The 144,179-nt window shown below is 41.2% G+C and overlaps 1 protein-coding gene across 3 annotated transcripts; it reads left to right on the forward strand.

The window, feature by feature from the left end:
- The first annotated feature begins 5,370 nt into the window (after nt 1-5,370).
- Nucleotides 5,371-90,408, forward strand: SLC39A8 (solute carrier family 39 member 8). 3 transcript variants are annotated; one of them, XM_062199818.1, is made up of 9 exons: nt 5,371-5,572; nt 6,361-6,841; nt 36,766-36,928; nt 52,523-52,692; nt 56,168-56,290; nt 56,731-56,895; nt 85,740-85,947; nt 86,077-86,261; nt 88,911-90,408. In XM_062199818.1, exons 2-9 carry the CDS (start codon nt 6,623-6,625, stop codon nt 89,058-89,060), a joined length of 1,383 nt encoding a protein of 460 aa, XP_062055802.1. In that variant the 5' UTR covers nt 5,371-5,572; nt 6,361-6,622; the 3' UTR covers nt 89,061-90,408. The 3 variants fall into 3 exon arrangements, with proteins under 3 accessions (XP_062055802.1, XP_062055801.1, XP_062055803.1); XM_062199817.1 differs by lacking the exon at nt 5,371-5,572 and adding an exon at nt 5,744-5,915; XM_062199819.1 differs by lacking the exon at nt 5,371-5,572 and adding an exon at nt 6,183-6,201.
- The last annotated feature ends 53,771 nt before the right edge of the window (nt 90,409-144,179 follow it).

Consider the following 144,179-nt stretch of genomic DNA (forward strand, 5'->3'; position numbering starts at 1 on the left):
GGCAACTCATGACTAGAGCCTAGGGAGATTACTGACGCCATGAACAGGAGTGTCAAATTGTTAAATCAGCAACAGGAGTCACTGTGTACTTACACCCCATGCGGGATCTGTCCCTAATGTGTCGTCTAAAGCCAAGTGATGCTATGACTGGTACTGAAACAGTATTTTTATACTTTGCGTTTCTGTGTGGGCGCAGACTGATGAGGTCTTTGCTAATTATATACTGAAGTGATCTTCTGTATATAAAGAGAATTGGAAATGAAAAAAAAAAAAAACAACCTGGTGTTAAAATGGAAATGGCACAGAAAATTAATTATTTTGAAAAAAAAAATTATGTTGGATCTCTGTCTTTAATGTGCTGTAAATTGCTATTTTATGCTATAATTAGTAATCCAATGGTAGTTTTTTCACTTGATGTTGCTATATGGGCAAAATGTTGAAATCTTTACCTAATATATACTAAATTGATCTTCTGTATACAAAGAGAATTGAAAATGAATCTTTACATGAATGGAAGGGGAAAGGGAGCGGGAGGGGGGAGGGTTGCGGGCGGGAGGGAAGTTATGGGAGGGGGGAAGCCATTGTAACCCACAAGCTATACTTTGGAAATTTATATTCATTAAATAAAAGTTAAAAAAAAAAAAAGATACTCCAAACCTTTGTTACAGTAAGTGTACACATGCACACACACACACACACACTTTGGCTTACATTTTTTATAACATATCCTGCTTCTTATTTTTTCCATTAATTTATTCATTATATTTCCATGCAACACCTATAAGGTTTCCAAGTACTTCTAGGAATATCATAAAATATTTAACGATTTATAAAGCATAAATACCATGGTAGGTAATGCATGTGAGCAGAGCTGAATGAAAGCAGGAGTATTGGTTCATTAGGAAAGGGTGGAAGAGAAGGGATGAAGACAAGGAGCTAGAACAGAGGTCAGTGTAATTTCCAGTTTTTATTTCCCCCTCAATTAAATAATTGATTCATAATTGCATCATAATTGTACAGGATAAGAATCTCTAATCTCACAACCTGAAATTCAAAATGCTCCAAAACCCAAGTTTTTTAAGAGACATAGATACAATTACACAGCAGAAAATTCCATACCATGAAACTTTGTTTCATGCAAAAATTATTAAAAATATTGTATGAAATGGTCTTAGACTATGTGAATAGGTGAATATGAAACACACATGTGAATAAGGTGAATACAAAACATGCATTTTGTGTTTAGACTTAGCTCCTATCATCAAGATATCTTACAATACATTTGCAAATATGCCAAAATCCTCTCCCCCCAAAAAAATCCCAAATCAGAAACACTTCTGATCTCACATATTTCAGATGAGATATACTCAATCTGCACTATCCTTAAGAAATTGATTAATGTTGGGGCTGGCACTGTGGCTTACTGGGTAAAGCTGCTGCCTGTAGTGGTGGCATCCCATATGGGAGCTGGTTCGAGTCCTGGCTGCTCCACTTTTGATCCAGCTCTCTGCCATGACCTGGGAAAGCAGTAGAAAATGGCCCAAGTCCTTGGGTCCCTGCACCCATGTGGGAAACCTAGAAAAACTCCTGGCTCCTGGCTTCTGATCAGCTCAGCTCTGGCCATTTCAGCCACCTCCAGAGTGAACCAGTGGATGAAAGACTCCCTTTTCTCTCTCTCTCTCTCTCTCTTTGCTTCTCTTTAACTCTGCCTTTCACATAAATAAGTAAATCTTAAAAACAAAAAGGAGTTGATTAGTGCTTCTTTTGTGGGGATAAAATGGAAAGAGACAGGTTTGGGCTTAAATGTGTTACTTTACTATGTCACTTAATTTCGCTGAGTGTTCTTCTCCAAAATAAGACTGCATTAAACTTTTTGATGTTATCTATAGTTCTTTCTAGTTTTGATTAGTGCTTTAATATCCTGGGAAAAAAAAAACCTTAAGAATTTTGTTGGGTATAAAGCAGTCTTTGCTCTACAATATTTTTAGTGGATCTTGTCCCTTTCCCATTGGCAGTTTGGTAGGCCAGTTACCAGAACCCATTAACCTCCCATCTTAGCTGATGATAGTATCTATATTCTGTTTTATAGTTGATAAAGTATTTCATGAATCTTTTCTTACCTGATTTTCGGGTATCAATGATGTAAACTGAGCAGATATTATTATTATTATTATTATTTTTTTGACAGGCAGAGTGGACAGTGAGAGAGAGAGACAGAGAGAAAGGTCTTCCTTTTGCCATTGGTTCACCCTCCAATGGCCACTGCGGCCGGCACACCGCACTGATCTGAAGGCAGGAGCCAGGTGCTTATCCTGGTCTCCCATGGGGTGCAGGGCCCAAGCACTTGGGCCATCCTCCACTGCACTCCCTGGCCACAGCACAGAGTTGGCCTGGAAGAGGGGCAACCGGGACAGAATCTGGCGTCCTGACAGGGACTAGAACCCAGTGTGCCAGCGCCGCAAGGCGGAAGATTAGCCTATTGAGCTGTGGTGCCGGCCCAGATATTATTTTAATACCTATTTTATACATTAAGGATGAACTTCAGAAAAGCCTTGCAGAAATCTGATCCTACTTATATATTATTATCCCTAGCACTGATGGCTGAACAGACCTACATGATCCAGATAGAGTCATTATCTTGTTCTTGTTTGAAAGATTTAAGCATGACATATTAGCAACAATAAAGATTGAATGTTATTTGATACTAGTAATATAGGAGAAGAGGGGTATAAATTCACTGAGATACTTAGTGCAGTAGATCATAAATAATCTTTTGGAGCATCAGTGGATGAAGACTTTTGTTTTTTAAAGAACTTTTCTTTCTTTGAGAGGCAGAGGGAGAGAGGGAGAGAGAGACAGAAACAGCACTCACTTGCTGTTTCACTCCCTAAATGGCCATAATAGCCAAGGTTGGACCAGGCTGAAGCCAGGAGTCAGTGACTCTCCATCTAGGTTCTTAGATAGCAAGGAACCATTTGAACCATCATTGTTGCTTCCCAGGGTTTGCATTAGAAAGGAGGTGGGGTCAAGAGTTGGAACTGGGTATGGAACTTAGGTATTCTCTATTGGATGCTGGTGTCTTAACCGGCATGTGAACCACCAGGCTGGACAGCTGCTCCCATGAAAGCGTTTTTGACCCAGTGGGAATTTGGGACTTCCCTCCACTTGTGCCAGACCCTGCTTTTCTGCCCTTCGGTCTCCAGTTCCAAGAAGTCTCTTGCAGCTCTCTCAGGACTTCTTACTTTGCATTTCCCTTCCTGAATGTGTCCCCACATCTAGTCTTTCTCTCATTGTTCTGCTTTCCTTCAAGCTCAAGGGTTACCTGCTCTGAATTATTTGCTCACTGTCATCTAAAGACTTAGGTGCTCCCCTCTCTCTCCACTGCAACCTCTAAAACTGCCACAACAGTGCTCTCACTTCTCTCTAACCTTAGAGAGGTTAGAGAGGCTTCTTGGAGATAAAATAAGGTGTAGTTTTCCATTCTTGTATTTCCAGGCAGCATAACTAATGTAAATGCTGAAAATGAGTAATGATTAAAATTAACAAGATTGCATTTTAGCAAAATGCTAGTTTTCAATACATTTGCTTGTATGAACTTTTCTTCTTCCTTCTTAATATTCTGTTTAATTTTTATTGTTGCTATTTTGAAAAGATTTACTTACATATTAAAAGCCAGAGCAACAGAGAGAGTGAGGAAGAGAGAGAGAGAGAGAGAGAGAGAGAGAGAGAGAGAGATCTTCCATTCTCTGGTTCACTCTGCAAATACCCATAACAGCCATGGCTGTGCCAGGCCAAAACCAAGAACCAGAAACTCTAGTTGGGTTTCCTATGTGTGTGGCAGGGGTCCAAGTTTTGGACTAACCTCTGCTGCCTTCCCAGGCACATTAGCCTGAAGCAGAGCAGCCAGCACCAGAACCCATGCTCTGACATGGGATGCCGGCATCCTAGACAAAAACTGCAAGTACAGTAACACAATCTTTTCCTCCCGAGCCATCTGAGAGACACAGTTTGCTGATGTGAAGCAAGCTTTATTATCCCAGAATAATTTTTTTTTTTGACAGGCAGAGTGGACAGTGAGAGAGAGAGACAGAGAGAAAGGTCTTCCTTTGCCATTGGTTCACCCTCCAATGGCCGCCGCGGCTAGCGCGCTGCGGCTGGCGCACCGCGCTGATACGAAGGCAGGAGCCAGGTGCTTATCCTGGTCTCCCATGGGGTGCAGGGCCCAAGGACTTGGGCCATCCTCCACTGCACTCCCTGGCCACAGCAGAGAGCTGGCCTGGAAAGGGGCAACCGGGACAGAATCCGGCGTCCTGACCGGGACTAGATCCCAGTGTGCTGGCGCCGCAAGGCGGAGGATTAGCCCAGTGATCCCAGAATAATTTAATATGTACTTCCTACATTCTTTGATCATTTCCTGGCTTTATTTCAGATTTATCCTGATCTTTGCCTTCCCAGCGCTGGAATCAGCCTCTTTTCAGGGAGTCCTGGCCCAGTTCAGTAGAGAATAGTATGTATAGGCCAAATTCTGTGCCCTGGCCATGCTCAGTGCTGTTATGCCCGTGTTGTTCTCAGCCTTCTCTGCAGACGGAGCCAAGCATTATTTATGATCCTGTTCCCATCCTGGAAATCACTCATACATACTGATGTCTCCAATTCCAACCCAACAGCACGAAGCTCACTCTACCTTTCTCCCTCTCCATATTTGCACTCCCTTTCCTGACAATGAGAAAACTGGTGCCTACAATCATTAATATATTTGCTTACCTAATGATTTTCCTTATATGAAATCTCTATCTGCTGCCAACTCCTCCCCACTAATTCCACACTTCCCCCCTTGGACTCTTACCTGGCTGGCTGCCCTCCTCCCTGTATACTGAGGATATTTTAGCTACTGCTCTACAGGTCGCCCTCCTTCCCCCGGGTCTAACTTCTCCGTTGTGCCAACCAGATCCCATCCTTCTGGAATCTTCCCTCCTCATCTCTGTGGCGTTTACATTCCTCCCGGGAGAAGGAGAGCACTTCCTCTTTCCCATCTCCGTGTCTGGACTGAGTGTCTCTTCAATGTGCTGCTGTAGGAAGGCTGAGCACTGACCCCACAGAAGTCAAGAGCAGCACTTTGCATTCCAGTTGTCCTTAGCCATGGAAAGCAGAGCACCGTTCCAATTTTTTTTTTTTTTATTTTTCTGGACAATTTATCTACCAGACACAACCTTTGTTCCCAAACACTGCATTCGCATTACACAAACCTGTTGACCTCACACCTAAGCCAGCTTGTCTTGAACCCTCCTCGGAACAAATAAACATTGCTTCTGATCAGCGGATATCCTGAGCGGGGTCAGGAAAAGCCTTCCCCGGGCAGTGCTGGGTCAGCTTAGCTGGCCCCCACGCCACAGATTTGGTTTCCTCTTTCTCCTCTGATTTTTAAGAAGCGAGACTAAAAGGCAGTTCCTGTTAATCTCTTAGATAATGGGACCAGCACCAGACTCTATACAGGAAGCTCGACTCAGCAAGGTAACAAAGAGGCGGATCTTCACCTAGACCCACAAAGAGGGCTCTGGACCCCGACATGAAGGTAACCCTTGTGTGAAGGTGGGGAGTGAGCGGCTGAGGCTGGGAGGGACCGGCACAGGCAAAGGGGGTAGGCTTGGTGCGCCCCGGGGACTGTGTCTCCACAGGCTGCGGAGGCGGGGACCCGCCCTCCTCCCCTTATCTGCAAAGGGCGCAAGGGCCGGGCGCAGGAGTTGCACAGCGGACTTGCCTGAGATAAAGGAGCAGAGCGAGAGAGTCGGAGGGTGAGGGGAGAAAGCAGAGAGAGCAAGAGCAAGAGCAAGAGCAAGCAAGTTGTGGAGGGCGCTGTTGACCCCAGTTAGACCCACAGAGAAAGCCGCACGAGAGGAGCGTCAGAAACAGAAAAGGTGAGAGGCTAGGGAGTCCCTGCCAGTCACTTGCCAAGCCCAAAGAGATCCGGGGACAATGGGGTGAGTCTCATCCAGACGCCCAAACCCCCGGCCTCCCGAGGGGCCGCTAGCTGCAGCTGCTAGGAGTCCACGCGTCTCCCTGCTCCTAAGTGTGCTGCGGAAGGAACGCAGTGTGGAGACAGGAAGGGGCGGCGGGGAGCTGCAGCTAGTGTGCTTTTAGCTCTTCCTAAGCAGTGGCGTGGCTTGCCGCTTCACATCCGGGAGGAGCACGTGTCATCACACAGTAAGCAAATCCTGGGGCTTTTGCAAACCCGGCTCCGGGGCAGCTGGCCCCATGCCCGGTCCGCCGTCCGAAGGCTCCGGCCACGCAGTGCTCCTGGGACTGGCCAGCTGGTGGCCCAGTGGCCTTTATCTCTGTCCCCCTTTGTCCCCTTTATCTCAGGTTCTCCAGGAGGCCCCCAGGGTGGGGGTGGGCCCACTCTGCCTATCACTCCCCTGCTGCGCTGTCACTTCAATGCCCCGAAGGTCGCGAGCTGCTGCTGTGTGGAAGGCGGTGGAGGACCAGGGGTGCCCCGCGCCACGGCTGACTCCAACAAGCACCGCCGCCTGATCCGTGCGCCCTAGGGCTCGGCCCCCGCTGTGCCCGCGAACGACCCAGTGCGCGTCAGCCCGAAGCGGGAACTCAGGGGGCAGCCCCGGCCAGGATGGCTCCCGGCGAGGCGGTGGCCAGGCTCCTGCTGCTGGCGGCCACAGGCATTGGAGGGGCGGCCGAAGGGCCCCGGCTGGACTTCAGTGAGGATGTGCTGAGCCTGTTCGGTGCAAATGGGAGCCTGTCGCCGGAGCAGCTTGGGCGCCTGCTGGAGGAGCTGGGAGCCGCCCCTGGTGAGGGCGCCCCGGAGCCTGGCCCGCTGCACTTCAACCAGGTAAGGTCGGCGGCCTTGCTGCGCTGTGGGTGTCCCTCTTGTTTGTGAACCGCTGTTATTTGGGACAAGTGCAGGAGAAAGACTTGAATCAGGTGCTTCCTGTCGCTCAGTTGCTTGGTTTTCACCAGACTGGACTGGTGTTCATGGAATCTCACAAAATTTGCGTTTTATGTTTAGTGAGTGGAGAGGCCAGGCGCTTGTGGTGTTGATTGTTAGAGGAAAGTTTATGAAGTTGTTGAGGGCGGGAAGCCACTGAAACAGCTTTTTAGCTAGGAGCCATGTACTCAAATCTTCCCTGAATGATTGTGGCTTCCAGGCTTCCTACAAAATCAGCAAGAAGGAAGAAATCGCATGCTATTCTGGTTAACAGCTAACCCTGGTGGGTAACAACCGCTATTTAAAACAAGACATAATGTCCTGCTGGCTCCTGTATACGTTACCTGACGCGTGTAGGACAGAAGGGCCTCTTGTCTGGATGGGGAATCCGAGGCAGCGTTGAGCCCAAGTCCGTGGCAGACTGGGTTTAGAGGGTGAGTTTTTGATCATCAGTCAGGTCACGTGTTTGATTTTAGTAATTATTCAAAGAAAAAAAAATACATTCTCTTCCATATACCCAGGGTTATCTAGGCATTTGGCTATACCTTGGACTCAAGGGCAATCAGACTGTCTAGGAGCAATTATAGATCCTATCTGTGGGTAAACATAAAAGTCAAATTTCAAAACAGGAAGATAGGGATTTCTTAGTATTTCCATAATGTTCTATGATTGGACATTTCTTGAAATTGCAAAGAAGACAACTGTGGTTTCTTCAATCTACCCAAACCACCCTTTTGAAAACTCACCTAACTCAGTGCTCTGATTTCCCCCCTTCTGCTCCTTAGCCATTGATAACTGGTGTTGAATAGCAGAATGCAGTATGTTCCATATTGTCTGTCACTTTGGGCAATGTTAATTTGTTACACAAAAGTTTTGTCATTCCAGATGTTTGTGAAGTACTCCGAACTGTACTCCACTCTTGGAAACTGGGCATTTCCCAATGGATCTGACTTTGGAATACAGTTCAGGAAAATTTAATTAGATAATTCTTTTGGCTAACGTTATAGGTAGATATAATGATATCTTATGTCAATTAAAATATACAGTAGTCCATGGGGTATCAGAGGCTATCTCTCTTTGAGCTGGAAGGGTCTTGCAGTCCTCTTATGTATGTTCTATAGTAAACTGTTTGGAGTTCTGGTTCTGATCACGGTATTATATTTCATTTAATGTCTGAGAAAGGATACATTGAAAAATTTACAGTGTCCATGTATTATATTGATGTTTTAGAAAAAATTCAAGTAACTTCCCAAGTTTTTTCTGGCTAGTTCCATTCCCTTCTTTTTCAAGTAAGGGGAACAGCTGAGCTGACTCCAGTACATCTGGGTAAGGTGTAGTCATGTGCTTGCTAAGATGCAGAGGGACTTGAAGCTGCGTATCTGTAGCCCACACGCTGGCTGTTTTGACGTAAATGATCACCTTATCTTGCAGACTGGAAGTGTTGTAGAATTTTAAAAGGGCAGAAGACCCTCAAGCCACTCTTGCAAAGACAATGAAAAATATGCCTAAATTATTTAAACAAATTGGTACGTGTACTAGCAGTATGATTCTCAGTTTATTAGCAGATAGGATGCTGCAATAGGAAATTATATGTATGTTATACCTGTTTCTCATTCTCAGGTTTACATATTTAACCACCCTCATAATGGCCTTTGTGGGCATCAAAAAGAGACAGGAAGAAGCCTATAATTGTCTCGGAACAAAAGAGCAGTCAAGGAAAACTTACCACGTAATCAGGCTTTAATAAACATCTATTTGATGTTCTAAAATATCCTAATGAAAACAACAATCATGGGTTAAATGATGACAAATGAAAAGCCAACCTAGAAGAATCCATTAATTTGCTGGTAATTGGTGGACTTGAGCCAAAGCATTCATGTATGGTCCAGTATGTCATCAAACAATGTGGAGTAAAATTTAAGGCTGTTAGTGTCTCCATACCTTAAAGAATGCACCTTCCGTTTCCTCACTTGGAACACAGTAGAATAAACAATGTTCTGTTTGATTGTTCTGACATTAAAAAAGGTTAAGAAAATAAGATTTGTTTCTATGGGCCAGAAATTTCAAGGACATTCCAGAAGATGTACCTACAAATGACAGTGTTCTTTTGCTTCTCTCAGGTGATAGACTACTGAACTCTGGAGGTTAGGCAATTTTATAAGATTTTTCTAATATATTTTTAAGCAATCCTAGGTACTATTTATTAACTTGTTGCTTTGGGAAACCAAAATGGTCTAAGTTCAAACTTGAGACAATAGAACAATTCAGTTTTCCTTTTTCTTATAGCTGCTGAGGGTACAAAGAGTTAGTATAACAGGCAACCCAAACAACAGAGAAGAGGGAGCCCTTTTAGCCAAGTGGATCTCTGGGGCTCCACGGGTGTGTAGAGGTCTGATCTATTCAGTGGGGATCCTAGAATACACAGGGCCCCCATGTCTGACTACCTCTGGGTTAGCGATCTAGGGAATTTAAGAATGGCCCCATGGCTGCCTTTGGCTTGTTCAGATGGTCCTTTCTCATTCTCCAAATGTTCCCCTTCCTTCACATTGTCTTCTCAAAAGCTTCCTTCCAGGTTCTTATGATAAGACACTGGGTAAAAATTCTTGTAAAGGCAAAGAACATCATTCTCCAGATTTTCCCAGTAAGCTGTTGGGAATGCCTCCATTCAGATAATCAGGCTTGAAGGAATGTTTGTGGGGTGCCGGATGTGTGGGAGTGAGTAGTAGGTTGAAGTGAGAAGTGACCTTTGTGTCACGCTGACACTCACTCAACCTTCAACTTTTGTTTGTCTTTCCTCCTAACTCTTTTGAAAAATGATCTTGCAGCTCATCTCCTGCATTATGTTTTTTTTTTTCTTTCACATGCCTACTATTATTTGGTTGCCAGAGTCTTGTTTTAAACCTTTCGCAATTTATTTTAAGTATTCCTAAAGCAATACAGTTCTCTCTCTCTCTCTCTCTCTCTCAATGATTTTAATCATTTGAACATCAGAGAGAAGGAAAGAAAGGGAGGGAGAGAGAGAGAGAGAGGAAGGGAAGGGGGAGAGAGAGAATCTTTCATCTTTTGGTTCACGTCCCAGATGGCTTCAATGGCTAGGGCTGAACCAGACTGAAGCCAGGAACCAGGTTCTCTCCCATGGGTGGCAGGGGCCCAAACACTTGGGCCATCTTCTGCTGCCTTTCTAAGGCCATTAGCAGGGAGCTGAATTGGAAGTGAAGGAGCCGGGACTCAAACCAATGCCCATATGGGATGCTGGTGTTGCAGGTGGTAGCTTTACCCGCTGCGCCACAGCGCCTGCTCCCAAGTATTCTCTTCTTTGAAAAATTGTATAAACTATCTTTTCACTGGTGAAGTCTAAATCCTGAGCCTGGCATTCAAGGTTCTGTTGCCCCTGTGCCATCCTGCCTTTCCAGACCTGGTACCCACCAATGAAGCTATTTGTTCTTCCATTAATTCATTTTCTGCACACTTTTGCTTACCCAGTTTTAGGTCATTATTGTTCTTGAACCCTTCATGCCTCTGACTGGAGTGGTTTTTTTTTTTTTTTTTTTTTTTTTTAAGATTTTTAAAATTTATTTGAAAGAGTTACAGAGAGAGGTAGAGACTCCCCAGAACTCCCCAGATGGCTGCAACGGCTGTAGCTTCACCAATCCAAAGCAAGGAGCCAGGAGCCTTTTCCAGGTCTCCCACGTGGGTGCAGGGGCCCAAGGAATTGGGCCATCGTCTACTGCTATCCCAGGCCATAGCAGAGAGCTGGATCGGAAGAGGAGCAGCCGGCGCCCATATAGGATGCCAGTGCTTCAGGCTGGGATGTTAACCTGCGGCACCACAGCGCCGGCCCCTGGAGTGTTGTTCTTTTCGCTATCAAACTCTATATTTTAATAAAACCCAATTAAAACTTGCCATAAAACACTTGTGGGACATCACAGCCAGTCCTGATTTATTTATCTCTCTATTTTCTGAATTACTGAAATATTTTTTATTATACTCATGTCACTTTATTCATGTGTCCAGAAGATATTTTGAATTACTGCCATACTCTGTTTAAGATGGTCTAAGTACAGCTGTGATCATTATCACTCATCTCATTAGAACAATCCAATCCCTTGAAGATAAACGTCAAACACTCATGTGGCTTACTAGCCCATTTATGATCTAGTTCCTGTATTGTTCTCAAACCTCACCTTGTACCACTGATGCAGTCTTCCTGGACTGCTTATGGTGTCTGCTTCTCCATATGTACCTGCTATGCTCAGGCAACAGTGCAGGCATGATTTCTTTGCAGAAGAATTGACCCTCTCAGAAGTTTAGCAGGAGTCCCTTTTAGTGATCCTGTATTAATTGGTGCCTATGTAATCATAATATAACATAATTTAATATATACTGTAATCACATTATAACATGCAAATGATTTTATATGTATTAAATTTTTCTTTTTTTTTTTAAAGATTTTATTTATTTAAGAGGTAGAATTATAGATAGAGAGGAGGAGAGACAGAAAGGTCTTCTGCCTCTGATTCACTCCCCAAGTGATTGCAATGGCTGGGGTTGGGGCCAGTCTGAGGGTAGGAGCCAGGAGCTTCTTCTGGGTCTCCCACACAGGTGCATCCTGCACTGTTTTCCCAGGCCATAAGCAGAGAGCTGGGTCAGAAGAGTAGCAGCTGGGATACGAAGTGGTGCCTATATGGGATGCGGGCACTACTGGCAGAGGCTTAGCCTACTACGCTATAGCGCTGGCCTCTGTATTGCAATTTTTTATTTACATGGCTATACCCCTGGCTGCCTCCCTCTCCATCCCCAAAATATTTTAAACAAGTTGAAGACAATGGCCTAACTCATCTATCTTGGGAGTAGTGTGGTGCCTGGGTCATACCATGTATTCATGAAATAAATCTTTGAATAAATGAATGAAGATTGTTTAAAATGAGTGAGATCTTTTGGGGCTCATATGACTTGATGGTTTATTAGAGAAAGTATGACATATACATACATACCCATAATGCACAATAGAATGATTTAGGGCTAATTTAAGAATCACAAATGTAGGATGCTATCAGACTTGTGTTTTCATAAAATTAATCTGACATAGGAGTGTGGAACGTGGTAGAGTGGGTCACCAATGAAGCTAGGGAGGCAGCTGCAGTAGACTGCATGGGTTGTGATGACCACTTAAACCGGGAGAAAATCAGAAGATAAAATAAAACTGCCTCCAGAACCTTCTGAAAGAGCAGGCATGGACCAAGGGTATGCAGAAGACCCCCAGAACAGATGTTATATCCTTCAGCCTTTTTTTTTTTTTTTTAAGATTTATTTATTTATTTGAAAGAGCGACAGAGAGGCAGAGGCAGAGAAAGAGAGGGAGGTCTTCCATCTGCTGGTTCACTCCCCAAATGGCCACAGTGGCCAGACCTGGGCCAATCCAAAGCCAGGAGCCAGAAGCTTCTTCCAGGTCTCCCACATGGGTACGGGGGCCCAAGAACTTGAGCCATCTTTTACTGCCTTCCCAGGCCATAGCAAGAGCTGGATTGGAAGTGGAGCAGCCAGGTCCACTATGGGATGCCGGCACTCAGGCAGCGGTTTCACCTGCTAGGCCAGGAGCGCAGGCCCTTCCTTCAACCTTTTACCTCTGGCAGTCATTTAGGTATTATTTGATCTTCTACTTCTTTGTCTTCTGGCCTTGTTATGCCAGAGGGAGAGGCAGTGAGGGAACTTTTGGCTCCTATTCATGGGTCGCCAGGCTGGTGGTGTATAGCAAACAGATGACGTGTGTGTGCGTGTGTGTGTGTGTGGTGTGTGTGTATTGTTTGTTGTCAGCTATTAAATCTTTTTTATGAGATGGGGCTATAACAGAGTAGACAAGGGAGGTTCTTGGAAGCACTGACTGTGGACAGAGGAGATAAAGAGAATCTGCTTTTTTTTTTGCTTTTATGTGCTGAGAAACGCTAAGGGTTAACTAGTAGGAATGTGTTCCAGCCTGATGGTTCAGGTGAGTACCTGGAAGGCTGAGTCAGCAGGGTGAGGTTGTGCTTGGGTTTCTACTCAAGTAACTTCTAAGACAATAGCCTTGTTCCAGTTGATCTATTACTCTCATGCAGGCTGTGTGCAGTGTGTTGATTGTGTTTCAGGGTTTGGGGTTAATAAGGACACTCATGCTTGACTTGACTGTAATGTCAAGCGATTAATTTGCTTTGATGTCAGGTGTGATTGGAATCCATATAGGAAAACACTTTAAATTGTTTTCAATTTAACCCCTAAATTTGCATACTTAACTACTATTCTGAGTCACATGGACCTTTTTGTAGATAATGCAAATAATTAGAGCTAAGATTTATGAATCAATTATTATATGACATACCTTTTTTATCCAGTTGTACTGTGGTATTTAATAAATCAATCTATAGAGAAAAAAGTCCCATTATTACCTACATTTTATGCACAAGAAAAATGTAGCACAGAGAAGTTTAGCAGCTGGACCAATGTCATGAAGTAAGGGCAGTCTTAAACACTGTACTGTCATTATAGTCTAGGAAACAGTATTTCTCTACCCACAGAGACCATTATCTCAGATGTTGTAAACCAGACAGAGGTTACTAATGGTTGAATACTCGTCTGGCACGTTGCGCGGCTGCAGTGGCCAGTGATGATGACTGGTCCTTGTTCTCAGAGACCTTTTGATAGCGTTAGGACATAAGATGGAAACCTGTGCGAAGCAAGCATGCAAGGCAACACTATAGTAATCCCTGAAGCATCCACTGGAAGGCATCACAAGTTCATGTATGATTGCCAAGTGAATATAGGCTGAGAGTCATTTTGGCTTGGAAATGCCTCCTGAAAGAGATAAAAATCAGTCAATTTTGCCTACCTGGTTGGTTTTTTTAAACTACAAGTTGATTGAATATATTTTTCTACCAAATGTCTTTGTACTGTTAATTACAAGATGGTTTTCCTGGGAGTTGTCAACATTCTCTTTAATAGGATGAGTTTTTTTTTATTTCTTTTTTTAAGAGACTTATTTATTTGAGAGGCAGAGTTACAGAGAAGCAGAGGGAGAGAGACAGAGACACAGAGGTCTTCCATCTGCTGGTTCACTCTCCAAATGGCTGCATTGGCTGGAGTGGGGCCAATCTGAAGCCAGGAGCCTGGAGTTTCTTCCAGGTCTCCCACTTGGATGCAGGGGCCCAAGTACTGGGGCCATCTTCCTCTGCTTTCTCAGGTGCATTAACAGGGAGCTGCATTGGAAGTGAAGTGATCCTGGCACTGCAGGCAGCAGCTTTACCCACTACTCCACAGGCCCCTATTTTTTATTTCTTATATGATGCTTTTTGCCCACCAGAGATTATATATTAAACAACAGTAGTTCTCTCGTCTATAGAAAGAGTTTGTATGCGAGGAAGACAACTACACAGGTATCTTGAAAAATTAATGCAAAATGGAATTAAAAGATGTATTTATTTTGGTGCAAAAATTCGAAATTAGTACATAGGAAGGGTCTTCAAAAAGTTCGTAGAAAGCGCATATTATGTAAAAAATCATGCGTGGGTTTTGAAGTTTTCTGCATGAAAAATAACACGTTTTATTTCCATTTTCCATGAACTCTTTGAAGTGCCTTCCTATGTATAGTGGGAAAACTTTCAGTCTAATTATCACTCTGGAAGTTTCTGCTAATGAGTTCTTTCTCTCTTCTGGCGGTTTAGCATGGAAATCATACTTTAACATTCCTGTGAAATAACCAAATTCCTGACTGCTCTACACTGGAGAAAGAGGTTGGTGTGCAGGTGCTGGGGAATGACTTGATGCAAGGATGGGGGAGTAGGGGAGCTGAATACTTTAACAAAGTCCCTAACTCTGACCATAGGCATACAGGCAAGACATTGGGCCCAGGAGGGAGTTCTAACTTTCTCCTGCACTCACCAGGAGACGGGGAGGTAAATTTCTTTCCTCAATTGGTCTAAATGCAGAAAGTAGGGTCCCTGGGTGGGATTTTGCCTGTGTCATGGTTTCCATGGTTCAGGCTGTATTTCTGTTTCCTGATTATAGCCATCTTGGGAGTTATTGAGGAGCAGGGATTTAGTTTCAACATCATAAATTCCCATTGCTTTTCTACTGAGGCTATAGTTTCAAGGGGTTGCTTTTAAATTTAACATACTATTGAATTCTTTGCATTATCAGTTTCTTTTTGTGACAGTAGGAGTTAGGGTAGGAAAAGGGGAATACAAAGAGAAATGGAAAGTAAAGCCTGAGGTTGACAATTGTGGACTTTCCACAGGGAAAATAAAAGCAACCCCTAGTGCCTGGCAATAAGACTTTGCAAGTTATTTGTATTCAGGGTGATGTTTCCTCAAGGGGTATGCACCTTTGAGTAACAACAGCCAGAGTTAGGGTCATTTACAATACAACTTAGTAAAGGGAAGAGAGAGAATGTTACCAGATTTTAGGCAATCTTAGTAACTATGTTGTTTTCAGAGTTTTCCCATTTCTTTCTCCAAATAACAGTAGATTCCTGCTGGTAATTGAAGCTAATTAATTTATTCTCACACTATTCCCAGTTGTCTGTTTCAGTTGCCAAATGGGTTTTCTGAGACTTGAGATTTGCTTTATAAGGAAGTGAAACTATCATTGAATTACCTGTGTGATGATGGGATTTGGGAACCTTGAAAACCTTCAGAATGGAGCCTTGTTTAATTTGGTTTCTGTCTGTTTCCAAAGATCCTCTGTTGTTTTTCTTGGCCTGAAGTTTAAGAACAAAAACAAAAATCTGTGAATTGAGATCAAAGGTGTTAACCTGAAAAGTATAATGATGCCTTCAAAGTCCAAATATTTAACACCTCGACTTTTTCATTTAATACCTAACTGAGTAATTGGAGAAAAAAAAAATCAAGTGAGCATTGATAAGGCCTCTAAGGATTTAGTTCTGTGAACTGAGTTAAAAAATAACCCAGAATTGTCATCAGTTTACTTAGTGAGTTTTTTAGATCTTTAACCACAAAGTAGAGAGTACAGCATAATGGTGAATAATTTTGCCTCTGCAGTCAGACCCACTTGGGCTGAAATTTTAATTCTGTCACTTGTTAGTTGGGGAGTCATGGACAAGTAACATGACTGCTTTCATTCTTAGTTTACACATCTGTGGGTGAAGAAATGGGCCTTACACATAGGATGGTTGTTTGAACTAAAATATAAACAGAGGCCGGCGCTGCAGCTCACTAGGCTAATCTTCCACCTGCGGCACTGGCACCCCGGGTTCTAGTCCTGGTTGGGGTGCCAGATTGTGTCCCGGTTGCTCCTCTTCCAGTCCAGCTCTCTTCTGTGGCCCGGGAAGGCAGTGGAGGATGGCCCAAGTGCTTGGGCCCTGCACCCTCATGGGAGACCAGGAGGAAGCACCTGGCTCCTGGCTTCGGATCGATGCAGCGCACTGGCTGTAGGGGCCATTTGGGGGGTGAACCAATGGAAGGAAGACCTTTCTCTCTGTCTCTCTCTCTCACTGTCTAACTCTGCCTGTCCAAAATATATATATATATATATATATATATATATAAGCTGAATGATTACACTGATGGAGCATTGACTGTATTCCGTGCACTTATAAATTTAGTTTACATGTACTAACTCAACAAAATGTAATATTTTTCATTACCTGTATTACTTTGATTAACAAATAATTAAAAAGACAGTGTATGTAAACCACTTACCCTGGCTCAAATTACGTGCTCAGTACCCAGTTATTATCACAAAACTTATGTACTTTTTGTAGCTATATTATCCCTAGCAAAATTGACCTGAACACCTTAGGGTCAATCAACTTACCCAAGAAAGCAAAGCTATAAAAAGATAGAAAGAATGAATTAAATAAAAAGTTCATTGAGAAATAAGTCAGTTTAGTGATGCTGGTTTAAGTCCTAGTTTCCATGGTGATTCTCACCTCAGTGAAAGCTTTTAACATATGTTTCTGTTTCCCTTTCGTCAAGCACTGGTAATAAATTCCAGACAACATAACCCTTAGGTATAGAGACTGATACAATAATTGGAGTATTTCAGTGCACATAGAAATTATTCTCTTCTCTGTAGAGAACTTCTAAGCTGTATTTAATAGTTGGCTCTGTTTTGTTATTTTGGTCCAAAATTTATATCATTACTGAAATGTGAATGGTGGGGAGTCTATGTTATACTTCTTGAAATTGACAGCATTATGATTTTAAATTTAGGTTTATTTCTGAATATAGGTAAACCTCCATGTGTTTTGAAAGCCAAATAGCCAGGACCCTCGTTGTTGGTGAGCCCTGTTAGCTGGAAAGAGAACAGGGGCCATTTTGGTGTAACTGGGAGGAGAGTTGTGTTTCTACAGGGTCATGAAAAGAGAAGGTTAGTTCAAACTTTGTGTGAAAATAACATTGGTAGGTTTATTCTGACTGGGTAACACATCATGCTTTATAGACATAACTGATCACATGTGCTACTCAACAGACTCCTTTGTGAAGAGATGTGTGATATCCAGAGACTTCGGAATTGAGTTTGACTATGAAATCATGGTGCTCTACAGTTTGTTTAGGAACAGAGTCCTCACAATTTAGGTGCATCCTTTGGTCACCACATTTCCACATATTAATGTGAAGAGTTAGACACTGGCTGTGTCGCTAGTCCTGGGCTCAAGGCCGTTGAAGTAAATTTACTGTTGAAGTAAATGGGCAGGGCATTCACAGTAGCAGAGGAAGCAGGTCCTGTCTTAATAAGAACAATAGCTAACTTTTATGGAGTGTTTCTTGTGTGCCAGGCATTGTGCTCAGTGCTTCCTCATACGAAATTCTCTTTGTCATCCTAATCCCAGAGTAACTGCTCTTGCTATTCCCATGAGAAGTCCCAGGGGTAGATGGGTTAAATAACTCACAGTGAGTCAGATACCTCACAAGTGGTAGAGGGAGGGTTCCGCTCCGGGTGCCAGGAATTACCTGTGCTCATGCACTGTTGCTTTGCAAGATGAAGAATGTCATTCCACAGAGGGCTGCCTTATGTTTTCCAAAAAGCTGTGGGCTTGGATGTCAAGGTAGAATGGATGCCAGTTTTGTGAAGCCAGTGGAAACTGGACAGTCATTTGAAGGAGGAAGGAAATTTTTCTTCTCCTTCTGAAGGTCTTCCTGCAATAATTAGGTTAAGTTTGAAGTCTGATATTAATTCCTCTTACAAACTGTTTTCCAACCTTACAAAGTTATTTCCTGATTAGGGATACTTGATACTCAGGACAAAACGCTGTAAGAGAAATTAGGACATATCAGGTTCCCTAGAAACTGAGGCACAAATCAGTCATTTGGAAAAATTCAGACCAAGTGCTCACATTTGTATGAGAGATGAGACATTTCAATTTGGAGTGCTTGGTTCTTTCCTCTGTGCTGATTTAAAGCAGATGTATTTTAATGAGTCTAGTGCACTGTGAATCCCCTGAGAGTCCCATGGACTTGGTGCCTCCCGTTCTGTGTGTAATTGGACTGTGGAAGTATAGGAATGCTTGTTCTATTTTCTCACTTCCCAGTCACCTCTCATCTTGTGATCCAGCTGCTCCCACCACTTCCTTGAAATTATTCTACTCAAGGTCACTGAGTACCTTTTAAACAATGGTTAAATACAATGGGAGCGTTTGCAGCCTTACCTCTTGGTTAACTTTGAAGGTGTTGATTACACCCTAATTTCCTTGCACAGCTTGCAGCTGTATCTGCTGTTTCTCCCATCTTCCTGGCTGCTCTGTTTCAAATTCCTTTGCTCATTCTTTAAATATTACTGTCTTTCTAGGTTCTGTCTCAAGCCTGCTTTCTTTTAATTTTCTACACTCCGTGCAAATTCAACCTGCTCTCTGATCGTGACTACCTATTTGAAGATGTTTTCTCTGTGAGTTGGCTTGGTTCAGATTTCTTTCTTGAAATTCAGCCTTGCACACCCAGCTGCTTGTCTATTGTTACCTCCTCCCCAGCTCAACAGATCTAAGCCTGTTCCAGATAGAACTCAATTCCATCTCTTTCGCCATCAGCACTTAGGCTAATCCAGTTTTGCCTATATCATTGATAAGGATCGCCATTTGCTGGCTGACTTAAGCTGAGAAACTGGATAGTATTCCTGACTTCTGTGTCTCTCCTTACTCCTCTCCCACCTTCTAGCCTACTCCCCATGATATCTACTGCACTAGAGTCCTGCTATAGTAACTTCCATTTAATCTTTCTAAATCCCAGGATCCTCTTCGAGTAATGAGGAAAATGTGTACCTACTTCATGGGATTGTAGGGGAGGTGAAGTCAGATCGCATGTCTAGCCCTTCTGCCTTGTGTCTGGTGTGCAGTTACTGCTCAATAAATGTTCATGATGTTGCTGCTATCGCCTTCTGCATCCAGTCTTGCCTGGTGTTTCTCCCCATCCTTCACATTTCTACCGGACTTCTATTTCTCATGTGCAAAACTGACCCAGTCGCCGTCCTCGATAGCTTCCCATTGCTGTCAGAATGAAGTCTCAATTTCTTGCCCAGGTGTTTGTGACCCTGCAGCCTCTGCTCCCGCTCCTCTATTTCCCCACCCTTATTTCTCTTGTTCCTTTACATCTGATTTTTAGATGTTGTTTTCCCCAGGAAGCCTTTGACTGTAAGCTGGGTTAATTACACTGGCTTCCCATTCAAGGCTCTCACCCTAGCGCTTACCAGGGTATGCTGCAGTTGTTTATGCTTTTATCTAAACCCTGTCTGGAGAAATATGGAAAATTTGTAAGGTGGAGGCCTGGCAGAATCTAGCATAGAGATGGTATTCAGGAAATATTTGTTGAATGAATAAGTGCTTGATAAATAACTCTAGCCTGTTGAATGGGCATTTGGCCTAGTGGTTAAGATATGGGTTAACACATCCATGTCCCATATCAGTGTCCTGGGTTCTGTTTCTGGCTTTAGCTTCTGACTCTAGTTTACTGCTAGTGCAGACCCTAGGAGGCAGCTGTGATTGGATTCTTATCACTCATGTGGGAGACCTGGATTGCATTCCTGACTTCAGCTTTGGGCTAGGCACTGGGGAGTGAAGCAGCATATGGGAGCAACCTCCCCCGAACTCCTTCTTCCACACATTCTTTCTATCATGCAAATAAATATTGAAAGAAAGGGCCAATGTTGTGTAGCAGGTAAAGCTGCTCTCTGCAATGCTGCATCCCATGTGGACGCTGGTTCACATTCTGAGCGCTCCACTTCAGATCTAGATAGGGAAAGCAGGGGAAGATGGCCCAAGTACTTGGGCCCCTGCCACTCTTGTGGGAAACCTGAAAGAAGCTCCTGGCTCCTGGCTTAGGCCTGGCTCAGCCCTGGCCATTGCAGCCATCTAGATGGTGGACCAGCAGATAGAAGATCTCTCTTTCTCTCTCTCACTCTCTCTGTGTGTGTGCGTGTGTGTCTGTCCCTCTCTGTCGGTAACCAAGACTTTCAAATAAATAAATAAATATTTTTTTTAAAGAAAATCTTAAAAAAAATCATTGTAAAAAAAAAAAGAAAATCTTATGTTCAATAAATTTTATAACAACACAACGAGGTTAGTTAGGTCAACCTAGTGGCTCATATAAATTAACCAATGATTCTTTTCTTTGATGCAGACACATGAATTTTGAAAATAGCATTAAAGAAGTGATGTGTTAAAGTTTAACCTATATGTTGTCTGAATAGAAGGATATAGTGAATTTTTTGTTACTTGATTTTCTCAATTTTACAGGATTTCCCACTCACTTATTTCCTTCATAGCATATAGCTGTACTTTTCAGGGCAACTTGGAAAACCTGGTGCCAGTATTAGCTTACTAGTAGTGGAAGCACCATACCACAATGATTCTGGGAAAGTTCATAGGATGAGCAGAAGAACTTGTGATTGTGAAACTTGATTCCTCCGAGATCCTGATACACGACTCTCAGGTTGTTGATTCATAGTTCTCAAAAGTATATTCATACTGTTGATAGTGTCTCATTTAGTTTTATCCACCCCCTTTCCTTAATCTATCAAAGTAGTGAATGTTTATACACTGAATAAAACCTGTCTAAAGCCTTGAGGGAAGTTGAAGAAGGTATAGAAAGGAAGAAGTCCATTCTTTGTAGAAGTTATGACCTTATTAAAGAGTCGTCTATTTCATGAGCAAATAGTCACACCAGGAAGCACTCCCTAAGTGTTAAACAAGTACCATGGGTCCAGGAGGCTGGAGAGGAAGGGGTAAGTGAAACAATATGAGGGAATTTCTGAAAGTCCACAGGAAATATGTATTATGAAAAAACTACGCATGGGTTTCACAATTCTTTTTGCACCCAAATAAACCTATCTTTTTTTTTTTCACGATTTATTTATTTATTTGAAAGGCAGAGTTAAAGGCAGAAGCAGAGAGAGAGAGAGGTCTTCCATCTGCTGGTTTACTCCCTAGATGGCCACAAAGGTTGTAGCTAAGCCGATCCAAAGCCAAGAGCCAGAGTTCCTCCAGGTCTCTCATGTGGGTACAGGGGCCCAAGGACTTGTGCTATCTTCTACAGCTATCCCAGGCCATAGCGGAGAGCTGGATTGGAAGTGGAACAGCTGGGTCTCATACCGGCACCCATATGTGATGCCAGCGCTACAGGCCAGGCGTTAACCCACTGCACCACAGCACTGGTTCCAGTTCAGAAGCTCTTTGGTTAAGTGGCGTATGGGGGCTTGTCTGTGTGTCATTGTTGTGTGCTAGATTCTCAAACTTTTTGTTCTCAAGACTCATTAGTACTTGCAAAAATTATTGTGGGCCCCAAAGAGCCTTAGTATATGTGATTTGTACCTATAATATTTATCAATGTCAGAAACTATAAATTAATATTTAATAAAATAAAATTAGAAATTAATGTTGATAAAATTTAAAATGTTTATTTAATTTATTAAGTGTAATAATACTAATACACCCACCCCTGGTTAACATTTAAAATGAAAAAAACTGAATTTTACATAACCAAAAAATAGTGAGAATAACATTGTTTTCCATTTTTTGCAAATCTCTTTAATATCTAACTTATTAGAAGATGCTGAGATTCTCATGTATGCTTCTGCGTTCAATCTTTGGCAACCTCTGGAGACCCCACAGAAGACTGAGAGTAAAAAAGAAACATGGAGTGTCCGTACTACTCTGAATATAATTTTGATCTTTAAGATTCTCTGCTAGGGTCTTGGCAACCCCCATGAGTTCCTGGAGCATGCTGTGAAACCCACCGTGCATGGTCTTGTGGTTGCGTCTGAGATAGACAAGGCCAGTCTCTCTCACCTCTATGCAGAGGTGAGGTGGCTTTGAAGGATGAGCTCATTCCTTGTGGGATCTCTGTGGAGGAAGGGAGGCTTGACCTTGACACTTAGTCCCTGGAGGCACTGAGCGGGAAGTCCTCGGTGAGCAGCAAAGCAAAAAGGCATCTTGTTCTTGGCAGCAGTTGGGAGAAAGCCTTTGGGATGAGCTCACAGGTAATGGAAAGTAGGGCGGCCCCTGCCACCTGGAGGCAGGGCAGGGTAGGGAGAGCAAGAATTCACCGAGTGTGCTCTGATACCGCTGCAGGCCTTTGGGGCAGAAAAGGCCTTGGGAAACTGTGGAAAAGGACTGGGCTTTGGAAGCTGCCAGCCTGTATGATCAAGTCAGAAAACATCGTCAGCATCTTTTAAAAAGCATGTTGTAGTTCTTAACATATCTTGATTTTAGTAAAATAAAAAAAAAACTCCCGCTTATCTTGCATTTAACGGAAGCTAGAAAAGTGATAAAAATCAGAATTTAATTTTTTATTTTTCTAAATGAAATAGGAAGTCAAGTACATTGTTTAAAACTTTGGCCTATTTAGAGAGATATAAGGAAACAAAAATAAAAATCACCTGTAATTCACCACCTAGCAACAAACACTATTAACTCCTTACTATATTTAACCTTAGTTACCGAAGTGCTGCATTCCATGCAAATTGTTTCAAAATAGTCTTTTTCTCCCTTACCAATGTTTGATGAAGCAAGACATTTTCCTCTTTTAACAATGTATCTAGGAAAGACTCTTTTCATCTCTTTTTCAGGAAGAGTTTGAGTGATTATGAGTGTGTATGTGTGTGTTTGTGTGTATGTGTGAGAATTCATTAGTGAATGTGAATGTGAGTGTGCATGAGAGTCTGAGTGTGTGATAGTATGAGTGTGCATGAGTGTATGTGAATGTTAATGTGTATGTTATGTGAGTGTGTGAGTATATGTGTGGGTATGTGATATTTGTGTGTTTAAGTGCTGTGCACACGTGTGTGTGTGTATGTGTGTGTGGGGTGTCTATGTGGCTGGTGGGAATACATTAGCACCTGGGAGGCTTCTGTAACAAAACCTGAGGGAGATTTAATCTGGTGCAAACAGAGTTGGGATCCCTTGATGAGCCACCTCTTTACCCTAGAGATAATCCAGAGTCGTCTTTGTTGTTGAAACCTTAAAAGAATTCAGCCTTCTACTTTGATAAGATAATAATGAGTAAGCTTTGAAAACATGGCTGGCGCCATGGCTCACTAGGCTAGTCATCCGCCTTGCGGCGCTGGCACACCGGGTTCTAGTCCCGGTCGGGGCACCGATCCTGTCCCGGTTGCCCCTTTTCCAGGCCAGCTCTCTGCTGTGGCCCGGGAGTGCAGTGGAGGATGGCCCAAGTGCTTGGGCCCTGCACTTCATGGGAGACCAGGATAAGCACCTGGCTCCTGCCATCGGATCAGCGTGGTGCGCCGGCCACAGCGGCCATTGGAGGGTGAACCAATGGCAAAGGAAGACCTTTCTCTCTGTCTCTCTCTCTCACTGTCCCCTCTGCCTGTAAAAAAAAAAAAAAAAAAAAAAAAAAAAAAGAAAACAAATTTAAGAGGGAAAAGCTTCAAGAGAAGCTTCAAGAGAAGGTTGGTAGAGGGCGATTTGGCTCATATACAAAATGAATACAAAATGAACAGCCACCGGGGAGGGTAGGACATGACACTGGAGTTGCCTGTAACAGAGCTTAGGTAGTCACAGCAGTAACCAGTCTGGAAGTGACTTCCTCAGACACTCTCGCTTTCCTCACTCCTGTTGTGAGAGTGGAGCATTTAAATCACCAATCTCACAACGTTGCTCAGTGACCCCCCGAGAGGATAAATAACTGGCACTGTTCAGTTTCAGGGGTCAGAATTGGCCTCCCTATTGTTAAGCCCAAATCACCATTTTAAATTTATATATTTAAATTGTTCTCTTGGGATCTTGGCCTGTTGCCTTAATTGAAACACTCTTAGGTGTACTTTACTTTCTGCATTTGTTTTCTTTTACTTTTTCATAGTTTTTTTCGGTTATTACTATGAACTTAAACCAATTTTACAATTAGTTAAGCAATTCTGGGAAGACAGAGTGGGAGGTTCATTCATTCATTTACCCATTCATTCATTCAACATGTATTTATTTACCACTGCTGTGTACCAGGTATATAATATTAGTGGTATTACAGTCAGTGAATACCAAGTAGATATGAGCCCAAGGATTCCAAAGTTTCTTTTCCAGTAGGGAATCATTTTGGATCTTCACCTTTTCTTTCTCTGAGTACATTCCTAACAATCTGTGGCCAGTTGGATTGGTCTCATCGTTGTGAAGTTATGTGATGTAGCACAGGTAGATGAATTAGCAAGGTGTAATCTGAAGACAGAGCATTCAAGATGTTGTAGGTTTGATGATCTTGTGATGCAAATACTTTACAGCAGGGTTGTCAGCCAGGGGCCTACGGCACAAGGGGCTGTGCTGATTCTGGGCTGTCAGTATCTGTTGCCTTAGCAAGGCTGAGGCACCTGCTCTGTTTTCCTGTAATGGGCAGGAAGTTTATTGGGAGGCAAAGACTCATGATCATATTTCATTTCCTTCTTAGGTCTCCGCTTGGTGAGAAAACTTGGTTGATGTTTGAGTTATAGGATTGTTTGTAAGGTCCCTTTCTGGGCAGGATCTTAAATATGATCTAAGAGTCATTTAAGTTTATGACTCAAGTCTCTAACAGGGTTGACAAAATACGCTCCCTGCCAGGGTCTGAAGGATTTCCTCTTTCACTGTTTGAGTTTTCAGTGTTCACTAAAGACATGGCAGCCAGGGTACTGGCTTAGAAATCAAAGACCCAAGATGATACAGTTTTGCATTCTGGCTTTAACATTTCTGACTTGTTTAGTCTTAGACAGTTTACCTGCCTAAGAGAAATCTTCATCCAGATTTCTTCTAAAATCCACTTTATTTGATGAATGGATTAAAAAAAGATGATAAACATTAAGCATGTATCATAGCTCTGTCACTGTGGCTCTGCTTCTTAAAACTCCTGTGGTAACTATTGCTTCTAAAATTCACTTATCAACTGATCACACACTTGTTTTCTCCCTTAATTTTTGTGAATCATCTCTCCTTTCCCCAACTTTCAAAAGCACCAAAGTAGCTTTCCAGACACTGCAAGTATCTGTTTCTCTAGGACAGCTCTCCTTTTTTTTTTATCTGACAATACCTTGCACTTATCTTTACTGTACTTCCCCATCTTGTTTCTAGCTGTTTTCTCGGCTGAATGGTGAACTTGTTAAAGATGGAGCCCACGTCTTAGTCTTATCACCTACGAGAACACCTGGCGCAGAGAAAGTGTAATTCACCTAGTTGGTGAATGAATAAGGATGAGGGAGAAATGGAATGGGCTTCTATGACAGCAGAAGTCACAAATGGTCTTGCGTATTCTTATTAAGCCTTTTACTTGTTGCATCTCTTCAAAGCATAGGAGGCTGCTTTCACCTGGGGTATGGGCAGGGTGGGTTGCAGCCTGTTTGCACAGCTGCATGCAGGGCAAGCATGAGAAGGGGCTGTAGTTATTGCTGAGAAACAACAGCTGCAACCGTGCAGAGCAAGGCAGGGCAGAGAAGTCACCAAAGGAAAAGGAGGCAGACAGAGCCCACGCCCTTAGGGGCTCTGTAATGGAATTTGAAGTGTGTGGCTTGGTTGTATCACAGCCGAGCAAAATGGGCTGATCTAGATGTTTCATTCTAATTTTGATGGTCACTGTGTCTAAATGTATTACACACTGTTCTCTCTGCCTCCCCTCACCTCCACAGAGATATCATAGCCATGCCCAGCAGTGTTCTCATTGGGAATATGAACTGCTTAGCTTCCCACAGAACCCAGTCCATGGCAACATAAAATCTGAAACCATCTCTGGGGTGACTTTTGAATGGGATATTTCTTTTCTGGTGTGGTGTGAATGCCTTGGCATAATGGGCATCGAATCATGTGGTCCTGTTGTATTTACTGTTTGCCAGTTGACAAGACAGCCAAGTAGAGAAAAAGAACCCATGTGTTAAGAAAAGGAAGATGAAATGGAGAAGCTTTAAAGAGTGGAAAAGTTTATCATTTTGTTTGCCCATAGGTTATGGATGTAGAATTAATTCATCAACTTTGTTTTTTTGTTATTATTTTAAAGACAGGATTTGATTCATTTTTTAAAGATGTATTTTATTTATTTGAAAGGCAGTGTTAGAGAAAGAGCTGGAGAGAGTGGTCTTCTATCCCTGGTTCACTCCCCCAGATGGTGGCAACAGCTGGGGCTGGGTCAGACCGAAGCCAGGAGCTTCCTCTGGGTCTCCCACATGGGTACAGGGGCCCAAGCAGTTGGGCAATCCTCTGCTGCTTTCCTATGTGCATTAGCAGGGAGCTGGATCAGAAGTGGAGAAGCCAGGACTTGAACCAGCACCCATATGGGATGCTGACATTGCAACCAGTGACTCTACCTGCTGGGCCACATCACCAGCCCCCATTCACTAGCTTTAAAAAACTGATGTTTAAATAATACCTTCGCGAATTCATCAAGACTCTTTCATTTGGAGAAGTGAAAGAGGAAACAAAAGAGAATTCAGTGACTCAGGGAACTGAAAAATCAAGGAGTGAAACCGCTTCAGGCACAGGTGCATGCAAGCGATCAGCGGTGGTATTGGAAAGCTGTGGGTCTATTTTTTCAGTCAGCTTTCTTTCCCATGGTGGCAAAGATAGCTTAAGGATTCCTCAGCATCATAGCAGTCCTAGTGGAAAAACACATCTTCGGGAGCTTAGTCGAAGAGTAAACATGTCTGGGTCCTATGTACGCTGGTCAGCCCCACCCACATGACGCAGATGGGGACTTCTGGCCAGGCTGGCAGTCAGTTACACCATGGTGGAGAGGGAATCCCAGGCAGGCATTCACTACATTTGATCAATTTAGATTATTATCTTAAACGCGTTTCTGTCTTTGAGAGGCAGAGAGAGAGAAACAGATACACAGAATTTAATTTGAAGAATTGGCTCATGTGCTTTTGGAAGCTGAGCAGTCACACCATCTCCCGCGAACTGGGGACCAAGCAAGGCTGGTGGTGAGGTTGAGTCCGAAGGCCTGAGAGTCAGGAGAGAGGATGGTGCACATTCTAGACTGAGAGCTGGGGAAAAGGGGAGAGAATGTCCCAGCTCAGGCAGTGGTGCAGGAAAACAGGCGCAGTCTCCCTCCCTCCACCTTGTGTTCTACTCAAGTATTCAGGGCATTGGATGATGCCCACTCACAGTGGGGAGGGCCATGTACCACGTTCACCGCCTCAGATGCTCATTCTATCTGGAAACACGCTCAGAAACCATGTTTAATCTGGTCAAGCTCACACAAAGTTTTCCATCACAAGGGTCTGTGCAGAACTGGGCTCATCTGGATACCGTGTGACAGTGAGGACTGAGAGCCAAAGAGCTTGGTGGGTTCAGTGGAGGGAGATTTTGGTTAAGTGGACCTAACAGGCTTGTTACAGAAGACAGGCCAGGATGGGAAGAAATCCAGGGTAGGGAATGAGGAATTTGACTACTTACTGTGTGACCAGATAGGGTAAAGGATTCTCTAGAAAATATGCTTAGCAGGTGTCTTACTGCAATAGGAGGATGCAGGCCCCACAAGGATAGATGCTGTGGTCAAGACTTGCGCTTAGAGACACCTGCCTGAAGTTTAATCAAGGAGGGAGTCTTCGTCAGCATCCATGCTGTGTAACCCAGATCTTGCCAGACTCCTAGGCATTTATTATAAGCAGATGTCGAGTGTATAAACTACTGAGGGAGGAACTTGCCCTCATCACTCAACCTTCCTCCTGCCCAGTCCTTGCACCAACCCCGACCATTCTCCCAAAAGCCTGTTTGGGAAAGAAGCAGAGAAACATCCGTGTAGCCAGAACTGGTGAGGAAGGAGTTAGGAAGGCAGATGTGCATGGAACTATTCTCTCAAATGATTTTCAGTATCATTTGGGGTTCTTATTTAGAATATGTGTCTAATCCCTTTTACCTCCATCTCCATCTTATTGTGGTATTTCATGAATCTAAGGCTCCATTTGAGATCACTTTACTGTAACAGAGACTATCAAATATGAATTTAAGTCAAAAGTTATTAAAAGTCCTTAGGAAGGCATCTGCTGATTAGAGTTTTTCCTCATCCCCCCCTCCCCACCAAAAAAAAAAAAAAAAAAAAAAAACCCCAGCAAGTGTCAGGGTGGCATTCTTGAGAACTGCTAGATACAACTAAAGCAATAAGAAGGAAAATTGTCAGGACAGGAGCGTGAAGGGGAGTGAAACTCATCACAGCATGGCATTCAGACCCACACTATTCAGTATAATTACAGGGAGTTGTTTTCTAGGAAGCCTTGGGCATTCTACTACTTCCATAACTTATGTAGTCATTTTTTGGAGGTACAGGGGTGTGCTTGAGAGAGTGCTTGAACTTCCTCTTCAGCAGCAGTGGCTCAACTGGTTTTGTTGTTTCCCTCACTGTCCTGGCCCTGGCCTCTCATCCTATTTGTCCCTTTAAGAGACACTGCTGTGTCTTAGACAACTGCCTTCTTTTGTTTTAGGTTCAACTTTTTTAAAATCAAAGTGCAATAAAAATCAAGTCTGTTTTGACACCAGCATAGGCTACTATCCAAACCTACTTGCATTCTGCCTATAGATAGGTAGCTCTTGAAAATTGATCAGGCCTGTGATGAATTCAGTTTTGGCCTACTGTTAGAATTCTTGTTTTCATCTGCTTATCAGGGGGCAAGGCCTTGAGTTTTGTCATCTCCTCACCTCCGTGTGCTTCCTGGTGATTGCCACGTTCATATTATCAAAGTTGCCACGATCATATTATCTCTGTTGTGTTATCTATGTCCACCTGCACAGATCATCAAGGCTCTAAGCTGTCTTACAGTCCTAATTATGTCTCATTTGACAACACCATTAAAAATACTTCGGGAGAGAGTCTTTAATGATATACAATGGCAGTTGTGATATCCTAAGAGGCAAGGACATTCAAAGTCCTGTTGCCATTCCCAGTAAGAAGTAAATTTTACCCTGCAGTCTAGTTTACACATGTGATATGTACAGTGTGTAACTGAGGCTGGAGTTTGACTAAGCACCACTTATTCTCTTATGTGTGCTGCACTTGTCATTTCTATTAGTTTTTATTCTAAAAAAAACAAACAAACAAAAAAAAAAACGTAGTGACTGTGCCTTGTCAAGTGCACCCTCTGATCCAGGGAAGGCTCCCAACCTGAGAATGAAAAGAATGGTTTACCAGTCAAGTTCTAGGAAGTCCTAAAATGTTACTTCTGAGAAGTTTTGGAGATTATCTAGAGAGCTTCCTCTTTCCCTCCTGCTGAGCCTCTGGAGGAACTTGAAGCCCAGGGAGGTAAATTCATCCTTGCAGGAAACAGCTCTGCTTTGTGTTTGTTCTCTCACACCTGCTATTCCTGGAACGACACAGAGGCTGGTTGAACCACCTGGGCCCTGTAATTTTTCAGTCTAGCAATTATGCTCCCGCATGACGGCATGGTGATAAATAAATTGTCCCTTCCTTAACTGGCTGTTTCCCAACTTCTTTGATAAATAGTAGTGATCTCCTTGTATCCAAATCTGACAATTTACATTGTTTCTGTTATAATTGTTATAGTCAAACAATTAACATCAACTTTTGAGTTTTCAATATTATTCACAGTGTATTAGTCAGTTCAGGTTGCCACTACAAAATATGTATGTAGCCTAGGCAGCTCAAACAACCGAAATTGATTTTCTCATGGTTCTAGAGATTGAAAGTGTAAGACCAAGTTGCCAGAGGATTGCTGTCTGGTAGAGTTTAGAGAGAGAGTGCAAGTGAGCAAGTTCTCTGATGTCTCTTCTTACAATGACAGCAATCCATCGGGCCAGGGCCCTACCTTCATGAGTTCAGCAAACTCATTCTCTCCCAGAAGCCCAGGGGCCTTCAACGTATGGATTTTGGGAGATAAAATTCAGTCTATAGCACATTGCTAAGGTCTTAGTATTGTTTAAGGATTGACTAAAGTATGCACAGAACTTTTCTCCACTGCATTTATTACAAATGGACTTTCCTATTTGAGTGAATGTTTTTCACATTATATGTAAGACATTTATTAGCATTTATTTTATATCCTTTTAAAATTTTTATATCTATGGAACCCAATTTATAGTTGAAAGTTTAACCTGAACATGAAATGATATCTGTAACAAGTTATTTTCACAGGTTTGTTCTAGTATAGATTCTATCAATTCCTTAATGAAATTCTAAATAGCACACCACTATTTTCCAAACTTTATAAAATATACCTACCCTCACTGAGGTTAATACATATTTCAGTGAATAGTAATTGGTGACAAAACACATTTTAAGACAACATTTTATATATTGGAATTACTATTGTTGTATAGAAAAGGAGTGAATTTCTTAACTATGGAACTGTAAGGAACCAGGTGTTTGTAAGAGCCATGACAGTAGCCCATTCAAACTATCCATTCAAACTTAAAACAAGTAAACTTAGAGGGAAGGCTGAGATCATAAAATTGCCTTAAAATCATTTGTATTAGTTTTTTTATTTTATTTTTATTTAGTAAATATAAATTTCCTAAGTACAGTTTATGGATTACAATGGCTCCTCCACCATAGTTTCCCACCCAATCACACTCCCCCATCTCCCACTCCCTCTCCCATTCCATTCACATCAATATTCCTTTTCAATTATCTTTATATACAGAAGATCGATTTGTATATATTAAGTAAAGATTTCATCAGTTTGCACCCACACAGAAACACAAAGTGTAAAATACTGTTTCAGTACTAGTTAAATAGCATCACTTCACATTGGACAACACATTAAGGACAGATCCCACATGGGAAGTAAGTACACAGTGACTCTTGATGTTGATTTAACAATTTAACACTCTTGTTTATGGCGTCAGTAATCTCCCTAGGCTCTAGTCATGAGTTGCCAAGGCTATGGAAGCCTTTAGGGTTTGCTGACTTAGATCTGATTCCGACAGGGTCATAGTCAAAGTGGAAGTTCTTTCCTCCCTTCAGAGAAAAGTACCTCCTTCTTTGATGGCCCCGTTCTTCCCACTGGGATCACACTCACAGAGATCTTTCATTTAGGTCTTCCTTTTTTTTTTTTCCCCCAGCGTATCTTGGCTTTCCATGCCTACAATACTCTCATGGGCTCTTCAGCCAGATCTGAATGCCTTAAGGGCTGATTCTGAGGCCAGAGTACTATTTAGGACATCTGCCATTCTATGAGTCTGCTGTGTATCCTGCTTCCCATGTTGGATGGTTCTCTCCCTTTCTGATTTTATCAGTTAGTATTCGCAGACACTAGTCTTGTTTGTGTGATCCCTTTGACTCTTAGACCTATCAGCGTGATCAATTGTGAACTGAAATTGACCACATGAACTAGCGAGATGGCATTGGTACATGCCACCTTGATGGGATTGTATTGGAATCCCCTGGCATGTTTCTAACTCCACCATTTGGGGAAAGTCCGATTGAGCATATCCCAAATTGTACATCTCCTCCCTCTCTTATTCCCACTCTTATATTTAACAGGAATCAATTTTCAGTTAAAATTTAAACACCTAAGAATAATTGTGTGTTAATTGCAGAGTTCAACCACTACTACTAGAACAAAAAAATACTAAAATGGACAAAGTATTACATTGTACATCAACAGTCAGGATAAGAGCTGATCAAGTCTCTGTTTCTCATAGTGTCCATTTCACTTCAACAGGTTTTCCCTTTGGTGCTCAGTTAGTTGTTGCCGATCAGAGAAAACATATGATATTTGTCCCTTTGGGACTGGCTTAATTCACTCAGCATAATGTTTTCCAGATTCCTCCATCTTGTTGCAAATGACTGGGTTTCATTGTTTTTCACTGCTGTATAGTATTCTATAGAGTACATGTCCCATAATTTCTTTATCCAGTCTACTGTTGTTGGGCATTTGGGTTGGTTCCAGGTCTTAGCTATTGTGAATTGAGCTGCAATAAACATTAATGTGCAGACAGCTTTTTTGTTTACCAATTTAATTTCTTTTGGGTAAATTCCAAGGAGTGGGATGGCTGGGTTGAATGGTAGGGTTATGTTCAGGTTTCTGAGGAATCTCCAGACTGACTTCCATAGTGGCTTAACCAGTTTGCCTTCCCACCAACAGTGGGTTAGTGTCTCTTTTTCCCCACATCCTCTCCAGCATCTATTGTTGGTGGATTTCTGAATGTGAGCCATTCTAACCTGGGTGAAGTGAAACCTAATTGTGGTTTTGATTTGCATTTCCCTGATGGCTAGTGATCTTGAACATTTTTTCATGTGTCTGTTGGCCATTTGGATTTCCTCTTTGGAAAGATGTCTGTTGAGGTCCTTTGCCCATCTCTTAAGTGGGTTGTTTGTTTTGATGTTGTGGAGTTTCTTGATTTCTTTGTAGATTCTGGTTATCAACCCTTTATCTGTAGCATAGTTTGCAAATATTTTTTCCCATTCTGTTGGTTGCCTCTTCACTTTCCTGACTGTTTCTTTTGAAGTACAGAAACTTCTCAATTTGATTCAATCCCAAATGTTAATTTTGGCTTTGACTGCCTGTGCTCCTGGGGTCTTTTCCAAGAAGTCTTTGCCAGTACCTATATCTTGCAGGGTTTCTCCAATGCTCTCTAATAATTTGATGGTTTTGGGTCATAGATTTAAGTCTTTAATCCATGTTGAGTGAATTTTTGTGTAAGGTGAAAGGTAGGGGTCTTGCTTCATGATTCTGCATGAGGAAATCCAGTTTTCCCAGCACCATTTATTGAATAGACTGTCCTTACTCCATGGATTGGTTTTGGATCCTTGATCAAATATAAGTTGGCTGTAGATGTTTGGGTTGATTTCTGGTGTTTCTATTCTGTTCCATTGGTCTATCCATCTGTTTCTGTACCAGTACCATGCTGTTTTCACAACAACTGCCCTATAGTATGTCCTGAAATCTGGTATTGTGATGCCTCTGGCTTTGTTTTTGTTGTACAAGATTGCTTTAGCTATTTGTAGTCTCCTGTGTCTCCATATGAATGTCAGCATCATTTTTTCCATATGTGAGAAGAATGTCTTTTGTATTTTGATTGGTATTGCATTGAATGTATAAATTGTTTTTGGGAGAATAGACATTTTGATGATGTTGATACTTCCAATCCATGAGCATGGAAGATTTTCCCATTTTTTGGTATCCTCTTCTATTTCTTTCTTTTAGGTTTTGTAATTTTCATCGTAGAGATCTTTAACATTTTTGGTTAAGTTTATTCCAAGGTATTTGATTGTTTTTGTAGCTATTGTGAATGGGATTGAACTTAGAAGTTCTTCCTCAGCCGTGGCATTGCCTGTGTATACAAAGGCTGTTGATTTTTGTGCATTGATTTTATTTTTTTATAATTTTCATTTTCTTTTTTTATTAAACTTTTATTTAATGAATATAAATTTCCAAAGTACAGCTTATGGGTTACAGTGGCTTCCCCCTCCCAAAACTTCCCTCCTACCCACAACCCTCCCCTTTCCCGCTCCTTCTCCCCTTCCAATCAAATCATGATTCATTTTCAATTCTCTTTTTATACAGAAGATCAGTTTAGTATATATTAGGTAATGATTTCAACAGTTTGCCCCCATATAGCAACACAAAGTGAAAAAAAATACTGTTGGAGTACTAGTTATAGCATAAATAACAGTGTACAGCACATTAAAGACAGAGATCCTACTGTGATTTATATCCTGCTACTTTGCCAAACTCTTCTATGAGTTCCAATAGTCTCTTAGTGGAGTTCTTTGCAGCCCCTACATAAAGAATCATATCATCTGCAAAGAGGGATAGTTTGAGTTCTTCCTTCCCAATTTGTATCCCTTTAATTTCTTTTTCTTGCCTAATAGCTCTGGCTTAAAGTTCCAGAACTATATTGAATAGCAGTGTTGAGAGAGGGCATCCCTGTCTGGTACCAGATCTCCGTGGAAATGCTTCCACCTTTTCCCCATTCAATAGGATGTTGGCCGTGGGTTTTTCATATATTGCTTTGATTGTATTGAGGAATGTTCCTTCCATACCCAGTTTGCTTAGAGTTTTCATCATGAAAGGGTGTTGTATTTTATCAAATGCTTTCTCTGCGTCTATTGAGAGAATCATATGGTTTTTCTTCTGCAGTCTGTTAATGTGGTGTATCACATTGATTGTTTTATGAACATTGAACCATCCCTGCATACCAGGGATAAATCCCACTTGGTCTGGGTGGATGATCTTTGTAATGTGATGTTGCATTTTATTGGCCAGAATTTTATTGAGGATTTTTGCGTCTATGTTCATCAGGGATACAGGTCTGTAATTCTCTTTCGATGCTGCATCTGTTTCCAGCTTTGGAATTAAGGTGATGCTGGCTTCATAGAAAGAATTTGGGAGGATTCCCTCTTTTTCAATTGCTCTGAATAGTTTGAGGAGAATTGGAGTTAGTTCTTCTTTAAATGTCTGGAAGAATTCAGCAGTGAATCCATCTGGTCCTGGGCTTTTGTTTGTTTGGAGGGCCTTTATTACTGTTTCAATTTCTGTCTCAGTTATGGGTCTGTTTAGCTTTTCTATGTCTTCCTGGTTCAATTTAGGTAGGTTGTATGTGTCCAGGAATCTATCCATTTCTGATAGATTTCCCTGTTTGCTGGCATACAAGTCCTTGTAGTAATTTCTAATGATTTTTTTATTTCTGTGGTGTCTGTTGTTATGTTTCCTTTTTCATCTCTGATTTTATTGATTTGGTTCTTTTCTCTTCTTTTTTTAGTTAGTTGGGCCAATGGGGTGTCAATTTTGTTTATTTTTTCAAAAAACCAGCTCCTCGTTTGGCTGATTTTTTGTAATGTTTTTTTTTTTTTATTCAATCCTGTTAATTTCTTCTCTGATTTTAATTATTTCTCTTCTCCTACTAGCTTTTGGTCTGGTTTGCTGCAGATTTTTTAGATCCTTTGATGACTTGAAAGCTCATCTATTTGGTGCCTTTCCAATTTCTTGATGTAGGCACCTATTGATAAAAACTTTCCTCTTAACACTGCTTTTGCTGTATCCTCTAGGTTTTGGTATGTTGAGCTGTTATCCTCGTTTACTTCCAGAAAATTTTTGATTTCTCTTTTGATTTCTTCTGTGACCCATTGTTCATTCAGGAGCATGTTGTTCAACTCCATGAGTTGGCATATGCTCTAGGGATTTCTGAGTTGCTAATTTCCAACTTCATTCTTTTATGGTCTGAGAAGCTGCATGGTATGATTCTAATTCTTTTGAATTTACTGAGGCTTGCTTTATGGCCTAGAATATATTCAATCCTAGAGAAGGTTGCATGTACTGCTGAAAAGAATGTAAATGCTTTCTGTGTAGAATGAAAAGTTCTGTAGATATCTGTTAGATCCATTTGGGCTATAGTGTCGTTTAAATCTACTGTCTCCTTGTTGATCTTCTGTCCTGCTGTTCTGTCTATTTCTGAGAGTGGAGTATTGAAGTCCCCCAGTACTATTGTATTGGAGTCTAAGTCTCCCTTTAAGTCCTTTAACAAATCTTTTAAATAAACCGGTGCCTTGTAATTAGGTGCATATACATTGATAATCGTTATATCTTCCTGTTGAGTGGATCCCTTAATCATTATATAGTGCCCCTCTTTGTCTCTCCTAATAGTTTTTGTGTTAAAGTGTATGCTGTCCAGTATTAAGATAGGTACACCCGCTCTTTTTTTCATTTCTGTTGGCATGGTATATCTTTTTCTAGCCTTTCACTTTCAGCCTGTATGCATATTTGCTGGAAAGATGTGTTTCTTGTAAGCAGCAAAAAGATGGGTTTTGTTCCTTAACCCAATCAGCCAATCGGTGTCTTTTAACTGGACAGTTCAGGCCATTAACGGTCAATGTGGCTATTTATAAGTAGTAACTTTGCCTTGCCATTTGCCAAAGATATTTTCTAATATATGCTTTGAGCTTCCTGTGATGTTTTGCTGTGAGGTTTCCTTCCTTTACCTTCTTTCATATTGATGACCGTGTTTCTGTGTTTCTGTGTGTAAGACATCTTTAAGCATCTTTTGTAGGGCTGGATGAGTGGTGACAAATTCTTTCAGTTTCTGTTTGCTATGAAAGATCTTTATTTCACCTTCATTCACAAATGAGAGCTTTGCAGGATATAATATTCTGGGCTGGCAGCTTTTCTCTCTTAGTACCTGGGCTATGTCTCACCTTTCCCTTCTAGCTTGTAGAGTTTCTGATGAGATTGTATTAGTTTTTTAAAAAGTCTTTGGATACTTCCAAATGAGCTGCTGTGTTTTTGTCTGTTGTATTAAGAAGATTTTTTTTTTGCTGTCTTTTTGTTTCTAAGGTTTAAAGATTTGGGCTGTGTTACAGTTTTATGGTCCATGTATTTCTTTGGTGAGCTTTTGTGTTAAGAGTTAATGCTGTGCAGAGTCTAATGAAATCTTGCCTGTGTGTTTTTACGATGCCAACAAATGTGTGTTTGCTTTGTTTATTCTGTTCTAGTGTTTGTCTGCTGAGGAGATCTTCTCCCTGCACGGCTTTTCAAATGCTACCCAGTTAACCAGCTCCAACTTCTCTGTCATCTGTCCAGCAGTCTTACAGCAGCTGAACTTCCACCCTTGCAAGGATGGACCCAAGCACAAAACAAAGCCGAGTCTTTCTGAAGGTACGTGGTTCGTGTTTCTGTCATTTCTGTTCAAAATCTCTGAGCCAGCGTGAAACACCGGGAACGCATGTCTCTTTTTTGGCTTTAAAGCTTTGAATGAGTCTATTTAGAACTTCTCGGTAAAATAATTGTATTTTGAAAATACTTAGAAAAAGAGTAATTAGAACTCATGTAGCTTTCCTAAGTTATGCGCTTCAGTTTGTGGACTCCACAAACTCCACAAACTGTATGTAGTATGACCAAGCAACTTTATAGAACTAAAAGTTTGATTTAAACTATATATATGTATTTTAAAGATTTATGTATTTATTTGAAATGTGGAGTTACAGGGGACAGAGGGAGAGGGAAAGTAAGAGAGAGAGAGAGAGAGAAAATCTTCCATCTGGTGGTTCAGTTTCTAATTGGCTGCAATGGCCAGGACTGGACAAGGCCAAAACCAGAAACCTGGAGATCCATACAAGTCCCCTGCATAGATGCAAGGGCCTTAGTACTTGGGATATCTTCTGCTGCTTTCCCAGGCATATCAGCAGGGAGCATGTTCAGAAGTGGAGCAGCTGGGACTTGAACCAGTGCCCATATGAGGTGCTGGCACTGCAGGTGACAGCTTAACCCACTGCACCACAGTGCCAGCCCCAACAATATATATTATATGCTGTGCATATTGGAGTGTACATTAACTATTTGGCTTTTAGCTGACCAGTTAACTTCCACTACCTTTTAAAAATGTTTCCTTACTTATTTTATCTACTTGAAAGGCAGTACAGAAAACAGGGAGGGGGAGAAAGACAATGAATATGAATCTTCTATCTGCTGGTTGACTTACCAAATGTCAGCAAAAGTCAGGATAGGCCAAAGCCAGAAACCAGGGCCTCCATGCAGATCTCTCACCTGAGTGGCAGGATCCCAAGCATGTGAGCCATCATCTGCCACCTCTCAGGGTGCCGATTAGCAGGAAGCTAGATTGGAAATAGAGTAGCCAGGACTTGAACTAGCACTCTGATGTGGGATGTAGACATCCCAAGCAGCAACTTAACCCATTGTGCCACAATACTTTCCCCTCTGTTAACTATTGCTTATCATATTATTTAAAAATGTGTCAGTTTATCAGTTTTCAATGAATAGGTATGGAAAGTTATTTGTTCTAAATTAAATCTTAAGGAACTGAACCGTGACTGTTTTGCTATTCATAGGTGGAAGATAGTATCTGAAACTATTTTAAGGGTCTATAATGGTATTGCCATAAGTAATAGTTTATTTATTTAGGAGGCAGAGATAGAGACTGAGATAAAAAGGGGTGGGGGGAGAGAGAGAGAGAGAAAGAGAGAGTGAGAGAGATAGAGAGAGAAAGCAAGCCCATGCTCCCATCTACTGGTTTACTCATGTGGGTTCACCCACACATGCTTGCAATGTTGGGGCTGGGTCAGTTCAAAGGTAGGAGCCAGGAACTCAGTGCAGATTTCCCATGTGAATTGCTAGAAGTGAAGCCATTGTCTGCTGCCTCTTGGCATGTGCATTTGCAGGAAGCTTGAATTGAGCAAGTGCCAGGTATCAAACACAGGTCTTCTAATATGGGACATTGGTGTCTTAACTACAAGGTCAAATACTTGTCCCTAAACACTACATTTTTAAAGAATAATATGGTGTAAAGAAATTTTAGGGGGCCAGCACTGTGGCTTACTAGGTTAATCCTCTGCCTGCGGCGCCAGCATCCCATATGGGTGCTGGTTCTAGTCCCGGTTGCTTTTCTACCAGTCCAGTTCTTTGATGTGGCCTGGGAAAGTAGTGGTGGATGGTCCCGGTGCTTGAGTTCCTGCACCTGCATGGGAGACCAGGAAGAAGCACCTGGCTCCTGGCTTAGGATCGGCACAGCTCCATCCATTGTGGCCATTTGGGGAGTGAACCAACGGAAGGAAGACCTTTCTGTCTGTCTCTCTCACTGTCTGTAATTCTATCTGTCAAATAAAAAATTTTTTTAATATAAGAAAACAAATGGATGCTTAATATATAGTTCACATCCTTAAACATGTAGAAGTACACATTCACTAGTGAGGTAAACCGGTTGTTCAGGGAGTCTGTTTTGCAGCTGTATGCATTGTATTGGTATCCCCAGATTGTTAACTTGCCCTACATGTATATTTTAATTTTAATTTAAAAAATTCCTTTAAGGGATAACATAAATAAGATCAGTCATCTACTAATAACAATAGATAGAATTAAAAAGGAGAGAATGATCCAACATGGGAAGCAGGCCACATAGCAGACTCACAGAATGACAAACACCCTAAACAGCACTCTGGCCTCAGAATCAGCTCTTAAGGCATTCAGATCTGGCTAAAAAGCCCATGAGAGCATTTCAGGCATGAAAAGCCAATACTCTTTGGCAAAAATGACCTGCATGAAAGATCTCTGTGTGTGAGATCCCGGCGGAAAGAAGGATCAATCGAAGAAGGAGGTACCTTTCTCTGAAGGTAGTAAAGAACTTCCACTTTACTTATGGCCCTGTCTAAATAATGTAGGAGTTTGTGGACTCAAAAGGCTTCCATAGCTTTGGCAGCTCATGACAAGAGCCTTGGGTGATTACTGACATCATAAATAAGAGTGTCAATTGTTAAATCAACAGTACTGTTGTACTTGCTCCCCACATAGGACCTCTGTCCTTAATGTGCTGTACTATGAAAATTAATGGTAAAACTTGTCTTCAAACAGTACTTTATACTTGGTGTGTCTGTGTGGGTGCAAACTGTTGAAATTTTTACTCAGTATAGAGTTGGTCTTCTGAATATAAAGATAATTAAAAATGAATCTTAATGAAGAATGGGATGGGAGAAGGTGTAAGAGGTGGGGTGGAAGTGGGGGTGGGGAGAAGAACTGCTATATTCCAAAAGCTGTACTATGAAATTTATATTTATTAAATAAAAGCTTTCAAAAAATTCCTTTAATAAGTATCTATTGATTGGCATGCCAACCACTGTTCTGTGCATTGAGGATGCAGTGGTAAGCAAGAAGAAAAGTTCCCTGCTACTTTAGGGCTTACGCTTTGTAAAGAAGAGAACTAATACTTACTTATAAATATTTTTAAATGTTTGTTTATTTAAACAAAAAAGAAAATAAACAATGTAGTTTCAGAGGGATATGTACTAAAAGAAAAGAGAGAAGGTATAGGAGGTGATGGTGGGGCTGGGGGTGAGATTTCGTTGAGTTGAGGAGTGACAGTACATCTGAGTTTGACTGAGGGGGAGTAGAGGACTATGGCAGGAACCAGCATAGCCAAGGAATATACGGCAGGAGCACAGAGCAGCAGGAGGATCTGTGTGTGTGGAGGAGAGTGAGCATGTGGGAGTGAAGAAGCAGGTGATGCCCTGGAGGAAGACGGTGCTGCGAAGGGCAGGCCTGGAAGGCTGTGATAAGTTGACTACCTTTTATTCCATGTAGCATGAAGCCACTGTTGGGTTCTGAATAGAGGAGTGCCACGGTCTTACTTGATTCTGTAAGAGTTTGCTACCTGAAGTTTGAAGCGTAGGTTGTAATACTTGAGAGTAGAAGCAAGGTGATTGGTCTGGGGTTCATCCTCAAGATGAATAGGATCTGGGCAAGGGGGGTGAGTAAGTAGGAGTAGGGAGAAGCTATCAGATTCTGGATGGATTTTTTTTTATCTTTTACTATGAATATAAATTTCCAAACTACAGCTTATGGATTACAATGGCTTCCCCAGCCCCCATAACTTCCCTCCCACCCACAACCCTCCCCTTTCCCGCTCTCTCTCCCCTTCCATTCACATCAAGATTCATTTTCAATTCTGTTTATATACAGGAAATCAGTTTAGTATATATTAAGTAACGATTTCAACAGTTTGCCCTCACATAGCAACACAAAGTGAAAAATACTGCTGGAGTACTAGTTATAGCATTAAATCACAGTGTACAGCACATTAATGACAGAGATCCTACATGATCTTTTTTTAAAAAATTGTATAATTTTCTATGTAATTTCCAATTTAACACCAAGTTTTTTTTTTTCTTTTCATTTTCAATTATCTTTATATACAGGAGATCGATTCAGTATATACTAAGTAAAGATTTCATCAGTTTGTACACACACAGAAACACAAAGTGTAAAAATATTGTTTCAGTACTAGCTATAGCATTACTTCACATTGGACAACACATTAAGGACAGATCCCACATGGGAAGTAAGTACACAGTGACTCTTGATGTTGATTTAACAATTTGACACTCTTGTTTATGCGTCAGTAATCTCCCTAGGCTCTAGTCATGAGTTGCCAAGGCTATGGAAGCCTTTAGGGTTCACTGACTTCGATCTTATTCCAAAAGGGTCATAGTCAAAGTGGAAGTTCTCTCCTCCCTTCAGAGAAAGGGACCTCCTTCTTTGATGGCCCCGTTCTTTCCACTGGGATCACACTCACAGAGATCTTTCATTTAGGTCTTCTTCTTCTTCTTCTTCTTTTTTTTTTTTTTCCCAGAGTGTCTTGGCTTTCCATGCCTACAATACTCTCATGGGCTCTTCAGCCAGATCCAAATGCCTCAAGAGCTGATTCTGAGGCCAGAGTGCTATTTAGGACATCTGCCATTCTATGAGTCTGCTGTGTCTCCCACTTCCCATGTAGGATTGTTCTCTCCCTTTCTGATTTTATCAGTTAGTATTAGCAGACACTAGTCTTGTTTGTGTGATCCCTTTGACTCTTAGACCTATCAGTGTGATCAATTGTGAACTGAAATTGATCACCTGGACTAGCGAGATGGCATTGGTACATGCCACCTTGATGGGATTGTATTGGAATCCCCTGGCATGTTTCTAACTCCCCCATTTGGGGCAAGTCCGATTGAGCATATCCCAAATTGTACATCTCCTCCCTCTCTTTTTCTCACTCTTATATTTAAGCAGGATCAATTTTCAGTTAAAATTTAAACACCTAAGAATAATTGTGTTTTAATTGCAGAGTTCAACCACTAGTACTAGAACAAAAAAATACTAAAATGGACAAAGTATTACATTGTACATCAACAGTCAGGATAAGAGCTGATCAAGTCTCTGTTTCTCATAGTGTCCATTTCACTTCAACAGGTTTTCCCTTTGGTGCTCAGTTAGTTGTTGCCGATCAGAGAAAACATACGATATTTGTCTCTTTGGGACTGGCTTAATTCACTCAGCATAATGTTTTCCAGATTCCTCCATCTTGTTGCAAATGACTGGGTTTCATTGTTTTTCACTGCTGTATAGTATTCTATAGAGTACATGTCCCATAATTTCTTTATCCAGTCTACTGTTGATGGGCATTTTTGGTTGTTTCTAGGTCTTAGCTATTGTGAATTGAGCTGCAATAAACACTAATGTGCAGACAGCTTTTTTGTTTGCCAATTTAATTTCCTTTGGGTAAATTCCAAGGAGTGGGATGGCTGGGTTGAATGGTAGGGTTATATTCAGGTTTCTGAGGAATCTCCAGACTGACTCCCATAGTGGCTTAACCAGTTTGCATTCCCACCAACAGTGGGTTAGTGTCCCTTTTTCCCCACATCCTCTCCAGCATCTGTTGTTGGTGGATTTCTGAATGTGAGCCATTCTCACTGGGGTGAGGTGAAACCTAATTGTGGTTTTGATTTGCATTTCCCTGATGGCTAGTGATCTTGAACATTTTTTCATGTGTCTGTTGGCCATTTGGATTTCCTCTTTGGAAAGATGTCTGTTGAGGTCCTTTGCCCATCTGTTAAGTGGGTTGTTTGTTTTGATGTTGTGGAGTTTCTTGATTTCTTTGTAGATTCTGGTTATCAACCCTTTAACTGTTGCTTCGTTTGCAAATATTTTTTCCCATTCTGTTGGTTGCCTCTTCACTTTCCTACTGTTTCTTTTGCAGTACAGAAACTTCTCAATTTGATGCAATCCCAAATGTTAATTTTGGCTTTGACTGCCTGTGCTCCTGGGGTCTTTTCTAGGAACTCTTTGCCAGTACCTATGTCTTGCAGGGTTTCTCCAATGCTCTCTAATAATTTGATGGTTTTGGGTTGTAGATTTAAGTCTTTAATCCATGTTGAGTGAATTTTTGTGTAAGGTGAAAGATAGAGATCTTGCTTCATGATTCTGCATGAGGAAATCCAGTTTTCCTAGCACCATTTATTAAATAGACTGTCCTACTCCAGGGATTGGTTTTGGATCCTTGATCAAATATGAGTTGGCTGTAGATGTTTGGATTGATTTCTGGTGTTTCTATTCTGTTCCATTGGTCTATCCATCTGATTCTGTACCAGTACCATGCTGTTTTGATGACTACTGTCCTGTAGTGTGTCCTGAAATCTGGTATTGTGATGCCTCTGGTTTTGTTTTTGTTGTACAAGATTGCTTTAGCTATTTGTAGTCTCCTGTGTCTCCATATGAATTTCAGCATCATTTTTTTCCAGATCTGAGAAGAATGCCTTTGCTATTTTGATTGGTATTGCATTGAATCTGTAAATTGCTTTTGGTAGAATGGACATTTTGATGATGTTGATTCTTCCAATCCATGAGCATGGAAAATTTTCCCATTTTTTGGTATCCTCTTCTATTTCTTTCTTTTAGGTTTTGTAATTTTCATCGTAGAGATCTTTAACATTTTTGGTTAAGTTTATTCCAAGGTATTTGATTGTTTTTGTAGCTATTGTGAATGGGATTGAACTTAGAAGTTCTTCCTCAGCCGTGGCATTACCTGTGTATACAAAGGCTGTTGATTTTTGTGCATTGATTTTATATCCTGCTACTTTGCCAAACTCTTCTATGAGTTCCAATAGTCTCTTAGTGGAGTTCTTTGGAGCCCCTAAATAAAGAATCATATCATCTGCAAAGAGGGATAGTTTGAGTTCTTCCTTCCCAATTTGTATCCCTTTAATTTCTTTTTCTTGCCTAATAGCTCTGGCTTAAAATTCCAGAATTATATTGAATAGCAGTGGTGAGAGTGGGCATCCCTGTCTGGTACCAGATCTCAGTGGAAATGCTTCCACCTTTTCCCCATTCAATAGGATGTTGGCCGTGGGTTTTTCATAAATTGCTTTGATTGTATTGAGGAATGTTCCTTCCATACCCAGTTTGCTTAGAGTTTTCATCATGAAAGGGTGTTGTATTTTATCAAATGCTTTCTCTGCGTCTATTGAGAGAATCATATGGTTTTTCTTCTGCAGTGTTAATGTGGTGTATCACGTTGATTGTTTTGCGAACACTGAACCATCCCTGCATACCAGGGATAAATCCCACTTGGTCTGGGTAGATGATCTTTGTAATGTGATGTTGCATTCTATTGGCCAGAATTTTATTGAGGATTTTTGCGTCTATGTTCATCAGGGATACAGGTCTGTAATTTTCTTTCGATGCTGCATCTTATTCCAGCTTAGGAATTAAGGTGATGCTGGCTTCATAGAAAGAATTTGGGAGGATTCCCTCTTTTTCAATTGCTCTGAATAGTTTGAGGAGAATTGGAGTTAGTTCTTCTTTAAACGTCTGGTAGAATTCAGCAGTGAATCCATCTGGTCCTGGGCTTTTCTTTGTTGGGAGGGCCTTTACTACTGTTTCAATTTCTGTCTCAGTTATGGGTCTGTTTAGCTTTTCTATGTCTTCCTGGTTCAATTTAGGTAGGTTGTATGTGTCCAGGAATCTATCCATTTCTGATAGATTTCCCTGTTTGTTGGCATATAAGTCCTTGTAGTAATTTCTGATGATTCTTTTTATTTCTGTGGTGTCTGTTGTTATGTTTCCTTTTTCATGTCTGATTTTATTGATTTGGTTCTTTTCTCTTCTTTTTTTAGTTAGTTGGGCCAATGGGGTGTCAATTTTGTTTTATTTTTTTCAAAAAACCAGCTCCTCGTTTGGCTCATTTTTTTGTAATTTTTTTTTGATTCAATCCTGTTGATTTCTCTAGTTTTAATTATTTCTCTTCTCCTACTGGATTTGGGTCTGGTTTGCTGCAGATTTTCTAGATCCTTTGATGACTTGAAATCTCATCTATTTGGTGCCTTTCCAATTTCTTGATGTAGTCACCTATTGGTACAAACTTTCCTCTTAACACTGCTTTTGCTGTATCCCATAGGTTTTGGTATGTTGTGCTGTTATCTTCATTTACTTCCAGAAAATTTTTGGTTTCTCTTTTAATTTCTTCTGTGACCCATTGTTCATTCAGGAGCATGTTGTTCAGTCTCCATGTGTTTGCACGTGCTCTAGGGATCTGGATGGATTTTGAATAGATGCTAAGTGTTTTGCTTCTGGATTGGATGTGGAATAGGAAAAGACGGATCCCAGTTTGAATCGAAAACTGGAGAGGGAGATGCACCAGTATCAGGAGTGGAAAAGACAGGAGGGCAGCTGATTATAGTGGAGAAGGAAATGGTTAGAATGAAGAGTAAAATGCTTGCTGACACTTTGAGACTAGAATAGTCTACAAGTAGTCATTGGTACACACACATGTGGAGCTTGGAGGAGAGTCCAGGCTGGAGATTTGCCATTTTAGAGATGGTATTTAGACACTGGTCTGCATGAGCTCACTGAACATGAGTGGAGCTAGGGAGCAGAGACTGTAAGAGAGCAAAGATAGAGAAGAAAATGGAAAATTCTACTGAAAAGTGCCGTTTGTACTTGGTTTTTGGTTTCCTTTGTTTATGTACGTTTAAATCTATATAAGGACACTTCAGAACCTTTGTAGAAAATGGAATTAAAGGATAAATTTATTTTGGTGCAAAAATATTTTGAAAGCTATACCTATGAAGCATCTTCAAAAAGTTCATAACATGCATGTTGTAAAGCAACTATGCATGGATTTCAATTTTTTACACCAAAATAAACTATCATTTAATTCCATTTTCCATGAATAATAAGGCTAACATTGACAGAATAGTGATTATAACCAGGTTTTTGGTAGTGCTTACAATTTAACAGTCACTGTCCCAAGAACTGTTTGTATATCAACTCACTTAATCTTCATATAATTATATGATGGCACTAGTATTCCCATTTTACAGCCAAGAAAACTGAGATATAGAGGGTTAAAAATCATTTGCTCAGTTTCACAGCTTGTATGTGGTAGAGACAGATTCAACCCAGGTCATTTCAGCTTGAGAAGTCATTTTCTCTTTTATATTCTAAATTTATATATACAAAGAATAGAAATCGCTAAGTATAATATGTCAGTGTGATTAGCAATTTCTTCAATAACAATTTCAGTTTGGAAATAATTGCAAATTGTTCATTCAAATATTTTTGCTGGCATATATTTATATTTCTGTAAGTCTGTAATACAGTTTACATTTACATTCAAAAGTAAATTCAGCAAATATTTTAATATACTAACATTTATTAACAGTGTAGCATGGTAAAGACATAGACTTTGAAGTCAGTCCACTGGGGTTCTAATCCCAGCTCTAATATTCCACTGAGGTTGTTCATGTGCCTTCAATCTTTTTCTGCTTGAATTTCCTCTTTTAAAATAATATCTTTCTCATAGGGTTCCTATAGTACTAAATAGCGGCATTTACGAAGCACTTGGGTGTTATATTAGGTCCATTAGTTGGGTCTGTTGAGTAACATATATCTTACATGTACATAATTCTGCGTATAGGAAGTGAGAGTTCAGAAAAGCCAAATCTCCTACTCTGTGTAGATTCATTACTCTTATTCCAAAGTGTTTTAAACTCAATTTCCCAAGTTACTCTATCATAGGACTCAGGAGATGAAAATAGGGAAATTGGTACAAGTAGGAAGTGAGAGAATTCTAGAGTCAATTCTGCAGGGTCACAAAATGAAAAAGTCCATGATTCTGAATTACAAGATCAGAAAGGCACCAAATATTTGGACAGTGGACTGATTAAAGAGATAAACACCTCTGAGGCTGTATATTGTCTTAGGGATTGAAATGGTGCTGAAGCTGGGTGGGATAGGGTAGGAGAAGATACTGAAAAGTTCTGGAGAATTAGGGAGACTGGTGGAGGATTTGTTAATGCTAATATGTTTACTCTGATAATGTATTGCTTTTTGTGATGTGCTATCTTATTGCTTTATTTCAGTGCAACTGAATGACCTTGAGAAACTTACCTAATGTCTCATGCCTCAGTTACTTAATCTGTAAAATGGATATAGTGATTGCACTTTCCTTATAGAATGGTTGGGACTTTCAAATGAGTTCATATATGTAAGTGCCTTGAAAAGTGTGTGGCCAAGAGTAGGAAGACTATGATTTTGATCTTCTTACACATGAATTTATAGGTTCACTTTATTCCATGTAATCCTATTCTTTTTCAACAAAATAGTAATGGATAAAAATTATATCTATTAGGCCAGCACCATGGCTCATTTGGCTAATCTTCCACCTGCGGTGCCAGCACCCCAGGTTCTAGTCCCCGTTGCTCCTCTTCCACTCTAGCTCTCTGCTGTGGCCCGGGAGGGCAGCGGAGGATGGCCCAAGTGCTTGGGTCCCTGCACCCACATGGGAGACCAGGAGGAAGTACCTGGCTCCTGGCTTCGGGTTGGTGCAGCGCTGGCCATGGTGGCCATTAGGGGAGTGAACCAACAGAAGGAAGACCTTTCTCTCTGTCTCTCTCTCACTGTCTATAACTCTCTCGCTGTCTCTCTCACTGTCTAACTCTGCCTGGCAAAAAAAAAAAATTATATCTATTGGATAATTGATATAATTGCATACTTAATACAGTCAAATCTGAGCTCATCTAAGGAAATGAAAAAACCAAAACAAAACCAATTAAAGGAGTCACGAGATAAGACTTTTATGAAAATATTTATGATGTTGCAGTAGGAAGATTTCTCAGAGATCTTCCATTTTGTGATTTTTGAAGTTGACTTTGAAGTGCTTTATAAAATCCTGTTAATGGGGCTGGCTCCGTGGCTCAACAGGCTAATCCTCTGCCTTGCGGCGCCGGCACACCGGGTTCTAGTCCTGGTCGGGGTGCCGGATTCTGTCCCGGTTGCCCCTCTTCCAGGCCAACTCTCTGCTGTGGCCAGGGGGTGCAGTGGAGGATGGCCCAAGTTCTTGGGCCCTGCACCCGCATGGGAGACCAGGATAAGCACCTGGCTCCTGCCATCGGATCAGCGCGGTGCACCGGCCGCAGCGCGCCGGCCGCGGCGGCCATTGGAGGGTGAACCAACGGCAAAGGAAGACCTTTCTCTCTGTCTCTCTCTCTCACTGTCCACTCTGCCTGTCAAAAATAAAATAAAATAAAATCCTGTTAATGAATACATCAATTGGTGGCAAGTTAAATTTTTAGGAGAGAAATTTAAGTAATTTAGTGCTCTGAAATGGCAATATTTGATGCAGTCATGGCATACTGTTTAATTCAGATAATTGGTAAGAATAGCAGAATTTTACTTGTGACATCCTTGAAGATTATGTAGTCCTACCCTGTAATACAACTAATGATATATGTCTAAGTTCCAGGGAACCTATGTGGCTTCCTGTAGGTACAGTACTTAAGTGGGACAAGAATGCAGTCTCCTGTCTCCTAGTTTGTTTTCTTTTTGCTAGATAACAATGAACTAAATTAATTACATTTTATACGATGGTCTACTTAGTACTGTTTTTGAAAATAAAAATAATAATAGAATTTATTGAAAACTATTTTCCAGGGATAGTATTAATTGGTTTTATTTTATTTTTTGAAAAACTCTGAAATAGGAACTGCTTTTGTCTGTATTTTATTTATTTTAAAAATTTTTATTAAAATTTTTGAGACATACAAAAATTGCACATATATATGGGGTACTATGTAATGCCTCAATCCATGTATATCTTGTTTAATGTCCAATCAGGGTAAATATATTTATGTCTTCAAACATTTAACATTTCTTTATGGTTAAAACATCCAAACCTCAGAACTTTTTACTCCTATGTAGCTCATCCCTATATGCATTTTAAATATGGGAAAATTGAAGCTTAGTGAAGTCAAGGAACCAGCTCTATAATACCAGTAAAGGTAAGAGCTAGAATTTGAGCACAAATCCTCTGGCTCCAGAATTTGCACTATTGGCCACCATTCTGTAATGCTTCTCATTTGCACAGTGCAGACCAGGTAGAATTTTTTTTTGTTTAATTTTTTAAAAAAAGGTTTATTTACTTATTTGAAAGGTAGAGTTACAGAGAGGAAGACGCCAACAGAGATTGATCTTCCATCTGCTGGTTCACTCCTTCAGTGGCCGGGGCTAGGCCATACTGAAGCCAGGAGCTTGGAGCTCCATCCAGATCTCCCACGTGGATAGCAGGGCTGTAAGCATTTGGGCCATCTTCCATTGCTTTCTCAGATGCATTAGCAGGGAACTGGATCAGAAGTGGAGCAGCCAGGATTTGATCCTGAGCGCATAAGGGGTGCCAGTGTCAATGAACCACAGTATTGGTCTCTCAGGTAGGAACTGAAGTCTCAGATATTTGCAGATTTGTAAAATGGTAATAAGAATTGAACTGAATCCTAAACAGGGATTATAATTACACCTGCCTTATAGAGTTGTTGTATTAAATAACTTAAAAAAAGGGAAATAGTCTTAAAATAGGAGTAGTAAAATTTCTTGACATACTATTATTACTAACATTCCCTGGAAATCCATTAAAACCTTTCAGAGTTCACAAAGAAGTAGAAGGGACCCTTTCTGAAAGGGATTATTAGAGGAAGTACTTTGTGTATATAGAGAGAGTCAAGGAATATTTTCATACTGACTCACTCTTGGATGCCTCAGTTGAGTGGAAACATTGATCTTTCCCCCTGAATAATGTCCTAACAATGCAAGAAGGGGAAACTATGCAGTGTGTCTTATTCTCCCAGTTACTTGTTTAGTTCTGATAAATGTGCACAAGAACAAGGAGGATTAGAAAGAATGGATAAGCAGATGAACTGGTAATATTTGACAGAGTCCTGGGCTACCCCATAAAATAGAGCATTCATTAATTCAGCAAGGACTGTGTGCTGTTGCTGGGCAATTTTCTAGGCACCGAATATGATTAAAGGATAGCCCCTCTCCTTGTGAATCTCACAAAAGATGCAGACAAAGATATAAGTAATATAATTACTGCAACACACAAGAAATGGCAATTGTACCAATTGCCTTCGAAAAAAGAAGCATGGGAATTTTGATGAGCAAGGGCATGTTGCCTGGACAAGGAGAAACATCTCAGAGAGGTGTTTGTATTGGCATGAAGAAACATGTCTGACTTTCTCAAGCAATGAAGATGGAAAGGTGTTTCCAGACAGAGAATCACATGTGTGTTTGGAAAACATGTTGTCCAGATAAAGACCAAGTTTAGCAGTGGAAAGGTAGGACCGGAGATGCTGAGTGAAAGACAGTTTATGAAGGGCAGCTTTGAAGAGGTGCATTTGCTAATCACTTTCAACATAGAAGCCTGAGGCCATATCCAGTAGGGGAGGGAGGCCAGAGAGGAAGCTGTCACATCACATCTGATGAGGGAGTGGGAGGCGATGGGTGCCTGAGCTCTCACAGGAAGTGAGGATGGAAGAGTTGGAGGTAAGAAATATCTGAAGCAGAATTGATGGGATTCAGTTACCAATTATCTATGGAATTGACAGGTGGAAAATGAGACATTGGAATTGATCTTGATGTTTTTGCAATTCATGGAGGCAGTAAACAAGGATATTGGAACAAGTTTTCCCAGGAGAAGCTGTTGAGTTCAATATATGTATGCGGCTTTGCCTCTGTTTAATACTCTGAAGTTTCTTTGCCTCTCATGTTTAGTTTTCAACATGCAGATATATAGTCTGCCCAGGGGCATAAAAATATTTGTTGAATGGGTGAATGACTGTAGGTCTGTAATGAGATAGAAAGCTGTTTGTGTTAAGGGAAAACATGTAGACATCATGGGGGAAGGTGTAGGCTTGAGAACTCTCTCTTAAAGGGAACGTCCAAAGGGGTAGATGGTATTGTTTTAGGTGATAAGGTAGGGAGTGGGGAGAAGGTGGGCTGTTGGATGACTGTGTAGGGCATGGCCAGGATCTGGGGCCGATAGGAAAGTGTCTGGAGAAGATAAGGTCGTCCTGGTCAGTGCTGTGATGATTCTTGTGGTTACACAGTGCATTTGTTATCTGTTCTTTTCCTTTCTGTATCACAGTCCACTTTGTGTTATATTGCTCTGTGTATCTGTGTGCACATGTGTGCATTTCTCAGCTCCCAAACAGAATACTGCAATCTCCTTGTTGACGGGAACTATGGCTTGGTCTATATTCTAGGCTCAGTGAATATTTACCATGTTTGTTTGTTTTTAAGTCAGATGATCTCTATAGGGGTAATGACACATATTGCTGAAAAGTTTGGGCCCAGGAGCCAGATGATCAGGGTTTGAAATCCAGCTTTCTCTCTGACTGGGGTAGCTTACTGGGACTCCATTTGCTTTGATCCCTTAACTGTCAGAAAGAGGTAGGTTAGCACTTTTAGGAACTTGTGAGGTTCCGTGAGTGAACCATGTTGATCAGGTGCAGTGCCTGGCAAATGGCAGGTGCTCCTTAAATACAAGATGTTACTGGTATACTCTACACATAGTGCTAATGGGGAAGTGGCCCGTTTAAACTTGGTTTCTGGGTGTTATGAAGAAGTGGCAATGCAGAGGCAGCATTCTTATCTTTCACGTTGTACTTTGTGCACCATGTGGAAGGCCATAGACAAAGCCACGCATTACACAGTTCCAGGGATCATGTTGTAGTGAGGCTGTGCTGCCATTGCTAAGTGTTTCTGGGTATGTTTCACTTGCATTTCCATTTTGTCTTCAAAGCAACCTCTTTAGGATCAAGAAGGGGAAATCACAGCTTAAAGGCCATAGGTCACAGATGCCGTTGGCTTTAGAGTTTAGGTTAGTGTTTATTTGTTTTATGCTAAGCCACCTTTACTGTGTATCTGTCGGGCATTGGGCCCTCAGTACTAAGAGGAAAGATGCACACCTCTGTCTGTCCTCAGCGCGTTCTCTGTATTAGGACATTTTTGCCTTACTCTGGGCCTGCCAGGTTAGCTGTGTGATTCTGCAGCTCCCTCCCCCACTGCTCCCTGTGCTCTCTTCCCAGTGCTCACTGGGCCCCTGCTGGGGGTTGAGGTGCTGCTGCCTTCTTGGAGAAGGTTCACTCTGGAGTCTGCAGAGAAAAGACTGTGGCAAGACCACTGTCTGTAGCTATGATCACCTTGAAACCAACTCACCCTGACTCAGGTCCACCCTTGCCCTCCACCCAGCACCTGCTACCTTTCTCCTGAATCTCACACCTGTTCTGTATTCCTGTGAAAGGCTGCCTTCTTAACTAGGCCTTGAGCCTAGTGAATCCAGGAGGCTTGGAGCCCGTGGACTTCAGACTGTGAGTCACTGTCCTAGATGTCCTCCAGATTCTCTGTAATCTGTAGATCTCGTTGATCCCATAGTCAAGATCTAGGACTCATGGAAGGATAGGCAGTGTTCCTGTTACTAGTTCCTATGTGATCAGCTTTCTGGATGATTTACATGAAGAAGATTCTGTTGTTTTAAAGATTATTGATTTCAAGCTTTTAAAGTAGAAATTGGTTTCCGGCTCAGGGGACACTGACTTCACCTGATTCTTATGCTCGGATTAATTTCTTCTCCCTTTTCTCTCTGACTCACAGTTTGGGGATATGGACTGCTGTCGGTGACGATTATTAACCTGGCATCTCTCCTCGGATTGATTTTGACTCCATTGATAAAGAAATCTTATTTTCCAAAGATTTTGACCTTTTTTGTAGGACTGGCTATAGGGACCCTTTTTTCAAATGCAATTTTCCAACTTATTCCAGAGGTAAGGATGTTGGCTATTTGTGAATAATTGTTTCTTTGAAATGTTTTAGTACTTTGTATATTAAATGTTTTAGTACTTTGTACATTTTTAGTCTCCATAATTCTCACAGCGTGTTATGGTCTGGTTTACAGTGTTTTGGATAAGAGAAAGCTGAGTCATGGCAATCATAAAAGCTTGTCCCAAGTTGCTGTGGATGTTGGTGTCAGAGAAAAAATTAATATTCCAGGAGACCACCAGGCATGCTCCGATGGCTTCGGCACTTTATTCTGCCTTGCACTGGGCAAAATTATCTGTTTTGTTATTTATTTATTTAGTTTTCTAAAGAGCATGCCATGTTACATTTGCTGAAGATTTACCATAAAATTTTCTCCCATATTCCTACAGTCATAGAGGAATAGAGGATAAATGAGAGTGTGGTTGACAAACCTTTTCATTTCATTTGACTGTGGGGAAAAAAATCAATTGATGGTGAAGAAACTGCAAGTATTTTTTTTTTTTTTTTTTGCTTTTGATGAAATGTGTTATTGACCTGACATTGACCACAGTGCGCTATTCGATTACGACAAATCATGTGTATGTTATATTTTAAATTTGTATTGTGGTTATATAAGGAGGAGAAGTAGGAGAAGGAAAGCAAGTAAGAAGGAGAAGACAGGGCACTTGGTAAAGGAGGGGGAAAGAGAGAATCATCAAGAGGAGGGAGCCACAAAGAGACTAGCAAAATCTGGGTGTACATGCGCTGTCTGTTCCCACCCATGGTACACACAGCGAGGAGGAGGCCTGTCCCAGACAGAAAGAAAATAATATTACGGGGAGTGTTGCTCTCATCTTAGAAGTTTTAGAACATTATAACCAAAACTTCTTTTAGTTTTCACATCTGTATGTGAAAAGGGGATTATAACTTCTTAGAGACATACATTTTAAAAATTTTTAGCATATTTTTTGCTATAAAGGGAACAGATTTCATGCATCTCATAGGTACAGTTCCAAGAAGACAACTACACTTTCCTCCCTCCCCTTTCTTCCTTTCATCAGTTTTGCAGAGAGATAATTTTAATTCACTCTATATTCACAGGCTCAATTCATCACTAACCATAATATTCAACAAGTAAAAATTAGGAAGACCACAGTTCCACAGGAGTGTAAACAAGGGCTAAAAATGACAATCATATCACACGATGTCCATCTCATTCCTATGCATTTTTTTTTGTTTTCTGTATTAACTACCACATATCAGAGAAAACATGTGACATTTATATTTTTGAGACTGGCTTATTTCATTAAGCACAGGTTTTATAATTATTATGATCTGATGTAGAAATTACCTAGGAGAATATCCACTTCAAACTCTTAACTGTAGAAAAAGAAAAAAAAATTAAAAGCTAGATGTACTCAATGATTTGTTTATAGGCAGATAGCAAGCTACTAGAAAAGCTAGGATGGCAATAAAGATTTCCTGGTTAGGAATACATCATATGCAACCTATTTAATAGAATACAATATTATATCTATATGTATTTATCATGTTATCTGTTTTGATGGGGTCAAAGTAAACTAATATTGTATGTGGGCTGGAGATTCTATGTATCTGATTTTAAGGTTTTTTATTTTCTTGAATATAGCAGTATAAAGAATCTGTCTATAATAATGCCTCAAATTTTCATAGACGGTTATTTGTTTTTTGTCATTTCATTGTATGTTTGTTGCTTCGATGTAGAGTTTATAGATCACATGTTTTTATGCCATTTTTCCGCTGTGCAGACCGTTAAAGGGAAGTCATTCCCATGAAGATGTGGCCATGTGGTCTCCTCAGAGGCAGTTACAGGATGAGAGCCCACAAGACTTCCGTTATTCTGTCCCCAGGGGAAGATTTACAATGTGTAGGATGGTGCAGAGTCATGTGGCTTTTCACACTTTGTTCTCTCCTGTTTTATTTATTCTAAATTTATGCTTCATGTCCATTAGGAACATCTGGACTCATTATAACTTCAAACTCTAACTCTTGCCCTTTAGTCTTTTAAAAAATGAATTATTTCATTCTCATTGTGTGTGTGTGTGTGTGTGTGTGTGAGAGAGAGAGAGAGAGAGAGAGAGAGAGAGAGAGAGAGAGAGGAGAGTGACTATTGGAAATCTTAAATCTTTTTTATTCTTAGACTGAGTCCTTGTTTTATTTCTCTTTTTGGGACTTAGCAGCATTTTCTAGGCACAAGAGGCTCTCTCTGGAGAAAATAGTAACTCAAATGTGTTGCTGTATTTGCTTTAAACATTTGACTCTGGCTATCGTGGGCAAATATATTACATTTAGTGGAAGTGGCTAATCCATATCTCACTTAACTTCATCACCTACACCTAGTATTGTCTTCTTTTTTTGAACTTCTGAATAGATTGTTTAATAGCTTCCAAGGTGTTCAAGCCATATATTTCCTATTAAAGGCCTCCTTCAGTCTAAGTCACTTTCCCATGAGTACCTCATCCAATGGTTATCCTTGGTCTTAATTTCTCTTTACCCATTTTTAGGTTTCCAATTTAAAGCTGAACATCTTAAGATTGCCAAGTCAAATTAATATTCACAGAGGTTTATACCCTCCCACCCCCAATCCACACAGCCATGTCAAGGGGGCCAGGGCGGGGGGTGAATGAGACCATGCATATAAAACTTAAGGTTTAACTTACATGGGTATGCTTTCTCTGCCATAGAAAGTCTATGGCATACATATTTGAATACTTGGCATAAAACACACACAACTCCCCACTGTATCTGACATGGATACTCCGTATGCTATATAAAGCACACATTTCCACTTTATTTTTCCAGAGAACAATTTTTCTTCAGCCTTTAAAGATTACACTCTTCACACGGGCTTTACTGGAGGCTGTGGGGCAGCACCGGCAGGTCTGAATCGGGGTGGTGATGTCCAGTCCTTGCTGGCTTCACAAGATTGATTTCCGACCACCTTGGTGTGAATGGAGCAATTCACACAATAATGTAGCTTCACATACAGCTTGGGAAGCATGGAGGCATTGAAAACACTCCCTTCGCAGATGTCCCTGAGGGCTGCAGCCTCCAGTATGTTGTGAATGACAAGCTTCTTAATGGCTTTGTCCCTGGGCAACCAGAGACTGCAGTTGGTGTCACAATTAGGCTGCATGAGCCATGGCCCTTTATAGCACCTGTTGCTTCCCCACTGCTAAACATTTCCTCTTTTTAAGGTAGTTACTGCTCTTGGTGTAATAGCGAGGACACTAAGACCTCTAGTGGCGTCATTTAAGGGGACTTCTGGTTACAAGATCTCTATGCTGTCCCATGCAGGTTGGTTACTCAGATTTCAGTCTTTGTTTTGTGACGTTGGAAGGTAAATCCCCAATATTATGTGGATGGAAAGGGGGAACTACAATGAAAATTATATACTGAAAATTATGGTTCTATCTTTTTGAAATCAAGTTAAATCAGTTGGCTTTTCCTGAATTGTCTCAGGCATTTGGATTTGATCCCAAAAGTGACAACTATGTTGAGAAGGCAGCTGCTGTGTTTGGTGGATTTTACATACTTTTCTTTGTGGAGAGAATGCTTAAGATGATACTAAAAACGTATGGTCAGGTAAGTGAACTTAAAAGCCTTTCATATGTTACCGTCTTAGAACTGTGTGAACAGTCCTGTTCTTAAACTTGTGAATGTGAGGAGAATGAGAGAGTTGACAAGAGCAAGAAAAATGCTTGCTTTACATTATAGAATCTGGGGCAAGTATCAATAATTTAATGTCAAATAACTGATGTACATAATTAGTATTCCACTCATATTCACCAAAATAGGAAAGTATATTTACACTATCATGGAAAAACCTAGCAACAACAGAATTGAATAAATGAGAACACATCCAAAGAGAGAGAAATTTAATTAATTTTGAAGATTGCATTATATATGGGATAGTTGTCACCAGTTTTTCTCTTAATGAAAGCAATAAAGTATGTTTTCTTATCTATGTGCACACCTGTTTTTCCTCTTATAACTTCTTCATCTTTGTTTGTTTTACTGCGTAGAATGATCATACCCACTTTGCAAATGAGGACTTTGGTCCCCAGGAAAAAACTCATCAGCCTAAAGCGTTACCTACCATCAATGGTGTGATGTGCTATGCGAATCCTGCGGTCACAGAGCCCAATGGACACATCCATTTTGACGCTGTCAGTGTAGTGTCTCTGCAGGTATTTCTCGATTCCAGCTTCCCTTTGTTATATTGCATGCTTCCTGTTGTGTCAAGACTGCCATGTTTTTGATATTCACAAGTTATTAGTGTGTTCCTGTATATGTGGGGTAAGTGGGACATAAATCTGTATTCTTTTTACATTTTTCCTCTATGTGTTTAAACAAGCGTGTTGAGAAAGAAATTATGAATTACTGGATCTGAGGATTCATTATTTTGTAAGAGTGCTTAAATATGCAGCAGTCTCTCATTTCAATATATGTACTAATACATAGCAAGATTAATTCAGATCATTTATCTTATTTCTGTTCTCTCAAGATAAAAAAACCAAAGGATCCTTTGAGTGATTTTGAAACTGTAAGGGGAAAGACTGCTTGTAAGCTATTGAAATGATGTGCATAAATTAACTGACTCAGAATTTTTATTTGCATCTTCTAAATAATATTAATAGATCCTATTTATTGAGCAAGTATTATGTGCCAGTTAATATGCTAGGCATTGTTTTCTATGTTATAGAATTATTTTGATTTCAAGTGATGGATCTCAGACTCAAGTTATGTATACACAAAAGTTAATTTAATGGAAAGATGCTATGATGTCTAATGGAACAGGCATACTAGAAGGAAGTGACAGCCTAGGAACCATTGCAACCATTGGTACCACCTCTCCTTCACTTTCCTGCATCTCTGCATCACTCTTTTCTTTCATTGTGAACCATTTCCTCTGTGAAGTGGCAACCGTGGCCACTAATGACTCCTGAGATCTGTGTCTTATTATTTCAGCTATTAGAAGGCAATTAACTCTCTCATTCCTAAATCCAAAATTCCTGGCAAGTGTCTTCCTGGTCTAGCTTGAGTTAGGGCATCAACTCTAGAGTAATTTAAGTGCTTAGAGAACTTCATCCCTTCTTCGGCTCCAAGGGAATAGAGATGGTGTAGAGGAGTAGTTATTGAAAGGGGGTACTGGGATTAGAGTAACGTTGGTGTTCACAACAGTTCTTACTTGGTAAAGAAAGTGGAGCCTTAGATATTAAATAATCTCTCTGGGATTACTCAGCTACTAAATGGCAGATCCACAGCTACAAATTTAAACACAATATAAAAATGAACAATTAAAAATAAAAAAGAACAGAGTGAGTGTTTAGCATTGGGTTAAGACAACTATACCCGCATATTGAAGATCCTGGGTTTGATTTCCAGCTCTGGCTGCTGACTCCAAGTTCTTGTCAGTGCAGACCCTGGGCAGCAGCAGTGATGGTTTAAGAAATTGAGTTTTTTCTACCCACCTGGAGATCTAGATTGAGTTCCTGGCTCCTGGCTTCAGTCCGTCCAGCTTGTGAAGTTAATCATTAGGCATTTGGGGAGTCAACCAGCAGATGAGAGCTCTCTGTTTCTTTGTCACTCTGCCTCTGAAGTAAATTTTTAAAAATTAAAAAATTAAAAAATAAAAAGGAGAGTCAACTAAAGAAAAAAAAAGAAAAGCAGAAAAGTGATTTCAGAAACAGTATAGGATAGCAAATGACTTGAGTTTTTTTCTTGAAAGAAAACATGATTGATCATATACTTCTCTCCCATCTGATGAAGGAAAATCTCAAGTGTGCTTGATGAAACAATTTTGAGTTAGCACTAAGCTAAAAGGAAATTATTTCATGCAGTATAATGAATGATCCTTTCAGCCAAGATTTTGGAAAGAGTGTGGAAATGTTCAAATGGATAATTTCTTATAATTACAGCTAATATGTAATGTGTAAAGACTACGCCTAGAATGTTAGATAAATTGCCTCATTTGATCTTCACAATAACCTAGGTCAGGTACTGTTTTGTGGCTTTCAGAGGTTAAATAACAAACCCAAAGATACCCAGTCCCTATATGGCAAACTCAGATTAGTAATGAGACTGTCTGAGGCTGAAGCCTGTGTTCTTATATACTTTGCTGGACTGCCTTGCTTACATCACTCTGTACTAGAAACAAGATGCCAGCATTAACTTTTTATTAATAAATATTTATTTTTGTAGAGGAGAAAGACAATTTGGCCCAAGGTTATTGCCTTCTGAGGATAAAATTTAGTGTAGGGCACAACAGAAAGAACCTAGAGAGTGAGAGTTAAAATCTTTCCTTATACTATGTGTTTAAATCCTAGTGGACTTGTGCAAGATTTTGGCAAATACCAGTTAGTGGTGAAATCATGGCTGAACCTTGGTGATGCTTTAAGAAGTGCTGGTCAGCTATTGCTAACTTAAACATTGATTAATAATTTTTCAGATTAATACTTCTTAAGAGTATCACCTGTACCAACTGGCAACTTGAATTACTGCCCCAAGGGAGGGTCTTCTGGCCTCTCAGCGTGAACAAGATAATTGTAGGCAGGGACACAGGTCTGTGGAGAAGGAGCTTTGAGCCTGGTCCTGACCAGAACAAGTTCTCAACTAGGTTGCCCAGGTTCTGTAACACAAAGCATGGGAAGATACAGAGTTTTGGATTTAAAATATATCGAGGGCTGATGATTTCTTTGACTATATATATATATATATATATATATATATATATGTAAAAGGGCCATCTATATATATGTATATATATATATAAAGGTCTATATATATATAAAGGTCTATATATATATAAAGGTCTATATATAAAGGTCACTTACTGTGACCTTTCTGGAAATATTTATTCAAGAAGGTTTGTTCTGATGAGCTACCAAAGTCATCCAGCTGACAGATGTGCCTCAACTAGCAGAATGAGCCGATAGGAATCTTCATATTAGATGAAAGGATGACTGCCAAAGGCTTTAGCTTGCTTATGTATTTATTTATTTATTTGAAAGGCAGAGTTATAGAGAGAGAGGTAGAGGAAGAGACACACAAAGAGAAGGGCTTGAGCTTTGTAGGAAGATAAAATATTCATTTTGGTTCTAATTAACATATACATTGAACTGCTCCAAACTTTGAATTTAGTTAAAGCATTAAGACTCCTGGTTTAGGATTGGCTGTGCCAGAGACTTGTCTGCAGTAAAGCTAGGCACTGTGACAAAGAAGGGGTCCTAGACACGATCCTGTTCTACATAATTTAGAAATGTCAATCGAAAGGCCAGTGGACTCCACTTTTGGCAGTGGTGTTTTCAATCATTTATTCAATAAACATGTATCGAGTACCTGGTCCTTGTCTTAGGCACTGGGGGTTCAGAAGCAAACAAATTTCTGTAGAACTTATAGTTTATAGAAAATGAAGAAAAGAGTAAAATGAGAAAATATCAGAAAGCAATATACTTGATGAAAATGAAATGTAGTGAAGTAAGAGTGACACGTGGGGGCTTCTTTTGATTGATTAATCAGGAAAGGTCCCTCAAGAGGTAGATAGAGAATTGAATAATGAGAAAGAATCAGCCAAGCAAGTATCTGGGAAGAAAATGTTTATAAGCTTTGAGAATAATCAGTTGGGTTACATGCAAGGCAACTGGAGTTAAATGGTATGGGCTTTCCAACATCAACACTGGAGACCAGTGGCACAATTCCTTCATGTTCTGAATGGAGACAACCGTAGAGCTGTAAACTGAGGTAGACTTCCAACCTAGTGAGAAGGTAGACCAGAGCAGGGCTTCTGGAAGTAGACTTCCAGGAATAGAGGCCAGCTGTGGAGAGCAAAGGAGGTGTATGCCTGGCTGGCGCTGTGGCATAGTAGGCTAAGCCTCTGCCTGCAGTGACAGGATCCCATATGGGTGCTGGTTCTATCATGGCTGCTTCACTTCCAATCCAGCTCTCTGCTATGGCCTGGAAAACAGTTGAAGATGACCCAGGTGCTTGGGCCCCTGCACCCACGTGGGAGATCTGGAAGAAGCTCCTGGCTTCTGGCTTCGGATTGTCCCAACTCCAGCCAAACTTTGGCCACTGGGATAATTTGGGGAGTGAACCACTGGATGGAAGACATTTCTCTCTGTCTTTCCCTCTCTCTGTCTGTAACGCTGCCTCTCAAATAAATAAAATCTTTTTTTTTTTTTTTTGAAAGAAGAAGGTGTGTGCCAGGATGACAGTCATGTACCAGGCTTTATGAATAGTCCTGACACTGATTTCTCATGGGGACCATTTTATGGCTAAAAAAATTTTGGTTGAAGCTGTGGTCTTGAATGTAGAAAGAGAGATCAGACCAAATCGAGCAACATATTACTATTTTAAGTTTTTTTTTAAGTTGCATAAAAAGTTGAAAGAAGTGAACTTAAGAAACGATGTAAACATCTAGGAATTGCTTCAAAAGATATTGCAGTAGAAGTGATAGTGATTCTAATAAAATTAAAATGTTTTCTATCATGAAAATAACTTAGAAAAAGTAAAATAACTTAGTTGGCCCCATTAAAATGATTGGACATTATCTGTAAAATTCATGGTTCATTTAAGATCCAGGCACGACTTCAAGAATTTTGTTGATGGAGCCAGCACTGTGGCATAGTAGGCTAAGCCTCTGCCTACAGTGCTGGCATCCCATATGGGGACCTCTTCAGATCCCAGCTGCTCCACTTCCAATCTAGCTCCTTGCTAATGACCTGGGAAAGCAGTGGAAGATGCCCCAAGTGCTTGGGCCCCTGCACCCATATGGTAGACTCAGAAGAAGCTCCTGGCTCCTGACTTCGGATCAGGCCAGCTCTGGCTATTGTGGCCATTTGGGGGAGTGAACCAGTGGATGGAAGAGCTCTCTCTGTTTCTCACTCTCTCTGTCTATAACTGCCTCTCAAATAAATAAATAATCTTTAAAAAAAGAAACCAAAATTTTGTTGATAATTTTAGTTGTTGATGTCTCACCACAGTGAAGTTTTATTAAATTGAACATGACTAAAAAACTACCTAAAATTATGAGTTAAGGAAAGTAGTGTAATTGAGCATTACTGTCATAACAGCATGAGTACTTTTTAAAAAGATACTTGAGAGGCAGAGAGACTGTGGGGGGGGGAGAGGGAGAGGGAGAGGGAGAGGGAGAGGGAGAGAGAGAGAGAGAGAGAGAGAGAGATGGAGGTAGACAGGGAGAGTAAGTGTCTGTCATTGGTTTACTCCCCAGATTTGTGAAACAGCCTGAGTTAGTTGGGTCTAGCTGAAGCAGGGAGCCAGACCACCATCCAGGTCACCCAAGTGGTGGCAGGGACCCAATTACTTGAGCCATCACCACTGCCTCTCAGGGTCCACAGTAGCCAGAAGCTGGAATTGGGAGCGGGAACCGGATGCTGAACTGAAGTAATCTGATATGGGACATGAGAATCTTAATCCCTAGGCTATATACCTGCTTTGCCTTCATGATTCTTGGTTTTACTGAAGTATGGGAAGAAGTGAATAAATTATGTAGAATAATTTGATGTATAACTTAGGGATCCAAACAATTCTGACCTATCCCAGAATACTCAGGTATGCGAGAATATTAAAATACAAAAGTTTTTGGCATTTTGTTTCTATTCAGTTATATAAAAAACATAGATTTACCTGTTTTCATTTTGTTGTCATGGCAGCATTCCTATATAGGACTAGAGGATATTTTATTTAACAGTTAGCAAGCTTGATTGTAATTTTTATATAATTTAAAAATAGAGCAGTCCCGTGAGGCTGCCTTAGCACTTTTGCTCCAGACCCAGGAGATGTGAGGCACAGTTCAGCATGGTGTGTGCACTGTCCACAGACATGCACATTGTCCGGGAAAGGTCAGGGGATTAGGGGACCATGAGGCGGAAAAGCGGGGTGAAGAGGAGCACAGGATTCCATTGCTGTGGTTACTCCATTATTAGCACGAGGCAGTGTCACATCTCGCTGTGTGGCGTTGCCTTGTTCTTTGCTCTTTCTCATGTGAAGAAGCCATTTCAGTGCCTGTGCAGTCAGGTTGAGTCTTTTTTTCCCCTTGAGGCCACAGCTTTGGAAGGACCAAAGTTACCAAAGGGTTGGTTCCTTGGGAACACTAGCTTCTTTGAGGAGTGTGTAGCTCTTCAAGGCCACTAGAGGGACCACCAGGCAGCAGTTGTAACTAGCCTGATTTTATGAAATTGCCTGTGCTTTCATTTAAGAATTGGAAGATATACAAAGTACAAAGTGATATGATCCACCCATTTTTATAATAAAAGTAAAATAAATATCAGGCATTTTAGAAATTGCCTGATGTGAAATTTATGTTTAAAATAGAACTAAATGAAGTGGCATTGACCTGCAAAGTTTGGTGGTGTGAAAACTTACTTTGTCAATAATGGACAGAAATTGATACTCTGCAAATATAATGATGACGTATTTGAAGAGCTTGGGTCCCCATGATAGTCTAACAGATTTTAAATGCACATAATTTATAAAAAATAAATATTCAATAAAAAATTTGGTGCTTAGCATGCTGTTGGTACTGGGCGTACATCATTGAGACAGAATTGACAATCTTTCTAATCATTTTATACATAACAGAAATAGTTTCTTTCTTCCTTTTTTAAAGAGTTATTTATTTATTTGAAAGTCAGAGTTACACAGAGAGAGAAGGAGAGGCGGGGGGGGGGGGGGGGCTGTCTTCCAACCGCTGGTTCACTCGCCAGTTGGCCACAATGACTGGAGCTGTGCTGATCCAAAGCCAGGAGCCAGGAACTTCTTCCAGGTCTCCCACGTGGGTGTAGGGGCCCAAGGATTTGGGGCATGTTCCTTTGCCTTCCTAGACCACAGCAGAGAGCTGGATGGGAAGTGGAGCAGCCGGGTCTCGAACCAGTGCTCATATGGGATTCTGGCACTGCAGGCTGTAGCTTTACCCACTACATCACAGCACTGGCCCCTAGGATGTATTTTTCACAGAAAAGTAGAAAGTATTCTCTTTCTTTAAAGTATGAGATACCAAATATTGATTGGAAACTATGTATATGAGTCTTTCTGGTGGTTGATTTTTTTTTTTTTTTGCATCCTTTCCTGGAGGTGAGAAGGGTAGAGTATATTCTTGAATGCCTGTGTTGAGAAGTTGGGAGGGGAAGGGTACTGAGGCATTAAAAATATTAAACTGAATACCCCTGTCTTCAGCACCATACTTCAGTCTTCAGTTTGCTTTGTGTCCTTGGACTGAAAGTCTCTCTGGTTCAGTTTCTGCAGAGGCTGAACCTCCTGTAGTGATGTATAATGACTGCCTCGCTGTACCAGCTTGGGAGGAAGGATCTGCAGTTCTCGTTGTTTCTGAAATAGACTCGCAGTCGGTTCTCTTAGGTTTAATTCTACTCTTTACCTTCCAGGCCCTGAACTTTGCTGGTGATCTGGGCGTCCACCACTTTGCTCCTTGTTAATATTTCCCTATATGAAGTCACTTAGAACTCATCCTCTGCTCTTCATCTTCCAAATAGATCAGTGTGTTGTCTTCCATGATGTCTGTCCTTGTGGTGTTTTATCTTTCTTATTCCTTTCTTTTCAGAAGTTTCGGTAGGAACTAAATATATGTCTAATCTGCCATATTTCACCAACATCCCATTTACTATTTTATATAATGTAGTTTTGAATATCATAGGATTTAAAAACATACATCAGGGGTAGGTGTTTGATATAGGAGTTTAGAGCCTCTTGGGATAACTACATTCCATATGAAAATTCCAGAGTTCAAGTCCTGGCTCCACTTCATTAACTTGTAAAGAAATTTCATTTATTTATTTGAAAAACAAGGCTGCATAAAGAGTGGGAGGGGGGATGGAGGGGGGGGAGAGAGAGAGAGAGAGAGAGAGAGAGAGATCTTCCATCTGCTGATTCACTCTCCAGATGACCTCAGTAACCAGGCCTGGGCCAAGCTGGAGTCAGAAGACTGGAAATCCATCTGGGTCTCCCACATAGGTGGCAGAGGCCCAAGCACTTGGGCCATCTTCTACTGTTTTCTCAGATGCATTAGCAGGGAGCTTGATCGGAAGTGGAACAGCTGGGACACAAACTGGTGCCCCTATAGGATACTGGTGTCACAGACTGGCTTAACCTACTACACTACAATGCAAGCCCCTGGCTCCACTTCCGATCCTGCTTCTTGCTAACATAATCAGCAAGTGATATTTCAAGTTCTTGGGTCCCTGCCACCCCTATGGTAGACCCCCAACTGTGTTCTTGCCTCCTGACATCATGTTGGCCCAGCCCTAGCTGTTGGGGGAATTTTGGGAGTTAGTCAAAGGATGGAAGACACCTCTCTCTTCCTTTCTCTCTTTTTGACTTTCAGGAAAATACATTTAAAAAATGTTAAAACACCATAAATCAGTTAATTTCCTATGTGTGTTTATATTAACAATTAGTTACAATTGAAAAACCTACAAGTAATTCAATTACATAAGTGATTGGTCTTGACTGACTGATACTTACCAGAAAGCTGCTTTGATTTGAGATGGAGGATGGTGGATGATGTGGCCTGATAATCAGAGGGTCTGTCTTGTTGGTGAAATTTGCACTCTCAGTGGCTCCCTGAAGGCTTTTGAGCCCTCTACAAGCCATTTTTTTCTGGTTCTATTATATGTGATGCTAAAGTCGTGAAAGTTGATGACTGAATCCCCTAAGAATTTAGCCCACACTTTCCGGGTATCCCACGCGGGTGCAGGGGCCCAAAGACTTGGGCCATTTTCTACTGCTATCCCAGGCCATAGCAGAGAGCTGGATGGGATGTGGAGCAGCTGGGTCTTGAACCAGCACCCATATGGGATGCTGGCACTTCAGGCCAGGGCGTTAACCCGCTGTGCCACAGCACTGGCCCTTAAAACTCACTTTCTTAATCTAGAAATAGGCAGTAGGGTTAGGCTTATGGCCTAGCTGGTTATGACACTGACGGACACTAATTGCCCTTATCAGATGCTTGGGTTTGAGTCCCAACTCTGCCTCTGCTCCCAGCCTCCTGTGTACTGTGGGAGGCAGCAGGTGATAACTCAAGTGGTTGAGTCTCTGCAACCCATGTGGCAGACCTGGATGAGTTTCAGGCCCCTGGCTTTGACTGGGGATGGCTGCAGCCACTGTGGGCATTTGGGGAGCGTAGTAGCAATGGGGACTCTCTGTCTTTCAAATAAATAAGGAAATGAAACTGAAATTGGCAATAATACCAATCAAGCAGAATTATTATGACAATTAAATGAGATAATTTAAAGATGATGAATAGGAGTAGGTTCACTCTTCAAATGGCCACAATGGTCAGGGCTTGGCCAAGCTGAAGCTAGGAACCTGATACTCGATCTGGGTCTTCCACATGGATGGCAGGGACCCATTTTCCACTTGGGCCATCATCTGCTGCTTTCCCAGGAACATTGGCAGGGAGCTGGATTGGAAGTGGAGCAGCCAGGACTTTGAACCTGAGAACAAGGGATACAGGTATTGTAAGCCGCGGCTTAATCTGCTGTGGTACAATGCTGGCTCCGGGATTCTGGGTTTTGTTAATCTGAGGGAGACTTAAAACAGGAAGGAAAGGCCTAGTGGACCTGGAGAGATGAGAATTCAGAAAAGAAAGTAAGTCATGGTGAGGATATCTGATGGAATAAGTTTCTAAAGAAGAAATGAGAAAGGAATTAGCATACCTGTAGAGCTGTTCATCTTAAAAGAGAGAAACATTCTTATTCTAAGACAGGGTGCAAGGTGGAGAAAGTGTGGGTGGGGGGAGGTAGTGTGTATCCAAGGGCTTTAATTTCAGGTAGGCAGGAAGGGCAGTAGCAATGAAGGAGTGTGAGGCTGAGAAAAAGTGGAAAAGGCGTTTGGTAGGTTCTCTGTTAATGTGCTTGAGAGTTGATTAGACGTGACAACATTGCTGAGGAGTAAGGCAGAAGTCTCAACCATGAGCCTGTGCCCTGGTTTTAGGGCTGAATCGTTGACCTTTACATTGCTGGAGACTAGCTACCCACTGATTTACACAGATGGGAGACTCAGAGTAGGATGTGCCGTCTTGTGCGAGCCCCACACAGCTGCAGACACGGAGAACAGTGATGCCTGGAAGCTTCCGAAGGCTCCAGGAGGTAGGTGGTCTCATATGGAAGTAAGCTGCTCTTTTGAACAAAGTTCCAGGAACATCATTGTGCTCTCCACCTTTTGGAAAAGTGTCTCTGGCTGCTGACCCATAGTCAGCGCCAGCTACAGCCATGGGTTAATAAGAATCTTAGCTTTATACTATCTGTCTTTCCTGAGTTACTAACAGCAAAGACAGTGATGGTGGTAGTTGGTGGTGTGACAGTGGAGGACCCATCATGTACAGGAAAAACAAGAATAATTCAAAAATATCTTGGAAAATGGACTTTAAAAGGTATGTTTATTTTGGTGCACAAATTTCTAAAATCCAAGCTCAAGAGGGGTCTTCAAACATTCATGAATAATGTGTCATGGAAAAGTGATGATATCCAGGAACTTTTGAAGTATATTCAATTCTTTCAAATATCATTCATGTGCAACTTGCATTGGTAGGTGTGAAGGTCTTCATTTTACAGATGAATTTGAGTCACATTAATAACATCAGAGTCAGACTTAGAACTTAGATCTTTCACACTCAAAGCTGTTTTGACACAGCTTAAGTTGCTTCCTGATTTGCATGCTTCTTATGAATTAAAATGACTTAATAACATGCAAATTCATTTTTAAGAGAAAACACTTCATATTGCTTGATGAACACGTTTTGAGCATTTACCATAGACTCAGTATTCCTTAAAGTACCAGTAGACAGGGTTATTGTGTGGTGTGATGAGTACGATAGTGGAGGTACTCATAAGTGACTATCCTGAGAAAGATGTGGCCCACATGGGGGTGAGAAGTGATACAAGTGAAGTGGTCAAGGGTGCTTTCCTGAGGAGGGGAATCTGAGACCCGTCTTGAAGGATGTATAGGAAGATGCTTGGTTGATAAGATTGGGTAGCCCAGGTGTAGAGGATTCTTAGGATTCTTCCAATTATTATTTTAAAGAATTTGTCCTTTCCTAATTTTGAAGCATCTGGGGAAACGTCCCTAATGGCACAGTGGTTCTTAATCATTCCCCTTAGGAAATAGGTTCAATGAAGTCCATTAACTTTGGCAACAGGAGAATGTTGAGACCTACCAAAATTGGCTTTCATTTTAAGGAGTTCGTGAACCCACCAAGCTCCTTCATGACCTGCCAACTGTTATATTTTATTGTAGAAAGATTGTTGAACAGAGAACATGCGTGAGGGCAAGATTCAAAGCCACTGCGGCAGGTGCTTTACAACTATTATTATGTTTAATTCTGATGACAGCCCTGTGAAATAGGAATTAAATCCACTTACAGATGAGTACATTAAAACTTGTTTAGATAACTCACTGAAATTCACACAGATAATAAATGGCAAAGCTACACTGAGATCCCTTCTTGGGGTCTTGTATCCCAAGCCCATGTTGATTCCATACACAGGACATGAACTTCCTAATGCAAACACTGGTCTAGTCAGTTCTGATTTCTAACAATTCATCTACAAAGGAATGTCATAGCTGATATATTATGATTTTTCTGTTTTGCTTGCAAGTTGGGGGTCATGGAGGGTTTTGACAGCATATGTAAAAATTGCTTTTGAAGCAAGTTTTTAGGTGATTAAATAGATACCATGTTGTTATGTAATTGATGTGCTACCTTAATCTTACCCGTATATGGTGGCAGCTTTTATTAAAGATTCAGCCACACCTTATGCTTACTGCTGCAGTCCAGTTTGTTAGTGTAAGTTCTAGAAAAGCAATAAGTGGGCATTTATCTAAACATGTTCTATACTCAATTGCTTTCACTAATCAAGCAAGACTTATCCCTACTTAGAAGAATTAGTGAGGTTTTACTTAATTAGGCTTAATGTCAAGTTAATTTCCCCCCCATTAGTATAATTAAGAATTTATATATTGCTGTGTCATGCATGCTGATTGATAAAGGAATTGGGAATGAATGCCAATATATTTTTCCCTTGAAAGATTAGTAAAAAAAAAAGAAATAAATTATTCTGGACATCAGAAAGAATTGTCTAATTCTATTGTATAGAAAACCCAGTTGCAAATCAGCATAAGCAATAGAATATTTATTTATTTTTAATTTCTCAAAAATTTTGGTAAACATTTTTTGGTAAACACGTTTTTATGGGGTCCAGTGCAATATTTCAACACATTAATACAATGTTAATGGATCAAATCAAGCAATTAGCATTTCTACTGGCTTATCTTTACATTTGGAGCCCACCAGCTTTTCTTTTTTAGTTCTTCATTCACTGTAGACACATTATTGTGAACTATAGTTGCCCCACTAAGGAGCACAAGAAATTCTGCTTCTTCTTAACTTTTTTTTTTGATGACCAGTATCCAATCCCCTTCCATCCTTTCTCTGCTTACCCTTTCCACTCTTTAGTAGTCACAATTCTAAGTTCAGATCAGCTTTTTGAAAAAGGAATGTTTACATACATATTCTATACATGGTGGATCTTCTTCTTCTTTTTAAAGAGTTATTTGTTTGAAAAAGCAAAGAAGGATGGAGGGAAGGAGACGGGGGGGGGCAGAGAGAGGGAGGGAGGGAAGGAGGCGGGGGGGCAGAGAGAGGGAGGGAGGGAAGGAGGAGGGAAGGAGAGAGGGAAGGAGAGAAGAGGGAGGGAGGGAGGGAGGGAAGGAGGGAGAGAGAGAGAAAGAGAGAGACAGAGAGACAGAGAGAAAGGAGAGAGAAAGAGAACCTCCATCCACTGGTTCATTCCCAAAAGAGCCTTAACAGCCAAGTCTGGGCCAGGCTGAAGCCAGGAGCCAGGAACTCCAGCCTGGTCTCTCACATGAGTGGCAGCATTCCAAGTACTGGGGCCATCTTCCACTGCTTTCCCAGGCTGTTAGTGGGAAGCTGGATTGGGAACAGAGTGGCAGGACTTAAACCATACTCCTATGTGGAGTGCAGGGGTTGCAATTGGTGGCTTTATCCACTGTGCCACAACACCAACTCCTGATGGTGGGTCTTTAATATCAACATTTCCAAGACTTTTTAAAGTTTTTGTGAGATAATGTTATAAGAACTGTCCATTTTGTAGTTACAGGATTGCTGAAATAGAACTCTTCCTTTTCTTTCACTTCTGCTATTTGCTAATTTAAAAATATGTATCTTGTGCTCTGTCGTTTACATGCTACATTCTGCAGTTTGGAAATACTGAACCAAGACCTGGTGAGTAAATTAGTGTATTGCATGATGGATAATTTGCCAGCATGAGTCATTTTGTTGTGATAAATGAAATGCATGTCCCTTGAAGAAGTACTTGGGGAAGTAGAATTTATTTTATGTTCTGTTATTCCATGTTATACTTACTCAATACAGTTGTTCCTCAGCATCTGGGCAGCATTGGTTCCAGGACCCACTACCCCATAAGGGACACTGACTCCCTTATGCAAAATGTCATAGCGTTTGCATATTACCTGTACACATACTCCTGTAAAAGTTAAATCATCTCTAGATTGTTTACCTAATGTACTGTGAATGCTAGGTAAGTAGTTGTTATACTGTATTGCTTAGGAAATGACAAGAAAAACATTTGTATGTAGTTAATACAGTCACAGTGGTTTTTATTTTCCTGAAACAGTTTTGGTTTGTGATTGATCAAGTTGTGAATGTGGACTGTGCAGATCTGGTGCTGTTTATACACTCACTAAAAATAAGGATCCTAATACACGAAGGTCACAAAGCTAAAGCATTGTGGTCTCACCAGAATACTTTTGGAGTGTGATGTTACTTCATTATGGTGCCCAGTACTAGCAGATCATCACACATTTTCACTATTCATTAGTCTCTATAATCATATCTATAATCATATCTAGTTTTATGTCTGAGGCAAATGTCCAGATTGTAGATCACAGTTTAAAACCATTAAAACTTCACTGATATTCTTAGTGAATAAAAAAAAGCATCAAAGGTGCTTGAAGTCCCATTTAAATGTTCACTGTTGGCCAGTGTACCTTCAGGTTAGAGTCAGACCATTGACTGCATGGTGAGATTTGATTTCGCTGTATGCGCCAGCTTTTCAGATAGGGCATTTCGCACCCTTTCCAAGGATTTAAATCCAATTAAGTTAATGACTTCCTTTATTTTAATTAAGTGGTAAATTTCCCTGGTCTTTAAATTTATTATCATGCTAACAGTGTCCCAATATTCGGAAGTATTTTAAGTTTTGGGTTCTAAATTATCAGAAAGGGGAGACCAGTATGAGCTCAATTCTTTTTGAAGTGGTTTGGATATTCGTGTTTTTTACTTCTGTTAGCAGGTATCAGAACATTAAAAATAAGAAAGAACAGACATTATTTTACTGAATCTCCTTCTGCTTAGATATATCAAAGAATTTACTGAGCATGACTGTATTAAAACACCAGTGACTCAGTGAAGCTAAAAGTTAGAAACATTTAATAGCAGAGCATAATGCTAATAAATATTATGTTTGAAGGTTCAGTAAACAATCCAGTCTCTGTTTCATCCTGCTTTTCCACTAGGTTGTAAAATACATTTTGGAAAGACTGAAGTGAACTATCAATCATTGTTAATAGTTTTCTAGGCTGAAAAACAAACACTCAAATCTAGAGATTGTTTTTGCGTTTGGAAAATAGAATCACAAGAATCCTTTATTGGACAAACATAATTCTTGCAGAAATAGGCCATATTACTAGAGTGTTTGTGACTTCGACCAAAATTCCACGGTCATGCAGCTTTTATATTAAAATGACAATAGCAATCTTAAATTGGGTCTCTGATAGATGAGGCTGTTTCTATGGTAGCATTTCCTGTTGTAAATGACAGTCTGGTCTGTACCTTAACTCAGTGAAGCTACACTAATAGGCAGGGAGATGGTGCCCACTCATTCATTCCATCATTGTACCCAGGGATCATTTGCCAGGTGCCTGGAAATACCATGGCAGACCAGACAGAAAATGGTACTGCCTTCTGCTGCTCTGGTTCTTTCTCGTGGACATGAGGCCCCAAATCACAGGGTTATAAATTCTGTGCAGGGAATTAAATGCCATGATCTGATGATGTCTGGGGCACTAGGTGTTAGGAAAGATCTCTTTAAGGAGAACACATGTGAGATAAAATCTGAATTGTAGAAAGAAGCCATCCAGGTGAAGGTCAGGCAGAAAGATGTCTGGAGAAGACAGCCATTGAAAGGTCTGTAGAGTAGGAAAGAGTTTGATCAGAGCAGCTAGAGCACAATGGATGCTGGTATAAAACAACATGAGAGAACATTCTAGGTAGAAACCCTTCTTCACAGTTAGCATCACTGTGCTCTAACATTTGAATGGTATTGCTAATCTAAATAAGCTTTTGGTTTCCAAACCACATTTTATTAAATGTAACAAGCTCAAAAGGGCTGGTCAAGAACCCAGCTGTGTTTTTCCGTCCATGCTTGCAGTCTGTAGGCAGTAGATTATCGGGAGTGAATTTGAAAGTTCAAGGATGGTGTGTTTTCTCCTCAGTGATTGGAGGTATTATTTTATTTATTTATTTATTTTGACAGGCAGAGTGGACAGTGAGAGAGAGAGAGGGAGAGGTCTTCCTTGGCCATTGGTTCACCCTCCAATGGCCGCCGCAGTAGGCGCGCTGCGGCCAGCGCACCGCGCTGATCCGATGGCAGGAGCCAGGTGCTTCTCCTGGTTTCCCATGGGGTGCAGGGCCCAAAGACTTGGGCCATCCTCCACTGCACTCCCTGGCCACAGCAGAGAGCTGGCCTGGAAGAGGGGCAACCGGGACAGGATCGGTGCCCCGACTGGGACTAGAACCCGGTGTGCCGCAAGGCGGAGGATTAGCCTAGTGAGCCGCGGCGCAGCGTGGAGGTATTATTTTAAGTGTGTCTGAAGTGTCAGCAAACACAACACCTAAGAACATCAGCTTAGCTTGTCCTACTCAGTTACTGGCACCTCCCAGGAAGGAGGCTGGCAAGTAGCAATGATTCTTTCTTTCTTTCTTTTTTTTTTAACTTTTATTTAATGAATATAAATTTCCAAAGTACAGCTTAAGGATTACAATAGCTTCTCCCCCATAACTTCCCTCCCACCCACAACCCTCCCTTTTCCCGCTCCCTCTCCCCTTCCATTCACATCAAGATTCATTTTCAATTCTCTTTATATACGGAAGATCAGTTTAGCATATATTAAGTAAAGATTTCAACAGTTTGCACCCACATAGAAACACAAAGTGAAAAATACTGTTTGAGTATTATTGAGTTATAGCATTAACTCACAATGTACAGCACATTAAGGACAGAGATCCTACATGAGGAGTAAGTGCACAGTGACTCCTGTTGTTGACTTAACAAATTGACACTCTTGTTTATGGCATCAGTAATCACCCTAGACTCTTGTCATGAGTTGCCAAGGCTATGGAAGCTTTCCAAGATCGCCGACTCTGATCATATTTAGACAAGGTCGTAGTCAAAGTGGATGTTCTCTCCTCCCTTCAGAGAAAGGTACCTCCTTCTTTGATGACCAGCAATGATTATTTCTTTAGCCGTTGTGATAGCTGTAAATTGCATAAACTCCATCAGAGATTCCTTATCTACAAAACTCAACTCTCTTGAGCCGTCTATTGACCTTTCGTTGCCTGAGCTTAGGAGTCAAATAGTCTGGCTTCAGGTTCTGGCTTGTCCTTTGGCTAGCTGTGTGGTTTCAGTGATGTCTTTTCTTCCAGTATCCTAATTTACTTCATTTAGGGGCAATGGTAGCTCTCATCTCACAGTATCTTGGAAAGTACTGTGAAAACAGTATGCATGCAACCTGGGTACATTTGTTGCTACTATTCTTGCTTTTATGTCTCCTTCAAACAAGCTTCTGTGAACATCTTAAAAAGTTAGATTCATGTTGGCTGCCAAGAAGAGCTTCTGCCCCAAATCCTGGCATGGAAAGGGAAACCATCTGAGATCTCTTGATGGGGTCGTGAATTCAGCGTTACCCTTCGCCTTTCAGTTCAGCGAAACAGTACCTTCCTTCATTTAGTAAAAAGAAGCATTGACTGAATATCCACTAAATATGAAACACTGGGCTGAAATGGAAAAAATAAAGCCCCTATTTCTCTGGGAGCTTTTGATCCAACTGCACAACTCTCAGCCACTGAGAATGGGCAAGCAAACAACAAACAGTGCTTAAAACACCTCTGCACTTTCTCTATTTTGTTTTACATAGGGGAGTTAATTTGGAATTGAAGATTGAATATTATTTTATGCACACCCTTTCCAGATTTTGTGTAAATGTCTATGTATTTGCTCCTGGTAAAGATTAGAATAGCTACTTTGGTGACAATGAACATGGAACCATGACAATGAACATGGAACCATGACAATGTGAACATGTCATGAGAGGAGATGTACTTTTATTGTTGTGCACCTTTATTCAGTCAATGAGTACTCATGGGGGTGCCTACAGTGCTAGATGGTGGGTGAAGAGGAGTAAACAACACAGAAAATACAACCCGTCATCTCCCAGAGATCCTGGATTGTTGGGGATGCAGTTCAAATCCTGACTTTGGAGGTGTGACTTTGCTCAAGTTCTTTAAGCTCTCTGTTCATCATGTGTAAAATGGAAATAATAACCACATAGGGTTGCTGTGCAGATCTGATGACTTGATCTACATAAGACACGGAGAACTGTAGGGTCACTGGGTATGAGAATCGTGCTAGGGATGTAGTGAACAAGACTGCTATGTGAGGCCACATCATTCCTACTGTAATCATTGTTACTCCTCTCTGCCTAGCAATGTATCCTGTATCTTTCGTGCCCACTTCTCCCCTGTAAAACTTTTGTTAAATGGGTCAGCAAACCTTCAGAGTGACACAGTGACATTTTTAAGAGGGACTGAAGTGCTGGTGCTCTGTGTGGCTTCTGTTCTCCACATACAGAGTAGATATGGCTTCTTTTCTCTAAACTGCTGCATTGTGGGCCTGGGCTCTGGCTGCGCCTCACAGAGAGTGGCTTCCTCTTTCTGTCTGTGTGTTGCACTTGTCGCCTCTCTGCCAGCAACTTGCCCCTTTCCCAGGGCCCCGTGCTGGCTCTCCTTGCCTGTTCTTATGGTGTGGCTGCCTTACCCCTGCCTGTCCTGCCTCCTTTTATCTGTCATTCTCTGACTCAGCACTTTCCCCAAACTTCTTGCTCTCAGAAGCTAGTGTTTCTGTATTTTCTCTGCTTGTCTAGGGCCGATCAATCATTTGTGGAACATTAGGATCTTCAATTCTCTGACATATTTAACATCAAATGGGAAGTGTACAACTGGCATCTGCTGAATGGGGTGGGCTTCTCCGTGGCACCCCACCCCATGCCAGTTTCCTCATCTGGATTATTCTGGAGGTCTTGATGCTGAGCTACATAGATACTACTGTATTTTGGAAACACTGCTTTTTTAGTATGGCAGCAACTGCTTTTCCAGTTTACAGTAAACTTAACCTATTTCCTGATGCTCCTGACTCCCTTTAAGACTTTTCAGAAACAATGAGAGTGGTGTGTGGTGGAGTACATTATACAGATTTTTAAATAAGCAATTAGATTCTGTTTCCCAAATACACCAGAGCATTAATGTCATCTTTGTCTGTAGCAACAGTAGGCAACCTTTTAGAATGGTGTTTATAGCCTATTTGGATAACTGTAAATATTTAATGTTTCATTAGTATATACTTTTAATTCCACTGGCAAAATATAGCAGATTTCTTCAAGACCCCTCATGTTTCTCCTAAATTATTTTTTTAAGGTAGGAAAATGCTGTGGTCTCAAATTGAAAAGTAAAGACAATTATTTCAACCCCTAATGACCAAGACAGTTTTATTCACATCCCACAGAAGGGTTGGAGAGAAAAGAAACAATTTTTGAGTTTCTGGAAATTGTTATTTTCTTGCTATTGGTTATTTTCATTAGCAAAAGAATTTTGGAAATAGTTTAGAATTTTTTCTGAAACCAAATGACTGGAGACCTAAGTACATTTAAATTATATTTGGTTGTATGAATAAAAGGTAAAATTAATGTCTCTTTTCTTGTTGAAGCTTCATTTTGGTTACAGTGAGGTGAGATTGACTTTCCAAGGCTTGGAGAAGAACTGAAGAGCAAATTGCTACAAAATACAAACCTTGAAATCATGATAAAATATAGTTACATGGGCAAAGCCCATTGAAATTTTACATTTAGAGACTGCTTTTAGTTCTTTATTTAGTCCTTTTGTTACTTTTTCCATTAAAGTATATTTTTATAAAAATAGAATCTATGAATGTTGTTTTATGAAGTGAGCATTAGAATATTTTTTAAAGATTTTATTTGTTTATTTGAGAGGTAGAGTTACAGAGAGACAGACAGACAGAAAAGTATTCCATCCACTGGTTCATTTTCCAAATGACTGTTATGGCCAGAGCTGGTTCAACCTGAAGACAGGAGCCAGGAGCTTGTTCTAGGTCTCCTATGTGGGTGCAAGGGCCCAAGCACTTGGGACAGCTTCTATTGCTTTCCCAGACTATTAGCGGAGACCTGGATTGGAAGAGTAGCATCCAGGACACGACCTGGTGGCCATATGGGATTCTGGTGCCACAGGCAGAAGCTTAGTTGGCTAAGCCACAGTGCCAGCCTGGAACATTAGAATTTGAATCAGTCGTATCCTTTCTACAAAGAGATAGAACTCTCAAATAAGGATACATAGTAAGTTGGAGGGACAGTTTATAAAACTCTGGGTGTAGTGGAGGGGAACCATGGCAGGCAGTGCAGTAACCTGAGGTTAGTAGCAGTGGAGCTGTTCTCACATCCAAAGGACAAAGGACAGGAAAGGAAGATGTTACTAGAATCTGGAAGGAGCTAGTCTTGTGTGGAAGTCACTGTTGGCAGAGCAGTGATCTTTAACTGGAACTGCCTTAGTTACTCCTCAAAAAGAGAGTCAGGGGAGTAAGTCAAAGGAGCCAAGGGAAGAGTCTCCCTTTCTCCTGTCCTTCCTTCCCTCCAGTTGTCTGCTAGAGCTCTCTGTTTGGGACCTTTGATAGATTTCATACAAGTCCTGTGGGCTGGAGAACTGGGAAAAGAAGAGTTAAAAGGTGGATTTGGAGGAGGAAATTCAGTGTATCTGGAATACTCTATTTCCTTTCCCCTGTCAACTTCTCTTATTCTTCATGTGGGTGAAAAATGAAAGTTCCCAACACAGGGGGAACCTACAATCACATCAAGTACTGTATCATCCTGATCTGATGTCATATCAGTAGTGTTGCAACCTGAAACTAATAAGTTAGCCACCACCATTATTCTGGGAAGAGAGGAGAGGGGGAAAAGGTGCAATTAAGGACATGAAGTATAGCTGCTACTCACTTTCTTAGGGGGCTCTTCCACTGTACTTTCTATGTTTATTTCATTGACTGGTATCACATTAATTGCATGGGTCTTTTTTTTTTTTTTTTTTTTTACTTGTGGTGACCCAAATCTTCATTTCTGAAGGGTCTGATCCCTTGATGATCTTGTTTTTATTTGATGTTTCTAATATAAAATCTTCTTTGACCAGGACTATTGGGAAGGGAGTTCTGAGAGATGTCCCACTGAATTCCCGGAGTTCTACATATAGTATTGTCTTCATTAAGTTGCATTAAATGAATTTCCTGCATTACTGATTGGCATTAACCTCAGCAGTATAGTGACTTGATCTTTTCCTATTGGTTTGGAGGCAGACAGAATCTCACAATCCCAGGTGTCAATCTGTACTTCCAATGAATTAGAAAATGACTATATTTCCTGATGGAAGCATTATTTCTTTGAACATTAAGATCTTCAAACCCACTAAGTCCAGGACCTTGGGGCAGGAAAGTAGACTTTTTCAAGTGAGTTATTAGATATAAAAATAAGGTGGAGGTGTGAATCCTCTATAGAATATCTATAGGTGTTCTTGGAACTGTGTATACTCTATAGCAGAAATGGTACCACATATGAGGAGTCTTTAAAAAGTTCATGGAAAATGAATATAATGAAGAAACTATTTGTGATCTCATTTTTTGCACCCCAATAAACTTATCTTTTAATTCCTTTTTTCATGATCTTTTAAAAGCACCCCCCTTATTTGGCTGCTGATTTAAGGTATATACTTACAACTTATGGGAAGAATTGCAACTTTTTAGGGTGTTACTTTCTAGCTTGCATCCTGACCAAGCCTTCTTCAGGGAATGCCACAATTCTATTAAGCTAGCTTGCTTCTATGAAAGAGTAAGTGATAAAATCCATTAATTTCATGGGTTGAGGTCTTGCTGAAAAATGGTTTGGAAGGTGTTTTAAAGGAGACTTCGAGCTATATATCAGGCATACTCTGAGTTCATGAATGATGGAGCTTGCGAATGTAATGAAGGCAGGAAAGGCATCCTCATCTGTGTCTGTCTTCTAAGTGCAAAGACCATCCCCTTATGATGGGAGGGATTCAGTGCTGCTGTTGGGCAATGATACCTTCTTGAGGACTCAACACCAGCCTTGGCTTTTGACAGGTTGAGACTTCTTTAGAGCTGGAAACTAGATCACCGTTGGCAGAGGAAGAGAATGCTGAACCCATAAATAACCTCCCTTTCTACTACCCTGACACTTGGTATGTGGGCCCACTAAGCAACATTGGGATGGTTGATGAATGTTACTGGGTGACATTTACAACCAAATCTTCTTGTACTTTTCATTATTGAATCTGGCCTCTGTGATGGTCTCCTGTGAGATTTAGTGGAATACAGTCAGCTTCATAGTCTGCCTAGAGGAGATCCATCACTGTATTTCTTTCCAGATGTCTGCCGCCTGTTTTCCAGTTTTATCTTGTGAAAGTTTCTGACCAACTAGCTAACTCTGTTAACAACCGTTCCCAAGTTAGTGTAGCTCTATACTTCAGGCCATTGCTCCTACAGTAAGTGGAAAGTCAGATATTCCATTCAAAGTTCTTGCCCACTTGGAGGATTTCCTTTTATCTTGGTGAGGTTCATTGTGAGCAAGATTTTACAGTGGGCCCTACTTTGTCTTCTGGCTTACTTGCAGATCTCCCCACATTTGATTGATGGTAGGGGATTCCCCATGAAGCATCATCGTTATTTGAGATAAGATGAAACATTAGGATTGGATACCATGGGAGTCTGAATCACTTGCTATTTCAATTTCCTTGTGTCTTCAAAAGCAATGTGGGCCTGTTCTTATATGTACAACTTAACACAGAATGTGGATGTGAATATCTGATTTTGTGGTTCACATTCAGTTCATGGTGGGTATGATCTCATGGTCAGTTAGCAACCCGTGGGCAGAAAAGCTTCTCCAAGGATTCATGAACAAGAAAAGAACTGATTTTGATTAAAAAAAAAAAAAAGAATAATTAGTGGAAAAAGAAGGACATTGTTTTAACCCCAAACCCTAGAGTTCTGCCCAAAGGTTACTTTAGTAAAGTTACTTTAGTAAAGAAAAGTTACTTTAGTAACCTTTAGGCAGAACTTTGAATGGAATATCTGACTTTCCACTTACTGTAGGAGCAATGGCCTGAAGTATAGAGCTACACTAACTTGGGAACGGATGTTAACAGAGTTAGCTAGTTGGTCAGAAACTTTCACAAGATAAAACTGGAAAACAGGTGGCAGACATCTGGAAAGAAATACAGTGATGGATCTCCTCTAGGCAGACTATGAAGCTAATTGTATTCCACTAATAAAGGTTACTTTATTAGGGCTTGCCACAAGGCTCCTTATTGCCTCTCCAACTTCCCCAGACGCTTCCAATTCCATTGGTTCTGCTAAGTCGTAAGAACCAATTGGCTGAAAAGCTTGTAACACAGCCTGGGCTTCACAGTGCCCTTTCACGTTCTGGGCTTCACTAGGAAATACAGTACAACTCAAGGGCAACTCATGTCCTGTTCTCTCCATACTTAAAATTTATTAGTTGGAGAGAGGGGAGAAGGGAGGAGGATTGAAGGGGAAGGTAGAGAAAGAAAGGAGGAGGAAGAGGTGGGCTCTCGCCATCCCCTGGGTTACCACCCAAATGCCTGCAAAGCCCAGGAGGCCAAATCTGGGAGCTGAGAGCTCAAACCAATCACATGAGCCATCGTCACTGCCTCTCAGAGTACACAACAGCAAAGAGGCAGAGTCAGGGGCCAGAGCGGAGAGTCAAACCCAGGTCCGTCAGTGTGAGAAACAGATGCCCTAATGTGTGTTTTAACTTATAGGACATATGCCTGGTCCCCTACTTTGGATCTATACAAATATAATTTAGGTATTGTATGGCTACTTCTCGCATCAATGATTATGTCAGTTAGGATTCAATAGAAAATAGATTGTCAAAATAGCCAATAGAAACTAGGATCATCTTAAGAGGATTTAATTATTAGGTATGAATAGGATGTAAGAGAGCACAATGCGAACAAGGATCAGGCATGGCAAAGTTGCTACCAAGGTCTAGTCCCAAAGGATATGAAGGGACAGCAGTTACAACAATCTGGGAGAGAGTTGTCTCCAGTGGAGCTGTGGCCTTCATTTGAGTGTCATGGACAGCTTGAGGTGGGACCACGTAGAGATACCCCAGGAATAAATATCCTGACTCCTGCCAGGGCTCCCCAGTAGTCAATCTGAAGTGGAAGTTGGAGAACAAGGAGCCAGTAGAGGTGGCCCATTGAGAACAGCCCACAGGGAGCAGAGCAAGCATGGAGAGCTGTTTGGAATGAGAGATGGAGTGACTTACCCAGTTCTGAAGTCTGATTCCTGGCTGTTGCTTTCTGTTCTGTGAATGGAACAAGGTGGCAATTGTTGTCTGGAGAGTTCTGTCCTCAGTCCTTAGCCCAGTTCCTCCCTGCGGTGAAATAGATGCTGAGTGCATAATTAAGTAGTAGACCTTGATGCCTCCCCTGTAGTCATTGATATCCTTGGATTGTCATTTTCCACATCTGTAAAATTAGGATGCCAGTATCTGTCCTGTTGTACTCATGAGGGTGGTGTAAAGATAAGAAGAAGGTGAAAGAGCTAACATCTGCAGGTGCTTTGTGAACTGTGAAATGCTATGTGTATGTGAGATTACTTCACATCTTTTAGATTCCCTTTCCTCTTTGACCCAATGAGCTATCTGATTCGTAGAAACTTATTAACTTAGCATTCATATTTTTCTCAGTGGGTTTTACTTTCTGGCTAATTAATCTCCTGACTCATACTTCTTGAGCTTTAGTAATTGAAATTTCTTCAACAGTGGGTTTCCTACTTACTTGTTGAATTCTTTATTTAGTGGAGGATTAGGCTTGTGATTATAAATAAAAATGGAAGGTGTGACATTGTAAAAATTAAAAGAAAAACAAAAAAATGAAGGGTGGGTGGGAGGGAAGGAAGGAGGGAAAGGTGGGAGGATCGTTATACTCTTAAAAACTATGTATATGAAATACATGAAATTTGTTCGCTCTTTATAAATAAAAAACTTTAAAAAGAGCTTATTTATGTCCAAGCTCATGAAATTCTTGTTGAATTTTCCCTGTTTCCTTTTTTAAAAAATTATTTTTTATATTTATTTGAGATATGTAGAAACAGAGAGAGAGAGAGCGAGGCGAGCGAGCGATGGAGCTTCTACCTGCTGGTTCATTTCCAAAATGCTCAAAGAAGCTAGGGCTGGGCCAATTGAAGCCAGGAGCTGGCAACTCAATCCAGGTCTCCCACATGGTTGACAGGGACCTGTTCCATCACTGCTGCCTCCCAGAGAGTGCACATTAGCAGGAAGCTGGAGACAGAAGCTGGAGGTGGTATTCAAACTCAGACACTCTGATAAGGGATGCATGTGTCCCAAGCAGTGTTTTAACCTTTAAGGCAAATACCTCCTCTTTTATTATTAACAGATTTCTGTTACCCACTCATATTTCTAAAGCTCTTTTATACATTTGTTTTTTCTATCTTTTTTTTTCCTCCAGTAGTATTGATCATTATATTCTTGAATAAATTCAAGGATCATACATGATACATCATTATCTTGTATATTCTAAGGCAATTTTAGTTTTAGCTGTGTTCATCATGGGCTGCCCCAGTGCCCAGCGAGGTTTTGACTGTGTCCAAGCTGCTCTGGAGCCACAAATGAGGCTCTTCCCTGGGACTGAGCCTCCCTCTCAGGGCAGGCCTCATCCAGTGGGTGCTTGCCTTGCCTCCATCACCACACCATACTGCCTTTCCTTTCCTGCTCCCTCTCCCATCATGGGCCCCATAGCTTTGTTATTTTGTTTTCTAAGAATTCAAAGACAAGAGGTGGGAAGAGGTGTGTGGTTTTGTGGCGCATCAGGTTAAGCTGCCACCTGCAACATTGGCATCTTATGGCTGCTTTGAATCTCTGCTACTCTACTTTTGGTCCAGCTCCCCGCTAATGCACCTGGAAAGACAGTGGGAGATGACCCAAGTACTTGGGCCCCTGCACCCACATGGGAGACCTGGATGGAGTGCCAGGCTCGTGACTTCAGCCTGGCCAACCCTGACCACTGTGACCATTTGGGGAGTGAAGCAGCCAATGCAAGATATCTCTCCCTCTCACTCCTGTAACTCTGCCTTTCAAATAAAAGTAAAATATATAGTGAAGAACTGGTGTGGTATCATGGGTTCTGATCCAGCTCTCTGTGATGCACCTGGGAAAGTAGCAGATGATGACCCAAGTTATTGGGCCCCTTTCACCAACATGCAAGACTTGGATGGAGTTACTGTCTCCTGGCGCCTCTGTGGCCATTTGAAGAGTGAACCAGTGGATAAAAGATCTCTCTGTCTCTCTTTACTTTTACTCTGTCACTCAGCATGTCAAAGAAAGAGAGAAAGAAAGAGAGAAAGAGAGAAAGAAAGAGAAAGCTGTAAATCTTAAGAAAAATACACAGTGAGTGTAAAAATTGCCCAGACCACTCAATAGGGGAGCAAACCCCACAAAGCTCATCCACAGTGTTATATGGCTGACAGGGTTCTTTTATTGTATGCATTCCTCTAAGTATAATTGTGCTTAGACCGTCATGGAATTACATTTTTTTTCCCAAAAGGTGTCCACTGGGTATGTTGCTTTATAATATTTTTTTTTTGACCTCAGTGCTATGCTTGGCACCTTCACCTGTGGGAAATGACATGTATTCCTCATCTCTGCTTCTCTGCATTGTATTTCATTGCAGGGGTTCACTGTACTTATAGGATTCCCGTCCTGCTGAAGGATGACCAAGGCTCTTCTTTCTCTGTCCCCATCTTCTGCCTCCTCCTCCTTGCCCTCCTTCCTGGTTTTCTCCACCTCCTTCCATTCCTCCGTATGCTCCTCCTCATGCTCCTCCTCCTCCTCCTCCCATCATTCCCTCTTCTGCTTAAACCTGCTCTCCTCCCCTCCCCTCCTATCTGACACTACTCTTCCCTTTCCCTCTCTGCCTCTAACCCCTTCTCCCATCCCCCCCCCCCCCCCATCCTCCTCCTGGCTTAGAGTTCAACTACTCTGCAGTGACTCCACTTGCTTTCTCCATCTTAACTTCCCAGGACTTTTTAGTTTTTTACCTCCTAGTTGTTTTTCCTAGTTTTCCTCATTACTTTGCAACCCTTGTGCCTGGTTCTCTTCCCCTCTCCGCCTCCCCAGCCAGTTTTGGATTACTCTACCCTTTGCTGTCATTTTCATTCTGTTAATAACTGAGAGAGGTGTTGAGAGCATTTTTGCAGATTCCACAACAATTCTTTTTCTTTTCTTTTATGATTTATTTTATTTATTTGAAAGACAGAGTTAAAGAGAGAGGGTGAGACAGAGAGAGAAGTCTTCCATCCACTGGTTCACTCTCCAGATGGCTACAATGGCTGGAGCTGTGCCGATCTGAAGCTAGGAGCCAGGAGATTCTTCTGGGTCTCCCACGTGAGTGCAGGGGCCTAAGGACTTGGGCCATCCTCTACTGCTTTCCCAGGCCATAGCAGAGACCTGGATCGGAAGTGGAGCAGCCGGGACTCGAACCGGCACCCCATATGGGATGCTGGCGCTCCAGGCCAGGGCTTTAACCTGCTGTGCCACAGCGCTGGCCCCCAAAGCAATTTTTGTTAGAGCCACACTATGATTCAGTTCTAGTTTTTGGATTTCTGGTCATTTTGCCAGCTGGAGTTGCCTCATCAGTGCTAAGCATATACACAGCTTTTTATTTGGCATAAAAGTCCAACAAGGAAGCAAGCAAACCACAGCAGTAAACAAAAATAAGAAATGGAGAGAGGATTTTTCTAATTTACCTAGGAGAACTTGAATGTACTATTCTTGCTGCTCAGGGATTTAGTTCCTGGGTGAATTGTAACTCTTGGTGTTTACCTACTTGGTTTGTTCCAAAATTATTGAAAAGGATAGCTCTTATTCTAACTTTTTGGAATCTGTGCTCACAGAGCTAGCCTGAGGCATAACACATAGTTATTCCTATCTGACTTTGGAAGTAAGGGAATGTTGCTAGATATCTTCCTTTCATTTCTTTTGAAGAGCTAAAGGTCTTTGTATAGAGACTCTGCATGTGATATCAGGTGGCCAAGACTTGAGCTTAATAGTCTTTTCCCTGAATCATCTCAAGTAAATTAGGAAATAGGATTAAGTAAAGCAAATTGGAAGGTGACAACCCCGGTTTTAATTCAAATCGTCTTGCTGAGTGTATCTGAAGTTCCACATAGCCCTTGGCTTTTCTCATGGCCTCTTTTGATCTCTTTCAGGAGCGATTGCTTCCTGCTCTGGGGAAGTGAGAGAGTGAGCAAGCGAGAGAAAGAGAGAGAGAGAGGGAAAGAAAGAGAGAGCAAGCGAGCTTCCATGTACTGGTTCCCTCCCAAAGTGGCTGCATTGGTTGGAGCCGGTCCAAATGTATTGCAAGATCTAAAGTCAGTTCTGAAAGTGTTGTCCCTGAAGTGTTTTGAGCAATGAAACAATATTGCAATAAAACAGCCTCTTAGATCATTGCTCTGAAGGAAGCCCCTGTCTGTTTGATATTTAGTGCACATTTTAAAGAAGCAGTCATATACTTTGTGTCTTGTTTCTCCAAAAGTATGCCTCTTGAAGATAGAAGCTGTTTTCTATTTCTATGCATTTCCCATAGCATTCAGCACAGTGTTTTACAAATTGCAGATGTTCAATAAATCTGTTGATTAGCCACTTAGAAGTGAGAGGAGGAAAATTAAGAATGAAATGTTCTGTAGTTAATTACAAATTGCAGAAATGAGTTTGCATTTTATCACATGTATCTACAACTTCTGGAAAAATTCTTTAGTTAGTATTTTTCAGTACATTTTGTACAGTTTTGTCAGTTTTATGGAGGTCTGACTTCCTATAGAGAGTACATTGCAGTATTTTCTATTTTTGTTGTCTTTTCAAAATGGAAAGTGTAAAGCTATTTCAATCATAATTCATGAAGTTTAAGTTAGTAATTGAAATTTAGAGCTGGCAGGGACCATATCGTTATAACCTAAACACCGGGTGCAGTTGCTGGGACAGAAGGGAAGCTCAGTAAGCAGTTGAAAAATAAATCAATTCTTGAGTACATTCTCTGTCCTCAGACTGACTGTAACAACTTGCTTGGTCACATGGCGGGGTAGAGTGGGCTGGAATCAATGCTTCTGTTGCCATCATGCTTTGATTTTAAATTAAACATGGGAAAAACTTCACATTTGGTCTTTGAATATCGATTTTAAAGTATAACTCTAATTCTAAGGTTAATATCTGTTACATTGGAGGAAGGCTGGAGTAAGAATTTGTTCCTACAAACCAAAAGGATTATTTTAAGGGGAAGCTACTGTGAAAGGTCTGTAAGTGGCTTGTTTAAGGTGTGCCAATTGATTTGCTTCATGCCTCCCTAACGTAAATTTTCTTTTCTCCATTATATATTATTAGGGTTTCCTATCCACTGTTTTGTTGGAACAGAGTCTCTCTTAAGATGTAACCCACATCTGACTTCTCTGAGTCTTTTAGGCTTTCAGGAAATGTTAGTTTTCATGTTGATTGATTTTCTGCTATTTTTCAGGATGGAAAAAAGGAGTCAAGTTCATGTACTTGTTTGAAGGGGCCCAAACTGTCAGAAATAGGGACAATTGCCTGGATGATAACACTTAGCGATGCGCTGCACAATTTCATCGATGGCCTGGCGATTGGGGCTTCCTGCACTGTGTCTCTCCTGCAGGGGCTCAGCACTTCTATAGCAATCCTGTGTGAGGAGTTTCCTCATGAGTTGGGTGAGTGAAAGTTGGTTTGCTTGGTTTCAGGGCAATGAGACATTCCAAAGTCCCTGTTGGACGTTGACAGTTATCTTCTCATCCCCAAATGGAAAACTCTGTTCATTTGATATTTTCTTTTTCTTCTAGGGGACTTTGTGATCTTACTCAGTGCAGGGATGAGCACTCGACAAGCCTTGTTATTCAATTTCCTTTCTGCATGTTCCTGCTATGTTGGGCTAGCTTTTGGCATTTTGGTGGGAAACAATTTTGCTCCAAATATTATATTTGCACTTGCCGGAGGCATGTTCCTCTACATTTCTCTGGCAGATATGGTAAGAAATGCAAACTTTTTATTTTGTTTCAATTTAACATTTAGAAATGAGCATTTGAGTTGTGAGTTGACCAAGGGCAACCTGCTTTCTACAGTGTGGAATGCCTTTTAGCTGTAATTGCAAACATTTCACACAAGCTCTTTTTGGGTAGTTTGCACTAATAGTAATTTGAAAGTGCTTCTCATTGATTTTCTACTTGACATTATTGATAGAGGGTGAAATGCTTTGTTTTTGCTGAAGTAGAGGTATTTTTGTAGCCCTCCTCTTGTCTTGTGGGTATACCTCGTCTCCTATTGTATTGTGTCCCAGTAGGACTCCCCCTTGCCTTGCTTTTGTGAAGATTCCACTTTTGGAATGCGGAATAACATGTTAGAGTAAAACATCATTTTTGTTATTTTGAAGTTCTAAACATTGAAAGCCTAAAACTGATACAAGTGGTGAAATTAAAGTCTGACGTTAGTGGCAGGCATTGGGGTAGCGGTTAAGGCTGTGTGGGATGCCTGCATCCCATATCAGAGTGCCTGGGTTTGAGTTCCAGCTCCACTCTCAGTTCCAGCTCCCTTCTAATGCAGACCCTGGGAGGCAGTGGTTTTAGTTCAAGTAGTTGAGTCCCTGCCACCCATGTGGGGAACCTGGATTGGTTTCCTGGATCTTGACTTTAGTCTGGCCCTCTCTCAGCTGTTGTGAATGGGGAGTGAACCAGTGGGTAAGAGCTCTCTGTCTATCTGTATTATTTGTCTCTCTCTGTCTCTGCCTTTCAAATTAAAAAAAAATTAAAGAAAATTTGACAGCATTTATTTTGGGTTAGTATACGTTATACATTTTTTGCCTATATGGGGTCTTGGTCTTTATTTGTATTGGTGTTTATGTGTACTTATGTGAGTGTGCATATGTGTATAATACAGAATATATTGTGCATTTCCAACTGAATCATGGATATCTTTAGAAAATGAGAATGTGTTAATGTATGAAAATCAAAATATTTCCTTTTCATTTGCAACATAGACAATTTAATTTTCTTATTTATTAGTTTCAAATTACAGCTGTCTAATTCTGTTCATTTTTCTGTGCAGACCCTTGTAAGAGCTAGTATCTCATCTCTTAGAACCACTGCAGTTCTCATATTTTTCTAAACAGAGTTAATGTCTCACACTGTCTTTGTTCTAGGTGGTTGCTTATTTTTTTTTTTTTTAAGATTTATTTATTTGAAAGGCAGAGCTACAGAGAGGCAGAGGCAGAGAGAGAGAGAGAGGTCTTCCATCTGCTGGTTCACTTTCCAATTGGCTGCAATGGCCCGTGCTGTGCCAGTCCAAAGCTAGGAGCGGGGAGCTTCCTCTGGGTCTGCATTCTCATGTGGGTGCAGGGTCCTAAGGACTTGGGCCATCTTTCACTGCTTTCCCAGGCCATAGCAGAGAGCTGGATCAGAAGTGGAACAGCCGGGACTTGAACCAGGCCCATATGGGATGCCGGTGCTGCAGGCGGCAGCTTTTTCCACTATGCTACAGCGCCGGCCCATGCTTATTTTCTGATATAAGAATAGAATCTATTAGAGTTGTTCAATTTAAAACAATATTAATGATGCTGTCTATACTTGTAGTTTTGCATTTTGCAGAATTGTTTCACAGTTTTCCCTTATTTTATTCTAGCAGCAATTTTCTTAAGGGAGACACATTGATTGTGGATGCTGGAGGTGCCCAGGATGCTTTGGTAGAAACCGTAGCATGTATAGCTAATAATTTTGGAATGTGTTTTAAAAAACCTGGCACTTACAGATCTCCGCATCTTTCAGGAGAAGTTATCTGATTAGAACAAGGTAGATTTAAAACAAAGTACTTATGGTTTTAATTGCTTTCACTGCAATGAGGTGGTTACAATCTTCAATCTTAGGATCCTGCATATTTTATTTAAAAACTTTATGATTTTGTAATGTAGAACAAGTAGAAGGAAAAAAATTGAAGCAATCGTGAACTAAGTGTATAGTTATTTCTAAACATTAATTTAATTAGTTACTGTTGACACATTTTTTGTTCCAGTCCAAGAAATCTGTTAAGCACTGGGAACTCTCAAGTGAACAAAATAAGTGCAGTCGTATTCATGGGACTTTTTGTCTAGAAAGAGAGGAACAAGAAATTAAACAAAAAAAGCACATGGATGACTAATGATAAATAACATGAAATAAAAAGAAATGAGTGTGTATGGTGAGAGATGCTGGTAAAGGAAACTGCCCTCAGTCAGGTGGGGCCGAGGCAAGGGTTTCAGGAAGGAGGGAAGTAAGGTGAAACCTGAAGGATTGGGTCCACTGAAAAATTGGAGGGACAAGGGTTCAGGAAGAGGGGTAGCAGGTGTGAACACTAAGAGGAAGGAAAGAGGCTGGACGTGTTTGGGGTCTTGAAAGAAGGATGTAGATGCAGCATAGAGAGGAAGAGACAGCGAGAGCCATAAATGATGCAAATCCCACCCTACTGATTTGAGAATATTATTTCAGTACTTTTATTCTGAAAGTGCTTCATGTTGCTATTATGCCTTCTATGCTAAAACATTTAAACACCTGAAATAAATTACCATGTTCCCCACAGAAATGTATAAACGACTGTTTTATCTTTTACCACAAGATGGCAACAGCTATCTAACAATGTATCTTTCTTCTAGTTCCCAGAGATGAACGATATGCTGAGAGAAAAGGTAACTGGAAGAAAAACGGATTTCACCTTCTTCGTAATTCAGAATGCCGGAATGCTGACTGGATTCACAGCCATTCTGCTCATTACTTTGTATGCAGGTGAAATTGAGTTGGAATAACAGGAAGTAGAAGACGGTGTTGTTATTGAAGGCATTTAATAAATAAAAACATCTCCAGAGGAATTTTTAAGCTGATTCTATTTAGTTGAAAAATAATTTTGTTTTCCACTGTAGGTCAAGTAAATTAATTAGTGGTTTCAGATCTGTGAAAAAGGTTTTTAGTCATTGTTAAAAACACTGCAAAAGATTTTGGTTCTTTTCTGAAATGCCTGGTATTTTTGGCAAATACCCAATTTTTTCTTTGTTTCACACATATTAGAAAATCATCATGAAGCAAGACATTTATGTTCTATAATCATATTAATACCTAGACCCAGAGAAATATAGAAGCCAAGTTTTATAAACCTTTACCATTCAGTTGTTCGATCAGAGGTTCAAATGGTTTCAGAGTGTTTTCTTTCAATTGATTTGTTCTAGTACTTTCAAGAGCAAGTACCTCAACATGTGGAAGAGGGTGTCCGACACTGGACATTGGAGATTCAAGGCCTTAATGAATTCTGCACAGTCTTTGTAATGTTTTGTATTTCAGTAAGGAACCTGTAGAATTGTTTTGAAAGCCATTGTAAGATATTTTGAATTAGGAAATCATTAAGGTTTTATAAGTCCTACTAAGTTTAAGCCTAGACTTTTTATGGCCTGCAGTCTTCCAGACTCCATGAAAAGCCAGAATAGCTTTTTATGACTTAGGCATGGTTGCATCCCTTAGAAATGGTGGGACAGTCTGTAGAGCTGGTGACAGCTCAGTTTCAGTGTGGGTATGCTTTGAGAAGGTGAAAAATACATTGCTTTAGAGAAAGAGATTTAATGTAATCTTAAGTAATTTACTTTTAAAGATGAATGTAATTATTTAGTAGAAAGTATATATAAATATAAATGCAAAACAACAGCTGGGCTACTGTCCTTCAAAGAGTGGTTAAATAGAAAACATACGTTCCTTACAGGTGATTGAGAGTCATTCAGAAAGGCTTCTTCTGTGTTGAGTTCAAGTTTTTCCATATGGTGTCCTTGGGAGAAAACTCAGCACACTATGGTTATTTTTCTACCTTTTATAAAGATAGAGCTTGTTTACTCATTTAGCATGTGATAGAAAATTAGTCTAAAATTGAATCTTCTAGTCCCAATTCACATTCCCAAGTCACATAAGGAAAGAGAATTCAACAGCGAGGAAAATGAAGCAATAAAGCCTCCAACGATGATCTCAGGAATTCCATCTTCTCGACGCCATAAAATGTTTCACATAGCAGTGATGTAGATTTGATGAATGTTTAACATGTACATTAATGTATAATTCACTTTATGACTGACACTTTAAAAAACTGGACAAATAGTAAACACATTTAAAACCACATACTGTGCCTCTTATTGTTCATTGAATAGGAATCTGTTTTAAGTGACTACCATGTACCTGGTATTATGGGGAGAGAGATAAATAGGAAATTGGTGATGTGTTTATTTTAAAGATATTTAGGAAGTACTGTAAAGATTTATAATTGCTTATGAAAATCAATAAACAGAATTTTTTAATAAAATTTTAAAAAAGATTTATTTACTTATTTGAAAGTCAGAGTTACACAGAGAGGGGAGAAGCAGAGAGAGAGAGACACACAGAGAGAGACAGAGAGGTCTTCAGTCTGATGGTTCACTCCCCAATTGGCCACAACAGCTGGACCTGCGCCGATCCGAAGCCAGGAGCCAGGAGCCAGGAACCAGGAGGCAGGAGCTTCTTCCAGGTCTCCCATGTGGGTGCAGGGGCCCAAGGACTTGGGCCATCTTCTGCTTTCCCAGGCCATAGCAGAGAGCTAGATTGGAAGTGGAGCAGCCAGGTCTTAAACCAGTGCCCATATGGGATGCCAGCACTGCAGGCCAGAGAATTAACCTGCTGCCCCACAGCGCTCGCCCCCAGAATATATTTTTATCATTTCATCTTTTTACATTCAATATAAGAAATGAAATTGGCTTTTTTAGAGCATAGATTGTATGTCTGGCTTAAGAAATTACTCCTAATATTGTATTAAAAGGAGATAACTTAATGAACTCTCATTTGGTGCAGATCATTACGTAAGTATTGTCTGGGCACTTTTTGTTACTCCTTCTATGCTTGTACCTTTTAGCCATTTTCCTCAGTTTTAAGAACAGAGGCAATAAGGCATGAGGCAATAAAAAAAAAATAAAAACAAAAGCACTCTTTTTTGGAGGTTATGGTTGAAAGTAGAAAGTAGGAGGTAAGACATGGAAACTTATGGTTAAATTTTTCCTAGATGGCTTTATTTTATTTTATTTTATTTTATTTTATTTTTTGACAGGCATAGTGGACAGTGAGAGAGAGACAGAGAGAAAGGTCTTCCTTTGCCGTTGGTTCACCCTCCAATGGCCACCGTGGACGGCGCGCCGCAGCCGGCACACCGCGCCAATCTGAAGCCAGGAGCCAGGTGCTTCTCCTGGTCTCCCATGGGGTGCAGGGCACTTGGGCCATCCTCCACTGCCTTCCCAGGCCATAGCAGAGAGCTGGCCTGGAAGAGGGGTAACCGGGACAGAATCCGGCACCCCGACCGGAGGATTAGCCTGGTTGAGCCACGGCGCTGGCCCCTAGATGGCTTTATCCAAGAGCCATGGAACTGTCAGTTAACATATCTTCTACTGAGGCATCCGTTTCCTGTACCAGTTGAATATTCTATTATATTTAGACTTTAAAGATGCTACCATGACAAACCAATGTGATTTCAGCATAGTATACATTGGGTTACATTCATTTTTGCATTGTTAAACTTAAAAATGTCAACCTATAGTTGGCATTAATTGACTACTGTGTCAGTCCTCTATTGCTATGACAATATATTGTAGCAGACCACTTGTAGAACCACGGCTCACAATAACTGGTCATTCTCTTGTGCTCATGGTTCTGGGGGTGCAGCTGATCTAATCTGGGATCTGCTGGGTAGCTCAGCCTTAGGCTATGGCTTGGCCAGATTTTGCCACGTGGTTGTTGGTACTACAAAAAGTTGTGCTGCAAAGGGAATGGGTTTGAATATAGGGACAGAGTGAAGAAGTAAAAACTGATTCAATGTGTGTAAAGCAGTCTCTACAAACTCGAATTTCATGTTCCCTAGCAGAAAATACCTGATATTGGTAAGTCATCAAAAAGTACCAGGAACATCTCCTTACTTTAATAAAATTGACTCTAATAGATTTTCTGATTTCCTTTATGAAAATATGTATTTTTTCTTCACTAGTACAAGTGATTATTTGTAGGTATGTGGCTATACCACTGGCATACTCCTAAGTTAAGATACTGCATTTGTAAATCTAATTCTACCAGGGTTCGTTTCTGTAACAGTTGCTTAGTGCGGCGGATGTGAGAGTCTAGAATTATGAAGGTCCTGGAATACTATCATAATCATGATCCTTAGGAAAGCTCTCCTGAATTGAGCATTACCATATCAAAAAGGATTTCTTCAGGAGAGGAGAATTTTTAAGTTAACTAATGGAGAACAACCAAAAGTGCACCATGGGTTTACCAGGTAATTCACAGATATGTGTCCATAGAGCTGATGACCGATGGCCTGCGCCCAGTCTCCCCTCCTTGTTCTCCCTGCAGATTTTGTTTTGCCTTTTCACCAGTAGGTTCCTGTGATCCCCAGATTTCTCTCTGTATATTTAAAGTTTATCATCGTACAAGAGTTTCTCAACTTTCTAATAAAGGAATGCTCTTACACTGATGTTGGTATAGCTTCTTTCTCATTGATACTTAGTCTTCCACACAGCTATGGGTTGTAATGCCTGTTAGGTTGCTTTTACCTTAGCTTCCTTTCTGTGCTAGATACACATAAACCATTTATTCAAGGCCATTTGGCTTCCTATTTTGGAGGCCACCAATCTCTGTACTGTCTCAGAGTCAGTGACTTTACCAGTAAAATTTCAGGACAGAGAAGGCAGCTGGATAAACTGCAAATACGAGCTGCTGTTCTACCAATCCTAATCTCGCAGTTCCCCCTGTATTTTAACATTTCCACACTGTGATCACTGACAACCAGGTGGCATTGTGGAGGTAGTGATACTTGTGTGAAAATGAAAAGCACCTGTTAGATCTGGCAAGACTAAGGAAATGTCATTGTTTCTGTGTTTGGGATTTGATGGTGTAGAATAACAGCCCTGAAACAGGTAAGGCTATTCCTTCCTAAACAGGAGGGGTGAAAGAAGCAGTATCAGGCTGGCCTGGCAGTACCGTGAACATTGGGAACCTGGATTCCTTGGATCTGTCTTCCCCAACCTGTGACTCCTGCCTCCATGTTCCAAGGTGGTTGGGACAGATGCCCCTTAGACATCTAAATTTGGCATGCAGAAAGGAGTAATGGATGGAAAGGGATAAAGTTCACACCCAACTCCTTTTTTTTGAAAGGTTTATTCATTTATTTGAAAGAGTTACACAGAGAGAGGAGAAGCAGAGAGAGAGAGAGAGAGAGAGAGAGAGAGAGAGGTCTTCCATCTGATGGTTCAATCCCTAATTGGCTGCAATGGCTGGAACTGTGCCGATCTGAAGCCAGGAGCCAGGAGACCTCTGTGTCTCCCATGTGGGTGCAGGGGCCCAAGGACTTGGGCCATCTTCCACTGCTTTCCCAGGCCATAGCAGAGAGCTGGATCAGAAGAGGAGCAGCCGGGTCTTGAACCAGTGCCCATATGGGATGCCGGCACTTCAGGCCAGGGCATTAACCCACTGCGCCACATCGCCCCCCCCCCCCCCAACTCTTTATCTTCCTCCTAGGAGCATTTTCACAAATAGTATCTAACAACCTCACTTATTTTCACTGACCACAATTAGTCAGCTGGGCACACCCTCCTGCAAGAGAAACTGGTGACCACTGTGGCTACATTGTCACCAGTAAAACCAGGGTAATTTTACTAGGAAGCGGCAAAGAGTGGATAAGGAGCAGTCGGTTGTCTCAGACGTAACAGGCTTGCATCAGTTTCCCCTGGGAAGCCGATTGCCGCAGATGGTTCTGACACAGGCAGATCAGGAAGTGCAGCCTCTCAGAATCTCATGACATCTTTCAGCCCAATCCCTGCCACCTTCACAGTTCTAATTATACTGACCCAGCTCACTGTCTTACTTGCTGACCAGTGTTCTTACACACTTGTTCTTGTCTTTATGGTCTCTCTCTTTCAGTTGGCCCTGAATACTATTTATTTACCTTGAAGAAAATCTGTTTTCTCCACAATTGTCCGAACTCTAAGGACACAGAAACAAAACTTTTTCTGTGAACTTCAACTTTGCTGTTTAAAAACTTTTCTGATGATCAAACTCATGTCTGAAACTCTGAAATTAAGTATTATTAGAAGAAATTGGCAAAAATTATTTTTCCTCTCTGGATTCATATAACCACTCAATATAGGCAAAATTTGATCTGAAATGGTATCTTATCTGGTTTTTAAAAATAGAATCTTTTTAGATAACTTTTTAATTTTGTAGATGGTAAAGTAGGCTACTCAACAAATCACAACTTCTTTTTCTTTGGATGTAAGTGGGTAGGGCTTGCCTGTTTTGAACTTTATATAATGAGTTAATTTTTATGCTGTGGTTGTACATGTTATCCGCACAACTGTATAGACTAATTTGTGGTCAGACCCCAGTCAGACCCCAGTGAGGTAGCAAGCATTTACTTGATGACCATGTGTGTGGTCACCAAAGGGATGTTTGATCAGGGTCATGGGAAAGCAAAACAAGATGAAATGTTGTGAATTATAGGGAAAAATCTCTCAGGAAGAATTCAGATTGGAAATGCTTTCTTTTTTCTAAAAGCTGAGAAAGTTTATGAGACTCATTTTGTTCTGCATTTTGTGGCAAGCTCCACCACGGTGGGACCCGTTGAGTTAGCACTGACGCAGTGGGTGGTGTCTGACTTCCAAGAATTGCAGAGGCTCTGAGGAGGGTTAGCAAGTGGCTTTGGAGGCGAAGTGTGGAGAGTTGTTGCTGCTTTCAGCTTGATCTCCATCCTAGGATTTGTTGAGAAAAAGAACAAATGAATAATCTTGGTCTATTGTGAGCCAATTAGAGGAACAATTTAAAATCGTGTGTAAGAAGGTTTCCATATTGAGAGCAGAGAGAAAGTAGTTTTGAGCAGACTTTTGAAAAACCAAGAACTAAGTCATGTGGGGCAATGGGAGAACTAGAATCCACCCTGGGGGAAGAGGCCCTGTGAAGAATCCCGAGAGTGCCTGCAAGAGCAAGGTGAGCTGTAGGTCCCTGTCAGTGACACAGCAGCAAGCCCTGTGTTGACTGCATCTATCAAGGAAGAAGTTTTATATCCCCTCTTTTCTCTAATGCACCTAAGCACTTAACCCCAGAGGGGCCAGGAGCCATAGTTAGCAGTCAGGAGGAGTAAGGAAGGTAAAAGGCAGGTAGCTGGACTGAACACTTTGGATAAATGACTTCAGGCTGTGATGGTATGATTTTATGTTCCCTCAGAGTCCTGGATCTGTCTTTTTACCAATGCAAATTTCCTCCGGGTTTGGGAGAAGAGCTATCCAGTGCCTATCCCCCAAGAAGGCTTGGAAAGCTAGTGAAGAGTAAAACAGAGGTTGTTTTTGATTCACCCTGTGAGAACTGCATATTAATGCACTGATTATATATGCACTTTAAAGATTAGTGCTCACAACAGCCCTGTGAAATGGACTGTGTGTTTAATACGAAGCGTATGACAGCAAGCCGCAGTAATGTCATCCTGAGTCTTGCCCTTCCATTTTGCCCTTTCTCAGAAGGATGCTGACTCCCTGGCACCTGACTCCAGCCATACAGTTTAAATGCTATTGTAAGTCTTTCTGATACAATTGAGCAGGATGCCCAAGGGGCTATTGCCTATGGAATAGTAAGAGAATATTGTGACCCAACTCTGCATATGTAAATGTAAAATTTTTTGGCTTTTCTGTTGCCCTATGTATGTAAAGTATTGATACAGCCAGATTATTTGTCCACCTTGGTCTGGATTCTCCTATGTATGTTGTCCTAATAAACTAATTTATTCACACATGGAGCTCCCTTCTTCATTTTCAGTCTAAGAATTTCTTACTTTTTAAAAAAATTAAAAAAAAATTATTTGACAGGTAGAGTTATAGACAGTGAGAGAGAGAGAAGAGAGAAAGGTCTTCCTTCCGTTGGTTGACCCCCCAAATGGCCACTATGGCCATTGCTACACTGGTCCGAAGTCAGGAGCCAGGTGCTTCTTCCTGGTCTCCCATGTGGGTGCAGTGGCCCAAGCACTTGGGCCATCCTCCACTGCGCAGGAGGTTATAGCAGAGAGCTGGACTGGAAGAGGAGCAACTGGGACTAGTACCCAGCACCCATATGGGATGCCGGCACCACAGGCAGACATTTAACCAAGTGAGCCATGGCGCCAGCCCCAAGAATTTCTTACTTCTAAGGCTGGGCAGGGGGAGGGTGTTGCTCTGTCAGCATTCAGATGCCAGGTCTGGCTGGGAAGTTGTAGCAGGGCCACAAGCTCTGGGTGTGTGACTGGGGAAGAGCACGGGCCAAGTCCTTAGACTCACACTGCCGACCCCACACAGCAGCTGTGAGCAACAGGAGAGCCCCTTCCTCTTGCACTACCCCCTCAATCCTTCCACTTTGAAAGCTCAACGTGATGCACACTGGAAAGGATGGAGGCTTAAATATATCCTGTCCATTATTGCAGAGCTTGTATTGAAGAATGAATCTGGGATAGCAAAGCAGTGAATTGACAAGTAGTAGGATAGGGAGTGTATCCAAAGTGATGTCATTTGGGGGTGATAAGTATTTTTGCATGTCGCTGGCCTTCAACAGCACAGGATGGAGATCCAGTCTCTACCCTTCTGTATCTTTCTTTTGGCCACAGCAGACTGACCTCCATGGACGTCAATGGGTTTAAGCAAATGGGAAACTATAACAAGAGATTGGAGGAAGAGAGGAGACCGAGGATAGGGTATCAGTCTCCTTGACTGTCTTCTCACTGGGTCTCTTTGGGCTGTCTGTGTTACTCAAGAAGGTGGGTGGTAGTGGTTTGCCAGTCAGGAGTGTCCCGTTCCACCATTGCTACAATCTTGAAGGACAAAGTCATGGAAGCTATTACAGGATTTGCTCCACTGAGGACAAGGAGCTCAACAAAATTTTGAGTAGGGCCTATATCAGGTTTAGCGACTCTTCTAATAATCTGGATAAAGATCACACACAGAAGTCTATCCCTTAGCACCACGATGGTCACTGCCAAAACAAAAGGCTTACTCATTATGCAGACAGAAAAGGCTGGATCCAATTACAATATTGACTTTATGATTAGCTCTGAGTGGTAAAAAAATTCAAGGATCTTTGCTCATTGCATAATGTGAAAGTGAGTGGTACGTCTCTGAGTGCTGATGGGAAGGCAGCAGGAGAATTTTTGGAAACTCTAGAGAAGCTGGCTGTAAAGGAAAATTATTTGCTGGCACCAATCTGCAAATCCAGATAAAAACTCTATTCTGGAAATGGGTGCCTGGAAGGATTTTCATCTACAAGGAGGCCAAGTCAATGCTAGATTTCAAAACTTTTAAGGGACAGGATAACAGTCTTACTTGGTTACAATGCTGGCTGTTACAAATTGAAACCCTTTGTGATTTAACAAGGGAATCTTAGGACTTTCAAGCATATCAATGAGCACACATTGCCAGAGCAATAAGAAAACATGGAGAGCCAAGATCCTCTTCTAACAGGCCCTCCTGAGTCGGTGTGCCAGCAAAATGGTGAAGTGTTGCTTGGAGAATAACATACCTTTCAAGATTTTGCTTATTGTTGATAATCCTCCTGCATATTCTTCCCTCTATTGGCAATCTTTATCTCAATGTCGAAGTGGTTTTCCCCTCTTCAAACACCACCTCTTTGATCCAGCATGTTATAGGAGCTCTTAAAGCCTGTTCCTGGAGGAGGACTTTTGCTTGAGATCTTGCTGCAACTGAGAAAGTCACTAAGACCCTGGAAGCCATACTGGAAGGATTAAAAAATCTATGAGTGCTCAAGAATCTTGCTGTGGTTTGGGGTGTTGTCACAAGGAGTATTAAGACTGAAATCCAGGGGCTGGTGCTGTGGCACAGCAGGTTAAAGCCCTGGCCTAAAGTGCTGGCATCCCATAGGGGCGCTTGGGCCCCTGCACCTGTGTGGGAGACCCAGTAGAAGCTCCTGGATCCTGGCTTCGATCAGCACAGCTCCGGCCATTGCAGCCAACTAGGGAATGAACCAGCAGATGGAAGACCTCTCCCTCTGTCTCTACCTTTCTCTGTAACTCTGTCTTTCAAATAAATAAAATAAATCTTTAAAAATAAAAGAATGAAATCTGAAAAAGGACACTCAGGAGGTTCATTCATGACTACAGAGGATATGTCACAGAAGGGGTGACATATCAACAAAGCTGTGGTTGAGAGGGCAGGCAACTTTAATGTGGGTGTAGGTGTGGATGGCACTGAGGGGCTCCTAGAGGTGGTTTCTGCAGAATTAACTAATGAGCTGTAGGGACTGGAACAGGAACGCACACTAAGGAGAAGGCAAGAGAAAGGAAACTTCTGGAGAACAAGAACAGCTCCCCCTGAAGATCACAGGAAAAGGCTTGGCAGAAGCTTTTACAGGTTCCTTATGAAGTTTGAAAACATGGGCCCCAATACTTAATGGTTTCCATTAACAGAGAGGAATATTTCACGGTGCATCATCTGCTAACAAGCAAATCTATGATAAAAAAGAAACATACTGAGAATATCAGCATGGTTCTGAAAAGAGTGACACTTCCTTCAGAAGCACTTTGGCAGGTCATCCATGAGGAATTCCAAAGAAGGTATTGTGATCACAGATGACCACTCCATGTGTGTTACTGCCCCGACACCTTGCCATGGGCCAAGACATGGGAGTGGAGGGCAGTGAGGCAATGATCCCAACACCATGGAGGTCTACGGTAAAGTGTTTGTGTTTTACTTTTTAGCTAAAAGTTTTTTTTTTTTCTTTTTTTTTTTTTTTAACTTTTATTTAATGAATATAAATTTCCAAAGTATAGCTTGTGGGTTACAATGGCTTCCCCCCTCCCATAACTTCCCTCCCGCCCGCAACCCTCCCCCCTCCCGCTCCCTTTCCCCTTCCATTCATGTAAAGATTCATTTTCAATTCTCTTTGTATACAGAAGATCAATTTAGTATATATTAGGTAAAGGTTTCAACATTTTGCCCATATAGCAACATCGAGTGAAAAAACTACCATTGGATTACTAATTATAGCATTAAATAGCAATGTACAGCACATTAAAGACAGAGATCCTACATAATTTTTTTTTCAAAATAATTAATTTTCTATGCCATTTCCATTTTAACACCAGGTTGTTTTTTTTTTTTTCATTTCCAATTCTCTTTATATACAGAAGATCACTTCAGTATATAATTAGCAAAGACCTCATCAGTCTGCGCCCACACAGAAACGCAAAGTATAAAAATACTGTTTCAGTACCAGTCATAGCATCACTTGGCTTTAGACGACACATTAGGGACAGATCCCGCATGGGGTGTAAGTACACAGTGACTCCTGTTGCTGACTTAACAATTTGACACTCCTGTTCATGGCGTCAGTAATCTCCCTAGGCTCTAGTCATGAGTTGCCAGGGCTATGGAAGCCTTTAGAGTTCGCTGACTTTGGTCTTATTCAGATAGGGTCATAGTCAAAGTGGAGGTTCTCTCCTCCCTTCGGAGAAGGGTATCTCCTTCTTTGATGGCCCCGTTCTTTCCACTGGGATCTCACTCACAGAGATCATTCATTTAGGTCTTTTTTTTTTTTTTTCCCATGATATCTTGGCTTTCCATGCCTGCTATACTCTCATGGGCTCTTCAGCCAGATCTGAATGCCTTGAGGGCTGATTCTGAGGCCGGAGTGTTGTTTAGGACATCTGCCATCCTATGAGTCTGCTGTGTATCCCACTTCCCATGTTGGATCTTTCTCTCCCTTTTTGATTCTATCAGTTAGTATTAGCAGATACTTGTCTTGTTTGTGTGATCTCTTTGACTCTTAGACCTATCAGAGCTATCAATTGTGAGCTGAAATTGATCACTTGGACTAGTGCGATGGCATTGGTACATGCCATCTTGATGGAATTGTGTTGGAATCCCCTGCACATTTCTAACTCCACCATTTGCGGCCAGTCCGATTGAGCATGTTCCAAATTGTTCATCTCCTCCCTCTCTTTTTCCACTCTTAGATTTAACAGGGATCACTTTTCAGTTAAAATTTAAACACCTGAGAATAATTGTGTGTTAATTACTGAGTTCAACCAATAGTACTAGAACAACAACAACAACAACAAATACTAAAAAGGATAAAGTATTACATTGTACATCTAAAGTCAGGACAGGAGCTGATCAGTTCATTGTTGCTTATAGTGTCCATTTCACTTAACAGGTTTCCTCTTTGGCGCTCAGTTGTCATCGATCAGGGAAAACAAATGATATTTTTCTCTTTGGGACTGGCTTAATTCACTCAGCATGATGTTTTCCAGATTGCTCCATCTTGTTGCAAATGACTGGGTTTCGTTGTTTCTTACTGCTGTATAGTATTCTATGGAGTACATGTCCCATAATTTCTTTATCCAGTCTACTGTTGATGGGCATTTGGGTTGGTTCCAGGTCTTAGCTATTGTGAATTGAGCTGCAATAAACATTAATGTGCAGATGGCTTTTTTATTTGTCAAATTAAATTCCTTTGGGTAAATTCCAAGGAGTGGGATGGCTGGGTTGTATGGTAGGGTTATGTTCAGGTTTCTGAGGAATCTCCAGACAGACTTCCATAGTGGCTTAACCAGTTTGCATTCCCACCAACAGTGGGTTAGTGTCCCTTTTTCCCCACATCCTCTCCAGCATCTGTTGTTGGTAGATTTCTGAATGTGAGCTATTCTCACCGGGGTGAGATGGAACCTCATTGTGGTTTTGATTTGCATTTCTCTGATTGCTAGTGATCTTGAACATTTTTTCATGTGTCTGTTGGCCATTTGGGTTTCCTCTTTCGAAAAATGTCTATTGAGGTCCTTGGCCCATTTCTTAAGTGGGTTGTTTGTTTTGTTGTTGTGGATTTTCTTGATTTCTTTGTAGATTCTGGTTATCAATCCTTTATCTGTAGTATAGTTTGCGAATATTTTTTCCCATTCTGTTGGTTGCCTCTTCACTTTCCTGACTGTTTCTTTTGAAGTACAGAAACTTCTCAATTTGATGCAATCCCAAATGTTAATTTTGGTTTTGACTGCCTGTGCTGTTGGAGTATTTTCCAGGAAGTCTTTGCCTGTGCCTATATCTTGCAGGGTTTCTCCAATGCTCTCTAATAATTTGATGGTTTCGGGTCGTAGATTTAAGTCTTTAATCCATGTTGAGTGAATTTTTGTGTAAGGTGATAGGTATGGGTCTTGCTTCAAGCTTCTGCATGTGGAAATCCAATTTTCCCAGCACCATTTATTGAATAGACTGTCCTTATTCCAGGGATTAGATTTGGATCTTTGGTCAAATATAAGTTGGCTGTAGGTGTTTGGATTGATTTCTGGTGTTTCTATTCTGTTCCATTGGTCTATCCATCTGTTTCTGTACCAGTACCATGCTGTTTTGATAACAACTGCCCTGTAGTATGTCCTAAAATCAGGTATTGTGATTCCTCCGGCTTTGTTTTTGTTGTACAGGATTGCTTTGGCTATTCGAGGTCTTCTGTGTCTCCATATGAATTTCAGCATCATTTTTTCTATATCTGAGAAGAAGGTCTTCGGGATCTTGATGGGTATTGCATTGAATGTATAAATTGCTTTTGGGAGGATAGACATTTTGATGATATTGATTCTTCCAATCCATGAGCATGGAAGATTTCTCCATTTTTTGGTATCCTCTTCTATTTCTTTCTTTAAGGTTTTGTAGTTTTCATCGTAGAGATCTTTAACGTCTTTGGTTAAGTTTATTCCAAGGTATTTGATTGTTTTTGTAGCTATTGTGAATGGGATTGATTTTAGAAGTTCTTCCTCAGCCGTGGCATTGCCTGTGTATACAAAGGCTGTTGATTTTTGTGGATTGATTTTATATCCTGCTACTTTGCCAAACTCTTCGATGAGTTCCAATAGTCTCTTAGTAGAGTTCTTTGGGTCCCCTAAATAAAGAATCATATCATCTGCAAAGAGGGATAGTTTGAGTTCTTCCTTCCCAATTTGTATCCCTTTAATTTCTTTTTCTTGCCTAATAGCTCTGGCCAAAACTTCCAGAACTATATTGAATAGCAGTGGTGAGAGAGGGCATCCCTGTCTGGTACCAGATTTCAGTGGAAATGCTTCCAACTTTTCCCCATTCAATAGGATGTTGGCCGTGGGTTTTTCATATATTGCTTTGATTGTATTAAGGAATGTTCCCTCCATACCCAGTTTGCTTAGAGTTTTCATCATGAAAGGGTGTTGTATTTTATCAAATGCTTTCTCTGCGTCTATTGAGAGAATCATATGGTTTTTCTTCTGCAGCCTGTTAATGTAGTGTATTACGTTGATTGTTTTGCGAATGTTGAACCATCCCTGCATACCGGGGATGAATCCCACTTGGTCTGGGTGGATGATCTTTCTGATGTGTTGTTGCATTCTATTGGCCAGAATTTTATTGAGTATTTTTGCATCTATGTTCATCAGGGATATTGGTCTGTAATTCTCTTTCAATGTTGCGTCTCTTTCTGGCTTAGGAATTAAGGTGATGGTGGCTTCATAGAAGGAATTTGGGAGGATTCCCTCTTTTTCGATTGCTCTGAATAGTTTGAGAAGAATTGGAGTTAGTTCTTCTCTAAATGTCTGGTAGAACTCAGCAGTGAATCCATCTGGCCCTGGGCTTTTCTTTGTTGGGAGGGCCTTTATTACTGTTTCAATTTCTGTGTCAGTTATGGGTCTGTTTAGGTTTTCTATGTCTTCCTGGCTCAATTTAGGGAGGTTGTATGTGTCCAAGAATCTGTCCATTTCTGATAGATTTCCCTGTTTGCTGGCATACAAGTCCTTGTAGTAATTTCTGATGATTCTTTTTATTTCTGTGGCGTCTGTTGTTACGTTTCCCATTTCATCTCTGATCCTATTGATTTGGGTCTTTTCTCTTCTTTTTTTAGTTAGTTGGGCCAATGGGGTGTCAATTTTGTTAATTTTTTCAAAAAACCAGCTCCTCGTTTGGCTGATTTTTTGTAATGTTTTTTTGGATTCAATCCTGTTGATTTCTTCTCTGATTTTAATTATTTCTCTTCTCCTACTGGGTTTGGGTTTGGTTTGCTGCAGATTTTCTAGATCCTTGAGATGACTTGAAAGCTCATCTATTTGGTGCCTTTCCAATTTCTTGATGTAGGCACCTATTGATATAAACTTTCCTCTTAACACTGCTTTTGTTGTATCCCATAGGTTTTGGTATGTTGTGCTGTTATCCTCATTTACTTCCAGAAAATTTTTGATTTCTCTTTTAATTTCTTCTATGACCCGTTGTTCATTCAGGAGCATATTGTTCAATCTCCATGTGTTTACACGTGCTCTAGGGATTCCTGAGTTGCCAATTTCCAATTTCATTCCTTTGTGGTCTGAGAAGCTGCATGGTATGATTCTAATTCTTTTGAATTTGCTGAGACTTGCTTTATGGCCTAGTATGTGGTCAATCCTAGAGAGGGTTCCATGTACTGCTGAGAAGAATGTAAAGTCCTTAGATGTAGGATGAAATGTTCTGTAGATGTCTGTTAGATCCATTTGGGCTATAGTGTCATTTAAATCTACTGTCTCCTTATTGATCTTCTGTCCTGTTGATCTGTCTATCTCTGAGAGTGGAGTATTGAAGTCCCCCAGTACTATTGTATTGGGGTCTAAGTCTCCCTTTAAGTCCCTTAACAAGTCTTTTAAATAAGCTGGTGCCCTGTAATTAGGTGCATATACATTGATAATCGTTATATCTTCTCGTTGAATGGATCCCTTAATCATTATATAGTGCCCCTCTTTGTCTCTCCTAACAGTTTTTGTAGTAAAGTTTATGTTGTCCGATATTAAGATGGCTACGCCCGCTCTCTTTTCATTTCTGTTGGCGTGGTATATCTTTTTCCAGCCTTTCACTCTCAGCTTGTATGGATCATTGTTGGATAGATGGGTTTCTTGTAAGCAGCAAAAGGATGGGTTTTGTTCCTTAATCCAATCAGCCAATCGGTGTCTTTTAACTGGACAATTCAAGCCATTAACATTCAATGTGACTATTGAGAAGGAGTAACTTTGCCCTGCCATTTGCCAAAGATATTTTCTAATATCTGGTTTGAGATTCCTGTGATCTTTTGCTCTGAGGTTTCCTTCCTTTACCTTCTTTCATATTGGTGACCGTGTTTCTGTGTTTCTGTATGTAACACATCTTTAAGCATCTTTTGCAGGGCTGGACGAGTGGCGACAAATTCTTTCAATTTCTGTTTGCTGTGAAAGGTCTTAATTTCACCTTCATTCACAAATGAGAGCTTTGCAGGATATAATATTCTGGGCTGGCAGTTTTTCTCTCTTAGTACCTGGGCTATATCTCGCCATTCTCTCCTGGCTTGTAGGGTTTCTGATGAGAAATCAGCTGTAAGTCTAATTGGAGATCCTCTGAGAGTAATCTGTCGTTTCTCTCTTGCACATTTTAGGATCTTTTCTTTGTGTTTCACTGTGGTGAGTTTGATTACAACATGTCGTGGTGAGGATCTCTTTTGATCATGTTTATTAGGGGTTCTCTGAGCTTCCTGTACTAGGATGTCTCTGTCCTTCTCCAAACTTGGGAAATTTTCTGCTAGTATCTCACTAAAAAGGCCTTCTAATCCTTTCTCCCTTTCCATGCCTTCAGGAACTCCTAGAACCCGAATGTTGGGTTTTTTAATAGTATCCTGTAGATTCCTGACAGTATTTTTTAGATTTCTGATTTCTTCTTCTTTTCTTTGATTTGACTGTTTCCTTTCCTGTTCTCTGTCTTCTAATTCCGATATTCTCTCCTCTGCTTCATCCATTCTGTTTTTAAGGCTCTCTAATGTGTTTGCCATTTGATCTATTGAGTTCTTCATTTCATTGAGGTTTTTTTTCACTATCGCAATTTCCTGTTCCACTAGTTGTTTCATTTCATTTTGATTCCTCCTTAATATTTCATTTTCACGGGAGAGATTTTCTATCTTGTCCATTAAGGATTTCTGTAGTTCAAGAATTTGTTTTTGAGAACTTCTTAATGTTCTTGTGAATTTTTTGAAATCTGCTTCTTGCATTTGCTCTATCTCTTCATCTTCATAATCTTGCATTGTCATGTCTTGTTCACTTGGGGGCGTCATAGTGCCTTCCTTGTTCTTGGTAGCTCCGCTTCTATGTTTCTTGCTTGGCATGTTAGAGATAATTTGTGGTGTTTTTGTTTTTGTTTTTTTTTCTCTCGTTATACTATGCCTCTAAGTGAGCTGTCTGTTTTGTTGGAGCCTTAGGGGCTGTGATGGGTGTGGTCAGAGGGCTATGCTTGTTTCTTGAGGTTTAAGGCTGTGTAAAGAGCGACTCTCCCAGATTATTTGCTCCTTGCTGGGACGCTCTCTCTCTCTCTTTTTTTTTTTTTTTTTTTTGTTTTGACTTAGTTGGGAGTGGGGTTGAGGGTAGTTGAAATCTAGCCTCTGTGGGTATTCGTTTGATCTACCCCTGGGACCATACACAGCGTTTATGCAGCCCTCAATGTGTTCTCCAGTTTCGCTAAAGATACTGAGTTTGGCTGAGCTTTACATATGTAAAATCGCGGTGCTCTTTGTTTTGCTTGGTGAGTGAAGGGAGAGGCCTCTGTTCCCCCTCCCCCCTATGTCTCGGACTTCTCAGGTCTTTTGTCTTTCTTACCCTCCTCCGTTCCTGCTTGGCAAGTTAGAGATAATTTGTGGTGTTTTTGTTTTTGTTTTTGTTTTTTTTTCTCTCGTTATACTATGCCTCTAAGTGAGCTGTCTGTTTTGTTGGAGCCTTAGGGGCTGTGATGGGTATGGCCAGAGAGCTATGCTTGTTTCTTGAGGTTTAAGGCTGTGTAAAGAGCGACTCTCCCAGATTATTTGCTCCTTGCTGGGACGCTCTCTCTCTCTCTCTCTCTCTCTCTCTCTCTTTTTTTTTTTTTTTTTTTTGATTCAGTTGGGAGTGGAGTTGAGGGTAGTTGAAATCTAGCCTCTGTGAGTATTCGTTTGATTTACCCCTGGGACCACACAAAGAGTTTATGCAGCCCTCAATGTGTTCTCCAGTTTCGCTAAAGATACTGAGTTTGGCTGAGCTTTACATATGTAAAATCGCGGTGCTCTTTGTTTTGCTTGGTGAGTGAAGGGAGAGGCCTCTGTTCCCCCTCCCCCCAATGTCTCGGACTTCTCAGGTCTTTTGTCTTTCTTACCGTCCTCCGTTCCGGCGCTGGCGAGATTCTGTGGCTCTGCCTCCTCTCCCGCCGCTGCCGCTCGGCTTGTCTCGGTTGGTTTTCCACGCGGTGGGTTCCCTGTAAGTCCTCTGTGTTTCCTCCACAAGATCCGGAAGCGATTCCTCTACAGTTTTTTTCTTGAGTTTTTTCCTGATGCTACAGTAATTCCGCTTTTATGAAAGTTTATTTTCCCAAACTAAGGCACACGTCCTCACTATCCACCATCTTGGCTCCGCCCCCCTTTTTAGCTAAAAGTTTTTTAAAAAAATTAAAAATTTTAACAGTAGGAAAAAGCTTATAGAATAATGATACAAGGATGAAAATTTGTACAACCATACAAAGCTAAATGTTATTGGAAAGAGCCAGAAAATGAAAAGAACCTAAAAGTTTGTAAAGTGAAGACATTACAGAAGACTAAGGTTAATCTATGACTGAAGAAAGAATGTTTTTTTTTTTTTCCTATAAGTTTAGTGTAGCCTAAGTGCTCAGCGACTATGAGGTACACATTAGTGCACAGCTAATAACTAATTCACTCACCACTCACGCATCCAGAATAACTTTCAGTCCTTCAAGTTTCATTCATGGTAAGTGCCCTATACAGGTATACCATTTTAAAAACTCTCATACTGTATTTTTACTTAATATTTCTATGTTTAGATATATTGAGAGACACAAATACCATTGTGTTACAATAGCCTACAGTTTTCAGTGCAAGCACTTGATGTACAGATTTGTAGCCTGAGAGCAATAGGCTCTCACATAGCTTAGGCTTGTAGTAGGCAATGCCATCTAGGGTTTTGTAAATATTCTCCATGATCCAGGAACACTGATGAAATTGCCTAATGATGCATCTCTCAGAACATATTCCTGTTGTTAAGCAACACATGACTATATTCAAATGGAGAAGACTAGGCTATTTTGAGAGACTATTATCACATTGATGGCAGGTAAGAATATTTAAATAGATGAAAGATTCCAACTATTTGGCACACTTAAACATTAGGCATCACTTATTTTTTTAAATAAAAGCTGATTGCTAGTTGGGGAAGAGTGAATATTTTTCCAAGGGCTCACTGAAGAACAGTTTGTGACTTTGGAGATTTTTTTCCCCATGAAGATGGGTCTTTAAGTCATCTTTGCTCACCTCAAGTGTACCATGTTCTATGAGACATAGTTGAGTGAGAAACACCAAGGACTGCAGTTTTTAAAAACAAAGTTTCTTTACTTATTTTAAGCTGATTGAAAGGCAGAATGATAGAGGGAGAGAAATAGATCTTCTATCCCATCCACGCCATTAGTTCACTCCTCAAATGCCCCTAACAGCCAAGGCCGGTCCAGGTGGATACCAAGAGCCTGGAACTACATCTGGGTCTCCCACTGGGTGTCAAGGGTCCAAGCATTTTAACTGTCATCTGCTGCCTCCAAGGTTGCATTAGCAGAAAGCTAGATTGTAAGTGGAGCAGCTGGGACCTGAACCAGGCACTCCGATATGGAATGTGAGTGTCCCAAGCAATGGTACAACCTGCTGTGTCACAACACCTGCCCTGGAATGCAGCTTTTGACCACTGGGTTGGGAGAGTCCAACTATTGGAAGCAGATAGCTATAAATGGACATTATTTTCCCTTCCGAAGTCATATGTGTTAATATTGTTACTTTTATAACACTTGTTATATGAACTGGGGAATATTAGTTCCAGAAATCTTAGAAACTGTGGGAGAAGGTATGCAATTTTCTCCTTTCTCTGTCTTTGCTTTTCATGTTTCAGTAAAAGAGTCTTCTTTTAATTTGTAAAAACTAAAGCTCATAATTTCATTGCAGAAGCATTTTATAGAAGGATGTGTGTGAGAACAATCAGTTCACTGTTATCCTGATTCCTTGGTGGCTTAAGGTAAAACATGTTCAAAAATTCTTAGAATAGTGGGTATTAGAGATGACATTCAACACAATAGGAGTTGGGCTCCTTTACGGCTTAGTGGTGATAAGACTGTCAAAAGTTATATTAAAATCACTGCCCAAGATGATTGGGTAACTGATTTTTGCTGATTTACCTGCTTGTCCTTGACTTCTGCTTGTTCTTCCAGACTTGTCAACCCCTGGACCTAACTTCAGCCCTGTGCTATAAGATGGGCAAGACAGACAGGCTGAGCCACTCCTCATTTACTAACAGAACATTCCTAGGAGGTTGCTGTTGGCTCTTAGATGTGACTCCTGAGCTGCTGCTGTCCACATCCCTGGTATGAAGGGAAACCTGAGAAAATAAGACTAATGTCCAGAGAGAAGTATAACTTATGGGTAGGGACTAGCGTGGAGAGGGCATTATTGGGTTGCACTTGGTTGTAGTCTTTGAAACCCTCCGTATTTTTTTTAAAGCAGTTCCTTTAATTCTGTGAGTTGTCCAAATTATTTTGATGTCTCAATTTTTTTTTTTTTAAATTTAGCACAGTTCCTTTCAACTTTGTCAAGATTTGGAGACAACTTTCTGTGTCAGGCAGAGTAGAGCACAGTCTCCATTGTGTTCTTCTTACAGTGAGAAAAGCCTTTGAAAACCTGGAGGTAATCTCCAACTTATTTTTTCTTTCACTTTACAGATAGTTTAGTACTTTTAATTTAGGACAGTTACTACATCAAAAGATACTCTTTTTTTTTTTTGACAGGCAGAGTTAGACAGTGGGAGAGAGAGACAGAGAGAAAGGTCTTCCTTTTCCGTTGGTTCACCCCCCAAAATGGCTACTATGGCCTGTGTGCTGCGCCGATCGCCGATCCGAAGCCAGGAACCAGGTGCTTCCTCCTGGTCTCCCATGCGGGTGCAGGACCCAAGCACTTGGGCCATCCTCCACTGTGCTCCCGGGCCACAGCAGAGAGCGGGACTGGAAGAGGAGCAACCAGGACAGAATCCGGCACCCCAACCAGGACTAGAACCCGGAGTGCTGGCGCTGCAGGCGGAGGATTAGCCTAGTGAGCTGCGGCGCCGGCAGATACTTCTTCCTTAGAGGTGACTTGAGGAGGGGGTAATATCTGGTGCCACTGCAATGCTTTGGGGCTAGTGGGACCTCAGTCTGTAATCTAAAGAATCTGGGGTTCAGGACAGATAAGATGTTGAGATAATAGTCTATTTATAGAACCATATGATTTTAAAGCAGGAGCAGGATAAGATAACTGAGGGAGTAACTTATATGTCCTGACAAGGCATTCACCATCAAGCTTTGTAGATCACTCCAAGGAAGATGTTTAAAGTAGGATATGAATCTAGGCCATACTTCATGCACCATGTATTCCCCAGAACAGTGCAGTTTCTTAGCAACCATCACCTGGTTGTCACGTTATTGCTTGATTTTTATAGACACGTAGCTTTTTTAGGCATACGCCTCACGGAAACTTAAGCATAATACATAGGTTAGAGTTGGTATAACTACCTTTCATTTTCTTCTAGATGACATTCTAAAAATTAATTGTTCAAACTTTGCCTCTTTTAAAAATAAGATAAACCACCACAGGGAAGCATTATAGAGAATAAAATAAATTCTGAGCTTGATCTCCTAAATAAAACATATTAAGTGTCTACTCGTGCCGGGCCTGGAGGACACAAAGATTCACCAGCGCTCATCCCTGCACTCACGGGTACCCTCCAGTGTCAAAAAACCCAGCGATTCCATGACTCTTATGAGTTATGACGGAGAACATAGGCAGTCAGACAGAAAAATAGTAACTGAGCACAGATAGGAGGATTCTCCTTAGTTTGAAGGAGTCCGTCAGAAACGCTTCTCAGAGGACGTGCTTCTGATTCTGTGACTTTGGTGCCAGGGAATCATGTCTCACTCCTTTCTGAACAGCTCTCTTGTTGGAGCCTCACCCCAGGACTTAACTATGGTTTAAATTCTTTTCCAATTAATGACACCTAGAGAGAACTGTAGAGTATAAATATGCACCGAGGGAAAAAAGTACGAATGATGTATTCTCTTATTCCTTGGAACATGTGAATAGATGTGGCATCAAGAGCAGCTGTTTTGCTTATGGGGTTCAATTATATACTTCTGAAGGGTATGTTGGAGCCCTAACCTCCGATACATGAGAATGAGACCTTATTTGGAAATAGAGTCATTGCAGATGTAATTAGTTAGGCTGAGAACATACTAGAACTGGATAGGCTAGTTTCCTAATATAGTGTAACTGTTTTTTCTATAAAAAGAGGGAAATTTGGGCTTCTGGAAAGTGCCTTGTGATTATGAAGGTAGAGATAGATGTGCTGCCTCTACAAGTTGGGAGATGCCAAGGATTGCTGCAAACCACCAGGTGCTAGTGATACCGGCAGGCACATAGGATTACATTGATTAGGTTTGTGAGCTGGAGACCACACCTTTGCCCTGCCCCATTTCGTGATCTCACGCCCCTACCTGACCTCACCTGTAATGCCTACCTGCCAATCACACTATGTAACCACGCCCCTTTGGAAGTAAATAAAAGTCCTGGAGCAGCTGGGGCCCCTCTCGCTTGTTCTCTCCCCGTGCCTGATGCCTGCTCACCTGTGCGGCCCACACGCATTTTGTCTCCCTAGAAGCCTCCGGTCTACTCCCTGGAAAAGCCTGGTAAACTTTTAAGCTCCTTCTCCCTCTTATAAAGCCCTCACTTTCCTGTGTATTTCTCTCTCTAAATAAATGTCACACTGTACCATGCTGCCTGTTTCATTTATAAGCAGTTGTTATTTAGAATTCTTGTCTATTCGACAAAAACCCTCGAAGTAGTAATCTTTTTTTTTTTTTTTTTTTTGACAGAGTTAGACAGTGAGAGGTAGAGACAGAGAAGTCTTCCTTCCGTTGGTTAACCCCCAAAATGGCCGCCACGGCTGATGCTGTGCCGATCCGAAGCCAGGAGCCAGGTGCTTCTCCTGGTCTCCCACACGGGTGCAGGGCCCAAGCACTTGGGCCATCCTCCACTGCCTTCCTGGGCTTCAGCAGAGAGCTGGACTGGAAGAGGAGCAACCAGGATTAGAACCCGGCGCCCATATGGGATGCTGGCGCCGCAGGCAGAGGATTAACCAAGTGAGCCATGGCGCCGGCCCCCGAAGTAGTAATCTTAAAATAACTAATAAAACTTTGAGTACAGGTCCGCGATATTAGCAGGAGGAGGGCATGAATGCTCCCTTGCAGCCCTCAGAAGCAGCAGATCCTGAGCTTATGTTGATTTTGGACTTCTAGTCTCCATATCTGTGAGATAACGGATTCCTGTTTAAATTCCCCAGGTGGTGGCATTTTGTTGTGGCAGTCTAGCAAACTGATACAGCTACCTTCAGGGGAAAGAGCAGGAGGACAATGGAGTATGCTGAGGATGAGAGAGAGAGCGAGCGAGCGAGCAGAAGGATGGCCCATGATGTAGCCCTTAGCAGATGAATTAACAAAGCCCTCGCTGGACCTCCACTCTCTTGGGACCTCTTGGTATGTGCAACAGTTATGTTTCCAGTTGTGCAAATCTTCTTGAGTTGCTTTCCAATGACTAGCAATTTAAGCAAACACATTCATTCAGCCTTCCCCAGTGGTTCCCTTTGCAATACAAATTCTGGCACCAAACTCTCCTCCTTGGCCCTTCTTCTCTTTGCCCCCAGCTGTCTGTCTACACATCTGAAGTTAAGAGAAAATGAGGAATAAAGACCTTTTTACTCCCGAGAGACTCCCCTGCTTCTGTTGACACATTGGGGCAGTGTTATCACACATTTATCACCAGTAGGAGTCAAGCCCAGCCATGACTGCTGCTAAGGGGTTTAGATGGCCATGTTGTAGGAGAAGAGCTCAAACAGATGCGCCGACCTCAGCTCTTTCACTCTGCCCTTCACAGTGCCTTACAGAGTACCTGATTATTATAGAGCAGGTGGAAAAGAAGCAATTTGAGGCCTATGCCCAACCTCTTCACTTTTGGAAGGCAGCTTTGGGGCTTGAGGTTTTAAGTGTGAGGAGAAGGAGGCATTTTCATACTCTGCTTGCGGTATAGGAGATGAAATTCCCATATGAAAGATGTCCTTGCTGTAAGAGTAATTCTTTATACTCGCATACCCTACCCAGCCTCCGACTTCAAGGCTGAACTCCCCATGTGCTATCCTGCTGCCTGTAATATTGTGAGTCATGGGCCTTGGGACTCTCCTGATAAAACTTTGTGGTTTCCACCTGTGGATGCTGGTCTGGGCTCTCACCTTGCTTATACTCTCTTTGAAGAAATAATGGTGGACTGAGTTCAGAGAAAGGCATTTTTAAAAAGTGCCATTTCTCTGTTGATGAATGAGGAATGGGAAGCATCTTCCTTGAATACTTTGTGTATTAGAGCTGAAATGAATGATTTGTGAGGTATCCTTAAGAATTTATAAAGTTAAAAAATCTTTATTTAAATAGGAACTTAAAGGTTGCAAAGAAACTAGAACATCCTTCAACCTGGTTTTGGAATATAGAAATTGCTATTGCTATTTTAAAATTAGTATAAAATAGGTAATACTGAGCAGAGAAAACTTTATTAAACATAACTTTTGTGGGTTTTTTTGTGTTGGCTTGTTGCCAGTCAGTACTAGCTACTAAGTTCTTCTGCTATTTTAAATTATGAGTTATGTTATTTCTTTCATTTATCCTTATATTGTTACTTACTAAGTATTACTTCTGTTGAAACTAATTTTACTTTTGAATTTTTTTTTCTGTATGTAATTTTATAAGTAAGTTGCTGGGATAAGTACAAAAGCATTTTCTTACTAAAATTTTACTAGGCTAGTGCATTGTGGTACAGAGCATTAAGCCACTTCTTTGGGCACCTGCATCCCTCTGGGAGTCTCAGTTTGAGTCGGGTACTCTGCTTCCTGCTAACATGCCTGGGAGGCAGCAGTTGATGACTAAAATAATTGGGTTCTTGCCACCATGTGGTAGTCCTGGATGGAGTTCCTGATTCCTGGCTTCAGCCTGGTCCATCCCCAGCTGCTGTAGGCATTTGGGGAGTGAATCCGCAGATGGAAGATTTCTTTCTCTCTGTCAATTTCCCACTTTTTTCTGTCACTCTGCCTTTCAAATAAAGAAATAATCTTTTAAAAATATACTGTAAGTTTATTTTCAGTTGTTTAAACTTTTAGGTTTAATTTTATATTACCCAAAATAATACAAAATTTGAGTCCTTAAATTTGTTTTAGCTTTACTTACCTTTTTAAAAGATTCATTTGAGAGGCGGAGCTACAGACAAAGAGGGGGAGAGAGCGAGCAAGGTCTTCCATCCACTGGTTCATTCCCCAGATGGCCACAACGATCAGAAGTGGGCTGATCTGAAGCCGGGAGCCAGGAGTTTCTTCGGAGTCTCCCATGTGGGTGCAGGGGCCCAAGCACTTGGAACATTTTCTACTGCTTTCCCAGGTGCATTAGCAGAGAGCTTTATAGGAAGAGGAGCAGCTGGGACCTGGACTGGTGCCCATTTGGGAGGCTTAGCCCACTGTGCCACAGTGCTGGCCCCATTTGCTTATTTTAAATTGGAAAAGAGCAGAGTGAGGGGGGAAGTGTTTTGCGGTCGAAGAAAACGGACTCTGAACTGTGCCTCTTCTGGCTGTGTCTGAGACCTGTCTCCCTGGACCTCAGTTTCCTCTTCTGTAAAATCAGGGTAATAATTCCTATCTCATGGAATTCAATGTAACCACACATAGAACATGCCTGGTAAGTGGTAGACAGCCAACTTGTAGCACTTGATAAACACTTACATCCTCTGAACAGCATTTAGGAAGCGTGAGTTGTTTAGACTTCATGGTTGCAAGGTCACAGAGCTATCATCAATTATAATTTTAATCAATGCTATTTTTGTAGTCCAATCATTACCCTACATTTGTTTTCTTTAAAAAATATTATTTATAAGAGAGCGAGCGAGCGAGAATGGATCTCCCATTAGCTGATTCACTCCCTAATTGACTGTAACAGCTAGGTTTGGGCCAGGCCAAAGTTGGAATGAATAATTCAATCAGGGTCTCCCACAGGGTGGCATGGACCCAACTACTTGAGCCATTAACTGCTGTCTTCCAGGTTATGCATTAGCAGGAAACTAGAATTGGAAGAGGAGCTGGGATTTGAACCCAGGCCCTTAGTTAAGGGATGTAATTGCTCAAGTAGCATCTTTACTGCTGTGCCAAATGCCCAGTGTCCAGATGTGTCTTCTTTTTATCTGCATATGTATGTATAGCAGGAACATTACTTATATACCTAAATGCCATTTTCACTTAAAATTTTGGTGCTTAGCAACAGGTATGTGAGACCAATGGGATTCCAGCCTGGATTCAGATGGAATCATTAAATACCTTCTCTCTCCCAAAGAGAGATGTCCTTTGATATTAATCCTTCCTTGATGTCTCCCAATTTCTTTGTGATATGCAGTGGTTTTGACACATTTCTAATCCCAAACTGCTAAACATTTCCCTCTCTTCTCTTGTATTGTCTGTGTTGGAGGAAATATGATTTAATGTTATCATTATAATAATACTTGTGATATTTTCATAGAACTTAATGTTCACCAAAGTTCTTTTTATCTGCTATATAATTTCATATTCACATGAACTCTGCATGGTGTGTAGAACAAAGTATATTGTCTTCATAATTCAGATGAAGATGCTAAGATCCAGAGAAACTGTGATTTATCTGAATGTATAAGCAGAGTTTAGAATTCAGTATTAACATCCCTTTTGTAAGGTTTTTACTGTGTACAGCAACGTAGATTCTTAAACTCTTTTGGATCCTGAAAATCATTGAATTTGGTGCACAGGATAGAGTCTCTCCTTATACACATTCGACTACAGTTCCTTCTCCTTCACAACTTAGCTTTTGAAGTGAACTTCAGCTCAATAGTCCTAAACTACTTATGGGTCACATTGCAATTCATGTGTTAAGACATGCTGGTGGGCCCGTGCTGTAGTATAGTAGGCTAAGCCTCCACCTGGGGCCCAGAGTCCCATATGAGTGCTGGTTTGTATCTCGGCTGCTCCTCTTCCGATCCAGCTCTCTGCTTGTGGCCTGGGAAAGCAGTGGAAGATGGCCCAAGTGCTTGGGCCCTTGCACCTGCATGGGAGACTGGGAAGAAGCTTCTGGCTCTGGATTGGCTTAGCTCTGGCAGTTGCAGCCATTTGAGGAATGAACCAATGGTTGGAAGACCTTTCTCTCAGTCTCTTTCTCTTTCTCTGTTTGTAACTGTACCTCTCAAATATATCTTTAAAAAAAAAAAGATAGGCTGGTTTCACTTCTTTATGACACTATCTTGCCTGTGAGTGAACACCCAAGACATAAGGTACAAACCTTTCTCCTAACAATGCTCTCCATTAGTTTTCACTAAAGGAAAGAATAAAAGTTGATTAATTCAGTCAAATTGTATTCCATGAAAATGGAAATTCTTAGTAAAAAGAATGCTGTTTACAAATAAACTTAGGAAATATTTTCATGCTTCAGACTCTAGATGTTGTGCAATAGTGAAATCTGTGTAACACTTTTTGACCAAGCATTTTCTCCTTATTATCAAGCCTCATGCCTTCTTCCATCCCTCCTGTTTGGACAATGCTTATGAGCATCATCTAGAAGGCAATTTTGAAAATAGTGACTACTTTCTTTTAAACAGTTACTTATGAGGGAGGAGGGGGAGAGAGAGAGAGATCTTTTATCTTTGGCTCACTCCCCCATAGCTGGGTCAGTTGAAAGCCAGGAGACAGAACTCATTCCAGGTCTCCCACATGGATGGCAGTGATCCAAGTACTTGAACTACTGTCATTGCCTCCCAAAGTGAATTATCAGGAAGCTGGATTGTAAGCAGAGTCTGGACTCAAATCCAGGAACTCTGATGTGGAAATGCAGATGTCTTGAGCAATGTCTTAACAGCTGTGTCAAATGCATGCTTCATGGTGACTACTGTAATTCAATTTATGTGATTTCTTACCATCTCTGCTAGTTATCTCAGCACTTACTCCCAATGTTATAATTGCATCACCACTTGCGGAGTCTAGAACTGCTAAGTCATTAGCTGCTTGCTCTTCCTGTGGTTTGAAGACTTTTACACTGCCTACTGGTCCAATGTATTGAGTTCAGCAATTAGTTCATTTTTCTACTTTTTATTCTAACAGCTTTTGAAGCTAGGGATCAAATGCACCCTTTGTAGTAGTTATCCTCCTTTCTCACTCTCAGCAGTGTCTATTCTTATTTTGCTTTTAGAATGTTCTATTCACTAATTCAGTGAGCTGCTGGAAGCTGCTCACTCTTTAACCATCAGGCAGGTTTGAGAAGCACACAGATGCTGTGGGTGAGCACGTGGGTCTGGGGCCAAGATACCTAGGCTCAAATTCCAGGTCCACTGTACACTTTCTCCGTGACCATGGAAATCTGTTAAATGACCTTATCTGCAAATTACTGATAATAAGGGTGCCTACCTCACAGATGCCATTGACTGGAAAGCATTAATGCATATTATGGAATTGGAACAGAAGTATAAGTTCATAATAAGCCAGTGCTTGTTATTTAAAGTCCATTGGATCTGGTTCTCATGATTTAGTGACTTTGCTGTATGCAAACACCCACATGCTAGCTATTGCTATTCTCACTATTATTCTTTTGCTAATTCTGTTAATTGTATTCTCATTGTGTTGACTTAACCCGACTCCAGAATGGGGTCACTTTAATGTAAACTGTTTATAGAAATTCTAATTCTAGTGCCCAGAGTCCATGTTATGGAGTTGATGTATGATGTTGCTTTTGATTTTAATAGCGCATACCCAGACTATGCTCTTTCTTACTTATTAGAAAGAATGTCTCTGCCAAACTGCACCTGAGGGTGGAAGAGCTGCATGTGGGAAAGTGTCAGGATGTATAAAAATGAGGAAGGGACAAGAGACAAATATATCTTCTGGAAATGGACGACCATCAAGAAAGCCACAGTTAATGGAAAAACAACCCAGACCTTATTCCTGTGTTTATTTCTCTGCTACTCACTATTTCATTGCATTTTGCTACAGGGTGAAGGAATAATGTGTAAGTTTGCTCTCACAACCTAAATAAATGACCCAGAAAAACAAAAGACTATCAGGCCTACATTTTCTGTTCTGTTATTCTTTTTAAGTTCTGTTCTTTTTACCCTACTGTGGGAATACTTTGCTGAACAGTGTAAGTGTCAGATAGTTTATATGAATCATGGTTAGTTTGTCTTCCCTGAAAGGACAGAAAAATTACTGATGGCAATTTAGATTTATTTGGATTGACTATTAGCCGTGTTTCATGTGTTAGAATTACGACCTTAAAAGTGGAGCAGTTTGATCTGAAATTGCAGGTGGGCTGGGGTCTGTTAACTCTGGGCCATCAATAGCCACTGGATGAAGACATGGCTTAAGGGAGGTCATGGTCTACATTATTAAACAAACATACTTTTTTTGAGGCACAACTAATCATTTACATAAAATCTTATAGGGAACCCAAATGTGAAAGAAAATGCCATAAAAATGGTTGAAGAGTGAAGACTGCTGGTGTCTCCCAGCTCTCATTTTTGCCCTAAAGTTATCTCTGCAAAACCCAAGAACTCTAGGCTTAAGTCATGGCTGTTGGAATACAGGAATATCCTTGTTAAAGATGTCACTCTTGGGCCGGTGCCCAAGAGTTAATACTCCGCCTGTGGTGCCGGCATCCCATATGGGTGCCGGGTTCTAGTCCTGGTTGCTCCTTTTCCAGTCTAGCTCTGCTGTGGCCTGGGAGAGCAGTGGAGGATGGCCCAAGTCCTTGGGCCCCTGCACCCACATGGGAGACCTGGCTCCTGGCTTTGGACCGGTGCAGCGCCGGCTGTGGCTGCCATTTAGGGAGTGAACCAATGGAAGAAAGACCTTTTGTCTCTGTCTGTCTCTCTCACTGTCTCTTTCTCTACCTGTCAAATAAAAAAAAAAAGCTTTTTAAAAGGAGCCACTCTTGTGTATTATTGAAATACTTAAAACCATACTTAAATTTTTATATTTTTAATGAATACACTTGAAGAGAGGTTGGCAGATTTTTTCTGTAAATAGACAGTAAATATTTTAGGTTTTGTGGGCTAACAGGCAAAATTAGGACTACTATGTAGACACTTGAGAGAAAACAAATTTCTGTAAAGCTTTTAGACAAAACTCAATAGAACACCAACAATCATCAGGTACATGTTTTGTAGTACAGGTTGGCTAATGGAAAGAGTTCTTTTTCTTTTTCTTTTCTTTTCTTGAAAGGCAGAGTGGACAGTGAGAGAGAGACAGAGAGAAAGGTCTTCCTTCCGTTGGTTCACCCCTCACATGGCCAATACAGCCGGCACACCACGCTGATCTGAAGCCAGGAGCCAGGTGCTTCTCCTGGTCTCCCATGTAGGTGCAGGGCCCAAGCACTTGGGCCATCCTCCACTGCCTTCCCAGACCACAGCAGAGAGCTGGACTGGAAGAGGGGCAACGGGGACAGAATCCGGTGCCTTGACCGGGACTAGAACCTGGTATGCCGGCGCCACAGGCAGAGGATTAGCCTATTGAGTCGTGGAGCCGGACAGAGTTGAGTTCTTTTTAAAATAATATTTTGCTTACCTGGGGTTCAAGTTAATGTCTCTCAAAATGAATGCAAGTGTTTATGTGCAAAAATAACTATTGTAAGATATAAAAAAAAGGTTGGATTTGGTTTATGGGCATTTAAAGAGACAATACTGCAACAAATTTAAAGACCTTAATTGGCTTTTATTTACAATTCCAGAATCAGGCAGCCCTCAGAACCAAATTAATTCAAGGAATCAGGGGCCTTAGATGTGGACAGATAATATCTATAGATAGAAGACAGAAGTGAGTTATAGTTCTTAACTGGTTTGCCTTATTTGAATCAGTTAGCTGCCTATAATTGCCGTAAGCTCAGCTGCTGTAACTAATCAAAATTCAGCCATTAGTTTCGTATGTATACCCCTAAATTGATGTTTTATGTACTGGTTTGGTCTGTTGGCCACAGCAGAGGCGCCCTGTCCAAATCATTGTCTGTTTCAGATTTAATTCAACAGGTCATGGTTTGTGAACTCCTGCTTAGATAGAGCTTCAGCTGGAGAAGAGCAATGAGATTTGAATTATTCTGTAACTACTTTTCCAATGATAGCAACGTAACACTTTCTCACTGCTATCATGTTGGCAATATTTTTTCTCTTTGAGGGCAAGAATATAATATCTAATGGGAATATAGTTTTAAAAAAAGAGATTCTCATATAGCCTCCATGGAAATATTTTCTGTGAGGGAATTTGTCAAAATACATCACAAAATCTAAAAAAAAAGTGCACATACACTCTTTGATCCACTGATTTTGCTTGTAGGAATTTAATCCAATGAGGACTGTATAAAAGTATTATGTTCAGGTTACTTGTTGTGCCATTGTTTATCATGGTGAAATTCTGAGCACATCCTAAGTGCTCAGCATCCCAAATGCTTAGTAAAATAAGTTAATATAGAGACATAAAAGAGATAATTATATAGCCATTGTGATTATATTATGGAGTTTTATTTATTGACATGGGAAGATAGTCACAATGTACTATTGTTTTAAAAAGTAAGCTAGACGGGGCCAGCGCCATAGCTCACTTGGCTAATCCTCTGCCTGAGGTGCCGGCATCCCATATGGGCGCTGGGTTCTAGTCCCGGTTGCTCCTCTTCCAGTCCCGCTCTCTGCTGTGGCCCGGGAGGGCAGTGGAGGATGGCCCAGGCGCTTGGGCACCTGTACCCGCGTGGGAGACCAGGAGGAAGCACCTGGCTCCTGATCGGCATAGTTCCGGCCGTAGCGGCCATTTAAAAAAATAAAAAAATTAAAAAAAATAAAAAAGTAAGCTAGACATTATTTATAGAGTAATCCTATTGGCTAAAAATATGTTCAAATATACACATAAAGTATAAAATATAAGGTGACCTGCAAAAATGCAAAGTGTTTACTTGTGATATAAAAAAGATCATTTTTAGTAGCATAATAATAAGCAGTGTTCCTTTTTTCCTTTTGTGAAACTTCATTTTATTTGAAAGGTAGACAAAGAGATCATCTATCTGCTCATTCACTCTCCAAATGTCCCCAACAGCTAGGTCTGGGCCAAGCTGAAGCCAGGAGCCCAGAACTCAATCTAGGTCCCCATGTGGTGGCACAGACTCAAGTACTTGAGCCATCATTTGCTGCTTCTCATGGTGAGCATTAGCAGAACGCTCGATCAGAAATGGAGGAGCTAAGATTTGAACCAGATACATGGGAAGCAAGTATCTGAACCAACAACTTAATCACTGCACCAAATGTCCACCTAATATTATATTTCGAGTGTTAATAACTGCAGGCACTCTAAGAAATGCTTTATACAGTCTCATGCAATTTTTAATTCTATAAAATAGACATGATTACCTCCTATAACAATAGGGATTCTGAAGCTTGAAGAAGAAAGTTTCTTTTCCAATTGAGGTAGCTAGAAGTGGGGGTATGGGAGTGAGATCCATGTTTTGGGCTCAGATAGGTCTGATTCCAGAATTTATACTGATACCTTACATACCATTCTGACTTTCTTGATGCTAATTTGTATTTCTTCTGAGATCAGACGAGATCGGGCGCGTTCAGGGTGGTATGGCCGTAGACTAATTTGTATTTCTAATCTTGCTCTGAACTATTATTTGGTGTTGTAAAGAAAGTTGAAAATGAAATATTGGGTGTGAGTACATTAAAAACACTGAGTTGTTATGTAGCAGGTTTCACCGTTTCTTGTTCTTTTACTGCTGTTTCCAAGGATTCCTGTCTGTCCTCCCTTCTGGTCCAAGAGACTTCCACGAAGAATGGAAGGGCTGAAGACATTGCTGTAGGCTGCTGCTAGGAATGGATATTCCACTTACCTCTAATCCTATAACCCAGCCAAGAAAAAATCAATTTTCTCCAAGATGAACAATAATATTCCTCACTTTTAAGGTAAATGCTTTTAGGGCTGGTGCCGTGGCTCACTTGGTTAATCCTCCGCCTGTGGCACCAGCATCCCATATGGGTGCCGGGTTCTAGTCCTGGCTGCCCCTCTTCTAGTCCAGCTCTCTGCTTTGGCCCAGGAGGGCAGTGGAGGATGGCCCAAGTGCTTGGGCCCCTGCACCCGCATGGGAGACCAGGAGGAAACACCTGGCTCTTGGCTTCGGATCGGCGCAGTGCCAGCCATAGCGGCCATTTGGGGGGTGAACCAACAGAAGGAAGACCTTTGTCTCTGTCTCTCACTGTCTGTAACTCTACCTGTCAAATAAAAAAAAAAAAAAAGGTAAGGCCGGAGCCGCGACTCACTAGGCTAATCCTCCGCCTTGCGGCGCCAGCACACCAGGTTCTAGTCCTGGTCGGGGCACCGATCCTGTCCCGGTTGCCCCTCTTCCAGGCCAGCTCTCTGCTGTGGCCAGGGAATGCAGTGGAGGATGGCCCAAGTCCTTGGGCCCTGCACCCCATGGGAGACCAGGATAAGCACCTGGCTCCTGCCATCGGATCGGCGCAGTGCGCCGGCCGCAGCACGCCTACCGTGGCGGCCATTGGAGGGTGAACCAACGGCAAAAGGAAGACCTTTCTCTCTGTCTCTCTCTCACTGTCCACTCTGCCTGTCAAAAAAAAAAAAAAAAAAAAAAAGGTAAATACTTTTATTCCAAGAGGCAGTCTGGCTCTTAGAGCTTCTTGGAATCAGTACAGTACACAAGAGTAGTTTTTAATCAGTAATCGGGAAACTTTCTCTTCCTTCCCCACCATTCCCCTGCTCCTCATCCCATCCCTACTGAGGTGTATCTGGATAGCATAGGTTAGCATAGGAGGTTAGCTTATTCAAATTCATATCTTAAGAGTTTACATAACAATGTGTCTATTACAAAAAACTATCTGGATTTAAACTTTAGGATTTTTTCTCTTGCGTGCTAGAGATGCTATAAAATTGATGGCTATTAGACTCTCCGCATTTTCCACTCACTGAACAACATGAACTGTTCTTTCCTACTGCATTGGTCTCTAAGATAATGAGTCCATCACCAAAGGTCTGTGATCATCTTGCTGTTCTGCTTCAATGTGATTACTGGGTTAGAGTGCATGGTCAACTTGATGAATTTTTTTTCTGACCTGTTTTGTCATCTTTTGTTCCCAGCTCCTTGAAAACAGAATATGGGTAAATTATTCATCTTTCTGAGGAGTTTTGAAGAATCATAGTTTTATTTATTGAATGCAGTTAAAATGTTCTGTTGTGAAATGATGTCAGATTACAGATGGACAGGAAGGGCCAAGTGAAGCCATTGTAGGGGACAATTGCAAAATCTTGAAACGCTAGGAAATTAGAAATTATTGTAAAGTTAAATATAGATATTGAATTGGGAATGTAATGGCTATTATTGACTCTGAATCATTTTAGAGTACCCAAAATAATATTGTACAGTGAATGGCAATAAACATATAGCTAAGTATAGTAATTGTGGCTGGGGTAGGGTGGCAGGAATTTGTATAACATAGTAGCTCTAATTTTTTCTTTAGTTCTCATGAATTTAGAAAATGTTTATTGAGATTCCTAGACCATGGGGACACAAAGCTGAGCAAAGCAGAACCACTGTGTTGTCATGGAGTCTAGAGTTTTCTGGACAGAGGCTATGATGGTCAATTTCAGGTTTCAACTTCACTAGATTAATGAATACTTAGAAACTTGGTGAAACATTTTTGGGGATGTGTTTGTGAGGGTGTTACCAAACTAGATTAGCGTGAGAGTCACAGTGGAGCAGGTGTAGATGGCTAACCCTCAGTCTGGGTGGGCCAGTGGTTGGCTGCAGGTTTGGGGAAAATAAATCCAAAGGTGAATAGGATTCATTTTCTGAGAGCCAGGGCAGTCCAGGCTCCTGTCTTTAACACCTTTGGCCCTTGGACTCCAGGATTCACCTCAGCGGCCTCCTTTCTGATACTCAGCTTTTTGGCTGTAAACTTAGTTACATCTTTGGCTTCCATGGTGCTGAGGCCCCTGTACTTGGTCCAAGTCTGGCTACCAGTGTCTCAGGGTCTCCATCTTGTAGATGGCCTGTTGTTGGACTTCTCAGCTGCCATAGTCGGCCATTCTCCCTAATTTATCCCCTTTTATGTATCGGTATACATATTCTATCATTCCATCTCTGAATAGAACATTAAGTATTTGGTAATGTTGTGTGATTTGGAATCTTCAATAAGTGATGAGGATGTATAGCTCAATCACCCCTCATTTGCTTGAACACATAATTATAGTGACTGAAAATGAAAGGGAGAGGGCCTTTGAGGAGTGACTTTCCTGACTCTTCGAAATATCGTTGGATTCCTGTTACAAATATATTCCAATGTCACCGATTCAGACCAAATAAGGAATACTACAGTGATAATTGTTATTGTTTCATAATATTTCTAAACTGAAGTTTGTAAAGAGTATTATTTATTTATGAGAGGGTGAAAGAGAGAGAGGTGTTACATCTGCTGGTTCATTCCCCCAATACCTACAACTGTGGGAGCTAGGCTAGGCTGAACCTGAGAGCTGGGCACTCAATCCAGGTCTCTCATGTGTGTGAAGGCAGCCCAATTACTTGAGCCATCACTGCTGTCTCTTAGGGTCTGCATTAGCAGGAAACTGAACTCAGGAGCTAGAGCAGGGAATCAAACCTAGGTTCTAACTAACTATTTTAGATGATGCTTTTTATTTTATTTTTTTTAATCTAGAAACCTTTTATTTAAGGTATACAAACTTCATGCAGTTCATATATACAGATTTAAGTACATAATGATTCTTCCCATGTTACCCTCCCTCCCGCCTGCTCCCACGTCTTCCTCCTCCCATTCCTATTCTCATTCTTAATTTTTTATAAAGACCTGTTTTCAATTAATTTTACACATATAAGATTAACTCTACACTAAGTTAAGAGTTCAAAAAATAGTATAAAAAAAAACTTCAGCAGTCTAGACATGGGCTGTTCAAAATCATCACATCTCAAAGTGTCAATTTCACTTCTATAGATTACCTTTTAGGTACTGTAATTGGCATCTTAACCACCAGGCTGAAAGCCCACCCCTTGTCTGTGGTTTCAACTCTCAAGAAGCATTACAAAGATTTTGACAACAGCAGGCTATACTATTTGCTGATTTTGATAAGCTCATAAAAGGTGGCTTGCTGCTTGAGTACTTTTTTGTTTAAGCAGTGATTTTTTTTCAATTCTATTAATTTATTCAATGTGAAAACTGCATTAAACAAATAAAACCCTTCAAGCAAAAAAATTTTTTTTACAGTTAAGTGGTGAGCCCCTTTTAAAAAAGATTTATTTATTTTGAAATAGTTGCAGAGAAAGAGGGAGAGGGAGAGGGAGAGGGAGAGAGAGAGAGAGAGAGAGAGAGAAAGAGATCTTTTATCTACTAGTTCCTTTCTCAGATGGCCACAATGGCCAGCACTGGGCCACATCAAAGCCAATAGTTTCATCCAGGTATCCCATGTGGGTGCAGGGACTCAAGCACTTGGGCCATCTTCTGCCACATTTTGCAGCTCATTAACAGGGAGCTGGATCAGAAGTAGAGCAGCCAGGTGATGAACTGGTGTCCATATGGAATGCGGGTATCACAGGCAGCAGTTTTGCTCACTATGTCACATCCCTGGCCCTTGATAATGCTTTTTAAAGGAACTAAAAACAATTTGTTGTCTTTCCTAACAATATGAACATTTTCTTTATCATCTCTTCAAGAACCCTGGAATTATATTCCCCCCAGGAGTTTGTTCGTGACTGTCATCTAGCTGAGTATCAGTATGATCCAGGCTGTTGGTCTTTCAGCAGTGCTTTAAAATTAATTTATATATTAAAAAAATTAGGCTCTGATTTGCTATCTTTTGTTCTTGCAGGGGAGGCAAATTTCATTTCTATCCTCTTAGGGTCTCCAGCTGGGCCTGAAAATTAAACTGACATGAGAGATTAACTTAAAAAAAAAAAAAAAGAAAAAGCAGGCAGATCTTTGTACATACTTGGGAGCCCCCATAGGAAAATGAAGACCCTATGTAGTAGCAAACCCCAAATGCTCACATAGCAGGTGAAATGAAGAGAGTGGTATTTGTGACAGTTGTGGAAAAGTAACTAAAATGCATGAGGAGCCTAAGGAAGATAAGAGTTTTTTAAAAAAGATTTATTTATTTGAAAGAGTTACACACAGAGAGGGAAAGGCAGTGAGGGAGAGGGGAGAGGGAGAGAATCTTCTATCCACTGGTTCACTTCCCAGATGGCCACAATGACCAGGGCTGGGCCATATTGAAGCCAGGAACTAAGGGCTTCTCTGGCTCTCTGATGTGGGTGCAGGAGCTCAAGTGCTTTCCCTGCTTCCACTGCTTTCCCAGGCACATTAGCAGGAAGCTGGATTAAAAGTAGAGCAGTCAGGATTCGAACCATCACCCATAGAGGATGCTCACATCATAGGAGGAGGCTGTACCTGCTATGCCATAAGAGTTATTTTAACAAGGTCTGTGCAGATTTTTCTGTGCCTCAATTTCCCCTACCTAGTGATTAAGCTGTTTCATTTTTTCTGGCACTGGGAGAAAAGAGGAGGTCAGGGTGTGCTTATTGTATGTGTTCTTTTTGAAGTACATTTAGGTCAAAATAGTTCTTATGTGAAAGTGACATATTTTGGCATTGAGTATCCAGTCATGCTTCATGCTCTTAGTTCATGTTTAGTATTAGTCTCAGAGGGCAAAGAATTTTTATTTTGCAGTAGAAAGTCGTTACAGAAGCTTTGAGAATAACATACCTTTATCGCAGTATTTAGAACAAATATGCCTCTTCAGTTTTTTTTTTCCCCCTGAGAGCTCTTTGCAGCACTTCCTCATGACTTGCTGGCCTACATCTAAGCCGTTTACTGGCAAAGGGGAATGGAATTATTGTAATTGGCCTATCAGCCAATCACGCTTATATCTACAGGGCCTGGAGGCTGTCAGGGGTGGTCTGCTGGTTCCCTTACAGCTACTTTGAGAAAGATGGGCACAATTTAGCTGACTTGCACAAATGGAGAACCAATGACCACTGAATAGGTAAAATCTGGTGTTGCCAGAGTTGTTTTTGGCAAGTTAATATCAATTCTGGCAAAAGTTTCTTTCCTCTTACGACTGTTGAAAACCTTTCTCACATCACAGTATCCTGAGTTTTCTTCATATTATTAACTTGGCCATAGAAGTCACTGTTCAGGGATACAAGTGAAAAATTTTTTAAAAAATGACTTGATACATACTTTATTCTATTGCTATGACATTTTACTCAGATGGATGCACTTTTGGAATGACTACTTAAAATTTCACAGTCTGGCTGGCACCGTGGCTTAACAGGATAATCCTCCGCCTTGCGGCGCCGGCACACCGGGTTCTAGTCCTGGTTGGGGCGCTGGATTCTATCCCAGTTGCCCCTCTTCCAGGCCAGCTCTTTGCTATGGCCCGGGAAGGCAGTGGAGGATGGCCCAACCCTGCACCCGCATGGGAGACCAGAAGCACCTGGCTCCTGGCTTCATATCAGCGCGATGCGCCGGCCGCAGCGGCCATTGGAGGGTGAACCAACGGCAAAAAGGAAGACCTTTCTCTCTGTCTCTCTCTCTCACTATCCACTCTGCCTGTTTAAAAAAAAAAATTCACAGTCTGCAAATGAAGCAGGGTTAGGGACAGAAAAGTTGAAAATATATCAAAGGAAAAGGAAGATAGCATATACAAACTCTGTTTCTTCAGACTGTGTTGTACTAAGAGAAGTTCCATCCCTGGTTAGGTATATCTTTCAAGGTGGTTGGAATACATGAGATGACAAGAGACAAGAAAGAGTGTTAAGAGGGTAGCTGTGTCCCACTCCAATTGCTATGTGGAAGCCCTAACTCATTAGCTGAGAATGCGACTGTTTTTGGAGATGGGCCTTTAAAAAGGTAATTAGAGGGAAGCTGTCAGGGTGGGCTCTAATTCATTTTGCCTGGTTTTCTTACAGGAGGTGATTAGGACACACATAACCTCACTCTAAATAGTTCTTGTATACTATGTAGCCCAAGTAATGTATATTTATAATATATCATAGATTTAGTCAAACTTAACCTACTGGATGTTTCCTGTTTGTCGGGCTTTGTATGTTAAACACCTTAGTTGAACCAATGTGCTGAATCTTGACAATGACATTACGACATATGTCTTTTTATTGTTCTCTACATTGCAGTGAAGGCTCACAGACTTTAAGCAGATCCCCCAAGACCACACAGGGACCAGAGTCCATCCCTATGGTGAGTGAGGAGTGAAGCCTGTAGCCCGAGGCGGAGAGCACTTTACTTTTCAAAGTTGACCACTTTCTCCTTAAAGGGTCGTCGGGAGAAACATTTATGATGTACAGCTCAAGTCAACATTACTCAGCACCCACAGGACAGTAGAAATGTGAATTTAATTATGCTTTGATTGGTGAACATGATCTTAAAGTGATTTTCAAAAGGCAAATAGGAAATATTTCCATGAAAATATCATATACATGGGAATATATATTTACTGTTAGAGCACATATAGCAGTCTTTTAGTCAGTCATCAGTCAAAGGACAAACAAAAGCAATGCAGGCTGTTTCTGAAACAGCATCATGTTAACAGAATGGTAAGGTGAATTCTAGTTTTTCATAGGGACATCATATAATTAGAGCTCTGGTAACAACTGCTCATTATCAAGTAACTCTCACAGGTGACCCAAATACATTATAAATCACAGGTCTACCCACCTGAATACAAACAGGTAAGACATCTTAAAATGAAAATAAATATATATTCCAATGCCCACGAAATGAGCATTGATGTAATATCTCTCCCTGACCTTAAGACACTTTGCAGTTTCAAAAATGGCAGAATAGGCATTTAGAGTATAATTATGGATGAGGGAGAAGATGTTCCTGGTGATTGCAGGTGGATGGTGTCTATGAAATCACTAAGCAGCTGTTTTTCTTCCCTAAATGCCAGCTGTACCTCCGTGTCACTATCTGCTCCAGTCACTGCCCAGGAATCAAAGGCTGAATAAGAAATGCTCTAAGATGTGAAGCAAGGTGTTAATTAGTTAGCAATGAGTGAAAAAGCTCCTGAGAGGTGAGGAAGTCAGAGCAGGGCAGACTGAGGAATGCCTAGGATTCCTATAAAATATCCTGACTTATTGAGCTATGAAATCCTTTCTTGGGTAATTCGAGTTTTTTCTTTCTCTTGCCATTAATAAATGGCGTATAATACACCATATGGTTTTGAGCTGAAATTATGTCTGCTTTGAGAAATGTTTGTATCAGGCTGTGGTGTATGTACTCAGGACCTCAAGAGCTCAAGATGGAGAATAATTTCCTCTGAGTAGCATTTAGCATATGTTGGTGGGAATAAACAGCAGTACATCAGCCTAAATTATGCCATAGAGAAATGTATGCTATGAAGCAGAGGGTGGGAGTTGAAAAGAGCGACATATTTAAAAAATATACCTCACTTCCTTAAAAACTGCAAGACCAATAGATTCAATGACTAGCCCTCCAAAATCAGCTCTAGCAGGAAGATGTAGTAACTACGATTCAGCACACCTAAAGGAGAATGAGAAGTATTCAACTGATTGTTGAAGATTAAGAGGAAAAATTGATTAAGGGAATTGGAACACTTCTGATGGCTAAATTGAGATTTTTAAAAAAGTGATTCTTAAGCTTTTCCCTGGACACTTAGGTCACAATTGCTGACTAGTTTCATCTTGAGTTTAAAAAGATGGTCCCTATGGTGCAAGCAGTCATATCATGATTCCCAAGGTCATTTACTGCTCAGTCTCCCAGGTCATGACAGTTCTTAACCTTCATCTCCTCCAAATCTCCAGCTCCTTTTCACTCCCGCCTCTATGGTAATGAATTTGTTTCTCATCCCAATGGGGAAAAAAGTTAAGAGGGATGACTTCCGCAAGGTGTTACCACTACTTCTCCACAATGGTTTGTATCTGCTTTTGGGCCTGATGTTCTAGACGAACAATTTGTGATAAGGAAAAACTGTGTATGACTATTCCCTTCAGGTGTCCTCTAGAGCCCATCCATCCCTTCTGATCAAGCTGGCTTTTTATAAGGAGATATTCTCTTAGTATGCAAGCATTCTCTAAATTCTCATATTTAAAGAATAAAGAAAGGATTAAAAAATCAAGAAAGAAGAAGCTAAAAGAGAAAAGCCATTCTCTGGACCTCATATTTCTCTCCATTATCACCATACTATTGATTCATTTATTTGTTTACTTATTTATTGTGAGAAATAGAGAAAGACAATGCTCCCATCTGCTGGCTCACTCTCCAAATGCCTGCAACAGATGGGACCAAAGTTGGAAGCTGGGATTTCAGCCCAGGGCTCTGAACATGGGGGGCAGGAACTCAATTACTTGAGCCATCACCACTGCCTCCCGAGGTCTACATTAGTAGGAGGCTGAAATTGGTTGGAGTCAGATATTGGATCCAGGTACTCCGATGTGGAACACAAGAGTCTTAACTAGTGTCTTAATGGCTGGGCCAACTCCCCATCTCAGCTCCTCTTTAGAACTAAGGTCTTAAATGGATGTTTTAATTATTTCTCTCCAATTCCTCCTCTGTCTCTCATAAATTTAAAATCAGAATCTTGATCCCGCCAGTACATTTAATTGCTCTAATGGAGATGTTCACCAACCTGCATGTTGCTTAATCCAGTGGTCAATCCCCAGTCATCGTCTTACTGTTCTAGCATTGGCATTGTTGATCACTCCCACCTCTTTGAAAGGTGTTCATTGTGTGGCTTCCAGAACTCTTCAGTTTACTGGTTTTCCCTCCTACCCTACTGTCTACTCCTTCTCAGTTCCTTTGATGGTCCCTACTCATGTCTCTGAACTTTAAATGTTGAAGTGCCCTAATACTTACACATTGAAGTTCTCTTTGTTTTACACTTACTTCATAGTAAGTATCATCCAGACTGGTGATTCACAAACTTATGCATCCAGCCTAGATATCTTTCCTGAACTTTAGGTTCAAAGCTCCAAATGTGTGTTTTCTTGACATTGCTACTTGCAATTGTTCAACAGATGTTTTACTTTTTTTTTTGAAGGTTTATTTATTTGAAAAGCAGAGTTAGAGGCATATATATATATATATATATATATATGCACACACACACATACACACACATACATACAGAGAGAGAGAAAGAGATATCAAGATCTTCCATCTGCTGGTTCACTCCCCAGTGGCCACAATGGTGGGAACTGGGCCAATCTGAAGCCAGGAGCCAGGAACTTCTTCTGGGTCTCCCATGCAGGTGTAGTGGCCCAAGCACTTGAGCCATCTTCTACTGCTCTCCCAGGCCTTAGTAGAGATTTGAATTGGAAGTGGAGCAGCTGGGACTCAAACCAGCGCCCATGTGGGATGCCAGCACTATAGGCATCGGCTTTACCCCTTATGCCACAGCACTGGCCCAGACTTTTTTTTTTAATTTATTTGAAAGTCAGAATTACATACAGGGAGAGGGAGAGGGAGGGGGAGGTCTTCCACCCGCTGGTTCACTCCCCAGTTGGCCGCAATGGCCTGAACTGTGCCCATCCAAAGCCAGGAGCCAAGAGCTTTTTCTGCATTTTCCACACGAGTGCAAGAGCCCAAGGACTTGAGCCATCTTCTGCTCTCCAAGGCCATAGCAGAGAACTAGATTGGAAGTGGAGCAGCTGGGACTCAAACCAGCGCCCATGTGGTATGCCGACACTGCAGGCAGCGGCTTTACCCATATGGCACAGTGCTGGCCCCTAGGCTTTTAAGATTCTAACACCATGCTCCCCCTACAGTCCTCCACATCTAGAAAAAGGCAGCTCCATCTTTATAATGCCTCAGTTAAAAAAATTATTTTCTTTATTGATCCCATATCTGACTCATTCATAATTTCTTTCACTCTGCCTTCAAAATTTGCTAGAATCTTACAATTTCTCACCACAAGTACACCTAATATTTTCCAACATGGACCCACACCTGGAATACTAGCATGTTTTCAACCTGGTCTCCCTTTTCTATCCTTATACCTGCTATATTCATTACAGCACTTGAAATGCCAGAAGGATCCTTTTGAGTCAGTTCATGTAATTTCTCTGTTCAAAATCTTCCAATGGCTTCTTCCAGTTTTGTTGGAGCAAAAGTCAAAGGTCATGATATGTCTCTCTCCTCCGGGAATCGTGTCTTACCTCAGCTGTTACTCTCTTCCTCAAACACTTCCTTCCAGCCATGTTGGTCTCTGAGATGTTCTGCCTCAGGGCTTTTGCACTTGATAGTTCTTCTCCTTAAACATTCTTATACCAGATAGTTTTAGGAGCTGCTCCCTCATCATGTTCAGGTTTGTACTCAACTGTTCTTTTTGAGTCTTCTCCTATTACTGCAGTCACCCCACTTTCTGCTTTAGATTTCTCCATAGCACTTTTCACCATCTGATATGTCAGATACTGTACTTAATTCTTATTGTCTACCTGCCTTCCTAGAATGTAAACTCTAGGATAGAGAGGGTTTTGACTTCTAGCACATAAGCACTACCTGTACTTAGTAAATATTTCAACAAGCATATATATATAAAAGTTGATGGCATCTAAGTGTAACATAAGTTTTTAGGAAGTATGAAATAAATTGTTGATTTATATTACTAGATTTCTGCCTCTTAACATAAGAATTTGATCTTATCAAAAGTTAAATGTGCTCTTTATAATAATTAGATGACTATTATAACTGGTGAGGAAATAAAGGGAATGAAATGAAATATGTCAAGCCAAAGGTTACATTCTCCAGACTTAATTTATAGTTATTTTCCCAAAATAGTTTTGTTTCCTTTCACTTCAGTGGTTTTGAATGCTTCCCTATATTTTTTTGTCTCAAAAATGGATTATCTCTGTAGGTCATCTGTAGAAAAGTGGAATTTGTCACATTTATAAATGATCTTTTGAATGCCAAAACAAATACTCCTAGCAGAGTGGGGTGAAAGTTAGCTAAAGTTAGATGGTTGAGTAATTCCCAAGCTATAAATGAATGGTTTTAAACTGTAGGGTGCAGAAGGACCTGCTGGAGTTGCTTAGTAAATGAAGCTTTCTTGGCTCCTGTCCAAACTCGCTCTGCATAGAGTCGCTGAAGATTGACCCCAGGAATGGGCACTTTTACAATGCCCCTGAGGATTCTGATGCAGGAGCTCCATGAACCTTGCTTTGAGTTGTGCTGCTCTGATCTCCCAAAGACATTCAGTATATTCCCTAGAAATGAAGCAAAGGCTCATGATAAGGAGAAAAATATCATAAATCACATCTCTGTAGAGACCAATTAACTTGCTACCGATTGTGGCTTGGTGCAAACTGTCCATTGTCCCCAGGGTGCCATGTTGCTTATGTTCTGTTCCTTGCAAGGGAGGAATGAGTAATTTCAGAGAAGTTCTGCCTGATCAATATTAACCTATCACTCATACTTAAAAAACAACTCTAAAGAGATGCCCCATGATGACAGAAAGTTAGAATCACCTATGGACTGCATTGGTGACATGTCATTATCCACCTGAGAAAGGGTGACTTTTTCATCTTGGGGTTTTTGTCTCCTTTTTCTTTTCTTTATCTTATGAGAATCAGGTGATTAAAGGGGTCAGCTTATGGCAGCTGTTACCATGGAGACCAGATGTAGCTAGCTCCTGTGCTGGTTGCTTTTCACCCCCTCTTGAACCAACTGTTGTTTTATCAGAGGAAAGGTTTTTTACCTAGTGAAAAGATGAGCCTTTAAAATCTTTCTCTTTGCTTCTAATTTGTGTGAGAGAGAGGCAAGCCACTAAACAATTTTCATTGTTCTGAGAAAAAGTGTCAAGGAAATATTGGCTTTGGGGTGCTGAAATTTCCTGTCACCCTGATGGTTGATCTCTGGACTTGTAGTTATTTGTTTTAAGCTTTTGTTCAGTCTCATATAGCCATAAATAGTAGACCTAGAGATGCTTTTCATATACTCATCTTCTATAATGAGAAATGGAAATTGATATATTGATAACTGGAAATTACTTGATAAAATTATATTGATGCCTCTGAATACATAACTATGTCCAGCCATTCTCCTAAGTGCCTTATGTGTATTATTTCATTTAACCCTACAGCAGCCCATAAGGTAGGCTCTGTTAGGTCCATATTACAGATGGGGAAAGTGAAACACATTGTATTCAAGTGATTGGTGCCCTGGAACTCAGCATTGATGAAGCTAGGAGCAGAGCTAGGCAGTCTAGCCTCAGAGCTCATACACAGATTATGATCCCTGCTCCAGGGGAACAACTGATTCAATTGTGCACTGTGACACTGCTGCTTGACAACCATAATTAAGGTCCCTTTAGGTCTGATATGAATGTGTAAGCTGCAAGGCTGAACCAACAGCTATTTCAGCAAGTCATAAAATATCCTCTAATTAGGGTACAGCAGACATTCCTGTCTGCTGTCTGTCCCTCAGCTGGTAGGTTCCACTCTGATTTCAGCCGTGCTGTGGTAGACAGTTCTCTTAAGTTCAGTCTCAACATAGTATAGCTAAGCTCCCATTTGGAGCCCAGTTAGAAGTTTTCCGTCAAGGTGTTGCTGATGCTCTGGGTTGTGTTGGGGTGGAAGAGTGGCCAGGAACTGTGGAGGAGCAGAAGCGCCCAGGAACAATGCTCAGCCACAGAGGGTAGTGTACAGCAGGGCATAGGTGCTCTAGCCTCCCATTGTCAGCTAGATCATTCTAGAAGTCGTTCTATATACTTCTCAGAGGTCAGAGGTCATGGTAGAATACAGAATCCATTCCAGAGATATCGATCAGTGACCTTATAGTGTTTTTTTTTCTTTTTTTCCCTATTTCCTGTCTTACATTCTCCTGCTTTCCTACCTTAGTTGATCCTGTTTCCTCAAATCCGCTCCTGAAATACACTTTCTGTGTTCAAGACTTAGTCCCAAGCTCTAAGAACTAGAATTGTTTATTAATAATCAAAATTGTGATGTTTATGCTGTATCGAGAGAACAACCGCCGAGGTTAAGACCATGTGGTCAAGACAAACTTGTAGGTGTGCCCGGACCTGACTCTGTCACTTACATGACAGGCTTGTATACCTTACAATACTGCCACCCAGTGAAATATGCTAAGCCTCAGTGACTACAAATGGAAAAAATGCAAAAAATATTAGTAAGTCATAGGGTGCCATGAGCTTGTTCAGAACTGTAACTCACCAGTCTTGGTATGGCAGGCATCCTTGCCCCACCTTTGGATTACCCCATGTCCATATCTTGGGTGATGTTAATTGAGAAGAAGGAGGAGTCTGACTTATTCATGAAAATGTGTGCAGAAGAGAATTTGTAGCATGAATTTTCTCTTCTGGGAGAATAAGGTGAAATAAATGTTGGTCAGAGGTGTCTTCATAGAAATGTGTCAGGGGACTGGCTGGGCAAGGTTTTCTCAATATTCTTATAAGGAATTTTAGGAAAATACATGCTCTCCTTCACTCCACTTAAAGGAAAGAACTATGAGTCTACTGTAAAGTCCAGAGAACAAAACAAAAGGCAAAACCTTCTAGTTAAATTATACCTGCAGCTATTAAAATACTTCTACTTCATTAAACATTATGCCTCTCACTGTTAAAGAGATATTATAGGGAATGAGAACAGAAAGTTGATGAGTATGGTATGGATCTGGAGTTGCCATGGAAACAGTAGATGCAGTCTAGGAAGTCTTCAAATTGGCCCCACAAGTCATCTGACTGTGTAAGTGAATTTCATAGCCACAGCTAGTGACCTGTGCCCACCTTGCAACCCCAAATCTATGTGAGAGTCCAAGAAAGTCTATCTTGCATACTCAGCTGTGTGGCCTTGAGCTGTAGTTCCTTCCTTTGTTTTTGCCAATGGTGGGAAACACAATGGGTCTGGTAATGATATAATAACTTACATGTTTATAACTTTTCTCACATGTTTAAAGTGTTTTATGTTTGTTGAATTATTTGATCCTGTAAGATAGTCAGTGTTGGCCTTCTATTAGCCCAGTAATGCAGAGGAGGCACAGGGAAATTTGTTCAAGGTTGCACAAATAATAAGTAATTAAAATGAGACTTGATTCCTGAGATGTTATTTTGGAAACATTTCCCTTTGTTCTAAGGCACAGTCTAGAGATATCCTGGGGGAGGATAAAGGAGCAGGGTGTTGGTTTCTCTGAACCTGAAAGAAATCCTGATGGGATCTGAGTGTTGAGTAGCTGCTGTGCTTTGGTTTTGGGTTTATGGGTTGTTTTGAAAAGTTCATGTGTGTTGAGTGCTTGGTCTTCAGTGTGGTGATGTTAGGAGGTAAGGCATTTAAGAAGTAGAGTCTGATGGGATCAGCAGGTCATTGGGTGTTGCTTCTTTTGGAAGGAATTAAGGTAGTTCTTGTGGGATCCCTTGGTTAGTTCTCAAGAAAAGCTTGTTCTCAAAGGAACAAGCTTGGCCAGTCCCCAACTCTGTGACCTACTTCTGGTGATAGTCTCTTCTGCGTACATGCCATCTACAATGGGGCCTCCATCTGAGCAAGGCTGCTGCTGGTGCTTTTCCCTCATGCCACCAGAACTATAAGCTAATTATATGTTTTTACTTTATAAAGTTACCCAGCCTCAGATATTTTGTATAGCCACAAAAGAACATTCATATAGGTGCTGTATATGGGTCCTTCTCTCATCCTGTCCTCCATCTCTAGCCTTATAGATCTCAGATTCTTTTTCTGCAGGATAATTCCTCCGTGAAACCTTTTTGAAGTTAACCTATACCTGAATCTTAAAATCATTTAATTCTCAGAGGAATCTGCATGGTACTTAAATAATCAATTTTTATACTATTTCATATATGAGACTCTTGCCTCTTCAACTAGATGTTGTAAGCTATTTATTTCTCTCCAGTTTCTGGAAGTGTGGGATACAAATGAAGAATTTAGATCTATTGATTGATATTATGGTGGTTTGCATCCCTTATACTAAGGCTGTGGTTGTTCTTATTTGCTTTTTTTTTTGATGTCAAGAGAAGTAATATAAAATTTTATGAGAACAAATCCTTTTAATGACTTATCTAATGTCTTAAGAGAACCAAGTAAACAAGTCATTAATAATATCAGAGCCCCATCTCAATTGCTATGGCTTTGTAGATTTTTTGTTTCACTCTAGTAAATTAAAAAGCCAGTTTGACTTCTAGATTTCAGGATATTTTACTGACCCTAGCCTGTCTTCTTCCATTATGAGAATGATCTATGTGTTGCTTTAAACCTAACTCGAATGAGTTTAAAAAAGAATCAACCAACAACCCTTTATAGAAATGAAGCTCCTATTCACATTCTAATATATTTACTAATATTTACTTCTTAGTCTTTTCCTACACATAAGGGATCCTTTCCTACCTGTAAGGTATTCAGGTACACTGCCACACACATAATAACTTGAGAACAATAAGGGAATGAGGCTGACTTCTGTACTTCTCCTCCAAGCATCGACAGATCAGCAATGAGGCCCTCTGCTCATCTGAGACTTGAGGTGATGGAGGCTTTCTTGAAGGAGGGTTGCAAAGTTCACCTGAATGAGCCAGAGAAGAAAGGAGTGAGGAGGAACACTTGGTTTCTTTTTGTAAGAAAGACTTGCATTGCATGCATTCATGTTCAGTGGTCTCTCCTAACTGGAAAGGCTGGGAAATCAAGTGTGTGTATCCAGGAAATAAAATAAATCACACCTTTGCTGCTACACCACTACAATAACTTATATTGCATATTAAACACTCACATTTAAGGTGTCATCCAAGATACCAAGAAGAGGAAATTAATGAATGCTTCCTTCACTTCTTATAGGAGTTTATCTTTGAGAGTATCAATGATTGTGTATGGTCTGTTAATTTTTTCCAGTTAAGATTAAAGCACTGCAAATGTTCTTGGAGAACAAGTAGCCATAAAGGCTCTTTTAAAGGGCGGATTTGGATACTGAGTGGCCAAGTAGGAGGCTATGTTATAAACCCTCGGTGGATGCCTCAAATTAGGGATTGTGCTGAACACTATGTGTAATACTCATTTTTTTTAACCTTTATATACAAACCTTTGATAAAACTTAATTTATAAATTAAGTACATTAAGAGATTAAGAATAATAATAAAATAGAATAATTATGACAATATACTGTAGTAAGTTATTGAAAACTCATGAGTTGCTTAATTCTAGAAAATGCCACTTAATATTTTTACACTGTGGTTGACCATGGGGACCTGAAACCACAGAAAGTAAAGCCATACATAAAAGGGGACAATTATATTCAACACTTTCGGACTTGAGTGCTCAGTCCATCTTGTTTCAATTTAGAGTACTCATTCGTCCTTTAAAATCTCACACACTTCGCTTGTCTGCCACTAACAGGCCTAGGTGTGGAGCTTGGCTATGAAGGAGAAGGCCTGGGATTTGTAGTTGAGGAACAGGGACACAGCTGCTGCAGGACTGTGAGAACGGAGACATGCTCAGGGCCTGGTTCTGAGGGGCCAGTTCATGCCTCACTCTTCAGGAAGTGAGCTGTCAGCACTCCATGAAATCACAGACGCCAGGGAGCCCCACACTTGCCCTGAACCTCTTCCGTAGGTTGAATGGCATCCCTGCCTTCTTTGGAGCATAGTTTTGTTTTCATTTTTATAGAAATCATTCATTTTAATGATTTACATCTCTTTTTGGAATTTCTCATTCATATAATGTATTTTTTTTCTTTGTTTCTTTTAATTGTCTATTTATATTCGTTTGATCTTACTCAGTTTCCTTGGGCTCATTATTTTGGATTCTTTTTCAGGCATTTCCAAGATTTCCTTCAAACCAGGGTCTATTTCTGGAGAACTATTGTGTGCTTTGGGAGTGTCATGCTTCCCTGCTTCTTCATGTTTCCTGTGTCCCTGCATTGATGTCTGTGCACCTGATTCTTTATGAAGAAGCTGTCATTGGAAAAGACTGCTTTGTTTAGCTGAAATGTGATGTGTTAGTTTTGTAGCTGCTTTGACTTTGGTTCCGGGTAATCCCAGAAGGGTTACCTCTGAGTGATTTCTTCAACTGTAATCAATGCCAGCATTGTCTACGAGTGCCAAGGTTGTCTAGTGTGAAGCAGTGAATAGAGGTATTACTATGACTTTAAAGTAGACATGTGCTTCAGGCCCCAAAGACTTGAGTGTCAGTTATACTAGGGTTTCTGATAGGAGTAGTCATGTTCCTGATATTGTGGGGCCCAGAGGGTGGTTTGCCCTTTCCTGTCCCTTAGTCTTGTCCCCTAACCCAGCCTCAGGAATGTTGGGCCTGTGGCACCAAAGCTGTGGCTCTAGAACCATGTGATGTGAATAGGGCCATTCCCAGGTCCTGCTGGGTGGGTATGGGTGATCCTCAGGCCTATAGCACCCAAGCTCTAGTCCCAGCACTGGAAGATACAAAGGGCACCTTGCCCCTGTCTCATGGGATGAGTACAGTTTGTTCTGGGAATTGCACCCCGGAAAGTATAGGACTGGAATAGTAGAATGCAAGTGGGGTCTTCCATAGGTCCCAAAGTGTGGGTTCCAGTTATTCTGAGGATTACAGTATGAATAGTCACATGCCTGGTGCTGCAGAGCAGGAAGGGTACCTTGCCTAATTTCCATTGGAAAAACAGACTGTGCCAAGGAGTTTGCACTGGAAGCTCTGGGCCTAAAGCAGTGGAATGGAGAACAAACCTCCTCCAGGTCCTACAGAACAAGTGCAGGTGTTTGTGAAACTTATAGAGCCAATAGTCACAGTCCCAGAGCTACAGGATACAGTGGAAACATTACCCAGGTCTCAAGTTTTGCTTGCAGGTTATTCTGGGGCTTGCACATGTGCAGATATGGTCTGGAGTTGTGGAATACAAATAAGGCACTCCTCATGTTCCATACGGAGAACTCTCTGACTGTGGTTTTGGAATACATTTCCAACAGTCCCAGTACCCAGGACTTGGACAGCACTGTACTAACATCTCACGTGGTTAAAGCTGAGTTATGCTGGGGATTTTGCACTAGTAAGTACAAGCTTGGATCAGTGGGATACAGATATGGCCTTCCTCAGGCTTCAGAGGAAAGCAAAGTGTTCCAGGGGACTTTTACAAGAGATTATTACAGATCCAGTATTGCAGGATACAATGGGATCCTTACTCAGGTCCCTCTGGGTAAACTTAGATGACTCTGTGGAATACAGTTCCAGGAGTTACAATCCCAGAGCTGCAGGATCAAAGGGAACCTTATCCAAGTCCCACACAGTGGGCACACGTTATACTAGGGACTGTGCACTAGGTTCAGGCCTGAAGAAGAGAAATGCAGACAAGAGACTTCTCCAAACTCCACAGGGGCCCGCAGGTGTTCCTGGACTTATGGAACTCATGGTCACAGACCCAGAGTTGCTGGATGCAGTGTGTGGGGGTCCTCACCCAGTTCTCACAGGTAGAGCACCAGTGAAGTTAGGGGTTGTGGACTAGCAGGCTCCAGAATGTAGGAGAGCAATGCAGACATGGCCTTTCAGGTCCCACTGGAGAGTGTGAGTTACTCAGGGGTTTGTGGTACCAACAGCTGCAGTCCTAGAGCTATGTGATACAGAAGGGATTTTCCCCAGTTCCCACAGCGCATGGAAGGGTGACACTTGCACTGGTGTCCTTGCCACTGAATACTCTTTGCTAATGGATGCTCATGAGAACTTCTTCAGGTCTGTCCTCTGGGCTTGCACATTGGCTGCTGCTGGCACCAAGCCTCAAGCAGTAGAGAGGAACTTACGTAGCCAGTGCAGAGTGAGACGTGTGGCTCCAGGGCTTGTGTTCCCTGAGCTGCAGGATGCAGGGGGCTTCTCTCTGCCTTGTGAAGTGTCCTGGCTCTGGCTTTGGGGGCTTCTGGGGCTGCTTGCTGGCCCCTAAGACAGAATGAAGTTTAGCAGTTGCTGGACCACAGCAACTTGGGTATGGTGCTTTGGAGGTGGAGGGAAGCAAACCAGATTACCTTTTTAGAATGAAGCTGTTTGTTTGGAATCCAGTTTTCTAGACTGGATTTAAAGCCAGTGAGGACTGTGGAGTTCTCCTGTAGTCAGGGCTGCAGGTCTGAGGCGATGGCAGGGCTCTCTATCTGCTCACCTTTTCCAGGCAACATGGCATCTCCCTAACCAGAGCTGTGGCGTGCTTTGTTCCTCTGTCTCTGAAGGCTTTCAGAGTCTCTGCGCTGTTTCGAGTCTCCGAGACTTCTTTTCTAAAGTTTCCCTCCTGTCAATCTTTGACCTGCCCTGGTGGTTGTGGTTCTCTGCAGAAGAAGCGAGGGCAGGGACTCTATTCAGCCATTATGGCTCCTTCCTCAGGGTAACTATTTTACTCATGTAGGAGATACAGGCAGGCCAGTAGGCATTGCATTCTGTGTTATTAAGAGCAGTGTGTTATCACATTTTAAAAATTGAATTGCCTTGTGTAAAAAATAAGCTCACAGGTCCAAAGGAGATTGCGATGATCCATTGGGCTTATTTATTTGCTTCTCTGAAGCTGTTCTAGAAAGAAGATAACCTATCTACCTCTCTCCATTTCCCAGACCTTGATACAGGCAGATTTTCACATGTTGTAAACAATAATGAAAATATTGATCTTCACCATACTAGCGTGCTAAAAATCATAAACAACTTCTTCCCCTCGTGTCAACTTATTGATGCATCTTTCTCCTCCTTTTTATGTTCTGATGTACAAAAACTAACTACTGAGCTAATTCGAGTGTCCAGGTCAACAGATAAGTAATGCTTGCTTAAGAATTCCAGAAACTGGCCTTGAGAGAGCTGGCTGCAGTTGCAAAGCAATGTGGTCCTTCCTGGTGAGCAGGAGCAGAGTTTTGGATTTTTGAATGCAGGATGAAAGTAACCTTTGTGACTCCAGCTCATGCCTTACTGCCTGCCCAGAGGGCCCTAGACTTGGCTCCCCTTACTCTTGCTTACTCCTTTTCTGCCCTTTGTGCCCCTTTTAAAAGTGCTCCCGCTGGCTTGCAATTTGGGAAGAGCATACTGGAGACTAAAGAGGACTGCCTTTCCCTAAGAATGCTGGCTTCTGGCTGGCGCCGCAGCTCAATAGGCTAATCCTCCGCCTAACGGCACCAGCACACCGAGTTCTAGTCCCGGTCGGGGCGCTGGATTCTGTCCCGGTTGCCCCTCTTCCTGGCCAGTTCTCTGCTATGGCCCGGGAGTGCAGTGGAGGATGGCCCAAGTGCTTGGGCCCTGCACCCCAGGGGAGACCAGGAGAAGCACCTGGCTCCTGCCTTTGTATCAGTGCGGTGCGCCGGCCGCAGTGCACTGGCCGCAGCGGCCATTGGAGGGTGAACCAACGTCAAAGGAAGACCTTTCTCTCTCTCTCTCACTGTCCACTCTGCCTGTCCAAAAAAAAAAAAAAAAAAAAAAAGAATGCTGGCTTCTTAAATAAGCCTGTTTCCTTGCATCAACTCTTGTCTCCCAGTATTGGTTTTCTAGTTGTAAGCAGCCTGGGCCTAATTTTGGCCATCAACACGTGTACTAGAATTTGAATTAATGTCTACATGTTCATTTATTCCTTTAAACATTTTCTTTCTTTATTACCTGCCTTCTCATCTTAAAGGAGCTTTGACTTTCTGTGGCAACTTCTTTTCCAAATTGGCCTGAATCAACTCAGTTTTCTAAGAAACAATTGATTTCTGTTATATGGATCTTTTGGTTGATAATTTCCCTGAAGTCCTCATTTTGAAAGGGAAGCTAGAGTGACATTACCTCTATTTAAAGAAATCGCATTATTGTGAGCAATTGGAATGACTTAGGCTTTATGTCACTGCAACAAGGTGACACTCAAGTTTTCGCTTGTTATATAAGTAGGATGATTATAAATTGTATAATCTTGGGAATGCTAATCTTATTTTGTAGTTAAAATTAACAACACAGGGGCTTGTTTTCTAAGAAAAAGTGCTTGGGTTCATCTTCTAGGACCCTTAAGTCTCCAAGTTTCTACCTTTCTAAGGTGTCTCTTACGTTCCAAACGCAAGGCTTCATTCTGTGACCCGTCAGTGGATCAGCCTTGTGTCTGGCCATGCGAGCACAGTCATGGAGATGAAGGAGGATAACACAATGCGCTGTGTGCGGCAGTCTGACAGCTCCAAGGATGCTGGAAGCATAGTGTAAATCAAAGTAACGTTGACAGAAGGTTCCACCAGGGCAAATGGGGGGACGAAGGGTACATCAGTTTTCTGGGTAGGTATGTATAACTTCAAGTGATTTTGTTGAGAATTAAGTCCTTAACTGTAAGTTCTTACGAGAGAATGGACAGATTTTTTTTTTTTTTTGGACAGGCAGAGTTAGACGGTGAGAGAGGAGGTGCTTCCTCCTGGTCTCCACGGATGCAGGGGCCCAAGCATTTTTTTGGGCCATCCTTCACTGCCTTCCCGGGCCACAGCAGAGAGCTGGACTGGAAGAGGAGCAGCCAGGACAGAACCGACACCCCAACTGGGACTAGAACCCGGGGTGCCAGTGCCACAGGTGGAGGATTAGCCTAGTGAGCCGCGGCGCTGACCCAGGCAGATGGGTTTTTAACAGAACAAAGAGAGAATGAAAAAATATTTCGTGGGTCTCATGGGAGAACTAAATGGAAAGAAATATGAAATCATTTAATTAAGATTTAATCTATATAAAAGGGCACTTCGAAAAGTTTGTGTAAAAAGGCAATGAAAAGATAAGGGGGCAGGCATTGTGGCCTAGCAGCTGCTGCTTAGGAGGCCTGCACCCAGCATCAGAGTGCCGCGTTCGAGTACTGGCTGCTCTGTTTCTGATCCAGCTTTCCCGCTGGTGCATCTTGGAGACAGCAGGTGATCCCACATGGAGACTTGGATGGAGTTCCTGGCTCCTGCCTTAAGCTTGGCCCAGCCCTGGTGGTTACAGGCATCTGGGGAATGAAACAGGGAGGGAAGATCTCTCTCTCTCTGTTACTTTGCCATTTAAATAAATAAGTAAATATATAAATGCATAAATGAATGAATACATATTTTTAAGAAAGATAAGTTTTTCTAAAAATGTGTGCATAGTTTTTTCATTATATACATTTGCATAAATTTTTTGAAAACTTTTTATATGCCAAAGCTAAAACCTGCTCAATCTAATATAAAATGATATATGACCCTTTAACTTCCCAGAAATTTGGAAAGGAAAAGCATTGTATTTGTTTTGAGAATGTATTGATTAATTCCCTGTTGGAAGTCTTCTCTGCACCGGTCCAGGTCTTGGGTGGCCCTTCCTTTAGGGTGATGGGAAAGGGGGAGGAGAAAGGAAACCTATCAGTGAGTTTCTCCTTGTTCTCAATCCCTGCTCAAAGCAAGAGGGAAGTTAGTACCCATCTTCCCCATGTCTGGGTTTCCTGAGCATCTGGCCTTTCCTTCTATGCAGCTGAGATTAGATTAGACATGACATTGAGGATGGATAATGATATGATTTTTCAGCCAAACTGGTTATGTTGGCAATCAGCAGGAGGGGCCAGCATGTTCTCTCTGAAAGTGATTGGTTAAGTTATCACATGCAAGTAGAGTGATTAGATATCTGGTGAATATGAGTTACTGTCAAAGAGTGACATATTTGAGAATTAAGAAAAGAAGCTATTAATGATTAACCTCAGGAAAAAAGGTGAAGCCTGGACTGATCCAGGCAAACACGAATATATGATCACCTTACATATTCATGTTCTGTGATTTAATTATGTGCTTGGGGGATTCC

Source organism: Lepus europaeus, chromosome 8 (genome assembly GCF_033115175.1).
Source record: "Lepus europaeus isolate LE1 chromosome 8, mLepTim1.pri, whole genome shotgun sequence".
Lineage (NCBI taxonomy): Eukaryota > Metazoa > Chordata > Mammalia > Lagomorpha > Leporidae > Lepus > Lepus europaeus.

Bases quoted from the DNA above. Each gene is read 5' to 3' on its own strand.
- SLC39A8 (XM_062199818.1), top strand. From the start codon at position 6,623: ATGGCTCCCGGCGAGGCGGTGGCCAGGCTCCTGCTGCTGGCGGCCACA. The intron at 52,693-56,167 runs GTAAGGATGTTG...GAATTGTCTCAG, and splicing joins TTTTCCAACTTATTCCAGAG to GCATTTGGATTTGATCCCAA. The intron at 56,896-85,739 runs GTATTTCTCGAT...GCTATTTTTCAG, and splicing joins TCAGTGTAGTGTCTCTGCAG to GATGGAAAAAAGGAGTCAAG.